A 144,179-nucleotide genomic window follows, 5' to 3' on the forward strand; every position below is an offset into this window, starting at 1 on the left:
CCAGAAAAAACCCAGGATCAGTTCAACAAGTATGTGAAGAATGCGAAAGTATGAGTCTGATGAGTGAAAATCCCAGGCCTAACCTAGACCTAACTTGCGTTGTCCTCTAAAATATTGATGGAAACCAGGTTTCATTGACTGTTTCAGTGTGGTACTACGTTACTACGTGATGCAATCCAGAAAAAGACCAGGATATAGCCATCAAGTATGAGAAATATGCGAAAGAATGAGCCTGATGAGAGCAAATCCCAGACCTAATCTAGACCTAACATGCGTTATCCTCTAAAAATTTGAGCGAAACCAGGGTTAATGGACTGTTTCAGTGTGGTACCACACTACTTCGTGATCCAAACCAGAAAAAAACCAGGATCTGTTCAACAAGTATGTGAAAAACGCGAAACTGTGAGCCTGATGAGGGCAAATCTTAGACCTAACCCAGACCTAAGATGCGTTGTCCTCTAAAATATTTATCCAGACCAGGTTTCATTGAATGTTTCAGTGTGGCACCACTTTACTACGTGATCCAATCCAGAAATAGCCCAGGATCTAGCCATGAAGTATGAGAAATATGCGAAAGTATGAGCCTGATGAGGGCAAATCCTAGACCTAACCCAGACCTAACATGCGTTATCCTCTAAAATATTTATGAAGACCAGGTTTAATTGAATGTTTCAGTGTGGTACCACATTACTATGTGATCCAAACCAGAAAATAACGCAGGATCTGTTCAACGAGTATGTGAAGTGTGCGAAAGTATGAGTCTGATGAGGGCAAATCCCAGACCTATCCCAGACCTAACATGCGTTATCCTCTAAAATATTTATCAAGACCAGGTTTAATTGATTGTTTCAGTGTGGACCCACATTACTACGTGATCCAAACCAGAAAAAACCCAGGATCTGTTCGACAAGTATGTGAAAAACGCGAAACTGTGAGCCTGATGAGGGCAAATCTTAGACCTAACCTTGACCTAACATGCGTTATCCTCTAAAACTTTTATCCAGACCAGGTTTCATTGAATGTTTCAGTGTGGTACCACTTTACTACGTGATCCAATCCAGAAATAGCCCAGGATCTAGCCATGAAGTATGAGAAATATGCGAAAGTTTCAGCCAGATGAGGGCAAATCCTAGACCTAACCTTGACCTAACATGCGTTATCCTCTAAAATAATGAGCGAAACCAGGTTTGATGGACTGTTTCAGTGTGGTACCACACTACTACGGGATCCAAACCAGAAAAAACCCAGGATCTGTTCAACAAGTATGTGAAAAACGCGAAAGTATGAGTCTGATGAGGTCAAATCCCAGACCAATCCCTGACTTAACTTGCGTTATCCTCTAAAATATTGATCGAAACCAGGTTTAATCGACTGTTTCAGTGTGGTACCACATTACTACGTGATCCAAACCAGAAAAAACCCAGGATCAGTTCAACAAGTATGAGAGGAATGCGAAAGTATGAGTCTGATGAGTGAAAATCCCAGGGCTAACCTAGACCTAACATGCGTTATCCTCTAAAATATTGATCCAAACCAGGTTTAATGGACTGTTTCAGTGTGGTACCACACTACTACGTGATACAAACCAGAAAAAACCCAGGATCTGTTCAACAAGTATGTGAAAAACGCGAAAGTATGAGGCTGATGAGGGCGAATCCCAGACCTATGCCAGACCTAACTTGCGTTATCCTCTAAAATATTGATCGAAACCAGGTTTAATTGACTGTTTCAGCGTGGTACCACATTACCACGTGATACAATCCAGAAACAGCCCAGGATCTAGCCATGAAGTATGAGAAATATGCGAAAGAATGAGCCTGATGAGAGCAAATCTCAGACCTAACCTAGACCTAACATGAATTATTCTCTAAAATATTGATCGAAACCAGGTTTAATCGACTGTTTCAGTGTGGTACCACATTACTATGTTATCCAAACCAGAAAATAACCCAGGATCTGTTCAACGAGTATGTGAAGTGTGCGAAAGTATGAGTCTGATGAGGTCAAATCCCAGACCTATCCCAAACCTAACTATGCGTTATCCTCTAAAATATTGATCAAAACCAGGTTGAATCGACTGTTTCAGTGTGGCCCCACATTACTACGTGATCCAAAACCAGAAAAAACCCAGGATCCGTTCAACAATTATGTGAAGAATGCGAAAGTATGAGTCTGATCAGTGAAAATCCCAGGGCTAACCTAGACCTAACATGCGTTATCCTCTAAACAATTGTTCCAAACCAGGTTTAATGGACTGTTTCAGTGTGGTACCACACTACTACGTGATACAGACCAGAAAAAACCCAGGATCTGTTCAACAAGTATGTGAAAAACGCGAAAGTATGAGCCTGATGAGGGCGAATCCCAGACCTATGCCAGACCTAACTTGCGTTATCCTCTAAAATATTTATCAAGACCAGGTTTAATTGAATGTTTCAGTGTGGTACCACATTACTACCTGAACCAAACCAGAAAAAACCCAGGATCCGTTCAACAAGTATGTGAAGAATGCGAAAGTATGAGTCTCATGAGCGAAAATCCGAGACCTAACCTAGACCTAACATGCGTTATCCTCAAAAATATTGATCCAAACCAGGTTTAATGGACTGTTTCAGTGTGGTACCACACTACTACGTGATCCAAACCAGAAAGAACCCAGGATCTGTCCAACAAGTATGTGAAAAACGCGAAAGTATGAGCCTGATGAGGGCAAATCCCAGACCAATCCCAGACCTAACTTGCGTTGTCCTCTAAGATATTGATGGAAACCAGGTTTAATTGACTGTTTCAGTGTTGTACTTCATTACTACGTGATGCAATCCAGAAAAAGCCCAGGATCTAGCCATCAAGTATGAGAAATATGCGAAAGAATGAGCCTGATGAGAGCAAATCTCAGACCTAACCTAGACCTAACATGAATTATTCTCTAAAATATTCATCGAAACCAGGTTTAATCGACTGTTTCAGTGTGGTACCACACTACTGCGTGATACAAACCAGAAAAACCCCAGGATCTGTTCAACAAGTATGTGAAAAACGCGAAACTGTGAGCCTGATGAGGGCAAATCTTATACCTAACCTTGACCTAACATTCGTAATTCTCTAAAATTTTTATCCAGACCAGGTTTCATTGAATGTTTCAGTGTGGTACCACTTTACTACGTGATCCAATCCAGAAATAGCCCAGGATCTAGCCATGAAGTATGAGAAATATGCGAAAGTATGAGCCTGATGAGGGCAAATCCTAGACCTAACCCTGACCTAACATGCGTTATTCTCTAAAATATTTATCAAGACCAGGTTTAATTGAATGTTTCAGTGTGGTACCACATTACTACGTGTTCCAAACCAGAAAAAACCCAGGATCCGTCCAACAAGTATGTGAAGAAGGCGAAATTATGAGTCTGATCAGTGAAAATCTCAGGCCTTACCTAGACCTACCTTGCGTTGTCCTCTAAAATATTGATGGAAACCGGGTTTCATTGACTGTTTCAGTGTGGTACTACATAACTACGTGATGCAATGCAGAAAAAGCCCATGATCTAGCCATCAAGTATGAGAAATATGCGAAAGAATGAGCCTAATGAGAGCAAATCCCAGACCCAACCTAGACCTAACATGCGTTATCCTCTAAAATATTGAGCGAAACCAGGTTTAATGGACTGTTTCAGTGTGGTACCACACTACTTCGTGATCCAAACCAGAAAAAACCCAGGATCTGTTTAACAGGTATGTGAAAAACACGAAACTGTGAGCCTGATGAGTGAAAATCCCAGGCCTGACCTAGACCTAACATGCGTTATCCTCTAAAATATTGAGCGAAACCAGGTTTGATGGACTGTTTCAGTGTGGTACCACACTACTACGGGATCCAAACCAGAAAAAACCCAGGATCTGTTCATCAAGTATGTGAAAAACGCGAAAGTATGAGCCTGATGAGGTCAAATCCCAGACCAATCCCAGACTTAACTTTCGTTATCCTCTAAGATATTGATCGAAACCAGGTTTAATCGTCTGTTTCAGTGTGGTACCACATTACTACGTGATCCAAACCAGAAAAAACCCAGGATCAGTTCAACAAGTATGAGAGGAATGCGAAAGTATGAGTCTGATGAGTGAAAATCCCAGGGCTAACCTAGACCTTACATGCGTTATCCTCTAAAATATTCATCCAAACCAGGTTTAATGGACTGTTTCAGTGTGGTACCACACTACTGCGTGATACAAACCAGAAAAAACCCAGCATCTGTCCAACAAGTATGTGAAAAACGCGAAAGTATGAGCCTGATGAGGGCGAATCCCAGACCTATGCCAGACCTAACTTGCGTTATCCTCTAAAATATTGATCGAAACCAGGTTTAATTGTCTGTGTCAGCGTGGTACCACATTACTACGTGATACAATCCAGAAACAGCCCAGGATCCGTTCAACAAGTATGTGAAGAATGCGAAAGTATGAGTCTGATGAGTGAAAATCCCAGGCCTAACCTAGACCTAACATGCGTTATCCTCAAAAATATTGATCGAAACCTGGTTTAATCGACTGTTTCAGTGTGGTACCACACTACTATGTGATCCAAACCAGAAAATAACCCAGGATCCGTTCAACAAGTATGTGAAGAATGCGAAAGTATGAGTCTGATGGGTGAAAATCCCAGGCCTAACCTAGACCTAACATGCGTTATCCTGAAAAATATTGATCGAAACCTGGTTTGATCGACTGTTTCAGTGTGGTACCACATTACTATGTGATCCAAACCAGAAAATAACCCAGGATCTGTTCAACGAGTATGTGAAGTGTGCGAAAGTATGAGTCTGATGAGTGAAGATCCCAGGCCTGACCTAGACCTAACATGCGTTATCCTCTAAAATATTGAGCGAAACCAGGTTTAATGGACTGTTTCAGTGTGGTACCACACTACTACGGGATCCAAACCAGAAAAAACCCAGGATCTGTTCAACAAGTATGTGAAGAATGCGAAAGTATGAGTCTGATGAGTGAAAATCCCAGGCCTAGCCTAGACCTAACATGCGTTATCCTCAAAAATATTAATCGAAACCTGGTTTAATCGACTGTTTCAGTGTGGTACCACATTACTATGTGATCCAAACCAGAAAATAACCCAGGATCCGTTCAACAAGTATGTGAAGAATGCGAAAGTATGAGTCTGATAGGTGAAAATCCCAGGCCTAACCTAGACCTAACATGCGTTATCCTCAAAAATATTGATCGAAACCTGGTTTAATCGACTGTTTCAGTTTGGTACCACATTACTATGTGATCCAAACCAGAAAATAACCCAGGATCTGTTCAACGAGTATGTGAAATGTGCGTAGGTATGAGTCTGATGAGGGCATATCCCAGACCTATCCCAGACCTAACTTGCGTTATCCTCTAAAATATTCATCGAAACCAGGTTTAACCGACTGTTTCAGTGTGGAACCACATTACTACGTGATCCAAACCAGGAAAAACCCAGGATCAGTTCAACAAGTATGTGAAGAATGCGAAAGTATGAGTCTGATGAGTGAAAATCCCAGGCCTAACCTAGACCTAACATGCGTTATCCTCAAAAATATTGATCGAAACCTGGTTTAATCGACTGTTTCAGTGTGGTACCACATTACTATGTGATCCAAACCAGTAAAAACCGAGGATCTGTTCAACGAGTATGTGAAGTGTGCGAAAGTATGAGTCTGATGAGGGCAAATCCCAGAACTATCCCAGACCTAACATGCGTTATCCTCTGAAATATTTATCAAGACCAGGTTTAGTTGATTGTTTCAGTGTGGACCCACATTACTACGTGATCCAAACCAGAAAAAACCCAGGATCCGTTCAACAGGTATGTGAAGAATGCGAAAGTATGAGTCTGATGAGTGAAAATCCCAGGCCTAACCTAGACCTAACATGCGTTATCCTCAAAAATATTGATCGAAACCTGGTTTAATCGACTGTTTCAGTGTGGTACCACATTACTATGTGATCCAAACCAGAAAATAACCCAGGATCTGTTCAACGAGTATGTGAAGTGTGCGAAAGTATGAGTCTGATGAGGGCAAATCCCAGACCTATCCCAGACCTAACATGCGTTATCCTCTAAAATATTTATCAAGACCAGGTTTAATTGATTGTTTCAGTGTGGACCCACATAACTACCTGATCCAAACCAGAAAAAACCCAGGATCCGTTCAACAAGTATGTGAAGAATGCGAAAGTATGAGTCTGATGAGTGAAAAAATCAGGCCTTACCTAGACCTAACATGCGTTATCCTCTAAAATATTGAGCGAAACCAGGTTTAATGGACTGTTTCAGTGTGGTACCACACTAATACGGGATCCAAACCAGAAAAAACCCAGGATCTGTTCAACAAGTATGTGAAAAACGCGCCAGTATGAGCCTGATGAGGGCACATCCTAGACCTATCCCAGACCTAACTTGCGTTGTCCTCTAAAATATTGATGGAAACCAGGTTTAATTGACTGTTTCAGCGTGGTACCGCATTACTACGTGATCCAAACCAGAAAAAACCCAGCATCCGATCAACAAGTATGTGAAGAATGCGAAAGTATGAGTCTGATGAGTGAAAATCCCAGGCCTGACCTAGACCTAACATGCGTTATCCTCTAAAATATTGAGTGAAACCAGGTTTAATCGACTGTTTCAGTGTGGTACCACATTACTGTGTGATCCAAACCAGAAAATAACACACGATCTGTTCAACGAGTATGTGAAGTGTGCGAAAGTATGAGTCTGATGAGGTCAAATCCCAGACCAATCCCAGACTTAACTTGCGTTATCCTCTAAGATATTGATCGAAACCAGGTTTAATCGACTGTTTCAGTGTGGTACCAAATTACTACGTGATCCAAACCAGAAAATAACCCAGGATCTGTTCAACGAGTATGTGAAGTGTGCGAAAGTATGAGTCTGATGAGGGTTAATCCCAGACCTATCCCAGACCTAACATGCGTTATCCTCTAAAATATTTATCAAGACCAGGTTTAATTGAATGTTTCAGTGTGGTACCACATTACTACGTGATCCAAACCACAAAAAACCCAGGATCTGTTCGACAAGTATGTGAAAAACGCGAAACTGTGAGCCTGATGAGGGCAAATCTTGGACCTTACCTTGACCTAACTTGCGTTATCCTCTAAAATATTTATCCAGACCAGGTTTCATTGAATGTTTCAGTGTGGTACCACTTTACTACGTGATCCAATCCAGAAATAGCCCAGGATCTAGCCATGAAGTATGAGAAATATGCGAAAGTATGAGCCTGATGAGGGCAAATCCTAGACCTAACCCAGACCTAACATGCGTTATCCTCTAAAATATTTATGAAGACCAGGTTTAATTGAATGTTTCAGTGTGGTACCACATTACTATGTGATCCAAACCAGAAAGTAACGCAGGATCTGTTCAACGAGTATGTGAAGTGTGCGAAAGTATGAGTCTGATGAGGGCAAATCCCAGACCTATCCCAGACCTAACATGCGTTATCCTCTAAAATTTTTATCCAGACCAGGTTGCATTGAATGTTTCAGTGTGGTACCACTTTACTACGCGATCCAATCCAGAAATAGCCCAGGATCTAGCCATGAAGTATGAGTAATATGCGATAGTAAGAGCCTGATGAGGGCAAATCCGAGACCTATCCCAGACCTAACTTGCGTTATCCTCTAAAATATTGATCGAAACCAGGTTTAATTGACTGTTTCAGCGTGGTACCACATTACTACGTGATACAATGCAGAAACAGCCCAGGATCTAGCCATGAAGTATGAGAAATATGCGAAAGTATGAGCCTGATGAGGGCAAATCCTAGACGTAACCCAGACCTAACATGCGTTATCCTCTAAAATATTTACGAAGACCAGGTTTAGTTGAATGTTTCAGTGTGGTACCACATTACTACGAGATCCAAACCAGAATAAACCCAGGATCCGTTCAACAAGTATGTGAAGAATGCGAATGTATGACTCTGATCAGTGAAAATCTCAGGCCTTACCTAGACCTAACTTGCGTTGTCCTCTAAAATATTGATGGAAACCAGGTTTCATTGACTGTTTCAGTGTGGTACTACATTACTACGTGATGCAATCCAGAAAAAGCCCAGGATCCTTTCAACAAGTATGAAGAAAGCGAAAGTATGAGTCTGATGAGGGCTAATACCAGACCTATCCCAGACATAACATGCGTTATCCTCAAAAATATTGATCGAAACCAGGTTTAATCGACTGTTTCAGTGTGGTACCACATTACTGCGTGATCCAAACTAGAAAAAAACCCAGGATCTCGTCAACGAGTATGTGAAGTGTGCGAAAGTATGAGTCTGATGAGGGCTAATCCCAGACCTATCCCAGACCTAACATGCGTTATCCTCTAAAATATTTATCAAGACCAGGTTTAATTGAATGTTTCAGTGTGGTACCACATTACTACGTGATCCAAACCACAAAAAACCCAGGATCTGTTCGACAAGTATGTGAAAAACGCGAAACTGTGAGCCTGATGAGGGCAAATCCTAGACCTAACCCAGACCTAACGTGCGTTATTCTCTAAAATATTTATCAAGACCAGGTTTAATTGAATGTTTCAGTGTGGTACCACATTACTACGTGTTCCAAACCAGAAAAAACCCAGGATCCGTTCAACAAGTATGTGAAGAAGGCGAAAGTATGAGTCTGATCAGTGAAAATCTCAGGCCTTACCTAGACCTAACTTGCGTTGTCCACTAAAATATTGATGGAAACCAGGTTTCATTGACTGTTTCAGTGTGGTACTACGTTACTACGTGATGCAATCCAGAAAAAGCCCAGGATATAGCCATCAAGTATGAGAAATATGCGAAAGAATGAGCCTGATGAGAGCAAATCCCAGACCTATCCCAGACCTAACATGCGTTATCCTCTAAAATATTTATCAAGACCAGGTTTAATTGATTGTTTCAGTGTGGACCCACATTACTACGTGATCCAAACCAGAAAAAACCCAGGATCTGTTCGACAAGTATGTGAAAAACGCGAAACTGTGAGCCTGATGAGGGCAAATCTTAGACCTAACCTTGACCTAACATGCGTTATCCTCTATAATTTTTATCCAGACCAGGCTTCATTGAATGTTTCAGTGTGGTACCACTTTACTACGTGATCCAATCCAGAAATAGCTCAGGATCTAGCCATGAAGTATGAGAAATATGCGAAAGTTTCCGCCTGATGAGGGCAAATCCTAGACCTAACCCAGACCTAACATGCGTTATTCTCTAAAATATTTATCAAGACCAGGTTTAATTGAATGTTTCAGTGTGGTACCACATTACTATGTGATCCAAACCAGAAAATAACGCAGGATCCGTTCAACAAGTATGTGAAGTGTACGAAAGTATGAGCCTGATGAGAGCAAATCCCAGACCTAACATCAATTAATCTCTAAAATATTGGTCGAAACCAGGTTTAATTGACTGTTTCAGTGTGGTCCCACATTACTACGTGACCCAAACCAGAAAAAACCCAGGATCCGTTCAACAAGTATGTGAAAAACGCGAAAGTATAAGCCTGATTAGGGCAAATCCCTGACCTATCCCAGACCTAACTTGCGTTATCCTCTAAAATATTGATCGAAGCCAAGTTTAATCGAGTGTTTCAGTGTGGAACCACATTACTACGTGATCCAAGCCAGAAAAAACCCAGGATCTGTTTAACAAGTATGTGAAAAACGCGAAACTGTGAGCCTGATGAGGGCAAATCTTAGACCTAACCCAGACCTAAGATGCTTTATCCTCTAAAATACTTATCCAGAACAGGTTTCATTGAATGTTTCAGTGTGGTACCACTTTACTACGTGATCCAATCCAGAAATAGCCCAGGATCTAGCCATGAAGTATGAGAAATATGCGATAGTAAGAGCCTGATGAGGGCAAATCCTAGAACTATCCCAGACCTAACTTGCGTTATCCTCTAAAATATTGATCGAAACCAGGTTTAATTGACTGTTTCAGCGTGGTACCACATTACTACGTGATACAATGCAGAAACAGCCCAGGATCTAGCCATGAAGTATGAGAAATATGCGAAAGTATGAGCCTGATGAGGGCAAATCCTAGACGTAACCCAGACCTAACATGCGTTATCCTCCAAAATATTTATCAAGACCAGGTTTAATTGAATGTTTCAGTGTGGTACCACATTACTACGTGATCCAAACCAGAAAAAACCCAGGATCCGTTCAACAAGTATGTGAAGAATGCGAATGTATGAGTCTGATCAGTGAAAATCACAGGCCTTACCTAGACCTAACTTGCGTTGTCCTCTAAAATATTGATGGAAACCAGTTTTCATTGACTGTTTCAGTGTGGTACTACATTACTACGTGATGCAATCCAGAAAAAGCCCAGGATCCGTTCAACAAGTATGTGAAGAAAGCGAAAGTATGAGTCTGATGAGGGCTAATCCCAGACCTAACATGCGTTATCCTCAAAAATATTGATCGAAACCAGGTTTAATCGACTGTTTCAGTGTGGTACCACATTACTGCGTGATCCAAACTAGAAAAAAACCCAGGATCTCGTCAACGAGTATGTGAAGTGTGCGAAAGTATGAGTCTGATGGGGGCTAATCCCAGACCTATCCCAGACCTAACATGCGTTATCCTCTAAAATATTTATCAAGACCAGGTTTAATTGAATGTTTCAGTGTGGTACCACATTACTACGTGATCCAAACCACAAAAAACCCTGCATCAGTTCGACAAGTATGTGAAAAACGCGAAACTGTGAGCCTGATGAGGGCAAATCTTAGACCTAACCTTGACCTAACATGCGTTATCCTCTAAAATTTTTATCCAGACCAGGTTGCATTGAATGTTTCAGTGTGGTACCACTTTACTACGTGATCCAATCCAGAAATAGCCCAGGATCTAGCCATGAAGTATGAGAAATATGCGAAAGTATGAGCCTGATGAGGGCAAATCCTAGACCTAACCCAGACCTAACATGCGTTATTCTCTAAAATATTTATCAAGACCAGGTTTAATTGAATGTTTCAGTGTGGTACCACATTACTACGTTTTCCAAACCAGAAAAAACCCAGGATCCGTTCAACAAGTATGTGAAGAAGGCGAAAGTATGAGTCTGATCAGTGAAAATCTCAGGCCTTACCTAGACCTAACTTGAGTTGTCCTCTAAAATATTGATGGAAACCAGGTTTCATTGACTGTTTCAGTGTGGTACTACAGTACTACGTGTTGCAATCCAGAAAAAGCACATGATCTAGCCATCAAGTATGAGAAATATGCGAAAGAATGAGCCTAATGAGAGCAAATCCCAGACCTAACCTAGACCTAACATGCGTTATCCTCTAAAATATTGAGCGAAACCAGGTTTGATGGACTGTTTCAGTGTGGTACCACACTACTACGGGATCCAAACCAGAAAAAACCCCGGATCTGTTCAACAAGTCTGTGAAAAACGCGAAAGTATGAGCCTGATGAGGTCAAATCCCAGACCAATCCCAGACTTAACTTTCGTTTTCCTCTAAGATATTGATCGAAACCAGGTTTAATCGTCTGTTTCAGTGTGGTACCACCTTACTACGTGATCCAAACCAGAAAAAACCCAGGATCAGTTCAACAAGTATGTGAAGAATGCGAAAGTATGAGTCTGATGAGTGAAAATCCCAGGCCTAACCTAGACCTAACATGCGGTGTCCTGAAAAATATTGATCGAAACCAGGTTTAATCGACTGTTTCAGTGTGGTACCACATTACTGCGTGATCCAAACTAGAAAAAAACCCAGGATCTCGTCAACGAGTATGTGAAGTGTGCGAAAGTATGAGTCTGATGACGGCTAATCCCAGACCTATCCCAGACCTAACATGCGTTATCCTCTAAAATATTTATCAAGACCAGGTTTAATTGAATGTTTCAGTGTGGTACCACATTACCACGTTCCAAACCACAAAAAACCCAGGATCTGTTCGACAAGTATGTGAAAAACGCGAAACTGTGAGCCTGATGAGGGCAAATCTTAGACCTAACCTTGACCTAACATGCGTTATCCTCTAAAATTTTTATCCAGACCAGGTTGCATTGAATGTTTCAGTGTGGTACCACTTTACTACGTGATCCAATCCAGAAATAGCCCAGGATCTAGCCATGAAGTATGAGAAATATGCGAAAGTATGAGCCTGATGAGGGCAAATCCTAGACCTAACCCAGACCTAACATGCGTTATTCTCTATAATATTTATCAAGACCAGGTTTAATTGAATGTTTCAGTGTGGTACCACATTACTACGTGTTCCAAACCAGAAAAAACCCAGGATCCGTTCAACAAGTATGTGAAGAAGGCGAAAGTATGAGTCTGATCAGTGAAAATCTCAGGCCTTACCTAGACCTAACTTGCGTTGTCCTCTAAAATATTGATGGAAACCAGGTTTCATTGACTGTTTCAGTGTGGTACTACGTTACTACGTGATGCAATCCAGAAAAAGCCCAGGATATAGCCATCAAGTATGAGAAATATGCGAAAGAATGAGCCTGATGAGAGCAAATCCCAGACCTAATCTAGACCTAACATGCGTTATCCTCTAAAAATTTGAGCGAAACCAGGGTTAATGGACTGTTTCAGTGTGGTACCACACTACTTCGTGATCCAAACCAGAAAAAAACCAGGATCTGTTCAACAAGTATGTGAAAAACGCGAAACTGTGAGCCTGATGAGGGCAAATCTTAGACCTAACCCAGACCTAAGATGCGTTGTCCTCTAAAATATTTATCCAGACCAGGTTTCATTGAATGTTTCAGTGTGGCACCACTTTACTACGTGATCCAATCCAGAAATAGCCCAGGATCTAGCCATGAAGTATGAGAAATATGCGAAAGTATGAGCCTGATGAGGGCAAATCCTAGACCTAACCCAGAGCTAACATGCGTTATCCTCTAAAATATTTATGAAGACCAGGTTTAATTGAATGTTTCAGTGTGGTACCACATTACTATGTGATCCAAACCAGAAAATAACGCAGGATCTGTTCAACGAGTAAGTGAAGTGTGCGAAAGTATGAGTCTGATGAGGGCAAATCCCAGACCTATCCCAGACCTAACATGCGTTATCCTCTAAAATATTTATCAAGACCAGGTTTAATTGATTGTTTCAGTGTGGACCCACATTACTATGTGATCCAAACCAGAAAATAACGCAGGATCCGTCAACAAGTATGTGAAGTGTACGAAAGTATGAGCCTGATGAGAGCAAATCCCAGACCTAACCTAGACCTAACATGAATTATTCTCTAAAATATTGGTCGAAACCAGGTTTAATTGACTGTTTCAGTGTGGTCCCACATTACTACGTGACCCAAACCAGAAAAAACCCAGGATCCGTTCAACAAGTATGTAAAAAACGCGAAAGTATGAGCCTGATGAGGGCAAATCCCAGACCTATCCCAGACCTAACTTGCGTTATCCTCTAAAATATTGATCGAAGCCAAGTTTAATCGAGTGTTTCAGTGTGGAACCACATTACTACGTGATCCAAGCCAGAAAAAACCCAGGATCTGTTTAACAAGTATGTGAAAAACGCGAAACTGTGTGCCTGATGAGGGCAAATCTTAGACCTAACCCAGACCTAAGATGCTTTATCCTGTAAAATATTTATCCAGAACAGGTTTCATTGAATGTTTCATTGTGGTACCACTTTACTACGTGATCCAATCCAGAAATAGCCCAGGATCTAGCAATGAAGTATGAGAAATATGCGATAGTAAGAGCCTGATGAGGGCAAATCCTAGACTTAACCCAGACCTAACATGCGTTATTCTCTAAAATATTTATCAAGACCAGGTTTAATTGAATGTTTCAGCGTGGTACCACACTACTACGTGTTCCAAACCAGAAAAAACCCAGGATCTAGCCATGAAGTATGAGATATATGCGAAAGTATGAGCCTGATGAGGGCAAATCCTAGACGTAACCCAGACCTAACATGCGTTATCCTCTAAAATATTTATCAAGACCAGGTTTAATTGAATGTTTCAGTGTGGTACCACATTACTACGTGATCCAAACCAGAAAAAACCCAGGATCCGTTCAACAAGTATGTGAAGAATGCGAATGTATGAGTCTGATCAGTGAAAATCTCAGGCCTTACCTAGACCTAACTTGCGTTGTCCTCTAAAATATTGATGGAAACCAGTTTTCATTGACTGTTTCAGTGTGGTACTACATTACTACGTGATGCAATCCAGAAAAAGCCCAGGATCCGTTCAACAAGTATGTGACGAAAGCGAAAGTATGAGTCTGATGAGGGCTAATCCCAGACCTATCCCAGACCTAACATGCGTTATCCTCAAAAATATTGATCGAAACCAGGTTTAATCGACTGTTTCAGTGTGGTACCACATTACTGCGTGATCCAAACTAGAAAAAAACCCAGGATCTCGTCAACGAGTATGTGAAGTGTGCGAAAGTATGAGTCTGATGAGGGCTAATCCCAGACCTATCCCAGACATAACATGCGTTATCCTCTAAAATATTTATCAAGGCCAGGTTTAATTGAATGTTTCAGTGTGGTACCACATTACTACGTGATCCAAACCACAAAAAACCCAGCATCAGTTCGACAAGTATGTGAAAAACGCGAAACTGTGAGCCTGATAAGGGCAAATCTTAGACCTAACCTTGACCTAACATGCGTTATCCTCTAAGATTTTTATCCAGACCAGGTTTCATTGAATGTTTCAGTGTGGTACCACTTTACTACGTGATCCAATCCAGAAATAGCCCAGGATCTAGCCATGAAGTATGAGAAATATGCGAAAGTATGAGCCTGATGAGGGCAAATCCTAGACCTAACCCAGACCTAACATGCGTTATTCTCTAAAATATTCATCAAGACCAGGTTTAATTGAATGTTTCAGTGTGGTACCACATTACTACGTGTTCCAAACCAGAAAAAACCCAGGATCCGTTCAACAAGTGTGTGAAGTGTACGAAAGTATGAGCCTGATGAGAGCAAATCCCAGACCTAACATCAATTAATCTCTAAAATATTGGTCGAAACCAGGTTTAATTGACTGTTTCAGTGTGGTCCCACATTACTACGTGACCCAAACCAGAAAAAACCCAGGATCCGTTCAACAAGTATGTGAAAAACGCGAAAGTATAAGCCTGATTAGGGCAAATCCCAGACCTATCCCAGACCTAACTTGCGTTATCCTCTAAAATATTGATCGAAGCCAAGTTTAATCGAGTGTTTCAGTGTGGAACCACATTACTACGTGATCCAAGCCAGAAAAAACCCAGGATCTGTTTAACAAGTATGTGAAAAACGCGAAACTGTGAGCCTGATGAGGGCAAATCTTAGACCTAACCCAGACCTAAGATGCTTTATCCTCTAAAATACTTATCCAGAACAGGTTTCATTGAATGTTTCAGTGTGGTACCACTTTACTACGTGATCCAATCCAGAAATAGCCCAGGATCTAGCCATGAAGTATGAGAAATATGCGATAGTAAGAGCCTGATGAGGGCAAATCCTAGAACTATCCCAGACCTAACTTGCGTTATCCTCTAAAATATTGATCGAAACCAGGTTTAATTGACTGTTTCAGCGTGGTACCACATTACTACGTGATACAATGCAGAAACAGCCCAGGATCTAGCCATGAAGTATGAGAAATATGCGAAAGTATGAGCCTGATGAGGGCAAATCCTAGACGTAACCCAGACCTAACATGCGTTATCCTCCAAAATATTTATCAAGACCAGGTTTAATTGAATGTTTCAGTGTGGTACCACATTACTACGTGATCCAAACCAGAAAAAACCCAGGATCCGTTCAACAAGTATGTGAAGAATGCGAATGTATGAGTCTGATCAGTGAAAATCACAGGCCTTACCTAGACCTAACTTGCGTTGTCCTCTAAAATATTGATGGAAACCAGTTTTCATTGACTGTTTCAGTGTGGTACTACATTACTACGTGATGCAATCCAGAAAAAGCCCAGGATCCGTTCAACAAGTATGTGAAGAAAGCGAAAGTATGAGTCTGATGAGGGCTAATCCCAGACCTAACATGCGTTATCCTCAAAAATATTGATCGAAACCAGGTTTAATCGACTGTTTCAGTGTGGTACCACATTACTGCGTGATCCAAACTAGAAAAAAACCCAGGATCTCGTCAACGAGTATGTGAAGTGTGCGAAAGTATGAGTCTGATGGGGGCTAATCCCAGACCTATCCCAGACCTAACATGCGTTATCCTCTAAAATATTTATCAAGACCAGGTTTAATTGAATGTTTCAGTGTGGTACCACATTACTACGTGATCCAAACCACAAAAAACCCTGCATCAGTTCGACAAGTATGTGAAAAACGCGAAACTGTGAGCCTGATAAGGGCAAATCTTAGACCTAACTTTGACCTAACATGCGTTATCCTCTAAGATTTTTATCCAGACCAGGTTTCATTGAATGTTTCAGTGTGGTACCACTTTACTACGTGATCCAATCCAGAAATAGCCCAGGATCTAGCCATGAAGTATGAGAAATATGCGAAAGTATGAGCCTGATGAGGGCAAATCCTAGACCTAACCCAGACCTAACATGCGTTATCCTCTAAAATATTTATGAAGACCAGGTTTAATTGAATGTTTCAGTGTGGTACCACATTACTATGTGATCCAAACCAGAAAATAACGCAGGATCTGTTCAACGAGTATGTGAAGTGTGCGAAAGTATGAGTCTGATGAGGGCAAATCCCAGACCTATCCCAGACCTAACATGCGTTATCCTCTAAAATATTTATCAAGACCAGGTTTAATTGATTGTTTCAGTGTGGACCCACATTACTACGTGATCCAAACCAGAAAAAACCCAGGATCTGTTCGACAAGTATGTGAAAAACGCGAAAGTATGAGCCTGATGAGGTCAAATCCCAGACCAATCCCAGACTTAACTTTCGTTTTCCTCTAAGATATTGATCGAAACCAGGTTTAATCGTCTGTTTCAGTGTGGTACCACCTTACTACGTGATCCAAACCAGAAAAAACCCAGGATCAGTTCAACAAGTATGTGAAGAATGCGAAAGTATGAGTCTGATCAGTGAAAATCTCAGGCCTTACCTAGACCTAACTTGCGTTGTCCTCTAAAATATTGATGGAAACCAGGTTTCATTGACTGTTTCAGTGTGGTACTACAGTACTACGTGATGCAATCCAGAAAAAGCACATGATCTAGCCATCAAGTATGAGAAATATGCGAAAGAATGAGCCTAATGAGAGCAAATCCCAGACCTAACCTAGACCTAACATGCGTTATCCTCTAAAATATTGAGCGAAACCAGGTTTGATGGACTGTTTCAGTGTGGTACCACACTACTACGGGATCCAAACCAGAAAAAACCCCGGATCTGTTCAACAAGTCTGTGAAAAACGCGAAAGTATGAGCCTGATGAGGTCAAATCCCAGACCAATCCCAGACTTAACTTTCGTTTTCCTCTAAGATATTGATCGAAACCAGGTTTAATCGTCTGTTTCAGTGTGGTACCACCTTACTACGTGATCCAAACCAGAAAAAACCCAGGATCAGTTCAACAAGTATGTGAAGAATGCGAAAGTATGAGTCTGATGAGTGAAAATCCCAGGCCTAACCTAGACCTAACTTGCGTTGTCCTCTAAAATATTGATGGAAACCAGGTTTCATTGACTGTTTCAGTGTGGTACTACGTTACTACGTGATGCAATCCAGAAAAAGACCAGGATATAGCCATCAAGTATGAGAAATATGCGAAAGAATGAGCCTGATGAGAGCAAATCCCAGACCTAATCTAGACCTAACATGCGTTATCCTCTAAAAATTTGAGCGAAACCAGGGTTAATGGACTGTTTCAGTGTGGTACCACACTACTTCGTGATCCAAACCAGAAAAAAACCAGGATCTGTTCAACAAGTATGTGAAAAACGCGAAACTGTGAGCCTGATGAGGGCAAATCTTAGACCTAACCCAGACCTAAGATGCGTTGTCCTCTAAAATATTTATCCAGACCAGGTTTCATTGAATGTTTCAGTGTGGCACCACTTTACTACGTGATCCAATCCAGAAATAGCCCAGGATCTAGCCATGAAGTATGAGAAATATGCGAAAGTATGAGCCTGATGAGGGCAAATCCTAGACCTAACCCAGACCTAACATGCGTTATCCTCTAAAATATTTATGAAGACCAGGTTTAATTGAATGTTTCAGTGTGGTACCACATTACTATGTGATCCAAACCAGAAAATAACGCAGGATCTGTTCAACGAGTATGTGAAGTGTGCGAAAGTATGAGTCTGATGAGGGCAAATCCCAGACCTATCCCAGACCTAACATGCGTTATCCTCTAAAATATTTATCAAGACCAGGTTTAATTGATTGTTTCAGTGTGGACCCACATTACTACGTGATCCAAACCAGAAAAAACCCAGGATCTGTTCGACAAGTATGTGAAAAACGCGAAACTGTGAGCCTGATGAGGGCAAATCTTAGACCTAACCTTGACCTAACATGCGTTATCCTCTAAAACTTTTATCCAGACCAGGTTTCATTGAATGTTTCAGTGTGGTACCACTTTACTACGTGATCCAATCCAGAAATAGCCCAGGATCTAGCCATGAAGTATGAGAAATATGCGAAAGTTTCAGCCAGATGAGGGCAAATCCTAGACCTAACCCAGACCTAACATGCGTTATTCTCTAAAATATTTATCAAGACCAGGTTTAATTGAATGTTTCAGTGTGGTACCACATTACTATGTGATCCAAACCAGAAAATAACGCAGGATCCGTTCAACAAGTATGTGAAGTGTACGAAAGTATGAGCCTGATGAGAGCAAATCCCAGACCTAACCTAGACCTAACATGAATTATTCTCTAAAATATTGGTCGAAACCAGGTTTAATTGACTGTTTCAGTGTGGTCCCACATTACTACGTGACCCAAACCAGAAAAAACCCAGGATCCGTTCAACAAGTATGTGAAAAACGCGAAAGTATGAGCCTGATGAGGGCAAATCCCAGACCTATCCCAGACCTAACTTGCGTTATCCTCTAAAATATTGATCGAAGCCAAGTTTAATCGAGTGTTTCAGTGTGGAACCACATTACTACGTGATCCAAGCCAGAAAAAACCCAGGATCTGTTTAACAAGTATGTGAAAAACGCGAAACTGTGTGCCTGATGAGGGCAAATCTTAGACCTAACCCAGACCTAAGATGCTTTATCCTGTAAAATATTTATCCAGAACAGGTTTCATTGAATGTTTCAGTGTGGTACCACTTTACTACGTGATCCAATCCAGAAATAGCCCAGGATCTAGCAATGAAGTATGAGAAATATGCGATAGTAAGAGCCTGATGAGGGCAAATCCTAGACTTAACCCAGACCTAACATGCGTTATTCTCTAAAATATTTATCAAGACCATGTTTAATTGAATGTTTCAGCGTGGTACCACATTACTACGTGTTCCAAACCAGAAAAAACCCAGGATCTAGCCATGAAGTATGAGATATATGCGAAAGTATGAGCCTGATGAGGGCAAATCCTAGACGTAACCCAGACCTAACATGCGTTATCCTCTAAAATATTTATCAAGACCAGGTTTAATTGAATGTTTCAGTGTGGTACCACATTACTACGTGATCCAAACCAGAAAAAACCCAGGATCCGTTCAACAAGTATGTGAAGAATGCGAATGTATGAGTCTGATCAGTGAAAATCTCAGGCCTTACCTAGACCTAACTTGCGTTGTCCTCTAAAATATTGATGGAAACCAGTTTTCATTGACTGTTTCAGTGTGGTACTACATTACTACGTGATGCAATCCAGAAAAAGCCCAGGATCCGTTCAACAAGTATGTAAAGAAAGCGAAAGTATGAGTCTGATGAGGGCTAATCCCAGACCTATCCCAGACCTAACATGCGTTATCCTCAAAAATATTGATCGAAACCAGGTTTAATCGACTGTTTCAGTGTGGTACCACATTACTGCGTGATCCAAACTAGAAAAAAACCCAGGATCTCGTCAACGAGTATGTGAAGTGTGCGAAAGTATGAGTCTGATGAGGGCTAATCCCAGACCTATCCCAGACATAACATGCGTTATCCTCTAAAATATTTATCAAGGCCAGGTTTAATTGAATGTTTCAGTGTGGTACCACATTACTACGTGATCCAAACCACAAAAAACCCAGCATCAGTTCGACAAGTATGTGAAAAACGCGAAACTGTGAGCCTGATAAGGGCAAATCTTAGACCTAACCTTGACCTAACATGCGTTATCCTCTAAGATTTTTATCCAGACCAGGTTTCATTGAATGTTTCAGTGTGGTACCACTTTACTACGTGATCCAATCCAGAAATAGCCCAGGATCTAGCCATGAAGTATGAGAAATATGCGAAAGTATGAGCCTGATGAGGGCAAATCCTAGACCTAACCCAGACCTAACATGCGTTATTCTCTAAAATATTCATCAAGACCAGGTTTAATTGAATGTTTCAGTGTGGTACCACATTACTACGTGTTCCAAACCAGAAAAAACCCAGGATCCGTTCAACAAGTGTGTGAAGTGTACGAAAGTATGAGCCTGATGAGAGCAAATCCCAGACCTAACATCAATTAATCTCTAAAATATTGGTCGAAACCAGGTTTAATTGACTGTTTCAGTGTGGTCCCACATTACTACGTGACCCAAACCAGAAAAAACCCAGGATCCGTTCAACAAGTATGTGAAAAACGCGAAAGTATAAGCCTGATTAGGGCAAATCCCAGACCTATCCCAGACCTAACTTGCGTTATCCTCTAAAATATTGATCGAAGCCAAGTTTAATCGAGTGTTTCAGTGTGGAACCACATTACTACGTGATCCAAGCCAGAAAAAACCCAGGATCTGTTTAACAAGTATGTGAAAAACGCGAAACTGTGAGCCTGATGAGGGCAAATCTTAGACCTAACCCAGACCTAAGATGCTTTATCCTCTAAAATACTTATCCAGAACAGGTTTCATTGAATGTTTCAGTGTGGTACCACTTTACTACGTGATCCAATCCAGAAATAGCCCAGGATCTAGCCATGAAGTATGAGAAATATGCGATAGTAAGAGCCTGATGAGGGCAAATCCTAGAACTATCCCAGACCTAACTTGCGTTATCCTCTAAAATATTGATCGAAACCAGGTTTAATTGACTGTTTCAGCGTGGTACCACATTACTACGTGATACAATGCAGAAACAGCCCAGGATCTAGCCATGAAGTATGAGAAATATGCGAAAGTATGAGCCTGATGAGGGCAAATCCTAGACGTAACCCAGACCTAACATGCGTTATCCTCCAAAATATTTATCAAGACCAGGTTTAATTGAATGTTTCAGTGTGGTACCACATTACTACGTGATCCAAACCAGAAAAAACCCAGGATCCGTTCAACAAGTATGTGAAGAATGCGAATGTATGAGTCTGATCAGTGAAAATCACAGGCCTTACCTAGACCTAACTTGCGTTGTCCTCTAAAATATTGATGGAAACCAGTTTTCATTGACTGTTTCAGTGTGGTACTACATTACTACGTGATGCAATCCAGAAAAAGCCCAGGATCCGTTCAACAAGTATGTGAAGAAAGCGAAAGTATGAGTCTGATGAGGGCTAATCCCAGACCTAACATGCGTTATCCTCAAAAATATTGATCGAAACCAGGTTTAATCGACTGTTTCAGTGTGGTACCACATTACTGCGTGATCCAAACTAGAAAAAAACCCAGGATCTCGTCAACGAGTATGTGAAGTGTGCGAAAGTATGAGTCTGATGGGGGCTAATCCCAGACCTATCCCAGACCTAACATGCGTTATCCTCTAAAATATTTATCAAGACCAGGTTTAATTGAATGTTTCAGTGTGGTACCACATTACTACGTGATCCAAACCACAAAAAACCCTGCATCAGTTCGACAAGTATGTGAAAAACGCGAAACTGTGAGCCTGATAAGGGCAAATCTTAGACCTAACTTTGACCTAACATGCGTTATCCTCTAAGATTTTTATCCAGACCAGGTTTCATTGAATGTTTCAGTGTGGTACCACTTTACTACGTGATCCAATCCAGAAATAGCCCAGGATCTAGCCATGAAGTATGAGAAATATGCGAAAGTATGAGCCTGATGAGGGCAAATCCTAGACCTAACCCAGACCTAACATGCGTTATCCTCTAAAATATTTATGAAGACCAGGTTTAATTGAATGTTTCAGTGTGGTACCACATTACTATGTGATCCAAACCAGAAAATAACGCAGGATCTGTTCAACGAGTATGTGAAGTGTGCGAAAGTATGAGTCTGATGAGGGCAAATCCCAGACCTATCCCAGACCTAACATGCGTTATCCTCTAAAATATTTATCAAGACCAGGTTTAATTGATTGTTTCAGTGTGGACCCACATTACTACGTGATCCAAACCAGAAAAAACCCAGGATCTGTTCGACAAGTATGTGAAAAACGCGAAAGTATGAGCCTGATGAGGTCAAATCCCAGACCAATCCCAGACTTAACTTTCGTTTTCCTCTAAGATATTGATCGAAACCAGGTTTAATCGTCTGTTTCAGTGTGGTACCACCTTACTACGTGATCCAAACCAGAAAAAACCCAGGATCAGTTCAACAAGTATGTGAAGAATGCGAAAGTATGAGTCTGATCAGTGAAAATCTCAGGCCTTACCTAGACCTAACTTGCGTTGTCCTCTAAAATATTGATGGAAACCAGGTTTCATTGACTGTTTCAGTGTGGTACTACAGTACTACGTGATGCAATCCAGAAAAAGCACATGATCTAGCCATCAAGTATGAGAAATATGCGAAAGAATGAGCCTAATGAGAGCAAATCCCAGACCTAACCTAGACCTAACATGCGTTATCCTCTAAAATATTGAGCGAAACCAGGTTTGATGGACTGTTTCAGTGTGGTACCACACTACTACGGGATCCAAACCAGAAAAAACCCCGGATCTGTTCAACAAGTCTGTGAAAAACGCGAAAGTATGAGCCTGATGAGGTCAAATCCCAGACCAATCCCAGACTTAACTTTCGTTTTCCTCTAAGATATTGATCGAAACCAGGTTTAATCGTCTGTTTCAGTGTGGTACCACCTTACTACGTGATCCAAACCAGAAAAAACCCAGGATCAGTTCAACAAGTATGTGAAGAATGCGAAAGTATGAGTCTGATGAGTGAAAATCCCAGGCCTAACCTAGACCTAACTTGCGTTGTCCTCTAAAATATTGATGGAAACCAGGTTTCATTGACTGTTTCAGTGTGGTACTACGTTACTACGTGATGCAATCCAGAAAAAGACCAGGATATAGCCATCAAGTATGAGAAATATGCGAAAGAATGAGCCTGATGAGAGCAAATCCCAGACCTAATCTAGACCTAACATGCGTTATCCTCTAAAAATTTGAGCGAAACCAGGGTTAATGGACTGTTTCAGTGTGGTACCACACTACTTCGTGATCCAAACCAGAAAAAAACCAGGATCTGTTCAACAAGTATGTGAAAAACGCGAAACTGTGAGCCTGATGAGGGCAAATCTTAGACCTAACCCAGACCTAAGATGCGTTGTCCTCTAAAATATTTATCCAGACCAGGTTTCATTGAATGTTTCAGTGTGGCACCACTTTACTACGTGATCCAATCCAGAAATAGCCCAGGATCTAGCCATGAAGTATGAGAAATATGCGAAAGTATGAGCCTGATGAGGGCAAATCCTAGACCTAACCCAGACCTAACATGCGTTATCCTCTAAAATATTTATGAAGACCAGGTTTAATTGAATGTTTCAGTGTGGTACCACATTACTATGTGATCCAAACCAGAAAATAACGCAGGATCTGTTCAACGAGTATGTGAAGTGTGCGAAAGTATGAGTCTGATGAGGGCAAATCCCAGACCTATCCCAGACCTAACATGCGTTATCCTCTAAAATATTTATCAAGACCAGGTTTAATTGATTGTTTCAGTGTGGACCCACATTACTACGTGATCCAAACCAGAAAAAACCCAGGATCTGTTCGACAAGTATGTGAAAAACGCGAAACTGTGAGCCTGATGAGGGCAAATCTTAGACCTAACCTTGACCTAACATGCGTTATCCTCTAAAACTTTTATCCAGACCAGGTTTCATTGAATGTTTCAGTGTGGTACCACTTTACTACGTGATCCAATCCAGAAATAGCCCAGGATCTAGCCATGAAGTATGAGAAATATGCGAAAGTTTCAGCCAGATGAGGGCAAATCCTAGACCTAACCCAGACCTAACATGCGTTATTCTCTAAAATATTTATCAAGACCAGGTTTAATTGAATGTTTCAGTGTGGTACCACATTACTATGTGATCCAAACCAGAAAATAACGCAGGATCCGTTCAACAAGTATGTGAAGTGTACGAAAGTATGAGCCTGATGAGAGCAAATCCCAGACCTAACCTAGACCTAACATGAATTATTCTCTAAAATATTGGTCGAAACCAGGTTTAATTGACTGTTTCAGTGTGGTCCCACATTACTACGTGACCCAAACCAGAAAAAACCCAGGATCCGTTCAACAAGTATGTGAAAAACGCGAAAGTATGAGCCTGATGAGGGCAAATCCCAGACCTATCCCAGACCTAACTTGCGTTATCCTCTAAAATATTGATCGAAGCCAAGTTTAATCGAGTGTTTCAGTGTGGAACCACATTACTACGTGATCCAAGCCAGAAAAAACCCAGGATCTGTTTAACAAGTATGTGAAAAACGCGAAACTGTGTGCCTGATGAGGGCAAATCTTAGACCTAACCCAGACCTAAGATGCTTTATCCTGTAAAATATTTATCCAGAACAGGTTTCATTGAATGTTTCAGTGTGGTACCACTTTACTACGTGATCCAATCCAGAAATAGCCCAGGATCTAGCAATGAAGTATGAGAAATATGCGATAGTAAGAGCCTGATGAGGGCAAATCCTAGACTTAACCCAGACCTAACATGCGTTATTCTCTAAAATATTTATCAAGACCATGTTTAATTGAATGTTTCAGCGTGGTACCACATTACTACGTGTTCCAAACCAGAAAAAACCCAGGATCTAGCCATGAAGTATGAGATATATGCGAAAGTATGAGCCTGATGAGGGCAAATCCTAGACGTAACCCAGACCTAACATGCGTTATCCTCTAAAATATTTATCAAGACCAGGTTTAATTGAATGTTTCAGTGTGGTACCACATTACTACGTGATCCAAACCAGAAAAAACCCAGGATCCGTTCAACAAGTATGTGAAGAATGCGAATGTATGAGTCTGATCAGTGAAAATCTCAGGCCTTACCTAGACCTAACTTGCGTTGTCCTCTAAAATATTGATGGAAACCAGTTTTCATTGACTGTTTCAGTGTGGTACTACATTACTACGTGATGCAATCCAGAAAAAGCCCAGGATCCGTTCAACAAGTATGTAAAGAAAGCGAAAGTATGAGTCTGATGAGGGCTAATCCCAGACCTATCCCAGACCTAACATGCGTTATCCTCAAAAATATTGATCGAAACCAGGTTTAATCGACTGTTTCAGTGTGGTACCACATTACTGCGTGATCCAAACTAGAAAAAAACCCAGGATCTCGTCAACGAGTATGTGAAGTGTGCGAAAGTATGAGTCTGATGAGGGCTAATCCCAGACCTATCCCAGACATAACATGCGTTATCCTCTAAAATATTTATCAAGACCAGGTTTAATTGAATGTTTCAGTGTGGTACCACATTACTACGTGATCCAAACCACAAAAAACCCAGCATCAGTTCGACAAGTATGTGAAAAACGCGAAACTGTGAGCCTGATAAGGGCAAATCTTAGACCTAACCTTGACCTAACATGCGTTATCCTCTAAGATTTTTATCCAGACCAGGTTTCATTGAATGTTTCAGTGTGGTACCACTTTACTACGTGATCCAATCCAGAAATAGCCCAGGATCTAGCCATGAAGTATGAGAAATATGCGAAAGTATGAGCCTGATGAGGGCAAATCCTAGACCTAACCCAGACCTAACATGCGTTATTCTCTAAAATATTCATCAAGACCAGGTTTAATTGAATGTTTCAGTGTGGTACCACATTACTACGTGTTCCAAACCAGAAAAAACCCAGGATCCGTTCAACAAGTATGTGAAGAAGGCGAAAGTATGAGTCTTATCAGTGAAAATCTCAGGCCTTACCTAGACCTAACTTGCGTTGTCCTCTAAAATATTGATGGAAACCAGGTTTCATTGACTGTTTCAGTGTGGTACTACAGTACTACGTGATGCAATCCAGAAAAAGCACATGATCTAGCCATCAAGTATGAGAAATATGCGAAAGAATGAGCCTAATGAGAGCAAATCCCAGACCTAACCTAGACCTAACATGCGTTATCCTCTAAAATATTGAGCGAAACCAGGTTTGATGGACTGTTTCAGTGTGGTACCACACTACTACGGGATCCAAACCAGAAAATAACCCAGGATCTGTTCAACGAGTATGTGAAGTGTGCGAAAGTATGAGTCTGATGAGGGCAAATCCCATACCTATCCCAGACCTAACATGCGTTATCCTCTAAAATATTTATCAAGACCAGGATTAATTGACTGTTTCAGCGTGGTACCACATTACTACGTGATACATTCCAGAAACAGCCCAGGATCAGTTCAACAAGTATGACAAGAATGCGAAAGTATGAGTCTGATGAGTGAAAATCCCAGGGCTAACCTAGACCTAACATGCGTTATCCTCTAATATATTGATCCAAACCAGGTTTAATTGACTGTTTCAGCGTGGTACCACATTACTACGTGATACAATCCAGAAACAGCCCAGGATCTAGCCATGAAGTATGAGAAATATGCGAAAGTATGAGCCTGATGAGGTCAAATCCTAGACCTAACCCATACCTAACATGCGTTATCCTCTAAAATATTTATCAAGACCAGGTTTAATTGAATGTTTCAGTGTGGTACCACTTTACTACGTGATCCAAAGCAGAAAAAACCCAGGATCCGTTCAACAAGTATGTGAGGAATGCGAAAGTATGAGTCTGATGAGTGAAAATCCCAGGCCTAACCTAGACCTAACATGCGTTATCCTCAAAAATATTGATCGAAACCTGGTTTAATCGACTGTTTCAGTGTGTTACCACATTACTATGTGATCCAAACCAGAAAATAACCCAGGATCTGTTCAACGAGTATGTGAAGTGTGCGAAAGTATGAGTCTGATGAGGTCAAATCCCAAACCAATCCCAGACTTAACTTGCGTTATCCTCTAAAATATTGATCGAAACCAGGTTTAATCGACTGTTTCAGTGTGGTACCACATTACTACGTGATCCATACCAGAAAATAACCCAGGATCTGTTCAACGAGTATGTGAAGTGTGCGAAAGTATGAGTCTGATGAGGTCAAATCCCAGACCTATCCCAAACCTAACTATGCGTTATCCTCTAAAATATTGATCAAAACCAGGTTTAATCGACTGTTTCAGTGTGGTACCACATTACTACGTGATCCAAACCAGAAAAAACCCAGGATCCGTTCAACAAGTATGTGAAGAATGCGAAAGTATGAGTCTGAAGAGTGAAAATTCCAGACCTAACCTAGACCTAACATGCGTTATCCTCTAAAATATTGATCCAAACCAGGGTTAATGGACTGTTTCAGTGTGGTACCACACTACTACGTGATCCAAACCAGAGAAAACCCAGGATCATTCAACAAGTATGTGAAAAACACGAAAGTATGAGCCTGATGAGGGCAAATCCCAGACCTATCCCAGACCTAACTTGCGTTGTCCTCTAAGATATTGATGGAAACCAGGTTTAATTGACTGTTTCAGTGTTGTACTTCATTACTACGTGATGCAATCCAGAAAAAGCCCAGGATCTAGCCATCAAGTATGAGAAATATGCGAAAGAACGAGCCTGATGAGAGCAAATCCCTGACCTAACCTAGACCTAACATGAATTATTCTCTAAAATATTGATCGAAGCCATGTTTAATCGACTGTTTCAGTGTGGTACCACATTACTATGTGATACAAACCAGAAAATAACCCAGGATCTGTTCAACGAGTATGTGACGTGTGCGAAAGTATGAGTCTGAAGAGGTCAAATCCCAGACCTATCCCAAACCTGTCTATGCGTTATCCTCTAAAATATTGATCAAAACCAGGTATAATCGACTGTTTCAGTGTGGTACCACATTACTACGTGATCCAAACCAGAAAAATCCCAGGATCCGTTCAACAATTATGTGAAGAATGCGAAAGTATGAGGCTGATGAGTGAAAATCCCAGGCCTAACCTAGACCTAACATGCGTTATCCTCAAAAATATTGATCGAAACCTGGTTTAATTGACTGTTTCAGCGTGGAACCACATTACTACGTGATACAAACCAGAAACAGCCCAGGATCTAGCCATGAAGTATGAGAAATATGGGAAAGTATGAGCCTGCTGAGGGCAAATCCTAGACCTAACCCAAACCTAACATGCGTTATCCTCTAAAATATTTATCAAGACCAGGTTTAATTGAATGTTTCAGTGTGGTACCACATTACTACCTGAACCAAACCAGAAAAAACCCAGGATCCGTTCAACAAGTATGTGAAGAATGCGAAAGTATGAGTCTCATGAGCGAAAATCCCAGACCTAACCTAGACCTAACATGCGTTATCCTCTAAAATATTGATCCAAACCAGGTTTAATGGACTGTTTCAGTGTGGTACCACACTACTGCGTGATACAAACCAGAAAAAACCCAGGATCTGTTCAACAAGTATGTGAAAAACGCGAAACTGTGAGCCTGATGAGGGCAAATCTTAGACCTAACCTTGACCTAACATGCGTTATCCTCTAAAATTTTTATCCAGACCAGGTTTCATTGAATGTTTCAGTGTGGTACCACTTTACTACGTGATCCAATCCAGAAATAGCCCAGAATCTAGCCATGAAGTATGAGAAATATGCGAAAGTATGAGTCTGATCAGTGAAAATCCCACGGCTAACCTAGACCTTACATGCGTTATCCTCTAAAATATTTATCAAGACCAGGTTTAATTGAATGTTTCAGTGTGGTACCACATTACTACGTGTTCCAAACCAGAAAAAACCCAGGATCCGTTCAACAAGTATGTGAAGAAGGCGAAATTATGAGTCTGATCAGTGAAAATCTCAGGCCTTACCTAGACCTAACTTGCGATAGCTTCAAAAATATTGATGGAAACCAGGTTTCATTGACTGTTTCAGTGTGGTACTACATTACTACGTGATGCAATCCAGAGAAAGCCCATGATCTAGCCATCAAGTATGAGAAATATGCGAAAGAATGAGCCTCATGAGAGCAAATCCCAGACCTAACCTAGACCTAACATGCGTTATCCTCTAAAATATTGAGCGAAACCAGGTTTAATGGACTGTTTCAGTGTGGTACCACACTACTTCGTGATCCAAACCAGAAAAAACCCAGGATCTGTTTAACAGGTATGTGAAAAACTCGAAACTGTGAGCCTGATGAGGGCAAATCTTAGACCTAACCTTGACCTAACATGCGTTATACTCTAAAATATTGAGCGAAACAAGGTTTGATGGACTGTTTCAGTGTGGTACCACACTACTACGGGATCCAAACCAGAAAAAACCCAGGATCTGTTCAACAAGTATATGAAAAACACGAAAGTATGAGCCTGATGAGGGTGAATCCCAGACCTATGCCAGGCCTAACTTGCGTTATCCTCTAAAATATTGATCGAAACCAGGTTTAATTGACTGTTTCAGCGTGGTACCACATTACTACGTGATACAATCCAGAAACAGCCCAGGATCTAGCCATGAAGTATGAGAGATATGCGAAAGAACGAGCCTGATGAGAGCAAACCCCAGACCTAACCTAGACCTAACATGAATTATTCTCTAAAATATTGAGCGAAGCCAGGTTTGATGGACTGTTTCAGTGTGGTGCCACATTACTACGTGATCCAAACCAGAAAAAACCCAGGATCAGTTCAACAAGTATGAGAAGAATGCGAAAGTATGAGTCTGATGAGTGAAAATCCCAGGGCTAACCTAGACCTTACATGCGTTATCCTCTAAAATATTCATCCAAACCAGGTTTAATGGACTGTTTCAGTGTGGTACCACACTACTGCGTGATACAAACCAGAAAAAACCCAGGATCTGTTCAACAAGTGGGTGAAATACTCGAAACTGTGAGCCTGATGAGGGCAAATCTTAGACCTAACCTTGACCTAACATGCGTTATCCTCTAAAATATTGAGCGAAATCAGGTGTGATGGACTGTTTCAGTGTGGTACCACTTTGCAACGTGATCCAAACCAGAAAAAACCCAGGATCAGTTCAACAAGTATGAGAAGAATGCGAAAATATGAGTCTGATGAGTGAAAATCCCAGGGCTAACCTAGACCTTACATGCGTTATCCTGTAAAATATTCATCCAAACCAGGTTTAATGGACTGTTTCAGTGTGGTACCACACTACTGCGTGATACAAACCAGAAAAAACCCAGGATCTGTTCAACAAGTATGTGAAAAACGCGAAAGTATGAGCCTGCTGAGGGCAAATCCTAGACCTAACCCAAACCTAACATGCGTTATCCTCTAAAATATTTATCAAGACCAGGTTTAATTGACTGTTTCAGTGTGGTACCACACTACTACGGGATCCAAACCAGAAAAAACCCCGGATCTGTTCAACAAGTCTGTGAAAAACGCGAAAGTATGAGCCTGATGAGGTCAAATCCCAGACCAATCCCAGACTTAACTTTCTTTTTCCTCTAAGATATTTATCAAGACCAGGATTAATTGACTGTTTCAGCGTGGTACCACATTACTACGTGATACATTCCAGAAACAGCCCAGGATCTAGCCATGAAGTATGAGAAATATGCGAAAGTATGAGCCTGATGAGGTCAAATCCTAGACCTAACCCATACCTAACATGCGTTATCCTCTAAAATATTTATCAAGACCAGGTTTAATTGAATGTTTCAGTGTGGTACCACTTTACTACGTGATCCAAAGCAGAAAAAACCCTCGATCTGGTCAACATGTATGTTAAAACTGCGAAAGTATGACCCTGATGAGGGCAAATCCTAGGCCTAACCTAGACCTAACTTGCGTTATCCTCTAAAATATTGATCGAAACCAGGTTTAATTCGCTGTTTCAGCGTGGTACCACATTACTACGTCATACAATCCAGGAACAGCCCAGGATCTAGCCATCAAGTATGAGAAATATGCGAAAGAATGAGCCTGATGAGAGCAAATCCCAGACCTAACCTAGACCTAACATGAATTATTCTCTAAAATATTGATCGAAACCAGGTTTAATGGACTGTTTCAGTGTGGTACCACACTACTACGTGATCCAAACCAGAAAGTAACCCAGGATCTGTTCAACAAATATGTGAAAAACGCGAAAGTATGAGCCTGATGAGGGCGAATCCCAGTCCTATGCCAGACCTAACTTGCGTTGTCCTCTAAGATATTGATGGAAACCAGGTTTAATTGACTATTTCAGTGTTGTACTTCATTACTACGTGATGCAGTCCAGAAAAAGCCCAGGATATAGCCATCAAGTATGAGAAATATGCGAAAGAATGAGCCTGATGAGAGCAAATCCCAGACCTAACCTAGACCTAACATGCGTTATCCTCTAAAATATTTATCAAGACCAGGTTTAATTGAATGTTTCAGTGTGGTACCACTTTACTACGTGATCCAAAGCAGAAAAAACCCTCGATCAGGTCAACATGTATGTTAAAACTGCGAAAGTATGACCCTGATGAGTGCAAATCCCAGGCCTAACCTAGACCTAACTTGCGTTATCCTTTAAAATATTGATCGAAACCAGGTTTAATTGACTGTTTCAGTGTGGTACCACATTACTACGTCATACAATCCAGAAACAGCCCAGGATCTAGCCATCAAGTATGAGAAATATGCGAAAGAATGTGCCTGATGAGAGCAAATCCCAGACCTAACCTAGACCTAACATGAATTATTCTCTAAAATATTGATCGAAACCAGGTTTAATTGACTGATTCAGTGTTGTACTTCATTACTACGTGATGCAATCCAGAAAAAGCTCAGGATCTAGCCATCAAGTATGAGACATATGCGAAAGAATGAGCCTGATGAGAGCAAATCCCAGACCTAATCTAGACCTAACATGTGTTATCCTCTAAAATATTGAGCGAAACCAGGTTTAATGGACGGTTTCAGTGTGGTACCACACTACTTCGTGATCCAAACCAGAAAAAACCCAGGATCTGTTCAACAAGTATATGAAAAACGCGAAACTGTGAGCCTGATGAGGGCAAATCTTAGACCTATCCCAGACCTAAGATGCGTTGTCCTCTAAAATATTTATCCAGACCAGTTTTCATTGAATGTTTCAGTGTGGTACCACTTTACTACGTGATCCAATTCAGAAATAGCCCAGGATCTAGCCTTGAAGCATGAGAAATATGCGAAAGTATGAGCCTGATGAGGGCAAATCCTAGACCTAACCCAGACCTAACATGCGTCATCCTCTAAAATATTTATCAAGACCAGGTTTAATTGAATGTTTCAGTGTGGTACCACATTACTATGTGATACAAACCAGAAAATAACGCAGGATCTGTTCAACGAGTATGTGAAGTGTGCGAAAGTATGAGCCTGATGAGGGCAAATCCCAGACCTATCCCAGACCTAACATGCGTTATCCTCTAAAATATTTATCAAGACCAGGTTTAATTGATTGTTTCAGTGTGGACCCACATTACTACGTGATCCAAACCAGAAAAGACCCAGGATCCGTTCAAGAAGTATGTGAAGAATGCGAAAGTATGAGTCTGATGGGTGAAAATCCCAGGCCTGACCTAGACCTAACATGCGTTATCGTCTAAAATATTGAGCGAAACCAGGGTTAATGGACTGTTTCAGTGTGGTACCACACTACTACGTGATCCAAACCAGAAAAAACCCAGGATCCGTTCAACAAGTATGTGAAGTGTGCGAAAGTATGAGCCTGATGAGAGCAAATCCCAGACCTAACCTAGACCTAACATGAATTATTCTCTAAAATATTGGTCGAAACCAGGTTTAATTGACTGTTTCAGTGTGGTCCCACATTACTACGTGACCCAAACCAGAAAAAACCCAGGATCCGTTCAACAAGTATGTGAAGGATGCGAAAGTATGAGCCTGATGAGAGCAAATCCCAGACCTGACCTAGACCTAACATGAATTATTCTCTAAAATATTGGTCGAAACCAGGTTTAATGGACTGTTTCAGTGTGGTACCACACTACTACGGGATCCCAACCAGAAAAAACCCAGGATCTGTTCAACAAGTATGTGAAAAACGCGAAAGTATGAGCCTGATGAGGGCAAATCCCAGACCTATCCCAGACCTAACTTGCGTTGTCCTCTAAAATATTGATGGAAACCAGGTTTAATTGACTGTTTCAGTGTTGTACTTCATTACTACGTGATGCAATCCAGAAAAAGCCCGGGATCTAGCCATCAAGTATGAGAAATATGCGAAAGAATGAGCCTGATGAGAGCAAATCCCAGACCTAATCTAGACCTAACATGTGTTATCCTCTAAAATATTGAGCGAAACCAGGTTTAATGGACGGTTTCAGTGTGGTACCACACTACTTCGTGATCCAACCCAGAAAAAACCCAGGATCTGTTCAACAAGTATATGAAAAACGCGAAACTGTGAGCCTGATGAGGGCAAATCTTAGACCTATCCCAGACCTAAGATGCGTTGTCCTCTAAAATATTTATCCAGACCAGTTTTCATTGAATGTTTCAGTGTGGTACCACTTTACTACGTGATCCAATTCAGAAATAGCCCAGGATCTAGCCTTGAAGCATGAGAAATATGCGAAAGTATGAGCCTGATGAGGGCAAATCCTAGACCTAACCCAGACCTAACATGCGTCATCCTCTAAAATATTTATCAAGACCAGGTTTAATTGAATGTTTCAGTGTGGTACCACATTACTATGAGATCCAAACCAGAAAATAACGCAGGATCTGTTCAACGAGTATGTGAAGTGTGCGAAAGTATGAGCCTGATGAGGGCAAATCCCAGACCTATCCCAGACCTAACATGCGTTATCCTCTAAAATATTTATCAAGACCAGGTTTAATTGATTGTATCAGTGTGGACCCACATTACTACGTGATCCAAACCAGAAAAGACCCAGGATCCGTTCAAGAAGTATGTGAAGAATGCGAAAGTATGAGTCTGATGGGTGAAAATCCCAGGCCTGACCTAGACCTAACATGCGTTATCGTCTAAAATATTGAGCGAAACCAGGGTTAATGGACTGTTTCAGTGTGGTACCACACTACTACGTGATCCAAACCAGAAAAAACCCAGGATCCGTTCAACAAGTATGTGAAGTGTGCGAAAGTATGAGCCTGATGAGAGCAAATCCCAGACCTAACCTAGACCTAACATGAATTATTCTCTAAAATATTGGTCGAAACCAGGTTTAATTGACTGTTTCAGTGTGGTCCCACATTACTACGTGACCCAAACCAGAAAAAACCCAGGATCCGTTCAACAAGTATGTGAAGGATGCGAAAGTATGAGCCTGATGAGAGCAAATCCCAGACCTGACCTAGACCTAACATGAATTATTCTCTAAAATATTGGTCGAAACCAGGTTTAATGGACGGTTTCAGTGTGGTACCACACTACTTCGTGATCCAAACCAGAAAAAACCCAGGATCTGTTCAACAAGTATATGAAAAACGCGAAACTGTGAGCCTGATGAGGGCAAATCTTAGACCTATCCCAGACCTAAGATGCGTTGTCCTCTAAAATATTTATCCAGACCAGTTTTCATTGAATGTTTCAGTGTGGTACCACTTTACTACGTGATCCAATTCAGAAATAGCCCAGGATCTAGCCTTGAAGCATGAGAAATATGCGAAAGTATGAGCCTGATGAGGGCAAATCCTAGACCTAACCCAGACCTAACATGCGTCATCCTCTAAAATATTTATCAAGACCAGGTTTAATTGAATGTTTCAGTGTGGTACCACATTACTATGTGATACAAACCAGAAAATAACGCAGGATCTGTTCAACGAGTATGTGAAGTGTGCGAAAGTATGAGCCTGATGAGGGCAAATCCCAGACCTATCCCAGACCTAACATGCGTTATCCTCTAAAATATTTATCAAGACCAGGTTTAATTGATTGTTTCAGTGTGGACCCACATTACTACGTGATCCAAACCAGAAAAGACCCAGGATCCGTTCAAGAAGTATGTGAAGAATGCGAAAGTATGAGTCTGATGGGTGAAAATCCCAGGCCTGACCTAGACCTAACATGCGTTATCGTCTAAAATATTGAGCGAAACCAGGGTTAATGGACTGTTTCAGTGTGGTACCACACTACTACGTGATCCAAACCAGAAAAAACCCAGGATCCGTTCAACAAGTATGTGAAGTGTGCGAAAGTATGAGCCTGATGAGAGCAAATCCCAGACCTAACCTAGACCTAACATGAATTATTCTCTAAAATATTGGTCGAAACCAGGTTTAATTGACTGTTTCAGTGTGGTCCCACATTACTACGTGACCCAAACCAGAAAAAACCCAGGATCCGTTCAACAAGTATGTGAAGGATGCGAAAGTATGAGCCTGATGAGAGCAAATCCCCGACCTGACCTAGACCTAACATGAATTATTCTCTAAAATAGGGTCGAAACCAGGTTTAATGGACTGTTTCAGTGTGGTACCACACTACTACGGGATCCCAACCAGAAAAAACCCAGGATCTGTTCAACAAGTATGTGAAAAACGCGAAAGTATGAGCCTGATGAGGGCAAATCCCAGACCTATCCCAGACCTAACTTGCGTTGTCCTCTAAAATATTGATGGAAACCAGGTTTAATTGACTGTTTCAGTGTTGTACTTCATTACTACGTGATGCAATCCAGAAAAAGCCCGGGATCTAGCCATCAAGTATGAGAAATATGCGAAAGAATGAGCCTGATGAGAGCAAATCCCAGACCTAACCTAGACCTAACATTAATTATTCTCTAAAATATTGGTCGAAACCAGGTTTAATTGACTGTTTCAGTGTGGTCCCACATTACTACGTGATCCAAACCAGAAAAAACCCAGGATCCGTTCAACAAGTATGTGAAAAACGCGAAACTGTGAGCCTGATGAGGGCAAATCTTAGACCTAACCCAGACCAAAGATGAGTTATCCTCTAAAATATTTCTCCAGACCAGGTTTCATTGAATGTTTCAGTGTGGTACCACTTTACCACGTGATCCAATCCAGAAATAGCCCAGGATCTAGCCATGAAGTATGAGAAATATGCGAAAGAATGAGCCTGATGACAGCAAATCCCAGACCTAACCTAGACCTAACTTGCGTTATCCTCTAAAATATTGATCGAAATCAGGTTTAATTAACTGTTTCAGCGTGGTACCACATTACTACGTGATACAATCCAGAAACAGCCCAGGATCTAGCCATGAAGTATGAGCAATATGCGAATGTATGAGCCTGATGAGGGCAAATCCTAGACCTAACCCAGACCTAACATGCGTTATCCTCTAAAATATTTATCAAGACCAGGTTTAATTGATTGTTTCAGTGTGGTCCCACATTACTACGTGATCCAAAACAGAAAAAACCCAGGATCTGTTCTACATGTATGAGAAATATGCGAAAGAATGAGCCTGATGAGAGCAAATCCCAGACCTAACCTAGACCTAACATGAATTATTCTCTAAAATATTGATCGAAACCAGGTTTAATTGACTGTTTCAGTGTGGTCCCACATTACTACGTGATCCAAACCAGAAAAAACCCAGGATCCGTTCAACAAGTATGTGAAGAATGCGAAAGTATGAGTCTGATGAGTGAAAATCCCAGGCCTAACCTAGACCTAACATGAATTATTCTCTAAAATATTGATCAGAACCAGATTTAATTGACTGTTTCAGTGTGGTCCCACATTACTACGTGATCCAAACCAGAAAAAACCCTCGATCAGGTTAACATCCATGTTAAAACTGCGAAAGTATGACCCTGATGAGGGCAAATCACAGACCTAACCCAGACCTAACATGCGTTATCCTCTAAAATATTTATGAAGACCAGGTTTAATTTAATGTTTCAGTGTGGTACCACATTACTGCGTGATCCAAACCAGAAAAAACCTTGGATCTGTTCAACAAGTATGTGAAAAACGCGAAACTGTGAGCCTGATGAGGGCAAATCTTAGACCTAACCTTGACCTAACATGCGTTATCCTCTAAAATATTTCTCCAGACCAGGTTTCATTGAATGTTTCAGTGTGGTACCACTTTACTACGTGATCCAATCCAGAAATAGCCCAGGATCTAGCCATGAAGTACGAGAAATATGCGAAAGTATGAGCCCGATGAGGGCAAATCCTAGACCTAACCCAGTCCTAACATGCGTTATTCTCTAAAATATTTATCAAGACCAGGTTTAATTGAATGTTTCAGTGTGGTACCACATTACTACGTGATCCAAACCAGGAAAAACCCAGGATCAGTTCAACAAGTATTTGAAAAACGCGAAAGTATGAGCCTGATTAGGGCGAATCCCAGACCTATCCCAGACCTAACTTGCGTTATCCTCTAAAATATTGATCGAAACCAGGTTTAATTGACTGTTTCAGCGTGGTACCACATTACTACCTGATACAATCCAGAAACAGCCCAGGAGCTAGCCATGAAGTATGAGAAATATGCGAAAGTATGAGCCTGATGAGGGCAAATCCTAGACCTAAACCAAACCTAACATGCGTTATCCTCTAAAATATTTATCAAGACCAGGTTTAATTGAATGTTTCAGTGTGGTACCACATTACTACGTGAAACAAACCAGAAAAAAACAAGGATCAGTTCAACAAGTATGTGAAGAATGCGAAAGTATGAGTCTGATGAGTGAAAACCCCAGGGCTAACCTAGACCTAACATGAATTGTTCTCTAAAATAGTGATCGAAACCAGGTTTAATTGACTGTTTCAGTGTGGTCCCACATTACTACGTGATCCAAACCAGAAAAAACCCAGGATCCGTTCAGCAAGTATGTGAAGAATGCGAAAGTATGAGTCTGATGAGGGCAAATCCTAGACATAACCCAGACCTAACATGCGTTATCCTCTAAAATATTTATCAAGACCAGGTTTAATTGAACGTTTCAGTGTGGTACCACATTACTACGTGATCCAAACCAGAAAAAACCCAGGATCCGTTCAACAAGTATGTGAAGAATGTCGAAAGTATGAGTCTGATGAGTGAAAATCCCAGGCCTAAGCTAGACCTAACATGAATTATTCTCTAAAATATTCATCAAAACCAGATTTAATTGACTGTTTCAGTGTGGTCCCACATTACTACGTGATCCAAACCAGAAAAAACCCTCGATCAGGTCAACATGCATGTTAAAACTGCGAAAGTATGACCCTGATGAGGGCAAATCACAGACCTAACCCAGACCTAACATGCGTTATCCTCTAAAATATTTATCAAGACCAGGTTTAATTTAATGTTTCAGTGTGGTACCACACTACTACGTGACCCAAACCAGAAAAAACCCTGGATCTGTTCAACAAGTATGTGAAAAACGCGAAACTGTGAGCCTGATGAGGGCAAATCTTAGACCTAACCTTGACCTAACATGCGTTATCCTCTAAAATATTGATCGAAACCAGGTTTAATTGACTGTTTCAGCGTGGTACCACATTACTACCTGATACAATCCAGAAACAGCCCAGTATCTAGCCATCAAGTATGTGAAATATGCGAAAGAATGAGTCTGATGAGAGCAAATCCCAGACCTAACCTAGACCTAACATGTGTTATCCTCAAAAATATTGATCGAAACCAGGTTTAATGGACTGTTTCAGTGTGGTACCACTTTACTACGTGATCCAAAGCAGAAAAAACCCTCGATCAGGTCAACATGTATGTTAAAACTGCGAAAGTATGAGTCCGATGAGTGAAAATCCCAGGCCTAACCTAGACCTAACTTGCGTTATCCTCAAAAATATTGATCGAAACCTGGTTTAATCGACTGTTTCAGTGTGGTAACACATTACTACGTGATCCAAACCAGAAAAAACCGAGATCTGTTCAACAAGTATGTGAAAAACGCGAAAGTATGAGCCTGACGAGGGCAAATCCTAGACCTAACCAGGACCTAACATGCGTTATCCACTAAAATATTTATCCAGACCAGGTTTCATTGAATGTTTCAGTGTGGTACCACTTTGCTACGTGATCCAATCCAGAAATAGCCCAGGATCTAGCCATGAAGTATGAGAAATATGCGAAAGTATGAGCCCGATGAGGGCAAATCCTAGACCTAACGCAGTCCTAACATGCGTTATTCTCTAAAATATTTATCAAGACCAGGTTTAGTTGAATGTTTCAGTGTGGTACCACATTACTACGTGATCCAAACCAGGAAAAACCCAGGATCAGTTCAACAAGTATGTGAAAAACGCGAAAGTATGAGCCTGATTAGGGCGAATCCCAGCCCTATCCCAGACCTAACTTGCGTTATCCTCTAAAATATTGATCGAAACCAGGTTTAATTGACTGTTTCAGCGTGGTACCACATTACTACCTGATACAATCCAGAAACAGCCCAGGATCTAGCCATGAAGTATGAGAAATATGCGAAAGTATGAGCCTGATGAGGGCAAATCCTAGACCTAACCCAAACCTAACATGCGTTATCCTCTAAAATATTTATCAAGACCAGGTTTAATTGAATGTTTCAGTGTGGTACCACATTACTACGTGAAACAAACCAGAAAAAAACAAGGATCAGTTCAACAAGTATGTGAAGAATGCGAAAGTATGAGTCTGATGAGTGAAAACCCCAGGGCTAACCTAGATCTAACAGGAATTGTTCTGTAAAATAGTGATCGAAACAAGGTTTAATTGACTGTTTCAGTGTGGTCCCACATTACTACGTGATCCAAACCAGAAAAAACCCAGGATCCGTTCAACAAGTATGTGAAGAATGCGAAAGTATGAGTCTGATGAGGGCAAATCCTAGACATAACCCAGACCTAACATGCGTTATCCTCTAAAATATTCATCAAGACCAGGTTTAATTGAATGTTTCAGTGTGGTACCACATTACTACGTGATGCAATCCAGAAAAAGCCCAGGATCTAGCCATCAAGTTTGAGAAATATGCGAAAGAATGAGCCTTATGAGGGCAAATCCTTGACCTAACCCGGACCTAACATGCGCTATCCTCTAAAATATTGATCGCAACCAAGTTTAATGAACTGTTTCAGTGTGGTACCACACAACTACGTGATCGAAACCAGAAAAAACCCAGGATCTGTTCAACAAGTATGTGAAAAACGCGAAAGTATGAGTCTGATGAGGTCAAATCCCAGACCTATCCCAGACTTAACTAGCTTTATCCTCTAAAATATTGATCGAAACCAGGTTTAATTGACTGTTTCAGCGTGGTATCACATTACTACTTGATACAATCCAGAAACAGCCCAGGATCTAGCCATGAAGTATGAGAAATATGCGAAAGTATGAGCCTGACGGGGGCAAATCCTAGACCTAACCCAAACCTAACATGCGTTATCCCCTAAAATATTTATCAAGACCAGGTTTAATTGAATGTTTCAGTGTGGTACCACATTACTACGTGCACCAAACCAGAAAGAACCCAGGATCCGTTCAACAAGTATGTTAAAACTGCGACAGTATGATCCTGATGAGGGCAAATCCCAGGCCTAACCTAGACCTAACATGCGTTGTCCTCTAAAATATTGATGGAAACCAGGTTTAATGTACTGTTTCAGTGTGGCACCACTTTACTGCGTGATCCAAAGCAGAAAAAACCCTCGATCAGGCCAACATGTATGTTAAAACTGCGAAAGTATGACCCTGATGAGGGCAAATCCCAGGCCTAACCTAGACCTAATATGCGTTGTCCTCTAAAATATTGATGGAAAGCAGGTTTAATTGACTGTTTCAGTGTTGTACTTCATTACTACGTTATGCAATCCAGAAAAAGCCCAGAATATAGCCATCAAGTATGAGAAATATGCGAAAGAATGAGCCTGATAAGAGCAAATCCCAGAACTAACCTATACCTAACATGAATTATTCTCTAAAATATTTATCGAAACCAGGTTTAATTGACTGTTTCAGTGTGGTCCCACATTACTACGTGATCCAAACCAGAAAAAACCCAGGATCCGTTCAAGAAGCATGTGAAGAATGCGAATCTATGAGTCTGATGAGGGCAAATCCTAGACCTAACCCAAACCTAACATGCGTTATCCTCTAAAATATTTATCAAGACCAGGTTTAATTGAATGTTTCAGTGTGGAACCACATTACTACGTGAACCAAACCAGAAAATAACCTAGGATCTGTTCAACAAGTATGTGAAGACTGCGAAAGTATGAGTCTGATGAGGGCAAATCCTAGACATAACCCAGACCTTACATGCGTTATCCTCTAAAATATTTATCAAGACCAGGTTTAATTGAATGTTTCAGTGTGGTACCACATTACTACGTGATCCAATCCAGAAAAAGCCCAGGATCTAGCCATCAAGTATGAGTAATATGCGAAAGAATGAGCCTGATGAGAGTAAATCCCAGACCTAACCTAGACCTAACATGAATTATTCTCTAAAATATTGATCGAAACCAGGTTTAATTGACTGTTTCAGTGTGGTCCGACATTACTACGTGATCCAAACCAGAAAAAACCCAGGATCTAGCCATGAAGTATGAGAAATATGCGAAAGTATGAGCCTGATGAGTGCAAATCCTAGACCTAACCCAAACCTAACATGCGTTATCCTCTAAAATATTTATCAAGACCAGGTTTAATGGAATGTTTCAGTGTGGTACCACATTACTACGTGATCCAAACCAGAAAAAACCGAGGATCCGTACAACAGGTATGTGAAGAATGCGAAAGTATGAGCCTGATCAGTGAAAATCTCAGGCCTTACCTAGACCTAACTTGCGTTGTCTTCTAAAATATTGATGGAAACCTGGTTTCATTGACAGTTTCAGTGTGGTACTACATTACTACGTGATGCAATCTAGAAAAAGCCCAGGATCTAGCCTTCAAGTATAAGAAATATGCGAAAGAATGAGCCTGATGACAGCAAATCCCAGACCTAACCTAGACCTAACATGCGTTATCCTCTAAAATATTGAGCGAAACCAGGTTTAATGGACAGTTTCAGTATGGTACCACAGTACTACGTGATCCAAACCAGAAAAAACCCAGGACCTGTTCAAAAAGTATGTGAAAAATTCGAAACTGTAAGCCTGATGAGGGCAAATCTTAGACCTAACCTTGACCTAACATGCGTTATCCTCTAAAATATTTATCCAGACCAGGTTTCATTGAATGTTTCAGTATGGTACCACTTTACTACGTGATCCAATCCAGAAATAGCCCAGGATCTAGCCATGAAGTATAAGAAATATGCGAAAGTAAGAGCCTGATGAGGGCAAATCCTAGACCTATCCCAGACCTAACTTGCGTTATCCTCTAAAATATTGATCGAAATCAGGTTTAATTGACTGTTTCAGCGTGGTACCACATTACTACGTGATACAATCCAGAAACAGCCCAGGATCTAGCCATGAAGTATGAGCAATATGCGAAAGTATGAGCCTGATGAGGGCAAATCCTAGAACTATCCCAAACCTAACATGCGTTATCCTCTAAAATATTTATCAAGACCAGGTTTAATTGAATGTTTCAGTGTGGTACCACATTACTACGTGATCCAAACCAGAAAAAACCCAGGATCCGTTCAACAAGTATGTGAAGAATGCGAAAGTATGAGTCTGATGAGTGAAAATCCCAGGCCTAACCTAGACCTAACATGCGTTATCCTCAAAAATATTGATCGAAACCTGGTTTAATCGACTGTTTCAGTGTGGTACCACGTTACTATGTGATCCAAACCAGAAAAAACCGAGGATCCGTACAACAGGTATGTGAAGAATGCGAAAGTATGAGTCTGATCAGTGAAAATCTCAGGCCTTACCTAGACCTAACTTGCGTTATCCTCTAAAATATTGAGCGAAACCAGGTTTAATGGACAGTTTCAGTGTGGTACCACATTACTACGTGATACAATCCAGAAACAGCCCAGGATCTAGCCATGAAGTATGAGAAATATGCGAAAGAATGAGCCTGATGACAGCAAATCCCAGAACTAACCTAGACCTAACATGCGTTACCCTCTAAAATATTGAGCGAAACCAGGTTTAATGGACTCTTTCAGTGTGGTACCACACTACTACGTGATCCAAACCAGAAAAAACCCAGGATCTGTTCAACAAGTATGTGAAAAACGCGAAAGTATGAGTCTGGTGAGGTCAAATCCCAGACCTATCCCAGACCTAACTTGCGTTGTCCTCTAAGATATTGATGGAAACCAGGTTTAATTGACTGTTTCAGTGTTGTACTTCATTACTACGTGATGCAATCCAGAAAAAGCCCAGGATCTAGCCATCAAGTATGAGAAATATGCGAAAGAATGAGCCTGATGAGAGCAAATCCCAGACCTGACCTAGACCTAACATGCGTTATCCTCTAAAATATTGAGCGAAACCAGGATTAATGGACTGTTTCAGTGTGGTCCCACATTACTACGTGATCCAAACCAGAAATAACCCAGGATCCGTTCAACAAGTATGTGAAGAATGCGAAAGTATGAGTCTGATGAGTGAAAATCCCAGGCCTAACCTAGACCTAACATGCGTTCTCCTCTAAAATATTGATCGAAACCTGGTTTAATCGACTGTTTCAGTGTGGTACCACATTACTATGTGATCCAAACCAGAAAATAACCCAGGATCTGTTCAAGGAGTATGTGAAGTGAGCGAAAGTATGAGTCTGATGAGGTCAAATCCCAGACCTATCCCAGACCTAACTTGTGTTATCCTCTAAAATATTGATCGAAACCAGGTTTAATCGACTGTTTCAGTGCGGTACCACATTACTACGTGATCCAAACCAGAAAAAACCCAGGATCAGTTCAACAAGTATGTGAAGAATGCGAAAGTATGAGTCTGATGAGTGAAAATCCCAGGCCTAACCTAGACCTAACGTGCGTTCTCCTCTAAAATATTGATCGAAACCTGGTTTAATCGACTGTTTCAGTGTGGTACCACATTACTATGTGATCCAAACCAGAAAATAACCCAGGATCTGTTCAAGGAGTATGTGAAGTGAGCGAAAGTATGAGCCTGATGAGGGCAAATCCCAGACATATCCCAGACCTAACTTGCGTTGTCCTCTAAAATATTGATGGAAACCAGGTTTCATTGACTGTTTCAGTGTGGTACTACATTACTACGTGATGCAATCCAGAAAAAGCCCAGGATCTAGCCATCAAGTATGAGAAATATGCGAAAGTAAGAGCCTGATGAGGGCAAATCCTAGACCTATCCCAGACCTAACTTGCGTTATCCTCTAAAATATTGATCGAAACCAGGTTTAATTGACTGTTTCAACGTGGTACCACATTACTACGTGATCCAATCCAGAAACAGCCCAGGATCTAGCCATGAAGTATGAGAAATATGCGAAAGTATGAGCCTGATGAGGGCAAATCCTAGACCTAACCCAGACCTAACTTGCGTTATCCTCTAAAATATTGATCGAAACCAGGTTTAATTGATTGTTTCAGTGTGGTCCCACATTTCTACGTGATCCAAACCAGAAAAAACCCAGGATCTGTTCAACAAGTATGTGAAAAACGCGAAAGTGTGAGCCTGATGAGGGCAAATCCCAGACCTATCCCAGACCTAACTTGCGTTGTCCTCTCAGATATTGATGGAAACCAGGTTAAATTGACTGTTTCAGTGTTGTACTTCATTACTACGTGATGCAATCCAGAAAATGCCCAGGATCTAGCCATGAAGTATGAGAAATATGCGAAAGTATGAGCCTGACGAGGGCAAATCCTAGACCTAACCCTGACCTAACATGCGTTATCCTCTAAAATATTTATCATGACCAGGTTTAATTGATTGTTTCAGTGTGGTCCCACATTACTACGTGATCCAAACCAGAAAAAACCCAGGATCCGTCCAACAAGTATGTGATGAATGCGAAAGTATGTGTCTGATGAGTGAAAATCCCAGGCCTAACCTAGACCTAACATGCGTTATCCGCAAAATTATTGATCGAAACCTGGTTTAATCGACTGTTTAAGTGTGGTACCACATTACTACGTGACCCAAACCAGGAAAAACCTAGGATCTGTTCAACAAGTATGTGAAAAACGCGAAAGTATGAGCCTGATGAGGGCAAATCCCAGACCTATCCCAGACCAAACTTGCGTTATCCTCTAAAATATTGATCGAAACCAGGTTTAATCGACTGTTTCAGTGTGGTGCCACATTACTACGTGATCCAAACCAGAAATAGCCCAGGATCTAGCCATGAAGTATGAGAAACATGCGAAAGTATGAGCATGACGAGGGCAAAGCCTAGACCTAACCCAGACCAAACTTGCGTTATCCTCTAAAATATTGATCGAAACCAGGTTTAATCGACTGTCTCAGTGTGGTACCACATTGCTACGTGACCCAAACCAGAAAAAACCCAGGATCAGTTCAACAAGTATGTGAAAAACGCGAATGCATGAGCCTGATGAGGGCAAATCCCAGACCTATCCCAGACCTAACTTGCGTTGTCCTCTCAGATATTGATGGAAACCAGGTTAAATTGACTGTTTCAGTGTGGTACCACATTACTACGTGATCCAATCCAGAAATAGCCCAGGATCTAGCCATGAAGTATGACAAATATGCGAAAGTATGAGCCTGACGAGGGCAAATCCTAGACCTAACCTTGACCTAACATTCGTTGTGCTCTAAAATATTGACGGAAACCAGCTTTAATTGAATGTTTCAGTGTGGTACCACATTACTACGTGAACCAAACCAGAAAAAACACAGGAGCCGTTCAACAAGTATGTGAAGAATGCGAAGGTATGAGTCTGATGAGTGAAAATCCACGGCCTAACCTAGACCTAACATGCGTTATCCCCAAAAATATTGATCGAAACCAGGTTTCATTGAATGTTTCAGTGTTGTACCACATTACTACGTGATCCAAACCAGTAAAAACCCAGGATCCGTTCAACAAGTATGTGAAGAATGCGAAAGTATGAGTCTGATAAGTGAAAATCCCCGGCCTAACCTAGACCAAACATGCGTTATCCTCAAAAATATTGATCGAAACCAGGTTTAATCGACTGTTTCAGTGTGGTACCACACTACTACGTGACCCAAACCTGAAAAAACCCAGGATCTGTTCAACAAGTATGTGAAAAACGCGAAAGTGTGAGCCTGATGAGGGCAAATCCCAGACCTATCCCAGACCTAACTTGCGTTGTCCTCTCAGATATTGATGGAAACCAGGTTAAATTGACTGTTTCAGTGTTGTACTTCATTACTACGTGATGCAATCCAGAAAAAGCCCAGGATCTAGCCATGAAGTATGAGAAATATGCGAAAGTATGAGCCTGACGAGGGCAAATCCTAGACCTAACCCTGACCTAACATGCGTTATCCTCTAAAATATTTATCATGACCAGGTTTAATTGATTGTTTCAGTGTGGTCCCACATTACTACGTGATCCAAACCAGAAAAAACCCAGGATCCGTCCAACAAGTATGTGAAGAATGCGAAAGTATGTGTCTGATGAGTGAAAATCCCAGGCCTAACCTAGACCTAACATGCGTTATCCGCAAAATTATTGATCGAAACCTGGTTTAATCGACTGTTTAAGTGTGGTACCACATTACTACGTGACCCAAACCAGGAAAAACCCAGGATCTGTTCAACAAGTATGTGAAAAACTCGAAAGTATGAGCCTGATGAGGGCAAATCCCAGACCTATCCCAGACCAAACTTGCGTTATCCTCTAAAATATTGATCGAAACCAGGTTTAATCGACTGTTCCAGTGTGGTGCCACATTGCAACGTGATCCAAACCAGAAAAAATCCAGGATCAGTTCAACAAGTATGTGAAAAACGCGAATGCATGAGCCTGATGAGGGCAAATCCCAGACCTATCCCAAACCTAACATGCGTTATCCTCTAAAATATTGATCCAAACCAGGTTTAATGGACTGCTTCAGTGTGGTACCACTTTACTACGTGATCCAAAGCAGAAAAAACCCTCGATCAGGTCAACATGTATGTTAAAACTGCGAAAGTATGACCCTGATGAGGGCATATCCCAGGCCTAACCTAGACCTAACATGCGTTGTCCTCTAAAATATTGATGGAAACCAGGTTTAATTGACTGTTTCAGTGTGGTACCACATTACTACGTGATCCAAACCAGTAAAAACCCAGGATCCGTTCAACAAGTATGTGAAGAATGCGAAAGTATGAGTCTCATGAGTGAAAATCCATGGCCTTACCTAGACCTAACATGCGTTATCCTCAAAAATATTGATCGAAACCAGGTTTATTCGACTGTTTCAGTGTGGTACCACATTACTACGTGATCCAAACCAGAAAAAAACCCAGGATCTGTTCAACAAGTATGTGAAGTATGCGAAAGTATGAGTCTGATGAGGGCAAATCCCAGACCTAAACTAGACATAACTTTCGTTATCCTCTAAAATATTGATCGAAGCCAGGTTTAATTGACTGTTTTAGTGTGGTACCACTTTACTACGTGATCCAAAGCAGAAAAAACCCTCGATCAGGTCAACATGCATGTTATAACTGCGAAAGAATGAGCCTGATGAGGGCAAATCCCAGACCTATCCCAGACTTAACATGCGTTATCCTCATAAATATTAATCGAAACCAGGTTTAATCGACTGTTTCAGTGTGGTACCACATTAATACGTGATCCAAACCAGAAAAAAACCCAGGATCTTGTCAACGAGTATGTGAAGTGTGCGAAAGTATGAGTCTGATGAGGGCTAATCCCAAACCTATCCCAGACCTAACTTGCGTTATCCTCTAAAATATTCATCCAAACCAAGTTTAATGGACTGCTTCAGTGTGGTACCACTTTACTACGTGATTGAAAGCAGAAAAAACCCTCGATCAGGTCAACATGTATGTTAAAACTGCGAAAGTATGACCCTGATGAGGGCAAATCCCAGGCCTAACCTAGACCAGACATGCTTTGTCCTTTGAAATATTGATAGAAACCAGGTTTAATTGACTGTTTCAGTGTTGTACTTCATTACTACGTGATGCAATCCAGAAAAAGCCCAGGATCTAGCCATCAAGTATGAGAAATATGCGAAAGAATGAGCCTGATGAGAGCAAATCCCAGACCTAACCTAGACCTAACATGAATTATTCTCTAAAATATTGATCGAAACCAGGTTTAATTGACTGTTTCAGTGTGGTACCACATTACTACGTGATCCAATCCAGAAATAGCCCAGGATCCAGCCATGAAGTATGAGAAATATGCGAAAGTATGAGCCTGATGAGGGCAAATCCTAGACCTAACCCAGACCAAATCTACGTTATCCTATAAAATATTTATCAAGACCAGGTTTAATTGATTGTTTCAGTGTGGTAACACATTACTACGTGATACACACCAGAAAAAACCCAAGACCCGTTCAACAAGTATGTGAAAAACGCGAAAGTATGAGCCTGATAAGGGCGAATCCCAGACCTATCCCAGACCTAACATGCGTTGTCCTCTAAAACATTGATGGAAACCAGGTTTAATTGACTGTTTCAGTGTTGTACTTCATTACTACGTGATGCAATCCAGAAAAAGCCCAGGATCTATCCATCAAGTATGAGAAATATGCGAAAGAATGAGCCTGATGAGAGCAAATCCCAGACCTAACCTAGACCTTACAAGAATTATTCTCTAAAATATTGATCAAAACCAGGTTTAATTGACTGTTTCAGTGTGGTACCACATTACTAGGTGATCCAATCCAGAAATAGCCCAGGATCTAGCCATGAAGTATGACAAATATGCGAAAGTATGAGCCTGACGAGGGCAAATCCTAGACCTAACCTTGACCTAACATTCGTTGTGCTCTAAAATATTGACGGAAACCAGCTTTAATTGAATGTTTCAGTGTGGTACCACATTACTACGTGAACCAAACCAGAAAAAACACAGGAGCCGTTCAACAAGTATGTGAAGAATGCGAAAGTGTGAGCCTGATGAGGGCAAATCCCAGACCTATCCCAGACCTAACTTGCGTTGTCCTCTCAGATATTGATGGAAACCAGGTTAAATTGACTGTTTCAGTGTTGTACTTCATTACTACGTGATCCAATCCAGAAATAGCCCAGGATCCAGCCATGAAGTATGAGAAATATGCGAAAGTATGAGCCTGATGGGGGCAAATCCTAGACCTAACCCAGACCTAACATGCGTTATCCTCTAAAATATTTATCAAGACCAGGTTTAATTGAATGTTTCAGTGTTGTACCACATTACTACGTGATCCAAACCAGTAAAAACACAGGATCCGTTCAACAAGTATGTGAAGAATGCGAAAGTATGAGTCTGTTGAGTGAAAATCCCCGGCCTAACCTAGAGCTAACATGCGTTGTCCTCAAAAATATTAATCGAAACCAGGTTTAATCGACAGTTTCAGTGTGGTACCACACTACTACGTGACCCAAACCTGAAAAAACCCAGGATCTGTTCAACAAGTATGTGAAAAACGCGAAAGTGTGAGCCTGATGAGGGCAAATCCCAGACCTATCCCAGACCTAACTTGCGTTGTCCTCTCAGATATTGATGGAAACCAGGTTAAATTGACTGTTTCAGTGTTGTACTTCATTACTACGTGATGCAATCCAGAAAAAGCACAGGATCTAGCCATGAAGTATGAGAAATATGCGAAAGTATGAGCCTGATGAGGGCAAATCCTAGACCCAACCCAAACCTACCATGCGTTATCCTCTAAAATATTTATCAAGACCAGGTTTAATTGAATGTTACAGTGTGGTACCACATTACTACGTGAACCAAACCAGAAAAAACACAGGAGCCGTTCAACAAGTATGTGAAGAATGCGAAAGTATGAGTCTGATGAGTGAAAATCCACGGCCTAACCTAGACCTAACATGCGTTATCCTCAAAAATATTGATCGAAACCAGGATTAATCGACTGTATCAGTGTGGTACCACACTACTACGTGACACAAACCGGAAAAAACCCAGGATCTGTTCAACAGGTATGTGAAAAACGCGAAAGTATGAGCATGATGAGGGCAAATCCCAGACCTATCACAGACCTAACTTGCGTTATCCTCAAAAATATTGATCGAAACCTGGTTTAATCGACTGTTTCAGTGTTGTACTTCATTACTACGTGATGCAATCCAGAAAAAGCCCAGGATCTAGCCATGAAGTATGAGAAATATACGAAAGTATGAGCCTGATGAGGGCAAATCCTAGACCTAACCCAAACCTAACATGAATTATTCTCTATAATATTGATCGAAACCAGGTTTAATTGACTGTTTCAGTGTGGTCCCACATTACTACGTGATCCAAACCAGAAAAAACCCAGGATCCGTTCAACAAGTATGTGAAGAATGCGAAAGTATGTGTCTGATGAGTGAAGATCCCAGGCCTAACCTAGTCCTAACATGCGTTATCCTCAAAAATATTGATGGAAACCAGGTTTAATTGACTGTTTCAGTGTGGTACCACATTACTACGTGATCCAATCCAGAAATAGCCCAGGATCTAGCCATGAAGTATGAGAAATATGCGAAAGTATGAGCCTGATGAGGGCAAATCCTAGACCTAACCCAGACCTAACATGCGTTGTCCTCTAAAATATTAATCAAAGCCAGGTTTAATTGATTGTGTCAGTGTGGTCCCACATTACTACGTGATGCAATCCAGAAAAAGCCCAGGATCTAGCCATCAAGTATGAGAAATATGCGAAAGAATGAGCCTGATGGGAGCAAATCCCAGACCAAACCTAGACCTAACATGAATTATTCTCTAAAATATTGATCGAAACCAGGTTTAATTGACTGTTTCAGTGTGGTCCCACATTACTACGTGATCCAAACCAGAAAAAACCCAGGATCCGTACAACAAGTATGTGAAGAATGCGAAAGTATGTGTCTGATGAGTGAAGATCCCAGGCCTAACCTAGTCCTAACATGCGTTATCCTCAAAAATATTGATCGAAACCTGGTTTAATCGACTGTTTCAGTGTGGTACCACATTACTACGTGACCCAAACCAGAAAAAAACCCAGGATCTGTTCAACAAGTATGTGAAGTATGCGAATGTATGAGTCTGATGAGGGCTAATCCCAAACCTATCCCAGACCTAACTTGCGTTATCCTCTAAAATAATGATCGAAACCAGGTTTAATTGACTGTTTTCGTTGTGGTACCACTTTACTACGTGATCCAAAGCAGGAAAAACCCTCGATCAGGGCAACATGTATGTTAAAACTGCGAAAGTATGACCCTGATGAGGGCAAATCCCAGGCCTAACCTAGATCTAACATGCTTTGTCCTCTAAAATATTGATGGAAACCAGGTTTAATTGACTGTTTCAGTGTTGTACTTCATTACTACGTGATGCAATCCAGAAAAAGCCCAGGATCTAGCCATCAAGTATGAGAAATATGCGAAAGAATGAGCCAGATGAGAGCAAATCCCAGACCTAGCCTAGACCTAACATGAATTATACTCTAAAATATTGATCGAAACCAGGTTTAATTGATTGTTTCAGTGTGGTACCACATTACTACGTGATCCACACCAGAAAAAAACCCAAGACCCGTTCAACAAGTATGTGAAAAACGCGAAAGTATGAGCCTGATGAGGGCAAATCCCAGACCTATCCCAGACATAAATTGCGTTATCCTCTAAAATATTAATCGAAACCAGGTTGAATTGACTGTTTTAGTGTGGTACCACTTTACTACGTGATCCAAAGTAGAAAAAACCCTCGATTAGGTCAACATGTATGTTAAAACTGCGAAAGTATGACCCTGATGAGGCCAAATCCGAGGCCTAACCTAGACCTAACATGCGTTATCCTCAAAAATATTGATCGAAACCAGGTTTAATGGACTGTTTCAGTGTGGTACCACATTACTACGTGATCCAATCCAGAAAGATCCAAGGATCTAGCCATGAAGTATGAGAAATATGCGAAAGTATGAGCCTGATGAGGGCAAATCCTAGACCTAACCCAAACCTAACATGCGTTATCCTCAAAGATATTGATCGAAACCAGGTTTAATCGACTGTTTCAGTGTGGTACCACATTACAACGTGATCCAAACCAGAAAAAAACCCAGGATCTGTTCAACAAGTATGTGAAGTGTGCGAAAGTATGAGTCTGATGACGGCAAATCCCAGGCCTAAACTAGACCTAACATGCGTTATCCACAAAAATATTAATCGAAACCAGGTTCAATCGACTGTTTCAGTGTGGTGCCACATTACTACGTGATCCAAACCAGAAAAAAACCCAGGAACTTGTCAACGAGTATGTGAAGTGTGCGAAAGTATGAGTCTGATGAGGGCTAATCCCAGACCTATCCCAGACCTAACTTGCGTTATCCTCTAAAATAATGATCGAAACCAGGTTTAATTGACTGTTTTAGTTGTGGTACCACTTTACTACGTATCCAAAGTAGAAAAAACCCTCGATCAGGTCAACATGTATGTTAAAACTGCGAAAGTATGACCCTGATTAGGGCAAATCCCAGGCCTAACCTAGACCTAACATGCGATATCCTCTAAAATATTGATCGAAACCAGGTTTAATGGACTGTTTCAGTGTGGTACCACATTACTACGTGATCCAAACCAGAAAAAACCCAGGATCTGTTCAACGAGTATGTGAAGTGTGCGAAAGTATGAGTCTGATGAGGGCAAATCCCAGACCTATCCCAGACCTAACTTGCGTTATCCTCTATATTATTGATCGAAACCAGGTTTAATCGACTGTTTCAGTGTGGTACCACATTACTACGTGATCCAAACCAGAAAAAACCCAGGATCAGTTCAACAAGTATGTGAAAAACGCGAAAGTATGAGCCTGATGAGGGCGAATCCCAGACCTATCTCAGACCTAACTTGCGTTATCCTCTAAAATATTGATCGAAACCAGGTTTAATTGACTGTTTCAGCGTGGTACCACATTACTACGTGATACAATCCAGAAATAGCCCCGGATCTAGCCATCAAGTATGGGAAATATGCGAAAGTATGAGCCTAATGAGGGCAAATCCTAGACCTAACCCAGACCTAACATGCGTGATCCTCTAAAATATTGATCGAAACAAGGTTTAATTAACTGTTTCAGTGTGGTACCACACTACTACGTGATCCGAACCAGAAAAAACCCAGGATCTATTCAACATGTATGTGAAAAACGCGAAAGTATGAGCCTGATGAGGGCAAATCCCAGACCTATCCCAGACCTAACTTGCGTTATCCTCTAACATATTGATCGAAACCAGGTTTAATGGAGTGTTTCAGTGTGGTACCACACTACTACGTGATCCGAACCAGAAAAAACCCAGGATCTGTTCAACATGTATGTGAAAAACGCGAAAGTATGAGCCTGATGAGGGCAAATCCCAGACCTATCCCAGACCTAACTTGCGTTATCCTCTAAAATATTGTTCGAAACCAGGTTTAATTGACCGCTTCAGTGTGGTACCACATTACTACGTGATCCAATCCAGAAAAATCCCAGGATCTGTTCTACAGGTATGTGAAAAACGCGAAAGTACGAGCCTGATGAGGGCAAATCCCAGACCTAACCCAGACCTAACATGCGTTAGCCTCAAAAATATTTATCAAGACCAGGTTTAATTGAATGTTTCAGTGTGGCACCACATTACTACGTGATCCCTACCAGAAAAAACCCAGGATCTGTTCAACAAGTATGTGAAAAATGTGAAAGTATGATCCTGATGAGGGCAAATCCCAGACCTATCCCGGACCTAACTTGCGTTGTCCTCCAAAATATTGATCGAAACCAGGTATAATGGACTGTTTCAGTGTGGTACCACATTACTACGTGATGCAAACCAGAAAAAACCCAAGATCAGTTCAACAAGTGTGTGAAAAACGCGAAAGTATGAGCCTGATGAGGGTGAATCCCAGACCTATCTCAGACCTAACTTGCGTTATCCTCTAAAATATTGATCGAAACCAGGTTTAATTGACTGCTTCAGCGTGGTACCACATTACTACGTGATATAATCCAGAAATAGCCCAGGATCTAGCCATGAAGTATGAGAAATATGCGAAAGTATGAGCCTGATGAGGGCAAATCCTAGACGTAACCCAGACCTAACATACGTTATCCTCTGAAATGTTTATCAAGACCAGGTTTAATTGAATATTTCAGTGTGGTACCACATTACTACGTGAACCAAACCAGAAAAAACCCAGGATCCGTTCAACAAGTATGTGAAGAATGCGAAGCTAGGAGTCTGATCAGTGAAAATCTCAGGGCTAACCTAGACCTAACATGCGTTATCCTCTAAAATATTGATCGAAACCAGGTTTAATTGACTGTTTCTGTGTGTTACCACTTTACTACGTGATCCAATGTAGAAAAACCCCTCGATCAGGTCAACATGTATGTTAAAACTGCGAAAGTATGACCCTGATAAGGGCAAATCCCAGACATATCCCAGACCTAACTTGCGTTGTCCTCTAAAATATTGATCGAAACCAGGTTTAATGGACTGTTTCAGTGTGGTACCACACTACTACGTGATCCGAACCAGAAAAAACCCAGGATCCGTTCAACAAGTATGTGAAGAATGCGAAAGTATGAGTCTGATGAGTGAAAATCCCAGGCCTAACCTAGACCTAACATGCGTTAATCTCAAAAATATTGATCGAAACCTGGTTTAAGCGACTGTTTCAGTGTGGTACCACATTACTATGTGATCCAAACCAGAAAATAACCCAGGATCTGTTCAACGAGTATGTGAAGTGTGTGAAAGTACGAGTCTGATGAGGGCAAATCCCAGACCTAACTTGCGTTATCTTCTAAAATATTGATCGAAACCAGGTTTCATCGACTGTTTCAGTGTGGTACCACTTTACTACGTGATCCAAAGCAGAAAAAACCCTCGATCAGATCAACATGTATGTTAAAACTGCGAAAGTATGACCCTGATGAGGGCAGATCCCAGGCCTATACCAGACATAACTTGCGTTATCCTCTAAAATATTGATCGAAACCAGATTTAATTGACTGTTTCGGTGTGGTACCACATTACTACGTGATACAATCCAGAAATAGCCCAGGATCTAGCCATCAAGTATGAGAAATATGCGAAAGAATGAGCCTGATGAGGGCAAATCCTAGACCTAACCCAGACCTAACATGCGTTAACCTCAAAAATATTGATCGAAACCTGGTTTAATCGACTGTTTCAGTGTGGTACCACATTACTACGTGATCCATACCAGAAAAAACCCAGGATCTGTTCAACAAGTATGTGAAAAATGCGAAAGTATGATCCTGATGAGGGCAAATCCCAGACCTATCCCAGACCTAACTTGCGTTGTCCTCGAAAATATTTATCAAGACCAGGTTTGTTGAATGTTTCAGTGTGGTACCACATTACTACGTGATACAATCCAGAAATAGCCCAGGTTCTAGCCATGAGGTATGAGAAATATGCGAAAGTATGAGCCTGATGAGGGCGAATCCCAGACCTATCTCAGACCTAACTTGCGTTGTCCTCTAAAATATTGATCGAAACCAGGTTTAATTGACTGTTTCAGCGTGGTACCACATTACTACGTGATACAATCCAGAAATAGCCCAGGATCTAGCCATCAAGTATGAGAAATATGGGAAAGAATGAGCCTGATGAGGGCAAATCCTAGACCTAACCCAGACCTAACATGCGTTATCCCCTAAAATATTTCTCGAAACCTGGTTTTATTGACTGTTTCAGTGTGGTACCACTTTACTACGTGAACCAAACCGGAAAAAACCCAGGATCCGTTCAACAAGTATGTGAAAAATGCGAAAGTATGAGTCTGATCAGTGAAAATCCCAGGCCTAACCTAGACCTAACATGCGTTATCCTCTAAAACATTGATCGAAACCAGGTTTAATTGACTGTTTCAGCGTGGTACCACATTACTACGTGATGCAATCCAGAAAAAGCCCTGGATCTAGCCATCATGTATGAGAAATATGCGAAAGAATGAGCCTGATGAGAGCAAATCCCAGACCTATACCAGACATAACTTGCATTATCTTCTAAAATATTGATCGAAACCAGGTTTAATTGACTGTTTCGGTGTGGTACCACATTACTACGTGATCCAATCCAGAAAAAGCCCAGGATCTGTTCAACAAGTATGTGAAAAATGCGAAAGTATGATCCTGATGAGGGCAAACCCCAGACCTATCCCAGACCTAACTTGCATTGTCCTCTAAAATATTGATCGAAACCAGTATGATCCTGATGAGGGCAAATCCCAGACCTATCCCAGACCTAACTTGCGTTGTCCTCTAAAATCTTGATCGAAACCAGGTTTAATGGACTGTATCAGCGTGGTACCACATTACTACGTGATCCAATGCAGAAATAGCCCAGGATCTAGCCATGAAGTATGAGAAATATGCGAATGTATGAACCTGATGAGGGCAAATCCTAGACGTAACCCAGACCTAACTTACGTTATCCTCTAAAATGTTTATCAAGACCAGGTGTAATTGAATGTTTCAGTGTGCTACCAGATTACTGCGTGATCCAATCCAGAAAAAACCCCGGATCTGTTCTACAGGTATGTGAAAAACGCGAAAGTACGAGCCTGATGAGTGAAAATCCCAGGCCTAACCTAGACCTAACATGCGTTTTCCTCAATAATATTGATCGAAACCAGGTTTAATCGACAGTCTCAGTGTGGTACCACATTACTACGTGATCCAAACCAGAAAAAAATCCAGGATCTGTTCAACGAGTATGTGAAGTGTGCGAAAGTATGAGCCTGATGAGGGCGAATCCCAGACCTATCTCAGACCTAACTTGCGTTATCCTCTAAAATATTGATCGAAACCAGGTTTAATTGACTGTTTCAGAGTGGTACCACATTACTACGTGATACAATCCAGAAATAGCCCAGGATCTAGACATGAAGTATGAGAAATATGCGAAAGTATGAGCCTGATGAGGGCAAATCCTAGACGTAACCCCGACCTAACATACGTTATCCTCTAAAATATTTATCAAGACCAGGTTTAATTGAATGTTTCAGTGTGGTACCACATTACTACGTGAACCAAACCGGAAAAAACCCAGGATCCGTTCAACAAGTATGTGAAAAATGCGAAAGTATGAGTCTGATCAGTGAAAATCCCAGGCCTAACCTAGACCTAACATGCGTTATCCTCTAACATATTGATCGAAACCAGGTTTAATGGACTGTTGCAGTGTGGTACCACTTTACTACGTGATCCAAAGCAGAAAAAACCCTCGTTCAGGTCAACATGTATGTTAAAACTGCGAAAGCATGACACTGATGAGGGCAAATCCCTGGCCTAACTTATACCTAACATGCGTTGTCCTCTATAATATTGATGGAAACCAGGTTTAATTGACTGTTTCGGTGTGGTACCACATTACTACGTGATCCAATCCAGAAAAAGCCCAGGATCTGTTCAACAAGTATGTGAAAAATGCGAAAGTATGATCCTGATGAGGGCAAATCCCAGACCTATCCCAGACCTAACTTGCATTGTCCTCTAAAATATTGATCGAAACCAGTATGATCCTGATGAGGGCAAATCCCAGACCTATCCCAGACCTAACTTGCGTTGTCCTCTAAAATCTTGATCGAAACCAGGTTTAATGGACTGTTTCAGCGTGGTACCACATTACTACGTGATCCAATGCAGAAATAGCCCAGGATCTAGCCATGAAGTATGAGAAATATGCGAATGTATGAACCTGATGAGGGCAAATCCTAGACGTAACCCAGACCTAACTTACGTTATCCTCTAAAATGTTTATCAAGACCAGGTGTAATTGAATGTTTCAGTGTGGTACCACTTTACTACGTGAACCAAACCGGAAAAAACCCAGGATCCGTTCAACAAGTATGTGAAGAATGCGAAAGTATGAGTCTGATCAGTGAAAATCCCAGGCCTAACCTAGACCTAACATGCGTTATCCTCTAAAATATTGATCGAAGCCAGGTTTAATGGACTGTTTCAGTGTGGTACCACATTACTATGTGATCCAAACCAGAAAATAACCCAGGATCTGTTCAACGAGTATGTGAAGTGTGCGAAAGTATGAGCCTGATGAGGGCAGATCCCAGACCTATCCCAGACCTAACTTGCGTTATCCTCTAAAATATTGATCGAAACCAGGTTTAATTGACTGTTCCAATGTGGTACCACATTACTTCGTGATCCAATGCAGAAATAGCCCAGGATCTAGCCATGAAGTATGAGAAATATGCGAATGTATGAACCTGATGAGGGCAAATCCTAGACCTCACCCAGACCTAACATGCGTTATCTTCTAAAATATTTATCAAGACCAGCTTTCATTGAATGTTTCAGTGTGGTACCACATTACTACGTGATACAATCCAGAAATAGCTCAGGATCTAGCCATGAAGTATGAGAAATATGCGAATGTATGAACCTGATGAGGGCAAATCCTAGACGTAACCCAGACCTAACTTACGTTATCCTCTAAAATGTTTATCAAGACCAGGTTTAATTGAATGTTTCAGTGTGGTACCACTTTACTACGTGAACCAAACCGGAAAAAACCCAGGATCCGTTCAACGAGTATGTGAAGAATGCGAAAGTATGAGTCTGATGAGGGCAAATCCCAGGCCTAACCTAGACATAACATTCGTTATCCTCTAAAATATTGATCGAAACCAGGTTTAGTGGACTGTTTGAGTGTGGTACCACATTACTGCGCGATCCAAACCAGAAAATAACCCAGGATCTGTTCAACGAGTATGTGAAGTGTGCGAAAGTATTACACTGATGAGCGCAAATCCTAGACCTAACCCAAACCTAACATGCGTTATCCTCTAAAATATTGATCGAAACCAGGTTTAATGGACTGTTTCAGTGTGGTACCACACTACTACGTGATCCAAACCAGAAAAAACCCAGGATCTGTCCAACAAGTATGTGAAAAACGCGAAAGTATGAGCCTGATGAGGGCAAATCCCAGACCTATCCCAGACCTCACTTGCGTTATCCTCGAAAATATTGATCGAAACCGGGTTCAATTGACTGTTTCAGCGTGGTACCACATTACTACGTGATCCAAACCAGAAAAAACCCAGGATCCATTCAACAAGTATGTGAAGATTGCGAAAGTATGTGTCTGATGAGTGAAAATCCCAGGCCTAACCTAGACCTAACATGCGTTATCCTCAAAAATATTGATCGAAACATGGTTTAATCGACTGTTTCAGCGTGGTACCACATTGCTACGTGATACAATCCAGAAATAGCTCAGGATCTAGCCATTAAGTATGAGAAATATGCGAAAGTATGACCCTGAAGTGGGCAAATCCCAGACCTATCCCAGACTTAACTTGCGTTGTCCTCTAAAATATTGATCGAAACCGGGTTTAATCGACTGTTTCAGCGTGGTACCACATTACTACGTGATACAATCCAGAAATAGCTCAGGATCTAGCCATGAAGTATGAGAAATATGCGAAAGTATGACCCTGATGTGGGCAAATCCTTGACCTAACCCAGACCTAACATACATTATCCTCTAAAATATTTATCAAGACCAGGTTTGTTGATTGTTTCAGTGTGGTACCCCATTACTACGTGATCCAAACCAGAAAAAACCCAGGATCTGTTCAACAAGTATGTGAAAAACGCGAAAGTATGAGCCTGATCAGGGCAAAGCCCAGACCTCTCCCAGACCTAACTTGCGTTGTCCACTAAAATATTGATCGAAACCAGGTTTAATTGACCGTTTCAGTGTTGTACTTCATTACTACGTGATCCAATCCAGAAAAAGCCCAGGATCTAGCCATCAAGTATGAGAAATATGCGAAAGAATGAGCCTGATGAGAGCAAATCCCAGACCTAACCTAGACCTAACATGAATTATTCTCTAAAATATTGATCGAAACCAGGTTTAATGGAGTGTTTCAGTGTGGTCCCACATTACTACGTGATCCAAACCAGAAAATAACCCAGGATCCGTTCAACAAGTATGTGAACAATGCGAAAGTATGAGTCTGATGAGTGAAAATCCCAGGCCTAACCTAGACCTAACATGCGTTATCCCCAAAAATATTGATCGAAACCTGGTTTAATCGACTGTTTCAGTGTGGTACCACATTACTATGTGATCCAAACCAGAAAATAACCGAGGAGCAGTTCAACAAGTATGTAAAAAATGCGAAAGTATGACCCTGATGAGGGCGAATCCCAGACCTATCCCAGACCTAACTTGCGTTGTCCTCTAAAATATTGATGGAAACCAGGTTTAATTGACAGTTTCAGTGTTGTACTTCATTACTACGTGATGCGATCCAGAAAAAGCCCAGGATCTAGCCATCAAGTATGAGAAATATTCGAAAGAATGAGCCTGATGAGAGCAAATCCCAGAACTAACCTAGACCTAACATGAATTATTCTCTAAAATATTGATCGAAACCAGGTTTAATGGACTGTTTCAGTGTGGTACCACATTACTACGTGATCCAAACCAGAAAAAACCCAGGATCTGTTCAACAAGTATGTGAAAAAAGCGAAAGTATGACCCTGATGAGGGCAAGTCCCAGACCTATCCCAGACATAACTTGCGTTGTCCTCTAAAATATTGATGGAAACCAGGTTTAATCGACTGTTTCAGAGTGGTACCTCATTACTACGTGATCCAGACCAGTGAAAGACCAGGATCTGTTCAACAAGTATGTGAAGAATGCAAAAGTATGAGTCTGATGAGGGCAAATCCCAGGCCTAACCTAGACCTAACATGGTGTATCCTCTAAAATAATGGTCGTATCCAGGTTTAATTAATTGTTTCAGTGTGGTACTACATACTACCTTATCCAATCCAGACAAATCCAAGTATCTGCCCAACAAGTATGTGAAGAATGCGAAAGTATGAGCCAGATGATGGCATATCCTAGACCTAACCCAGACCTAACATGCGTTATCATCTAAAATATTGATGGAAACCAGGTTTAATCGACTGTTTCAGTGTGGTACCACATTACTACGTGATCCAGACCAGAAAAAGCCCAGGATCTGGCCAACAAGTATGAGAAATATGCGAAAGTATCAGCCTCTTGCGGGCAAATCCCACACCCAACCGAGTCCTATTCGGGGTTATCCTCTAAAATGTTGATCGTGACCAGGTTTAATCGACTGTTTCAGTGTGGTATCACATTACTACCTGATCCATACCAGAAATAACCCAGGATCTGGCCAACAAGTATGTGAAGAATGCGAAAGCATGAGCCATATGATGGAAAATCCTAGACCTGACCCAGACCTAAAATGCGTTATCATTTAAAATATTGATCGAAACCAGATTTAATCGACTGTTTCAGTGTGGTACCACATTACTACGTGATCCAAACCAGAAAAAGCCCAGGACCTGGCCAACAAGTATGAGAAATATGCGAAAGTATAAGTCTCATGAGGGCAAATCCCAGGCCTAACCTAGACCTAACATGGTGTAATCTCTAAAATATTGGTCGTATCCAGGTTTAATTAACTGTTTCAGTGTGGTACCACATTACTACGTGATCCAATCCAGAAAAATCCAAGGATCTGCCCAACAAGTATGAGAAATATGCGAAAGTTTGAGTCTGATGAGGGCAAATCCCAGGCCTAACCTAGACCTAACATGCGTTATCCTCTAAAATGTTGATCGTGACCAGGTTTAATCGACTGTTTCAGTGCTGTGTCACATTACTACCTGATCCAGACCAGAAATAACCCAGGATCTGGCCAACAAGTATGAGAAATATGCGAAAGTATGAGTCTGATGGGGCAAATCCCAGGCCTAACCTAGACCTAGCATGAGTTATCCTCTAAAATACTGATCGAAACCAGGTTTAATTGACTGTTTCAGTGTGGTACCATATTACTACGTGATCCAGACCAGAAAAAAACGCTGGATCTGGCCAACAAGTGTGAGAAATGTGCGAAAGTATAAGCCTGGTGAGGGCAAATCCTAGACCTAACCCACACCTAATATGCGTTATCCTCTAAAATATTTATCGAGACCAGGTTGAATTGACTGTTTCAGGGCGGTACCACATTACTACGTGTTCCAAACCAGTGAAATCACTGAATCTGGCCAACACGTTTGAGAAATATGCGAAAGTATGAGCCTGATGAGAGCAAATCCCAGACCTAACCTAGACCTAACATGCGTTATCCTCTAAAATATAGATCGAAACCAGGTTTAATCGACTGTTTCAGTGTGGTGTCACATTACTACCTGATCCAAACCAGAAATAACCCAGGATCTGGCCAACAAGTATGAGAAACATGCGAAAGTATGAGTCTGATGAGGGCAAATCCCAGGCCTAACCTTGACCTAACATGAGTTATCCGCTAAACTATTGATCGAAACCAGGTTTAATGGACTGTTTCAGTGTGGTACCACATTACCACATGATCCAAACCAGAAAAAGCCCCGGATCTGGCCAACCAGTAGGCGAAAAATGCGAAAATATGAGTCTGATAAGGGCAAATCCTAGACCTAACCCAGACCTAACATTCGTTATCCTCTAAAATATTGGTCGTATCCAGGTTTAACTGACTGTTTGAGTGTGGTACCGCATTACTACGTGATCCAACCCAGGAAAAACCCAGGATCTGTTCAACAAGTATGTGAAGAATACGAAACTATGAGCCAGATGAGGGCAAATCCTAGACCTATCCCAGACCTAACATGCGTTATCATCTAAAATATTGATCAAAACCAGGTTTAATGGACTGTTTCAGTGTGGTACCACATTACTACGTGATCCAGACCAGTGAAAGCCCAGAATCTGGCCGACAAGTTTGAGAAATATGCGAATGTATGACCCAGATGAGGGCAAATCATAGACCTAACCGAGACCTATCATGAGTTATCCTCTAAAATATTGGTAGTGACCAGTTTCAATCGACTGCTTCTGTGTGGTACCACATTACTACATGATCCAAACTAGAAATAACCCAGGATCTGGCCACCAAGTATGAGAAATATGCGAAAGTATGAGCCTGATGAGAGCAAATCCCAGACCTAACCTAGACCTAACATGGTGTATCCTCTAAAATATTGGTCGTATCCAGGTTTAATTAGTTGTTTCAGTGTGGTACCACATACTACGTTATCCAATCCAGACAAATCCAAGTATCTGCCCAACAAGTATGAGAAATATGCGAAAGTTTGAGTCTGATGAGGGCAAATCCCAGGACTAACCTAGACCTAACATGCGTTATCATTTAAAATATTGATCGAAACCAGATTTAATCGACTGTTTCAGTGTGGTACCACATTACTACGTGATCCAAACCAGAAAAAGTCCAGGACCTGGCCAACAAGTATGAGAAATATGCGAAAGTATGAGTCTCATGAGGGCAAATCCCAGGCCTGACCTAGACCTATCATGGTGTAACCTCTAAAATATTGGTCGTATCCAGGTTTAATTAACTGTTTCAGTGTGGTACCACATTACTACGTGATCCAATCCAGAAAAAGTCCAGGACCTGGCCAACAAGTATGAGAAATATGCGAAAGTTTGAGTCTGATGAGGACAAATCCCAGGCCTAACCTAGACCTAACATGCGTTATCCTCTAAAATGTTGATCGTGACCAGGTTTAATCGACTGTTTCAGTGCTGTGTCACATTACTACCTGATCCAAACCAGAAATAACCCAGGATCTGGCCAACAAGTATGAGAAATATGCGAAAGTATGAGTCTGATGGGGCAAATCCCAGGCCTAACCTAGACCTAGCATGAGTTATCCTCTAAAATACTGATCGAAACCAGGTTTAATTGACTGTTTCAGTGCGGTACCATATTACTACGTGATCCAGACCAGAAAAAAACGCAGGATCTGGCCAACAAGTGTGAGAAATGTGCGAAAGTATAAGCCTGATGAGGGCAAATCCTAGACCTAACCCACACCTAACATGCGTTATCATCTAAAATATTGATCAAAACCAGGTTTAATGGACTGTTTCAGTGTGGTACCACATTACTACGTGATCCAGACCAGTGAAAGCCCAGAATCTGGCCGACAAGTTTGAGAAATATGCGAATGTATGACCCAGATGAGGGCAAATCATAGACCTAACCGAGACCTATCATGAGTTATCCTCTAAAATATTGGTCGTGACCAGGTTCAATCGACTGCTTCTGTGTGGTACCACATTACTACATGATCCAAACTAGAAATAACCCAGGATCTGGCCACCAAGTATGAGAAATATGCGAAAGTATGAGCCTGATGAGGGCAAATCCCAGGCCAAACCTAGACCTAACATGGTGTATCCTCTAAAATATTGGTCGTATCCAGGTTTAATTAGTTGTTTCAGTGTGGTACCACATACTACGTTATCCAATCCAGACAAATCCAAGTATCTGCCCAACAAGTATGAGAAATATAGGAAAGTTTGAGTCTGATGAGGGCAAATCCCAGGACTAACCTAGACCTAACATGCGTTATCATTTAAAATATTGATCGAAACCAGATTTAATCGACTGTTTCAGTGTGGTACCACATTACTACGTGATCCAAACCAGATAAAGCCCAGGACCTGGCCAACAAGTATGAGAAATATGCGAAAGTATGAGTCTCATGAGGGCAAATCCCAGGCCTAACCTAGACCTAACATGGTGTAACCTCTAAAATATTGGTCGTATCCAGGTTTAATTAACTGTTTCAGTGTGGTACCACATTACTACGTGATCCAATCCAGAAAAATCCAAGGATCTGCCCAACAAGTATAAGAAATATGCGAAAGTTTGAGTCTGATGGGGCAAATCCCAGGCCTAACCTAGACCTAGCATGAGTTATCCTCTAAAATACTGATCGAGACCAGGTTTAATTGACTGTTTCAGTGTGGTACCATATTACTACGTGATCCAGGCCAGAAAAAAACGCAGGATCTGGCCAACAAGTGTGAGAAATGTGCGAAAGTATAAGCCTGATGAGGGCAAATCCAAGACCTAACCCACACCTAACATGCGTTACCCTCTAAAATATTTATCGAGACCAGGTTGAATTGACTGTTTCAGGGCGGTACCACATTCCTACGTGATCCAAACCAGTGAAATCACTGAATCTGGCCAACACGTTTGAGAAATATGCGAAAGTATGAGCCTGATGAAAGCAAATCCTAGACCTAACCCAGACCTAACAAGCGTTATCCTCTAAAATGTTGATCGTGACCAGGTTTAATCGACTGTTTCAGTGTGGTATCACATTACTACCTGATCCAAACCAGAAATAACCCAGGATCTGGCCAACAAGTATGTGAAGAATGCGAAAGCATGAGCCATATGATGGAAAATCCTAGACCTGACCCAGACCTAACATGCGTTATCATTTAAAATATTGATCGAAACCAGATTTAATCGACTGTTTCAGTGTGGTACCACATTACTACGTGATCCAAACCAGAAAAAGCCCAGGACCTGGCCAACAAGTATGAGAAATATGCGAAAGTATGAGTCTCATGAGGGCAAATCCCAGGCCTAACCTAGACCTAACATGGTGTAACCTCTAAAATATTGGTCGTATCCAGGTTTAATTAACTGTTTCAGTGTGGTACCACATTACTACGTGATCCAATCCAGAAAAATCCAAGAATCTGCCTAACAAGTATAAGAAATATGCGAAAGTTTGAGTCTGATGAGGACAAATCCCAGGCCTAACCTAGACCTAACATGCGTTATCCTCTAAAATGTTGATCGTGACCAGGTTTAATCGACTGTTTCAGTGCTGTGTCACATTACTACCTGATCCAAACCAGAAATAACCCAGGATCTGGCCAACAAGTATGAGAAATATGCGAAAGTATGAGTCTGATGGGGCAAATCCCAGGCCTAACCTAGACCTAGCATGAGTTATCCTCTAAAATACTGATCGAAACCAGGTTTAATTGACCGTTTCAGTGTGGTACCATATTACTACGTGATCCAGGCCAGAAAAAAACGCAGGATCTGGCCAACAAGTGTGAGAAATGTGCGAAAGTATAAGCCTGATGAGGGCAAATCCTAGACCTAACCCACACCTAACATGCGTTACCCTCTAAAATATTTATCGAGACCAGGTTGAATTGACTGTTTCAGGGCGGTACCACATTCCTACGTGATCCAAACCAGTGAAATCACTGAATCTGGCCAACACGTTTGAGAAATATGCGAAAGTATGAGCCTGATGAAAGCAAATCCTAGACCTAACCCAGACCTAACAAGCGTTATCCTCTAAAATGTTGATCGAAACCAGGTTTCATGGACTGTTTCAGTGTGATACCACATTACCACGTGATTCAAGCCAGAAAAAACCCAGGATCTGTACAACAAGTATGTGAAAAATGCGAAAGTATGAGTCTGATGAGGGCAAATCCCGTGCCTAACCTAGACCTAACATGGTGTATCCTCTAAAATAATGGTCGTATCCAGGTTTAATTAATTGTTTCAGTGTGGTACCACATACTACCTTATCCAATCCAGACAAATCCAAGTATCTGCCCAACAAGTATGTGAAGAATGCGAAAGTATGAGCCTGATGATGGCAAATCCTAGACCTAACCCAGACCTAACATGCGTTATCATCTAAAATATTGGTCGTGACCAGGTTCAATCGACTGCTTCTGTGTGGTACCACATAACTACATGATCCAAACTAGAAATAACCCAGGATCTGGCCACCAAGTATGAGAAATATGCGAAAGTATGAGCCTGATGAGGGCAAATCCCAGGCCTAACCTAGACCTAACATGGTGTATCCTGTAAAATATTGGTCGTATCCAGGTTTAATTAGTTGTTTCAGTGTGGTACCACATACTACGTTATCCAATCCAGACAAATCCAAGTATCTGCCCAACAAGTATGAGAAATATGCGAAAGTTTAGTCTCATGAGGGCAAATCCCAGGCCTAACCTAGAACTAACATGCGTTATCCTCTAAAATATTGATCGAAACCAGGTTTCATGGACTGTTTCAGTGTGATACCACATTACTACGAGTTCCAAACCGGAAATATCCCAGGATCTGTTCAACAAGTATGTGAAGAATGCGAAAGTATGAGACAGATGATGGCAAATCCTAGACCTAACCCAGACCTAACATGCGTTATCATCTAAAATATTGATCGAAACCAGGTTTAATCGACTGTTTCAGTGTGGTACCACATTACTACGTGACCCAGTCCAGAAAAAGCCCAGGATCTGGCCAACAAGTATGAGAAATATGCGAAAGTATCAGCCTCATGAGGGCAAATCCCACACCTAACCGAGTCCTATTCGGGGTTATCCTCTAAAATGTTGATCGTGACCAGGTTTAATCGACTGTTTCAGTGTGGTATCACATTACTACCTGATCCAAACCAGAAATAACCCAGGATCTGGCCAACAAGTATGTGAAGAATGCGAAAGTATGAGCCAGATGATGGAAAATCCTAGACCTAACCCAGACCTTACATGCGTTATCATTTAAAATATTGATCGAACCAGATTAAATCGACTGTTTCAGTGTGGTACCACATTACTACGTGAACCAAACCAGAAAAAGCCCAGGACCTGGCCAACAAGTATGAGAAATATGCGAAAGTATGAGTCTCATGAGGGCAAATCCCAGGCCTAGCCTTGACCTAACATGAGATATCCTCTAAACTATTGATCGAAACCAGGTTTAATGGACTGTTTCAGTGTGGTACCACGTTACCACATGATCCAAACCAGAAAAAGCCCCGGATCTGGCCAACGAGTATGCGAAAAATGCGAAAATATGAGCCAGATAAGGGCAAATCCTAGACCTAACCCAGACCTAACATGCGTTATCCTCTAAAATATTGATCGAAACCAGGTTTCATGGACTGTTTCAGTGTGATACCACATTACCACGTGATTCAAGCCAGAAAAAACCCAGGATCTGTACAACAAGTATGTGAAAAATGCGAAAGTATGAGTCTGATGAGGGCAAATCCCAGGCCGAACCTAGACCTAACATGGTGTATCCTCTAAAATATTGGTCGTATCCAGGTTTAATTAATTGTTTCAGTGTGGTACCACATGCTACCTTATCCAATCCAGACAAATCCAAGTATCTGCACAACAAGTATGTGAAGAATGCGAAAGTATGAGCCAGATGATGGCAAATCCTAGACCTAACCGAGACCTAACATGCGTTAACATCTAAAATATTGATCGAAACCAGGTTTAGTCGACTGTTTCAGTGTGGTACCACATTACTACGTGATCCAAACCAGAAAAAGCCCAGGACCTGGCCAAAAAGTATGAGAAATATGCGAAAGTATAAGTCTCATGACGGCAAATCCCGGGCCTAACCTAGACCAAACATGGTGTAACCTCTAAAATATCGGTCGTATCCAGGTTTAATTAACTGTTTCAGTGTGGTACCACATTACTACGTGATCCAATCCAGAAAAATCCAAGGAGCTGCCCAACAAGTATGAGAAATATGCGAAAGTTTGAGTCTGATGAGGGCAAATCCCAGGCCTAACCTAGACCTAACATGCGTTATCCTCTAAAATGTTGATCGTGACCAGGTTTAATCGACTGTTTCAGTGCTGTGTCACATTACTACCTGATCCAAACCAGAAATAACCCAGGATCTGGCCAACAAGTATGAGAAATATGGGAAAGTATGAGTCTGATGGGGCAAATCCCAGGCCTAACCTAGACCTAGCATGAGTTATCCTCTAAAATACTGATCGAAACCAGGTTTAGTTGACTGTTTCAGTGTGGTGTACCATATTACTACGTGATCCAGACCAGAAAAAAACGCAGGATCTGGCCAACAAGTGTGAGAAATGTGCGAACGTATAAGCCTCATGAGGGCAAATCCTAGACCTAACCCACACCTAACATGCGTTATCCTCTAAAATATTTATCGAGATCAGGTTGAATTGCCTGTTTCAGGGCGGTGCCACATTACTACGTGATCCAAACCAGTGAAATCACTGAATCTGGCCAACACGTTTGAGAAATATGCGAAAGTATGAGCCTGATGAGAGCAAATCCCAGACCTAACCTAGACCTAACATGCGTTATCCTCTAAAATATAGATCGAAACCAGGTTTAATCGACTGTTTCAGTGTGGTGTCACATTACTACCTGATCCAAACCAGAAATAACCCAGGATCTGGCCAACAAGTATGCGAAAAATGCGAAAGTATGAGTCTGATAAGGGCAAATCCTAGACCTAACCCAGACCTAACATGCGTTATCCTCTAAAATATTGGTCGTATCCAGGTTTAACTGACTGTTTGAGTGTGGTACCACATTACTACGTGATCCAACCCAGGAAAAACCCAGGATCTCTTCAACAAGTATGTGAAGAATACGAAACTATGAGCCAGATGAGGGCAAATCCTGGACCTATCCCAGACCTAACATGCGTTATCATCTAAAATATTGATCAAAACCAGGTTTAATGGACTGTTTCAGTGTGGTACCACATTACTACGTGATCCAGATCAGCGAAAGCCCAGAATCTGGCCGACAAGTTTGAGAAATATGCGAATGTATGACCCAGATGAGGGCAAATCATAGACCTAACCGAGACCTATCATGAGTTATCCTCTAAAATATTGGTCGTGACCAGGTTCAATCGACTGCTTCTGTGTGGTACCACATAACTACATGATGCAAACTAGAAATAACCCAGGATCTGCCCAACAAGTATGAGAAATATGCGAAAGTTTGAGTTTGATGAGGGCAAATCCCAGGCCTAACCTAGACCTAACATGCGTTATCCTCTAAAATGTTGATCGTGACCAGGTTTAATCGACTGTTTCAGTGCTGTGTCACATTACTACCTGATCCAAACCAGAAATAACCCAGGATCTGGCCAACAAGTATGAGAAATATGGGAAAGTATGAGTCTGATGGGGCAAATCCCAGGCCTAACCTAGACCTAGCATGAGTTATCCTCTAAAATACTGATCGAAACCAGGTTTAGTTGACTGTTTCAGTGTGGTACCATATTACTACGAGTTCCAAACCGGAAATATCCCAGGATCTGTTCAACAAGTATGTGAAGAATGCGAAAGTATGAGACAGATGATGGCAAATCCGAGACCTAACCCAGACCTAACATGCGTTATCATCTAAAATATTGATCGAAACCAGGTTTAATCGACTGTTTCAGTGTGGTACCACATTACTACGTGACCCAGTCCAGAAAAAGCCCAGGATCTGGCCAACAAGTATGAGAAATATGCGAAAGTATCAGCCTCATGAGGGCAAATCCCACACCCAACCGAGTCCTATTCGGGGTTATCCTCTAAAATGTTGATCGTGACCAGGTTTAATCGACTGTTTCAGTGTGGTATCACATTACTACCTGATCCAAACCAGAAATAACCCAGGATCTGGCCAACAAGTATGTGAAGAATGCGAAAGTATGAGTCAGATGATGGAAAATCCTGGACCTAACCCAGACCTTACATGCGTTATCATTTAAAATATTGATCGAACCAGATTAAATCGACTGTTTCAGTGTGGTACCACATTACTACGTTTACCAAACCAGAAAAAGCCCAGGACCTGGCCAACAAGTATGAGAAATATGCGAAAGTATGAGTCTCATGAGGGCAAATCCCAGGCCTAGCCTTGACCTAACATGAGATATCCTCTAAACTATTGCTCGAAACCAGGTTTAATGGTCTGTTTCAGTGTGGTACCACGTTACCACATGATCCAAACCAGAAAAAGCCCCGGATCTGGCCAACGAGTATGCGAAAAATGCGAAAATATGAGCCAGATAAGGGCAAATCCTAGACCTAACCCAGACCTAACATGCGTTATCCTCTAAAATATTGATCGAAACCAGATTTTATGGACTGTTTCAGTGTGATACCACATTACCACGTGATTCAAGCCAGAAAAAACCCAGGATCTGTACAACAAGTATGTGAAAAATGCGAAAGTATGAGTCTGATGAGGGCAAATCCCAGGCCTAACCTAGACCTAACATGGTGTATCCTCTAAAATATTGGTCGTATCCAGGTTTAATTAATTGTTTCAGTGTGGTACCACATACTACCTTATCCAATCCAGACAAATCCAAGTATCTGCACAACAAGTATGTGAAGAATGCGAAAGCATGAGCCAGATGATGGCAAATCCTAGACCTAACCCAGACCTAACATGCGTTATCATCTAAAATATTGATCGAAACCAGGTTTAGTCGACTGTTTCAGTGTGGTACCACATTACTACGTGATCCAAACCAGAAAAAGCCCAGGACCTGGCCAAAAAGTATGAGAAATATGCGAAAGTATAAGTCTCATGACGGCAAATCCCAGGCCTAACCTAGAGCAAACATGGTGTAACCTCTAAAATATTGGTCGTATCCAGGTTTAATTAACTGTTTCAGTGTGGTACCACATTACTACGTGATCCAATCCAGAAAAATCCAAGGAGCTGCCCAACAAGTATGAGAAATATGCGAAAGTTTGAGTTTGATGAGGGCAAATCCCAGGCCTAACCTAGACCTAACATGCGTTATCCTCTAAAATGTTGATCGTGACCAGGTTTAATCGACTGTTTCAGTGCTGTGTCACATTACTACCTGATCCAAACCAGAAATAACCCAGGATCTGGCCAACAAGTATGAGAAATATGGGAAAGTATGAGTCTGATGGGGCAAATCCCAGGCCTAACCTAGACCTAGCATGAGTTATCCTCTAAAATACTGATCGAAACCAGGTTTAGTTGACTGTGTCAGTGTGGTACCATATTACTACGAGTTCCAAACCGGAAATATCCCAGGATCTGTTCAACAAGTATGTGAAGAATGCGAAAGTATGAGACAGATGATGGCAAATCCGAGACCTAACCCAGACCTAACATGCGTTATCATCTAAAATATTGATCGAAACCAGGTTTAATCGACTGTTTCAGTGTGGTACCACATTACTACGTGACCCAGTCCAGAAAAAGCCCAGGATCTGGCCAACAAGTATGAGAAATATGCGAAAGTATCAGCCTCATGAGGGCAAATCCCACACCCAACCGAGTCCTATTCGGGGTTATCCTCTAAAATGTTGATCGTGACCAGGTTTAATCGACTGTTTCAGTGTGGTATCACATTACTACCAGATCCAAACCAGAAATAACCCAGGATCTGGCCAACAAGTATGTGAAGAATGCGAAAGTATGAGTCAGATGATGGAAAATCCTGGACCTAACCCAGACCTTACATGCGTTATCATTTAAAATATTGATCGAACCAGATTAAATCGACTGTTTCAGTGTGGTACCACATTACTACGTTTACCAAACCAGAAAAAGCCCAGGACCTGGCCAACAAGTATGAGAAATATGCGAAAGTATGAGTCTCATGAGGGAAAATCCCAGGCCTAGCCTTGACCTAACATGAGATATCCTCTAAACTATTGATCGAAACCAGGTTTAATGGACTGTTTCAGTGTGGTACCACGTTACCACATGATCCAAACCAGAAAAAGCCCCGGATCTGGCCAACGAGTATGCGAAAAATGCGAAAATATGAGCCAGATAAGGGCAAATCCTAGACCTAACCCAGACCTAACATGCGTTATCCTCTAAAATATTGATCGAAACCAGGTTTTATGGACTGTTTCAGTGTGATACCACATTACCACGTGATTCAAGCCAGAAAAAACCCAGGATCTGTACAACAAGTATGTGAAAAATGCGAAAGTATGAGTCTGATGAGGGCAAATCCCAGGCCTAACCTAGACCTAACATGGTGTATCCTCTAAAATATTGGTCGTATCTAGGTTTAATTAATTGTTTCATTGTGGTACCACATACTACCTGATCCAATCCAGACAAATCCAAGTATCTGCACAACAAGTATGTGAAGAATGCGAAAGCATGAGCCAGATGATGGCAAATCCTAGACCTAACCCAGACCTAACATGCGTTATCATCTAAAATATTGATCGAAACCAGGTTTAGTCGACTGTTTCAGTGTGGTACCACATTACTACGTGATCCAAACCAGAAAAAGCCCAGGACCTGGCCAAAAAGTATGAGAAATATGCGAAAGTATAAGTCTCATGACGGCAAATCCCAGGCCTAACCTAGACCAAACATGGTGTAACCTCTAAAATATCGGTCGTATCCAGGTTTAATTAACTGTTTCAGTGTGGTACCACATTACTACGTGATCCAATCCAGAAAAATCCAAGGAGCTGCCCAACAAGTATGAGAAATATGCGAAAGTTTGAGTTTGATGAGGGCAAATCCCAGGCCTAACCTAGACCTAACATGCGTTATCCTCTAAAATGTTGATCGTGACCAGGTTTAATCGACTGTTTCAGTGCTGTGTCACATTACTACCTGATCCAAACCAGAAATAACCCAGGATCTGGCCAACAAGTATGAGAAATATGGGAAAGTATGAGTCTGATGGGGCAAATCCCAGGCCTAACCTAGACCTAGCATGAGTTATCCTCTAAAATACTGATCGAAACCAGGTTTAATTGACTGTTTCAGTGTGGTACCATATTACTACGTGATCCAGACCAGAAAAAAACGCAGGATCTGGCCAACAAGTGTGAGAAATGTGCGAAAGTATAAGCCTGATGAGGGCAAATCCTAGACCTAACCCACACCTAACATGCGTTATCCTCTAAAATATTTATCGAGATCAGGTTGAATTGCCTGTTTCAGGGCGGTACCACATTACTACGTGATCCAAACCAGTGAAATCACTGAATCTGGCCAACACGTTTGAGAAATATGCGAAAGTATGAGCCTGATGAGAGCAAATCCCAGACCTAACCTAGACCTAACATGCGTTATCCTCTAAAATATTGGTCGTATCCAGGTTTAACTGACTGTTTGAGTGTGGTACCACATTACTACGTGATCCAACCCAGGAAAAACCCAGGATCTCTTCAACAAGTATGTGAAGAATACGAAACTATGAGCCAGATGAGGGCAAATCCTGGACCTATCCCAGACCTAACATGCGTTATCATCTAAAATATTGATCAAAACCAGGTTTAATGGACTGTTTCAGTGTGGTACCACATTACTACGTGATCCAGACCAGTGAAAGCCCAGAATCTGGCCGACAACTTTGAGAAATATGCGAATGTATGACCCAGATGAGGGCAAATCATAGACCTAACCGAGACCTATCATGAGTGATCCTCTAAAATATTGATCGAGACCAGGTTCAATCGACTGCTTCTGTGCGGTACCACATTACTACATGATCCAAACTAGAAATACCCCAGGATCTGGCCACCAAGTATGAGAAATATGCGAAAGTATGAGTCTGATGAGGGCAAATCCCAGGCCTAACCTAGACCTAACATGGTGTATCCTCTAAAATATTGGTCGTATCCAGGTTTAATTAATTGTTTCAGTGTGGTACCACATACTACGTTATCCAATCCAGACAAATCCAAGTGTCTGCCCAACAAGTATGAGAAATATGCGAAAGTTTAGTCTCATGAGGGCAAATCCCAGGCCTAACCTAGAACTAACATGCGTTATCCTCTAAAATATTGATCGAAACCAGGTTTAATCGACTGTTTCAGTGTGGTACCACATTACCACATGATCCAAACCAGAAAAAGCCCCGGATCTGGCCAACGAGTATGCGAAAAATGCGGAAATATGAGCCAGATAAGGGCAAATCCTAGCACTAACCCAGACCTAACATGCGTTATCCTCTAAAATATTGATCGAAACCAGGTTTCATGGACTGTTTCAGTGTGATACCACATTACCACGTGATTCAAGCCAGAAAAAACCCAGGATCTGTAAAACAAGTATGTGAAAAATGCGAAAGTATGAGTCTGATGAGGGCAAATCCCAGGCCTAACCTAGACCTAACTTGGGGTATCCTCTAAAATATTAGTCGTATCCTGGTTGTATTAACTGTTTCAGTGTGGTACCACATTACTACGTGATCCAATCCAGAAAAATCCATGGGTCTGCCCAACAAGTATGAGAAATATGCGAAAGTTTGAGTGTGATGCGGGCAAATCCCAGGACTAACCTAGACCTAACATGCGTTATCCTCTAAAATATTGAGCGAAACCAGGTTTCATGGACTGTTTCAGTGTGATACCACATTACCACGTGATTCAAGCCAGAAAAAACCCAGGATCTGTACAACAAGTATGCGAAAAATGCGAAAGTAAGAGTCTGATGAGGGCAAATCCCAGGCTTAACCTAGACCTAACATGGTGTATCCTCTAAAATATTGGTCGTATCCAGGTTTAATTAATTGTTTCAGTGTGGTACCACATACTACGTTATCCAATCCAGACAAATCCAAGTATCTGCCCAACAAGTATGAGAAATATGCGAAAGTTTAGTCTGATGAGGGCAAATCCGAGGCCTAACCTAGACCTAACATGCTTTATCCTCTAAAATATTGATCGAAACCAGGTTTCATGGACTGTTTCAGTGTGATACCACATTACTACGTGTTCCAATCCAGAAATAACCCAGGATCTGTTCAACAAGTATGTGAAGAACGCGAAAGTATGAGACAGATGATGGAAAATCCTAGACCTAACCCAGACCTAACATGCGTTATCATCTAAAATATTGATCGAAACCAGGTTTAATCGACTGTTTCAGTGTGGTACCACATTCCTACGTGATCCAGACCAGAAAAAGCCCAGGATCTGGCCAACAAGTATGAGAAATATGCGAAAGTATGAGTCTGATGGGGCAAATCCCAGGCCTAACCTAGACCTAACATGGTGTAACCTCTAAAATATTGGTCGTATACAGGGTTAATTAACTGTTTCAGTGTGGTACCACATTACTACGTGATCCAATCCAGAAAAATCCAAGGATCTGCCCAACAAGTATGAGAAATATGCGAAAGTTTGAGTCTGATGGGGGCAAATCCCAGGCCTAACCTAGACCTAACAAGCGTTATCCTCTAAAATGTTGATCGTGACCGGGTTTAATCGACTGTTTCAGTGCTGTGTCACATTACTACCTGATCCAAACCAGAAAAAAACGCAGGATCTGGCCAACAAGTGTGAGAAATGTGCGAAAGTATAAGCCTGATGAGGGCAAATCCTAGACCTAACCCACACCTAACATGCGTTATCCTCTAAAATATTTATCGAGACCAGGTTGAATTGACTGTTTCAGGGCAGTACCACAGTACTACGTGATCCAAACCAGTGAAATCACTGAATCTGGCCAACACGTTTGAGAAATATGCGAAAGTATGAGCCTGATGAGAGCAAATCCCAGACCTAACCTAGACCTAACATGCGTTATCCTCTAAAATATAGATCGAAACCTGGTTTAATCGACTGTTTCAGTGTGGTGTCACATTACTACCTGATCCAAACCAGAAATAACCCAGGATCTGGCCAGCAAGTATGAGAAATATGCGAAAGTATGAGTCTGATAAGGGCAAATCCTAGACCTAACCCAGACCTAACATGCGTTATCCTCTAAAATATTGGTCGTATCCAGGTTTAACTGACTGTTTGAGTGTGGTACCACATTACTACGTGATCCAACCCAGGAAAAACCCTGGATCTGTTCAACAAGTATGTGAAGAATACGAAACTATGAGCCAGATGAGGGCAAATCCTAGACCTATCCCAGACCTAACATGCGTTATCATCTAAAATATTGATCAAAACCAGGTTTAATGGACTGTTTCAGTGTGGTACCACATTACTACGTGATCCAGACCAGTGAAAGCCCAGAATCTGGCCACCAAGTATGAGAAATATGCGAAAGTTTGAGTCTGATGAGGACAAATCCCAGGCCTAACCTAGACCTAACATGCGTTATCCTCTAAAATGTTGATCGTGACCAGGTTTAATCGACTGTTTCAGTGCTGTGTCACATTAGTACCTGATCCAAACCAGAAATAACCCAGGATCTGGCCAACAAGTATGAGAAATATGCGAAAGTATGAGTCTGATGGGGCAAATCACAGGCCGAACCTAGACCTAGCATGAGTTATCCTCTAAAATACTGATCGAAACCAGGTTTAATTGACTGTTTCAGTGTGGTACCATATTACTACGTGATCCAGACCAGAAAAAAACGCAGGATCTGGCCAACAAGTGTGAGAAATGTGCGAAAGTATAAGCCTGATGAGGGCAAATCCTAGACCTAACCCACACCTAATATGCGTTATCCTCTAAAATATTTATCGAGACCAGGTTGAATTGACTGTTTCAGGGCGGTACCACATTACTACGTGATCCAAACCAGTGAAATCACTGAATCTGGCCAACACGTTTGAGAAATATGCGAAAGTATGAGCCTGATGAGAGCAAATCCCAGACCTAACCTAGACCTAACATGCGTTATCATCTAAAATATTGATCAAAACCAGGTTTAATGGACTGTTTCAGTGTGGTACCACATTACTACGTGATCCAGACCAGTGAATGCCCAGAATCTGGCCGACAAGTTTGAGAAATATGCGAATGTATGACCCAGATGAGGGCAAATCATAGACCTAACCGAGACCTATCATGAGTTATCCTCTAAAATATTGGTCGTGACCAGGTTCAATCGACTGCTTCTGTGTGGTACCACATTACTACATGATCCAAACTAGAAATAACCCAGGATCTGGCCACCAAGTATGAGAAATATGCGAAAGTATGAGCCTGATGAGGGCAAATCCCAGGCCTAACCTAGACCTAACATGGTGTATCCTCTAAAATATTGGTCGTATCCAGGTTTAATTAGTTGTTTCAGTGTGGTACCACATTACTACGAGTTCCAAACCGGAAATAACCCAGGATCTGTTCAACAAGTATGTGAAGAATGCGAAAGTGTGAGACAGATGATGGCAAATCCTAGACCTAACCCAGACCTAACATGCGTTATCATCTAAAATATTGATCGAAACCAGGTTTAATCGACTGTTTCAGTGTGGTACCACATTACTACGTGACCCAGTCCAGAAAAAGCCCAGGATCTGGCCAACAAGTATGAGAAATATGCGAAAGTATCAGCCTTATGAGGGCAAATCCCACACCCAACCGAGTCCTATTCGGGGTTATCCTCTAAAATGTTGATCGTGACCAGGTTTAATCGACTGTTTCAGTGTGGTATCACATTACTACCTGATCCAAACCAGAAATAACCCAGGATCTGGCCAACAAGTATGTGAAGAATGCGAAAGTATGAGCCAGATGATGGAAAATCCTAGACCTAACCCAGACCTTACATGCGTTATCATTTAAAATATTGATCGAACCAGATTAAATCGACTGTTTCAGTGTGGTACCACATTACTACGTGAACCAAACCAGAAAAAGCCCAGGACCTGCCCAACAAGTATGAGAAATATGCGAAAGTATGAGTCTCATGAGGGCAAATCCCAGGCCTAGCCTTGACCTAACATGAGTTATCCACTAAACTATTGATCGAAACCAGGTTTAATGGACTGTTTCAGTGTGGTACCACGCTACCACACGATCCAAACCAGAAAACGCCCCGGATCTGGCCAACGAGTATGCGAAAAATGCGAAAATATGAGCCAGATAAGGGCAAATCCTAGACCTAACCCAGACCTAACATGCGTTATCCTCTAAAATATTGATCGAAACCAGGTTTCATGGACTGTTTCAGTGTGATACCACATTACAACGTGATTCAAGCCAGAAAAAACCCAGGATCTGTACAACAAGTATGTGAAAAATGCGAAAGTATGAGTCTGATGAGGGCAAATCCCAGGCCTAACCTAGACCTAACATGGTGTATCCTCTAAAATATTGGTCGTATCCAGGTTTAATTAATTGTTTCAGTGTGGTACCACATACTACCTTATCCAATCCAGACAAATCCAAGTATCTGCACAACAAGTATGTGAAGAATGCGAAAGTATGAGCCAGATGATGGCAAATCCTAGACCTAACCCAGACCTAACATGCGTTATCATCTAAAATATTGATCGAAACCAGGTTTAGTCGACTGTTTCAGTGTGGTACCACATTACTACGTGATCCAAACCAGAAAAAGCCCAGGACCTGGCCAAAAAGTATGAGAAATATGCGAAAGTATAAGTCTCATGACGGCAAATCCCAGGCCTAACCTAGACCAAACATGGTGTAACCTCTAAAATATCGGTCGTATCCAGGTTTAATTGACTGTTTCAGTGTGGTACCACATCACTACGTGATCAAATCCAGAAAAATCCAAGGATCTGCCCAACAAGTATGAGAAATATGCGAAAGTTTGAGTCTGATGAGGGCAAATCCCAGGCCTAACCTAGACCTAATATGCGTTATCCTCTAAAATGTTGATCGTGACCAGGTTTAATCGACTGTTTCAGTGCTGTGTCACATTACTACCTGATCCAAACCAGAAATAACCCAGGATCTGGCCAACAAGTATGAGAAATATTGGAAAGTATGAGTCTGATGGGGCAGGTCCCAGGCCTAACCTAGACCTAGCATGAGTTATCCTCTAAAATACTGATCGAAACCAGGTTTAGTTGACTGTTTCAGTGTGGTAGCATATTACTACGTGATCCAGACCAGAAAAAAACGCAGGATCTGGCCAACAAGTGTGAGAAATGTGCGAAAGTATAAGCCTGATGAGGGCAAATCCTAGACCTAACCCACACCTAACATGCGTTATCCTCTAAAATATTTATCGAGATCAGGTTGAATTGCCTGTTTCAGGGCGGCACCACATTACTACGTGATCCAAACCAGTGAAATCACTGAATCTGGCCAACACGTTTGAGAAATATGCGAAAGTATGAGCCTGATGAGAGCAAATCCCGGACCTAACCTAGACCTAACATGCGTTATCCTCTAAAATGTTGATCGTGACCGGGTTTAATCGACTGTTTCAGTGCTGTGTCACATTACTACCTGATCCAAACCAGAAATAACCCAGGATCTGGCCAACAAGTATGAGAAATTTGCGAAAGTATGAGTCTGATGGGGCAAATCCCAGGCCCAACCTAGACCTAGCATGAGTTATCCTCTAAAATACTGATCGAAACCAGGTTTAATTGACTGTTTCAGTGTGGTACCATATTACTACGTGATCCAGACCAGAAAAAAACGCAGGATCTGGCCAACAAGTGTGAGAAATGTGCGAAAGTATAAGCCTGATGAGGGCAAATCCCAGGCCTAACCTAGACCTAACATGGTGTATCCTCTAAAATATTGGACGTATCCAGGTTTAATTAATTGTTTCAGTGTGGTACCACATACTACGTTATCCAATCCAGACAAATCCAAGTATCTGCCCAACAAGTATGAGAAATATGCGAAAGTTTAGTCTGATGAGGGCAAATCCCAGGCCTAACCTAGACCTAACAAGCGTTATCCTCCAAAATGTTGATCGTGACCAGGTTTAATCGACTGTTTCAGTGCTGTGTCACATTACTACCTGATCCAAACCAGAATTAACCCAGGATCTGGCCAACAAGTATGAGAAATATGCGAAAGTATGAGCCTGATGAGAGCAAATCCCAGACCTAACCTGGGCCTAACATGCGTTATCCTCTAAAATATTGATCGAAACCAGGTTTAAGCGACTGTTTCAGTGTGGTGTCACATTACTACCTGATCCAAACCAGAAATAACCCAGGATCTGGCCAACAAGTATGAGAAATATGCGAAACAATGAGTCTGATGAGGGCAAATCCCAGGCCTAACCATGACCTAACATGAGTTATCCTCAAAACTATTGATCGAAACCAGGTTTAATGGACTGTATCAGTGTGGTACCACATTACCACATGATCCAAACCAGAAAAAGCCCCGGATCTGGCCAACGAGTATGAGAAATATGCGAAAGTATTAGTCTCATGAGGGCAAATCCCAGGCCTAACCTAGACCTAACATGGTGTAACCCCTAAAATATTGGTCGTATCCAGGTTTAATTAACTGTTTCAGTGTGGTACCACATTACTACGTGATCCAATCCAGAAAAATCCAAGGATCTGCCCAACAAGTATGAGAAATATGCGAAAGTTTGAGTCTGATGAGGGCAAATCCCAGGCCTAACCTAGACCTAACATGCGTTATCCTCTAAAATGTTGATCGTGACCAGGTTTAATCGACCGTTTCAGTGCTGTGTCACATTACTACCTGATCCAAACCAGAAATGACCCAGGATCTGGCCAACAAGTAAGAGAAATATGCGAATGTATGCGTCTGATGGGGCAAATCCCAGGCCTAACCTAGACCTAGCATGAGTTATCCTCTAAAATACTGATCGAAACCAGGTTTAATTGACTGCTTCAATGTGGTACCATATTACTACGTGATCCAGATCAGAAAAAAACGCAGGATCTGGCCAACAAGTGTGAGAAATGTGCAAAAGTATAAGCCTGATGAGGGCAAATCCTAGACCTAACCCACACCTAACATGCGTTATCCTCTAAAATATTTATCGAGACCAGGTTGAATTGACTGTTTCAGTGTGGTACCACATTACTACGTCATCCAGACCAGTGAAAGCCCAGAATCTGGCCACCAAGTATGAGAAATATGCGAAAGTATGAGTCTGATGGGGCAAATCCCAGGCCTAACCTAGACCTAACATGGTGTAACCTCTAAAATATTGGTCGTATACAGGGTTAATTAACTGTTTCAGTGTGGTACCACATTACTACGTGATCCAATCCAGAAAAATCCAAGGATCTGCCCAACAAGTATGAGAAATATGCGAAAGTTTGAGTCTGATGGGGGCAAATCCCAGGCCTAACCTAGACCTAACAAGCGTTATCCTCTAAAATGTTGATCGTGACCGGGTTTAATCGACTGTTTCAGTGCTGTGTCACATTACTACCTGATCCAAACCAGAAATAACCCAGGATCTGGCCAACAAGTATGAGAAATTTGCGAAAGTATGAGTCTGATGGGGCAAATCCCAGGCCTATCCTAGACCTAGCATGAGTTATCCTCTAAAATACTGATCGAAACCAGGTTTAATTGACTGTTTCAGTGTGGTACCATATTACTACGTGATCCAGACCAGAAAAAAACGCAGGATCTGGCCAACAAGTGTGAGAAATGTGCGAAAGTATAAGCCTGATGAGGGCAAATCCTAGACCTAACCCACACCTAACATGCGTTATCCTCTAAAATATTTATCGAGACCAGGTTGAATTGACTGTTTCAGGGCAGTACCACAGTACTACGTGATCCAAACCAGTGAAATCACTGAATCTGGCCAACACGTTTGAGAAATATGCGAAAGTATGAGCCTGATGAGAGCAAATCCCAGACCTAACCTAGACCTAACATGCGTTATCCTCTAAAATATAGATCGAAACCTGGTTTAATCGACTGTTTCAGTGTGGTGTCACATTACTACCTGATCCAAACCAGAAATAACCCAGGATCTGGCCAGCAAGTATGAGAAATATGCGAAAGTATGAGTCTGATAAGGGCAAATCCTAGACCTAACCCAGACCTAACATGCGTTATCCTCTAAAATATTGGTCGTATCCAGGTTTAACTGACTGTTTGAGTGTGGTACCACATTACTACGTGATCCAACCCAGGAAAAACCCAGGATCTGTTCAACAAGTATGTGAAGAATACGAAACTATGAGCCAGATGAGGGCAAATCCTAGACCTATCCCAGACCTAACATGCGTTATCATCTAAAATATTGATCAAAACCAGGTTTAATGGACTGTTTCTGTGTGGTACCACATTACTACGTGATCCAGACCAGTGAAAGCCCAGAATCTGGCCACCAAGCATGAGAAATATGCGAAAGTTTGAGTCTGATGAGGACAAATCCCAGGCCTAACCTAGACCTAACATGCGTTATCCTCTAAAATGTTGATCGTGACCAGGTTTAATCGACTGTTTCAGTGCTGTGTCACATTACTACCTGATCCAAACCAGAAATAACCCAGGATCTGGCCAACAAGTATGAGAAATATGCGAAAGTATGAGTCTGATGGGGCAAATCCCAGGCCTAACCTAGACCTAGCATGAGTTATCCTCTAAAATACTGATTGAAACCAGGTTTAATTGACTGTTTCAGTGTGGTACCATATTACTACGTGATCCAGACCAGAAAAAAACGCAGGATCTGGCCAACAAGTGTGAGAAATGTGCGAAAGTATAAGCCTGATGAGGGCAAATCCTAGACCTAACCCACACCTAACATGCGTTATCATCTAAAATATTAATCAAAACCAGGTTTAATGGACTGTTTCAGTGTGGTACCACATTACTACGTGATCCAGACCAGTGAAAGCCCAGAATCTGGCCGACAAGTTTGAGAAATATGCGAATGTATGACCCAGATGAGGGCAAATCATAGACCTAACCGAGACCTATCATGAGTTATCCTCTAAAATATTGGTCGTGACCAGGTTCAATCGACTGCTTCTGTGTGGTACCACATTACTACATGATCCAAACTAGAAATAACCCAGGATCTGGCCACCAAGTATGAGAAATATGCGAAAGTATGAGTCTGATGGGGCAAATCCCAGGCCTAACCTAGACCTAACATGGTGTAACCTCTAAAACATTGGTCGTATACAGGGTTAATTAACTGTTTCAGTGTGGTACCACATTACTACGTGATCCAATCCAGAAAAATCCAAGGATCTGCCCAACAAGTATGAGAAATATGCGAAAGTTTGAGTCTGATGGGGGCAAATCCCAGGCCTAACCTAGACCTAACATGCGTTATCCTCTAAAATGTTGATCGTGACCGGGTTTAATCGACTGTTTCAGTGCTGTGTCACATTACTACCTGATCCAAACCAGAAATAACCCAGGATCTGGCCAACAAGTATGAGAAATTTGCGAAAGTATGAGTCTGATGGGGCAAATCCCAGGCCCAACCTAGACCTAGCATGAGTTATCCTCTAAAATACTGATCGAAACCAGGTTTAATTGACTGTTTCAGTGTGGTACCATATTACTACGTGATCCAGACCAGACAAATCCAAGTATCTGCCCAACAAGTATGTGAAGAATGCGAAAGTATGAGCCTGATGATGGCAAATCCTAGACCTAACCAGGACCTAACATGCGTTATCATCTGAAATATTGATCGAAACCAGGTTTAATCGACTGTTTCAGTGTGGTACCACATTACTACGTGATCCAGACCAGAAAAAGCCCAGGATCTGGCCAACAAGTATGAGAAATATGCGAAAGTATCAGCCTCATGAGGGCAAATCCCAAACCCAACCGAGTCCTATTCAGGGTTATCCTCTAAAATGTTGATCGTGACCAGGTTTAATCGACTGTTTCAGTGTGGTATCACATTACTACCTGATCCAAACCAGAAATAACCCAGGATCTGGCCAACAAGTATGTGAAGAATGCGAAAGTATGAGCCAGATGATGGAAAATCCTAGACCTGACCCAGACCTAACATGCGTTATCATTTAAAATATTGATCGAAACCAGATTTAATCGACTGTTTCAGTGTGGTACCACATTACTACGTGATCCAAACCAGAAAAAGCCCAGGACCTGGCCAACAAGTATGAGAAATATGCGAAAGTATAAGTCTCATGAGGGCAAATCCCAGGCCTACCCTAGACCTAACATGGTGTAACCTCTAAAATATTGGTCGTATCCAGGTTTAATTAACTGTTTCAGTGTGGTACCACATTACTACGTGATCCAATCCAGAAAAATCCAAGGATCTGCCCAACAAGTATGAGAAATATGCGAAAGTTTGAGTCTGATGAGGGCAAATCCCAGGCCTAACCTAGAGCTAACATGCGTTATCCTCTAAAATGTTGATCGTGACCAGGTTTAATCGACTGTTTCAGTGCTGTGTCACATTACTACCTGTTCCAAACCAGAAATAACCCAGGATCAGGCCAACAAGTATGAGAAATATGCGAAAGTATGAGTCTGATGGGGCAAATCCCAGGCCTAACCTAGACCTAGCATGAGTTATCCTCTAAAATACTGATCGAAACCAGGTTTAATTGACTGTTTCAGTGTGGTACCATATTACTACGTGATCCAGACCAGAAAAAAACGCAGGATCTGGCCAACAAGTGTGAGAAATGTGCGAAAGTATAAGCCTGATGAGGGCAAATCCTAGACCTAACCCACACCTAATATGCGTTATCCTCTAAAATATTTATCGAGACCAGGTTGAATTGACTGTTTCAGGGCGGTACCACATTACTACGTGATCCAAACCAGTGAAATCACTGAATCTGGCCAACACGTTTGAGAAATATGCGAAAGTATGAGCCTGATGAGAGCAAATCCCAGACCTAACCTAGACCTAACATGCGTTATCATCTAAAATATTGATCAAAACCAGGTTTAATGGACTGTTTCAGTGTGGTACCACATTACTACGTGATCCAGACCAGTGAAAGCCCAGAATCTGGCCGACAAGTTTGAGAAATATGCGAATGTATGACCCAGATGAGGGCAAATCATAGACCTAACCGAGACCTATCATGAGTTATCCTCTAAAATATTGGTCGTGACCAGGTTCAATCGACTGCTTCTGTGTGGTACCACATTACTACATGATCCAAACTAGAAATAACCCAGGATCTGGCCACCAAGTATGAGAAATATGCGAAAGTATGAGCCTGATGAGGGCAAATCCCAGGCCTAACCTAGACCTAACATGGTGTATCCTCTAAAATATTGGTCGTATCCAGGTTTAATTAGTTGTTTCAGTGTGGTACCACATACTACGTTATCCAATCCAGACAAATCCAAGTATCTGCCCAACAAGTATGAGAAATATGCGAAAGTTTAGTCTCATGAGGGCAAATCCCAGGCCTAACCTAGAACTAACATGCGTTATCCTCTAAAATATTGATCGAAACCAGGTTTCATGGACTGTTTCTGTGTGATACCACATTACTACGAGTTCCAAACCGGAAATAACCCAGGATCTGTTCAACAAGTATGTGAAGAATGCGAAAGTATGAGACAGATGATGGCAAATCCTAGACCTAACCCAGACCTAACATGCGTTATCATCTAAAATATTGATCGAAACCAGGTTTAATCGACTGTTTCAGTGTGGTACCACATTACTACGTGACCCAGTCCAGAAAAAGCCCAGGATCTGGCCAACAAGTATGAGAAATATGCGAAAGTATCAGCCTTATGAGGGCAAATCCCACACCCAACCGAGTCCTATTCGGGGTTATCCTCTAAAATGTTGATCGTGACCAGGTTTAATCGACTGTTTCAGTGTGGTATCACATTACTACCTGATCCAAACGAGAAATAACCCAGGATCTGGCCAACAAGTATGTGAAGAATGCGAAAGTATGAGCCAGATGATGGAAAATCCTAGACCTAACCCAGACCTTACATGCGTTATCATTTAAAATATTGATCGAACCAGATTAAATCGACTGTTTCAGTGTGGTACCACATTACTACGTGAACCAAACCAGAAAAAGCCCAGGACCTGGCCAACAAGTATGAGGAATATGCGAAAGTATGAGTCTCATGAGGGCAAATCCCAGGCCTAGCCGTGACCTAACATGAGTTATCCTCTAAACTATTGATCGAAACCAGGTTTAATGGACTGTTTCAGTGTGGTACCACGTTACCACATGATCCAAACCAGAAAACGCCCCGGATCTGGCCAACGAGTATGCGAAAAATGCGAAAATATGAGCCAGATAAGGGCAAATCCTAGACCTAACCCAGACCTAACATGCGTTATCCTCTAAAATATTGATCGAAACCAGGTTTCATGGACTGTTTCAGTGTGATACCACATTACCACGTGATTCAAGCCAGAAAAAACCCAGGATCTGTACAACAAGTATGTGAAAAATGCGAAAGTATGAGTCTGATGAGGGCAAATCCCAGGCCTAACCTAGACCTAACATGGTGTATCCTCTAAAATATTGGTCGTATCCAGGTTTAATTAATTGTTTCAGTGTGGTACCACATACTACCTTATCCAATCCAGACAAATCCAAGTATCTGCACAACAAGTATGTGAAGAATGCGAAAGTATGAGCCAGATGATGGCAAATCCTAGACCTAACCCAGACCTAACATGCGTTATCATCTAAAATATTGATCGAAACCAGGTTTAGTCGACTGTTTCAGTGTGGTACCACATTACTACGTGATCCAAACCAGAAAAAGCCCAGGACCTGGCCAAAAAGTATGAGAAATATGCGAAAGTATAAGCCTGATGAGGGCAAATCCTAGACCTAACCCACACCTAACATGCGTTATCCTCTAAAATATAGATCGAAACCAGGTTTAATCGACTGTTTCAGTGTGGTGTCACATTACTACCTGATCCAAACCAGAAATAACCCAGGATCTGGCCAACAAGTATGAGAAATATGCGAAAGTATGAGTCTGATGAGGGCAAATCCCAGGCCTAAACTTGACCTAACATGAGTTATCCTCTAAACTATTGATCGAAACCAGGTTTATTGGGCTGTTTCAGTGTGGTACCACATTACCACATGATCCAAACCAGAAAAAGCCCCGGATCTGGCCAACGAGTATGCGAAAAATGCGAAAATATGAGCCAGATAAGGGCAAATCCTAGACCTAACCCAGACCTAACATGCGTAATCCTCTAAAATATAGATCGAAACCAGGTTTAATCGACTGTTTCAGTGTGGTGTCACATTACTACCTGATCCAAACCAGAAATAACCCAGGATCTGGCCAACAAGTATGCGAAAAATGCGAAAGTATGAGACTGATAAGGGCAAATCCTAGACCTAACCCAGACCTAACATGCGTTATCCTCTAAAATATTGGTCGTATCCAGGTTTAACTGACTGTTTGAGTGTGGTACCACATTACTACGTGATCCAACCCAGGAAAAACCCAGGATCTCTTCAACAAGTATGTGAAGAATACGAAACTATGAGCCAGATGAGGGCAAATCCTGGACCTATCCCAGACCTAACATGCGTTATCATCTAAAATATTGATCAAAACCAGGTTTAATGGACTGTTTCAGTGTGGTACCACATTACTACGTGATCCAGACCAGTGAAAGCCCAGAATCTGGCCGACAACTTTGAGAAATATGCGAATGTATGACCCAGATGAGGGCAAATCATAGACCTAACCGAGACCTATCATGAGTTATCCTCTAAAATATTGATCGAGACCAGGTTCAATCGACTGCTTCTGTGCGGTACCACATTACTACGTGATCCAAACCAGTGAAATCACTGAATCTGGCCAACACGTTTGAGAAATATGCGAAAGTATGAGCCTGATGAGAGCAAATCCCAGACCTAACCTAGACCTAACATGCGGTATCCTCTAAAATATAGATCGAAACCAGGTTTAATCGACTGTTTCAGTGTGGTGTCACATTACTACCTGATCCAAACCAGAAATAACTCAGGATCTGGCCAACAAGTATGAGAAATATGCGAAAGTATGAGTCTGATGGGGGCAAACCCAGGCCTAACCTTGACCTAACATGAGTTATCCTCTAAACTATTGATCGAAACCAGGTTTAATGGACTGTTTCAGTGTGGTACCACATTACCACATGATCCAAACCAGAAAAAGCCCCGGATCTGGCCAACGAGTATGCGAAAAAAGCGAAAGTATGAGTCTGATAAGGGCAAATCCTAGACCTAACCCAGACCTAACATGCGTTATCCTCTAAAATATTGGTCGTATCCAGGTTTAACTGACTGTTTGAGTGTAGTACCACATTACTACGTGATCCAACCCAGGAAAAACCCAGGATCTGTTCAACAAGTATGTGAAGAATACGAAACCATGAGCCAGATGAGGGCAAATCCTAGACCTATCCCAGACCTAACATGCGTTATCATCTAAAATATTGATCAAAACCAGGTTTAATGGACTGTTTCAGTGTGGTACCACATTACTACGTGATCCAGACCAGTGAAAGCCCAGAATCTGGCCACCAAGTATGAGAAATATGCGAAAGTATGAGTCTGATGAGGACAAATCCCAGGCCTAACGTAGACCTAACATGCGTTATCCTCTAAAATATTGATCGAAACCAGGTTTCATGGACTGTTTCAGTGTGGTACCACATTACCACGTAATTCAAACCAGAAAAAACCCAGGATCTGTAGAACAAGTATGTGAAAAATGCGAAAGTATGAGTCTGGTGAGGGCAAATCCCAGGCCTAACCTAGACCTAGCATGTGTTATCCTCTAAAATATTGGTCGTATCCAGGTTTAGTCGACTGTTTCAGTGTGGTACCACATTACTACGTGATCCAACCCAGAAAAAACCCAGGATCTGTTCATCAAGTATGTGAAGAATGCGAAATATGAGCCAGATGAGGGCAAATCCTAGACCTGTCCCAGACATAACATGCGTTATCCTCTAAAATATTGATCGAAACCAGGTTTAATGGACTGTTTCAGTGTGGTACCTCATTACTACGTGATCCAAACCAGAAAAAGCCAGGGATCTGTTCAACAAGTAGGTGAAAAATGCGAAAATATGAGCCTGACGAGGGCAAATCCCAGACCTATCCCAGACCTAACATGCGTTATCATCTAAAATATTGATCAAAACCAGGTTTAATGGACTGTTTCAGTGTGGTACCACATTACTGCGTGATCCAGACCAGTGAGAGCCCAGAATCTGGCCACCAAGTATGAGAAATATGCGAAAGTATGAGTCTGATGAGGGTAAATCCCAGTCCTAACCTAGACCTAACATGCGTTATCCTCTAAAATGTTGATCGTGACCAGGTTTAATCGACTGTTTCAGTGCTGTGTCACATTACTACCTGATCCAAACCAGAAATAACCCAGGATCTGGCCAACAAGTATGAGAAATATGCGAAAGTATGAGTCTGATGGGGCAAATCCCAGGCCTAACCTAGACCTAGCATGAGTTATCCTCTAAAAAACTGATCGAAACCAGGTTTAATTGACTGTTTCAATGTGGTACCATATTACTACGTGATCCAGACCAGAAAAAAACGCAGGATCTGGCCAACAAGTGTGAGAAATGTGCGAAAGTATAAGCCTGATGAGGGCAAATCCTAGACCTAACCCACACCTAACATGCGTTATCCTCTAAAATATTTATCGAGACCAGGTTGAATTGACTGTTTCAGGGCGGTGCCACATTACTACGTGATCCAAACCAGTGAAATCACTGAATCTGGCCAACACGTTTGAGAAATATGCGAAAGTGTGAGCCTGATGAGAGCAAATCCCAGACCTAACCTAGACCTAACATGCGTTATCCTCTAAAATATAGATCGAAACCAGGTTTAATCGACTGTTTCAGTGTGGTGTCACATTACTACCTGACCCAAACCAGAAATAACCCAGGATCTGGCCAACAAGTATGAGAAATATGCGAAAGTATGAGTCTGATGGGGGCAAATCCCAGGCCTAACCTTGACCTAACATGAGTTATCCTCTAAACTATTGATCGAAACCAGGTTTAATGGACTGTTTCTGTGTGGTACCACATTACCACATGATCCAAACCAGAAAAAGCCCCGGATCTGGCCAACGAGTATGCGAAAAATGCGAAAGTATGAGTCTGATAAGGGCAAATCCTAGACCTAACCCAGACCTAACATGCGTTATCCTCTAAAATATTGGTCGTATCCAGGTTTAACTGACTGTTTGAGTGTGGTACCACATTACTACGTGATCCAACCCAGGAAAAACCCAGGATCTGTTCAACAAGTATGTGAAGAATACGAAACTATGAGCCAGATGAGGGCAAATCCTAGACCTATCCCAGACCTAACATGCGTTATCATCTAAAATATTGATCAAAACCAGGTTTAATGGACTGTTTCAGTGTGGTACCACATTACTACGTGATCCAGACCAGTGAAAGCCCAGAATCTGGCCACCAAGTATGAGAAATATGCGAAAGTATGAGTCTGATGAGGGCAAATCCCAGGCCTAACGTAGACCTAACATGCGTTATCCTCTAAAATATTGATCGAAACCAGGTTTCATGGACTGTTTCAGTGTGGTACCACATTACCACGTGATTCAAACCAGAAAAAACCCAGGATCTGTAGAACAAGTATGTGAAAAATGCGAAAGTATGAGTCTGGTGAGGGCAAATCCCAGGCCTAACCTAGACCTAACATGCGTTATCCTCTAAAATATTGGTCGTATCCAGGTTTAGTCGACTGTTTCAGTGTGGTACCACATTACTACGTGATCCAACCCAGAAAAAACCCAGGATCTGTTCAACAAGTATGTGAAGAATGCGAAATATGAGCCAGATGAGGGCAAATCCTAGACCTGTCCCAGACATAACATGCGTTATCCTCTAAAATATTGATCGAGACCAGGTTTAATTGACTGTTTCAGTGTGGTACCACATTACTACCTGATCCAAACCAGAAAAATACCCAGGATCTGACCAACAAGTATGTGAAGAACGCGAAAATATGACCCTGATGAGGGCAAATCCCAGGCCTAAGCTAGACATAACATGCGTTACCTTTAAAATATTGATCGAAACCTGGTTTAATGGACTGTTTCAGTGTGGTACCACATTACTACGTGATTGTTAGAAAACTAAGGGTTCTAACCGGGGTCCGGACGAGAGAAATACTAGGGAAAGTGATTGATAAGTTTTTATTTGGAATTTTCGCTTGTCGCTTTGCGACAAGCCTTTTATTTAAATTTAGCAAAAAATGAAAAAATAAAAAAAATATAAAATTACAAAAAGAGAATTAGTTTTTTATAATCCAGCCGGGGGTGTGGCTTCACCGGCGTTGCCCCGGTTGGGATGGACCTTGGTTGCTGTAACAAAGGTTCGTTCAGATTAAATACGTGCGTACACGTATCGTAAACACGCTTATCAGCTGTTCGCCTCGCTCTCCTAGCGACTAGCGGTGCGCTGGGAGGGGGGAATCAGCTGTCGTTTAACGTGAATCAGTGGACTGTAAATTTGTACTTGTACGCTGATAATTATTTATTGAAATTATCAGCGATACTTTTGCCCTGAACAGAAGAGAATTCACTCGTATCTGTCGGGGGCGACTTAGCCACGGACGGGTCACCAAATGGAGGTCGTAAAGCTCCAAATGGGTGGATCCCGTGAGCACGCTCTCCGTGCGGGTGACGTAGGATCGTCGTGCGAGGTGATTTCCTGCGACACTGTAAAATTACTGCACGGCGACCGTGACGGTAAAGTGTCCTTTGCAAAAAATCCCTCGCTGGTCCAACCGCACTATAAAGCCTACCCGGCGACCGTGTTGCACGGGGACCATATTTGGTAGGCGGCGTGACGGAAGGTGAGGCGACCTTGAACCCGAACTCCTCCGTAGGGTGTACGGTCGACTCGTACACCGACGGGTTTTTGAAGAGGGTTTTTTGGCGACCTTTGCACGAAGAGCACTCCACGAGGCGGTACCGATTCAACGGTATGACCTTTGGGAGGCTCCAAAGCCGTATAGCTTTAAAGGGATTCTGGGTGGGTGCATCCTGAGTCCCTTACGTCGCGGTCGTGGCAACGACTGCAACGTACAATCCTTCCTAGCGAAGGCGGTCGCGTCACGCGCAGCGTGTATTACGACCTCCCTTTTGTCGCAGGTAGATTGTTCTGGGAAACTCTAACCGCAGCAACGGAGAGAATTCTTTGTTATACAAGTCCGAATATTATGTGAGTCCGTACTTGAGGAGCGAGATCTTCTGGGATCCGCTCCCGTTGGCAGTCGGCTCGTGAATAATTGCGAATATCGTCGCGGATCGACAGACGAAGACTCGGTCGCGCCTTGTCGTCACGACGCGGCGCTGCCGAATTCAGCTGTCGATCTCTTTTCAATATATTATACGATTCTCTCTGTCGACGCTGACGTCACGTTTAAACCAGTGCGAAGCGAATCTTCGCGTGAGGTCAGCGTACAAAAACACGTAAACGGCCGCGGTTTTAAATCGTCCGAACGTTCAACGAACCTGACGAACGTTTAACCTTCCGCAGTGTCACGTACACAAACGGATACGGGAATCGCAGCCGAGAATTTAATATTTCAGACTAACGCGATTTTAAATAGTTTTTTAACATATTTAAACATACCGCCCCCCTTGCACGAATTGCGCAATACCCGGAGAACGCGGTAGTCCCGTACGGTCACTTTTTTACGCGGAGAGAGAGAACTCGCGCACTTTTAATTGTAAAAAATCAAAAGTACTTATGATTGACCAGCTGCAGCCTGCTGAAGGAACCGCATCGACGTTGTCAGCATTTGGTCCGCCATGGCTTTTGCCATGGCGATCTGACCGAATGCTGGCTGCCAGGTTCGTTTTTTCTTTCTGGCCGGGGCTGCTGGGGTTGGTGGCTGCAAGCCGCTGGTGGACGGTGCAGGATTGGCGGGAGTATTTTTTCCCGGCCTCCTCCGCTTCCGCTTTGGTTGCGGAGCTCGGTCGGTGGGGGCAGCCAAAGTCGACCCCGGCACTGCTGGTGGTGGCGGCGGGGTCGATTCCTCCGGTTTGTCGGCCCGCCACGCACAGGACCGCATGTGTCCGTCCTTGTCCCATCGGAGGACGTATTGGCCTCCGGGGGCCCGGCAGTGGTATTTTCGAGTTGTTGTTATAACCCTGGCCGGAATCCTGAAGGAGTCGACCCCGAAATTGAGGGTCACCTCCGGTTCCCTTGGCGCCTGTTCGGTGGTAGGCTCCTCGTTATTGCCTCTCGGGGATATGGGCCTTTCCCCGAGCTGCAAAATGCGCCCGAATCGCTCATCTATTTCCGGGTCCCCGGAAAAGGATACCGCACTGCTCTCGCAAGATATGTTGGACGCGGTGTCACTCATGATGCTGCGTTTGCGACTGAGCGGTTTTCGGTTCGGCGAATTTCGTTACGATTTGGGGGCGCTCGAATTATTCGATACGCCCTACCAATAATCCAACTCAGATTGGTGGATTCGTAACCCCCACTAATCCGTTTGAACTTTCAGTGACAACGGTCAGGTGAGAATCAACACCGTTTATTTCTAGAAACGGTCGTTTCTCACCTTTCGATCACTTTCGGCCGTTGGATGTTATGGTTTTTATGTGACCTCGTCAGCGTCGCTAACCGTCGCCGACTCGGTTTCTTCCACAGGCAGCTTATACAACCGCGTAATAGGTCGCGTAAAAATGGATTTTTCCGTGTGTATTTTAACAACACGTGCATTTCCATCCCTGCCGGTGAATACCTCCTCTACTCGTCCCATTTCCCATTGATTCGGGGGGAGGAGAGGATTTTGCACTAAAACTAAGTCGTTTAGTTTTAATGTTTTTTGGGCTGTACGCCACTTATAACGATTCTGGAGGTGCGTGAGATAATCACGTGTCCAATGCCTCCAGATTTGTTCGTGGAATTTTTGAATCGCCCTCCATCGTGTCAGACGGGAGAGTTTTTCAATTTCCACTGATTGCGTCGGAAGCGCGTTCAGCGGACTCCCGACTAAGAAATGCCCCGGTGTGAGCGGCGCGTAATCGTCCGGGCTATCACTCAAAGCGGCAATCGGTCGCGAGTTTAAACTTGCTTCGATTTTACAAAGCAATGTTTGTAACTCTTCGCTTGTGGGAGTGAATTCGCCCAGAGTCCGCTTCAGGTGAAATTTCACCGATTTCACACCGGCCTCTTGCATGCCACCGAAGTGTGGTGCACTCGGTGGGTTAAATTTCCATCTAATTCCGTTTTGACTGCATTTATTACGCATTTCTTGCGTGTTGTACACTGCTTCGAAATTTTCGCGTAATTTTCGATCTGCCCCGACAAAGTTCGTTCCATTGTCACTGAAAATGCAGGACGGAACTCCCCTTCGTGCAATGAATCGATCTAATGCTGCCAAAAAGGCACTCGTCGTATAATCGTGGACGAGTTCGATGTGGATGGCCCGTATCGCGTAACAGACAAAAACTGCTATGTACGCTTTGTGGGCGGTTTTTCCTCGACCGGCGGAGTCGCGGACACGAAAAGGTCCCGCATAATCCACTCCACAGTTCGAAAATGCTCTCGCCTCGCGGCAACGCTCAGGTATTAAATCCTGCATGATTTGCGTGGAGGTTTTTGCCCTCCATCTAACGCATCGCATGCATCCGTGGATTACCGTTCGCGCTGCATTTCGACAGCCGAGAATCCAAAATCTTTGTCTTACTGTGTACATGGTCAACTGCAATCCCCCGTGCAACGTGTCAATGTGGCACTGCCGAATTATCATCGTGGAAACGTGATGTTTCGGCAAAATTATGGGGTGCTTGATTTCCCATGACAGTGTTGTATTTTCCAGTCTGCCTCCGACTCTCAAGACATCTTTGTCATCGAGAAAAGGGTTCAGACTTTTTAATGTTGATTTTGCTGGGATTTTTCGGTGGTTTTTCAAACACCGGTACTCCTTTGCAAAATGCGTGCGCTGGATCTAGCGGACAATTCTCTCGCTTGCGAGCTCCATCTCAGACGCGTCAACGATCTTCGCATCATACGACCTTCGCTCACCTTGCATCGGTCCCCTCAGTCGGAGACAGTATGCGGTTACACGAAGTAGTTTATTCCAGGTCGAGAATCGAAATACAAATTCCCATTCTTTCTCCGGAATTACTACGTGGGCGTGCACTTTGCGCTTCCCTTCTTCTTTCGATTCCGTTAGCCAACTTGGTCCTGAAATCCACAGCTTAGATTGAAGGAGTTCCGCAGCTTCCACTCCGCGCGAATTCAGATCCGCGGGATTGAAGCGGGTGGGAACGTGCCTCCATTCAGCCTTCGGAAGTAACGTTTGGACCTTTGACACACGGTTGGCGATTAAAACCTTCCATGTGGAGGCGTGCTTTCTCAACCATGCCAATGCGATCGTGGAATCTGTCCAGCAGATTATTCTGTCGACCTTCAATGAAAGTGATTTCTCCACGTGCACAATAAGCTCGGCGAGCAGCACGGCGTCGTTCAATTCCAGTACAGGAATTGACTGCGTTTTAATTGGAGCCACTCGCGTTTTTGCCATTATCAATGTCGAGGAGGTGACATTGCTCATTGTGGTCACTCGTAAGTAAGTGACCGCTGAGTAGGCTGCGAGCGAAGCGTCACAAAATCCATGAATTTTCACGGAAATTGTGTCGGCTCCATAATTAATCGCCGCCTGGCGGGAGGAGGCTCCCCTCAGGGCCCCCCTCCCAGCCTGGGTCATCCGCCGCGCAAAGGCCGCCGCATGCGGCGCCTGGCGGCCGGTTGACGCCCTCGCGCCACCATACGAGCGCGAGCCTCAGCGCGCCGCTGAAGCTCGCGCTCCCTTCCCGCGGCCACCTTTTACAGCATTACGGTCTCGCAGAAGGAGGCCACGGCCCTCCACTTCCTTTCGCTGCCGAGCATGGCGCGCACCACACCCGGCAGCGAGACATCCCGCCCTATGACGCCGACCAGGACACGTCGTTCCCCCTCCCAAGCTGGGCATACCTGGAGGGTATGATCAGCCGTGCCCTGCTCGGCGTCACAATGGCAGCAACGCGCCGTCGGCTCCTTCCCTATCCGGCACAGGTATCTTCCGAAGCTACCATGCCCGGAAAATACCTGTGCCATCCGGTAAGTAAGGCTTCCATGGCCTCTGTCCAGCCACTCACACAGGAGTGGCCGAACAGCCCCGACTGTCCGGTGCCCCGCAGTTGGCAGGGCCAACCGCTCCTGCCACGCGAGCACCACGAACTGCCGGGCCTGGCGCTTCAAATCGCCCCAAGCAGGTTCCTGCTCTCCCGGGACCGCCCCCACTCCCGCGCGACGGTCGACACGATGACGATACATCATCGCGTGCGACCGCGCGAGGAGATCCATGGGCAGCATCCCCGCAAGAACCGTTACCGCCTCATGCGACATGGTCCGGTAGCCGCGGACGACCCTCAGCGCCATCCGCCTCTGCACCCGACGCAGCATCGTCATGCTGCGCCGGGAGGCCGCCAGGTCGTCCGCCCAGACGGGGGCCCCGTATAGGGCCACCGACTGAACCATTGCCACATAGAGGCGGCAAACTCGTCCCGCCGGGCCCCCCAGGTTGGGGAGGATCCGGCCTAAAGCCGAGGCCATCCACTCCAACCGGGGGACCAGGCAGCGGAAATGCTCCTCGAAGCGCCAGTGGCTATCGAGGATCAGCCCCAGGTACCTCATCCGGGGCTTCACCTCGATATCAGCCCCACCCACCCGGATCAGAGGGGGTGGCGGATCCTGCCGAGGTGAGTGGAACGCTATCACCTCGGTCTTATGGACCGCCACCGTCATCCCCATCCCCCTGATCCGGTCGACGACGCGTTGCGCCCCCTCCTCGGCGAGGCGCTTGGCCCTCCCCCACTGAGCCCCGACGGCCAGCACCAGTGTGTCATCTGCGTAACACACGGCACTGACGCCGTCGGGGAGGTCGGCCTGCAACACCGCGTCGTACGCGATGTTCCACAGGAGTGGCCCGAGGACCGACCCCTGCGGAACCCCGCAGTAGACCTCTCTCCGCATATCACCATCCCGGCCCGGATACTCGATCCACCTGCCGTGGAGATAATCCCCGACGACTGCCCTGAGACATGTAGTGTGTAGCCGTTATTCTGTCCAAGCGCGATTGCCACTTGGGGACTATGCTGTACCTCAGACCGAAGGTCTATACCAGCAACTACATTTTGCCTGATGTTCGGGCATCTACTTTTCACGCGTCGTTATGCGTTTTGGAGGTTAACGACGTCGAAACCTGCTGCCACCTCGAGTCCAACCCAATCCAGGAACGCTTGCCGAAGCAAGCGGGGCTTGTATCCCGGCCCGAGGAGGTCATTGCCGAAGCACATGACCTAGCATCCGTTCGAGTACATTTTCAAGCATGGTTCTTAAAGAGAATCCGCAGACTTCTCTCGTTCTGTTACGTAGCGTAATGCGTTCAATGGCGATTTTGGTTTCGCCCTGCTTTCGTAAGTAGTACCGAGCGCGTATATGTCCGGAACTCCCTGTATAGGTCTTGTGTTACAAGATCGGCTACGGTCACCGGCCACGGATGGCCAGTTTCTTCAGCCGCATGTCTCAGGAGTTCTCGCGCGTCTCGGTACCTCCGGCACTCGAATAGGACGTGGTTTGGTGTTTCCACTTGGCCACAGTCGCAATTCTCGTGCGGTACTAAAGCAAATTCCTTGAGCTTGGCTCGGAAATCTCCGTGCCCGCTTAGGAATTGTACCACGTAGTGATCCAAGATCACCCAGCTTGCATTGAGACGGTCAGATACATCAGAGAAGTAGCGGCAGGTGACCCTACCTTTCTCCAATGACGACCATCTCGTTTGCCACATATTGAGAAGTTCCGCTCGCACCAAGGCTTTCGCCTGAGCAGCGGTTACTTCTCCAGCCGCCAAATCGGCTCGACTTATTCGACAATTTCCGACTTCGATATTGATTCGTCTTCTAATCTGGTAAGCACACGCGCGCTCCACTAACACCAAGTCTATCGGCATCGTCCCGGCGATCACAGTGATCGCGTCGGTAGATACCGTGCGATAGGCCTTGGTGACGGCGAGCAAAACATGTCTCTGCGCCCTGGCAAGTTTAGTTCTTGTCACAGAGGTGAGCATGTCTACCCATCCGGCGGCGGCGTATGTCGTGATCGGGACGAAGAGACCTTTGTACAAAGTACGCATGGTTCTGTGTCCCAATCCCCAGTTTGATCGAGCAAGTCTTGCTAGCGTATAAAACGTTCGCATGACTTTGGCATTCAAGTATTCGACGTGGGATCTTACTCCCATTCGCGCATCGATGTGAACACCCAAGTACCTTATGGTTTGCTTGAGTGCCACACTTCTCCTGTTTATCTTTATCACAGGAGGTCGTTCTCTATCCAGATTTCCTTTCAAGAGAGTCATCTCGGTCTTAGTCGCGGATAGTGTAAGTTTCTGCGTGGCGCACCACTCAGAAATTGTATCCGCGACTCTTTGCCCTCTTTGCTGCAACTGATTCCTCGAGTTTCCGTAGAATACCACGAGTAAGTCGTCAGCGTAGGCTATTGGCTCGCAAGCCAGGTGTTCGTTTGATAGGAGCTGCAGAACTTCGTCAAAGACTAGGTTCCAGCAGCTCGGACCGAGTATCGACCCCTGTGGGCAGCCCTTGGTGACTTGCTTACGCACATTACCGTGTTTGGAAACTATTGTAACCGTACGGTCAGCGAAGTAGTCGACCATGAGTCGATAAAGATTTCGGGGACATCCCCGGCGTTTCAGCTTCTGAAGTATGCTTGGCCACCAAACATTATCAAAAGCTCCGGCGATGTCGAAGGAGAGACCCATCACATATCGTTCCTCTCGCTGGGATATCAATTCCCTGAGCTTCACCACGGCGTCTTCCGTGGATCGTCCAGGCCTGAATCCATATTGCCGATCGGAACTATGTTCTGGGTTTAGGAATATGTTACTCATTCGGTTAAGCATTAGTCTCTCTAATACTTTGCCTAGGATGGAAAGTAAGCATATCAGTCTATACGACTTGACATCCGTTGGTGGTTTATCGGGCCCTTTCAAGATTGCTCTGATCAAGCCGATTTTCCACCTAACGGGGAAGACCCCGTGCGCTAGACACCCGTTGGAAAGTCTTAGTAGAGCACTATGGATGGATCCATAAGCACATTTAACTACTTCGGCCTCTATACGGTCCAGCCCAGGGCATTTGCCTCGCTTTAAGCGCGATACTGCAGCTCCGAGCTCATTCCTCGTGAAGACTGGACAGTCATCAGTCGGCGGATCGGTTGCAGCATCAGCTCTGGTGTTTGCTTGCTCCGGCGTTTCATCCGTGGACGAGTCGTCCGGGATTAGCGCCTGTAGGAGCTGCGAGGCAGTCGTTTCCCAGTCAGTCGTATATCCTTCTGACGTTCGAATGTTTGAGACCGCAGTCTCAACACAGAGTTTCTTTTGGGCGATCTTGTAAACAAGTCCCCATGGCTCTTTATTCCCCTGCTCCGTCACAAGGTTCTGCCAGCTTTGTGCTTTCGCAGCGCGCACTGCGGCTGTGTAGGCGAGTCTAGATGTTCGATACTCAGCCTGCTTTGCCGCTCTCTCCTCCGAGTTCCTCTCGCGCTGAAAGGCTCGTCTAAGTCGATAGACTCGCGCTTTCATTCTCGTCAAATTTTCCGTCCACCATGGGACGGACTTTGAATGCCACTTCTTGGGGCGCATTGAGGCATTGCACGCATCGATGATCGATTTCTCGACCTCTTGTGCTAGATGTTCGACTTCCCTGCGGCAACCAGTGCCGAGGGGTAATTGCCTCGCGCCTTCAAGAAGAACTTGATCAAATCGCTCCCAGTTCGCATGCAACGTGCGGAATCGAGGCTGTGGGCTTCGATTCTCATTCACGTCCGTGAACTGTAAGACAAAATCAATGAGTCGGTGGTCACTGGAGGTCCAATCCTCGTGTACCGTCCAGTTTCGCACAATTGTCGCCATGTCTGGAGTCGATAATGTGACATCGATCCATGACTCACCGGCAGGGCTAGAGTATGTAGGAATACTCCCAGCCTCGTTCAAAATCGTCAAGTCGTGCAATGCGATAAACTCTTCGAGTTTCTCGCCTCGCGTGTCCGGTCGAACGCTTTCTCCCCCCCAAAGGTGGGATTTGGCATTGACGTCCACGGCTATCACGACTCGACGGTGTTGGAGAGCATCGAGTGTCCTCTCCAAGCGTGCCAGACTTGGTTCAATGTCTTCCGAGCATTGAAAGTACTGGCTAACGAGGTAGAAACTACCGAAGGGTCCGCTAATGGAAACGCAGGAGGTGTGAGTATCACACAGCTGTGTGATTTTTACCACCGAGATGTCCGGATTTCTGACCACTATTGCGGCCATAGCCCGTTCATTCTCGGCGATCACCTTCGCCGTGAGCCCAAAGCCTGGAATCTGTCCCTGAAATTGGTAAGGTTCCTGCATGAGCAACACGTCGATCTCCTTTGTGTGCATTAGCTCGCTCACCTCACCATGAACAATTAGCGCACGCCGCATATTATGCTGCGCGATGCGCAATTGCCTTAGAGGATTCTCCGGGTCGTTTCTATCCATAATTGGTACGAGATACTGCAAGGTCTAAAGCTGCCTTATAGGCAGGGCAGTTTTTGTCTCGCGACTTATGGTTGTGCTGCTTGCCTCTTGATTTACAGTTCGAGCAAGTCGGGGACTTACTCTTCGCCGTACAAGAGGCAATGGTATGCCCTTCTTCGGAGCAGTAACCGCAAACCTCGTTTTTTGCTTTACAATGTTTGGCCATGTGGCCAAACATTTGACACTTAAAGCAGCGTGTCACCGAAACGTAGTCCTGCACTCTGCATGACGACCACCCCAGGTACACTCTGCCCGAGCTCTTCAGCCGCTGGCGAACCTGCGGACTGACTTCCATGACCCAGATGGCAGTGTCCTTTTCCTTCGGGCCGGTTGCAAACCGGACCTTCAGGCTGGACGACACATCCCCCTGGGTCATATCGCTGAGGTTTTGCTTCCAGATACTGGAAGAAACCTCCTCTTTCCTCATCGCCTTGGGAACGTCGTACACTATAAGTGTAGGGTTCCTCAAGGTCGGTAGAGTAGCTGAAAGTCCTACTTCTTTCAGCTTCGCGCAGTTGACGAAGGCCTTTAGATCCTCCTTGCGTTCGGTCTCGACGGCTATGCCACCGGAGTGGATGCGTCGGACGGACCTTACGCGGATCTTGGCTTTCGCCGGCTTTACCAGGGACAGAACAGTCTGTTTTGTGACATCACTGTTCTGTCCTTTCCCTTTCTGCGGGAAAATACGCACCACGTGTCGTGGTGGTTTAACCGCTTCCGGGAAACTCGATTGTCAACCTTTACCGCTTGCGCGTAGGTTGTTGCCGCACGAACTGGTACAGGTTTCACAGTCGGACGGGTTCCCGTCGTCTGCGAAACCGTAGGGGCAACCCTCTCTGCGATCCTCTGGGAGGCTCTCACCTCTTGCCGGATCGCCGCGAGCTGTCCTTTCAGGAAAGAGTTCTGCACGAGAACCTCCTGGACTAGCTCGTAGAGAGCTGCCGCGTTGCCTACGATCAAGGCTCCGGTCTCCTTGCTGAGCCTGGATTCTTTTCCAAGACAGCTGGTCCGGATACCCTTGAACAATTTCGAGGCCTCTCCACTGATTTTGTCGAGAGGCCTGTTCGATGGACCAGGTGTCGCCTCCGCCGACACCTTTCCTGGCAACTCCTCGCCGCTTTTTCGGGCTTTTTCCGCCCTTTGCGGCTTCTCCTTCTTCACGACGGTTACCCAACCGTCGCTGTCGACTTGGCCCAATCCTCCGTCCGTGGACGTGGCGTTGCCTTCGGAAGTTGCCTTCGGCTTTTTGGCCTCCGGCTTCTTCGGTGGATTTGTGCGAGGTGGTGTCCCCGGTCCGTCCTTCTTGATATCCTTGATCGGCGCAGGGGAAATCGTTCCTGCCGGCTTAGATGGTGAAGCCGTCTTTCGCGTTGAGGGTCTGGTGCAGGGGGGCGTTTTAGCGCCCTTACCCGCTTCAACCGCCTTCGCTTTCTCTTTCTTCTGGAGTGGTGAGACCACCCCAGCTTTCTTACTCACCGTTGTTGTCCTACCGGGAGCAACAACAACGGCCTCCTTTCCTCCCTTTTCCCCCTTGCGGGGTACTAAGGCGTCTATTTTGGTGATTTTTATTTTGGGATCCATACTTATGTATATTCCTTTTCGTCCCGGCGTGTGTCCCGGCCTCCATGGACCCTCAAATGGAACCCGGCTCCGCCTGGGTTAGGACTTGCACCCGGGATATAGTCCGCGAACAAAGGCCGACCGGGCTTTCCCCGGACTCCTAGGTTCACTTCCTCGCCCAATAGAACCCACGGATGGTGTTCCGAGCCGATTGACTAGGCACAGGGCTGCTTTTCTCGCCTAGCCGCCTGTCTAGACGAAGCAGAGGCCAAAGGTACGTGTTGGGCAGCTACACTCCCGCAGGAGAGAGGGCCCTCAGATCCCAGGATCCTCCTTTCCGCCGACACAGGTCGCCACGCACGGCAAACACGTGGGGAACAAACCTCAAGCAGATGTTCCCTCTGCTTCGCTACGCCCGGTTTCTGCTCCCTGTTTTTGCAGGGAACCCGCTGCGTAACTAGGACATGACCTCGGGCATCATGTCCCTGTAGCATTAGCTCCAAAACGTGGGACTCGTCCTTAGCACGACTAGTAGAATTCACATCATCAACTATGCTCTTGACGCTTCAGCGTCCTTTTGCCATCGCCAACGACGGGAGCTGCTGTCAGCAGCGCGACGACGGTCTTACATGTATAAATACATGTTGTCTTTCGTCGTTGGCGTACCTTTCAGTGTTTTCGTCATACGCTGCATATCCTTCCTATATGCAGCGTCCGTATGGCAAGGACTCCGAGTCTGACAGAGCCGTACACCACCGGTTTACAGCTCGGAGTTGAGCTGGTCTAGGCGGAGTCTTCTAATGGCCAGGGGAGCGATCCACGTTTCGAGGCCCGTCTCCCTACCTAGGATACTAGCGTGGTTTCCCAGCCGACACCTTCAGGCAGTAAGGAGCAGCTCAGCTACTTCTACGGGGGCCTCCTTCCGTCAATCGTCTGGCATTACGACGTCTGCCACCAGATGTTTTGGTGTGCTGGGTTCTGCCAAGCCCAGCGGCGTATTGCTTTTGGGGACGCATACAGACGTCGTTTTGTGTCTCATCCTGATCTTGGTTTTTTGCTGAACGTGAAAAGGGGGCATATAGCCCCCTTTTTGATTTCTGGTGTCAGAATCGCCTCCTCGGAAAGGCATTAAAGCAAAAAGGGGGCTTAAAGCCCCCTGGTATTAGTTAGGTCTTTCTTGGAGAAGCCCCAGATGTTCGAGTATGAACTTCGAAAAGTTCCTTAAAGTGAAAAAGGGGCATATAGCCCCTTTTTGTACAATATACCTTCTCCAATAAGCCTTAACGTGAAATGGGTGCTGAAGCCCCCAGGTGTTCAATATACGCTAGTCATAATGCATCCCCATCTCTCTTTGCTTTCCTGGCACCACTCCTTTCTGACATCTCTGTATTGCACAGTACAATTGACGGATCTCGTCTTGCTCGGGAAGGTGGGGTCGCTACACCCATACGGTGTGCCCCTGCACCGCCCCTGCCTAAACCAGAGCCCCGTTGGCCGGCATAAATGCCGTTTCCAGCGTCCACCGCGAGGAGGAAGGGTTGGCACATGCGATCCTGGTGCCGTATAGCAAGCTATACGCCCGGACGGCTTCTAGACGCCACTGCCCTGAGACACGGGGGTACCCGATGATATTCGAGCCCCCTCCGTATCTCCCCCCAGGGAAGGGTGTTAAACGCGTTGGCAATATCCAGCGATACCGCCAACGGCACCCCTCCCCGGGAGACGGCCAACTCCGAGAGGACCCTGACCCGACTGATCGCGTCGACCGTCGACCGGCCCCCCCGGAAACCGTACTGGCAGTCGGCCAGGCCCGGAGCACCCCGCGACAGGTGCTCGACGAGGCGGGCAGCAATCACTCGCTCGAAGAGCTTGCCCACCTCGTCGAGGAGACAGATGGGCCGGTATGCGAATGGAGACTCCGCGGGCCGACCCTCCTTCCGGAGGAGGACCATCCTCGCCACCTTCCAACTGGGGGGGAATCGCCCGTCCCTCAGGCATCGGTTAAACAACCGCCTGAGGTCGGCCCCAAGGACGCCGTGGGTTAAGACCCAAACCCGGCCAGGCACACCATCCGGACCCGGGGCCGTGTTACGTGCCCCGAGCCGTCTGATTGCTGCGGCCAGCTCCCCCTGCGTGACCCCCGGCTCGGCCACCCACTCCAACGGGGCCGTCGCCTCTGCCGGAGGACGTGGTCCCATCTCCCCAATTGGGAAGAGAGTATTGACCACGCCCTCCAGCAGCCGGGGGTCAAGACCCTCGGTGACGGGGGGCGCCCACGGGCGGAGCTTGTTCAGCACCACCTTATAAGGGCGCCCCCAAGGGTCGTGATCAATGGTCTCGAGGAGCTCCTTCCATGCCCGGGTCATGGTCCGTTTGATGGCGACCTGCAGAGCCATCCGCGACATGCGGTATGCCTCATACAGGTCATCTGCCCTCGTCGCGCCACGCTATCGTCTCTCCGTAGACGACGGCGCGCGCGGGTGTACTGGCGTCGGGCGCGGACACTCGCGTCTCGCATTTCCGCGATCGCGGCCGACCACCAGTACACCGCCCGGCGAGGTGAAGCCCGCCCGACCCGGGGCATCGCAGCGTCACATATGTTCGCGACCATCCCCCCGAGCCGGGCGACCTCCTCCTTTATACTCGGCAACTCGGCCGCCCTCTGCGGCCAAGTTGCAGCGAGGGCAGCTGCCATCAGGGCATCCTTGTCCAGGCGCCGAAGCGCCCAGCGGCGCGGTGGGTTGCCACCCGGACGGTGGTGTCGGGATGCATCCCCCGCGGCGGCAGAGACCGCCATCTGGATATACCGGTGATCCGAGAGTGTCTCTGCCCCCGCGACCACGTGCCATCCCGACACCATGCGCATGGCGTTTGGGTCGCGAATCCAACATCCACGATAGACCCCCCATATCGCCGCACACACGTGTGCTCCGACCCCCGTTTCAGTAACCGAAGGTCGAGTCCCGCTGCCCAGTCGCCCAGGATCCCGCCGCGAACGGAAGTCCTGGGGGACCCCCACGCCACCGACTTGGCGTTGAAGCCTCTCAGGACCAGCACCGGCCGGGCCGCGCAGCGCTGCACGCATGCCGCGACCTCGGCTAGGTACTGCTCGAACGCGACGTGACCGCTGCGAGGCGATATGTAGCACCTCACCACGGCGACTCCCCCCCAGTCCACGGCGACGAATGCCCGACCGCGCTCCAGCATGGAGAAAGGCGGGGACCCGTCGCCACCTCCCCATACCGTCGCCACCAAGCCGTCCGCGTCGCCCACCCAATGAGGGTGATCAGGGACGCGGTACGGCTCGGCGGCGACAGCCAGGCCAACCCCCCACTCCGCGAGGACTTGGGACATCATATCCTGTGCCGCGCGGCAGTGGTTGAGGTTGGCCTGGAGGAGGAGACGGAGCGCCTTTAATTACCGACCGCCCCAGCCTCCTCCCGGCTGTCCGTCCCCGTGGCACCGTCCACCTCCATGGTGGACGATGCCACCGCCCGCGGCGCCGGAGTCGGAACGGCCCGCCTCTTCCACTCCTTCCGGTAGGGGGGAGTCCACTTCCTGCTCCCCACCCTGTGGTCGGCTGGCATCCCCCTGACCGCACATAGCGGGCAGTGGAGGGCCGCCGAGCACTGGCTCGCGCGGTGGTCCTTTGCCCCGCAGCAGTAACATTGACCGTTGCGGTCCACCGGCGAGGTGCACCACTGCCTCACATGCCCCAATTCGAGGCAGCGGTGACACTAGAGCGGGCGCGGCGCGAGTATCTCCACTCGCGCCGAAACCCACCCCACCAAAACCCTCCCGGATTCCGCCAATTTATGGGCGACGTGAGGGGGCAGCGGGCCCTCACGGACCCCAGGCCGGAAGGAGATCTGCGGATCTCCCCGGCCCGCAAATCCCCCTCAGGGCAATTTCCCGCCCTTGCTAGGGCACGCGCCACGTCCTCCGCGGTGGCCGAGTCGTCCAGACCACACACGCGCATCTCCGTGCGCTTCGTGGGCCGGGCGACCCGGACACCCCGCTCGCCCAGCTGCTCCCGGAGCCTCTGGGCGAGTCGGTCGGCCTTCACGCCGCCGTCTGGACCGAGGATCGCCAGCAGGAGACCCCCAGTCACGGCCCGCTTCGCCCTGACGGAAGCGATGCCAAGCTCTTCCAGGGACACATTGTCCCTGGCGAGCCGCATCGCCTCCGCGAGTGTCAGGTCGCCCCCCTGCGCAACGGTCAGCGCTACCGCTGCCGTTTTAGGGGGGCGGCCAAGTCGCGCCTTCGCGGCCAATCCTTTGGCCGCGGGCGGCGGGGGCGGAGGCTGCGCCTGCGAGGCCTTCCTCGCCACCCTCCTCGCCCTTCGCCCCACCACCTCACTCCACGACACCCCCCCTTGGGGGGGTGCCGCGGAGGACGCGGGAACCGGGACCACGGCTACGCTTCCCCCCTTGGGGGTCACGACCCGAGGCCCCGGAGTCGCCACGGTGGGCGGAGCCTTCGCTCCCCCCACCTTCGCCTTCCCCGGCCGTGCTGGCACTGGTTGGGGTGGCACCACCCTCCCACCGACCGCTCTTCCGGGGAGGAGCTCCTCCCGGAAGGCGGCCAGCTTCTTCTCAATCATGTCCCCTATCCTCCTCAGGAGATCGTCCTCTGAGGAGGACGGGGACCTCTGCGCGGGCGGAGTGCGTGTGGAAGGGCCCGTGGAGGCCCGCACCACCTCCGCCGCACTCCGCTTCCTAACGGCCGCAGGAGGGCGCGGCGTAGGAGGAGGGAGGACAGGAGGGAGGGCCGCGCTGTTCCAGCGCACCTCTGCCCTCATCCTCCCCCGTCACTCCTCCTCCAACAGGAGCTGCAGACGGGCGTTCCGCCCGCTTAGCTCCCGCGCCGCGTCCCTCATCATTTGGGCAGCCTCCCTCAGAGCCTCTGCACCGTCGCTCTTCTGCCCCTTAAAGGAGCAGGCAGCGGCCACTTTCTCCACTCGTCTCAGGGACGAGGAGATCCCCTCCGATATGTCCTCGGTCACCTCGTCCCTGAGGCAGCTCATCCGGACAACCGGGCTCATCGCCCTGCCCACTTCATTGACGGCCTGCCCCGTCATCTTTCTCTTGGAGCCTATAAGGCTCCTGGTGGAGGAGAAGGACGAGACTGACGCAGTCTCGTCGTCCTCCTCCACCCTCCACGAAGCCGGGCCAGGCGCTGGAGGCGGCGCGAGCGCCGTCACTCCAGTCCCAACACCGCTTTCCTCCTCCCCCTCTGACTTACCCCGTCCCATCACCGTTTTAATTTTATACTCCATATTATACCCACGAGTAGGTCGGAAGAAAAGGTCCGCCCGGGCAGAGCCGCCTTACCCGGGTAAGCCTATATACTCCGGGGGTTCGGCAGGTGCCCCGGAGGTGGTCGCTTGGGATTGGGCCTCCTCCCCCAACTATGCATCCCATCGCCGCGCACCATAACTTAGGATTGGAGGGCGATTTTATAGAGTCGCCATACTCGCGGTCCCGGGCGGTTAAGCTAAGGCCCCTGTTCCTCCTGCCGTCACGTACCATTCACAAAACCAAAAAAGGAATTGTGAATGGTCCCAGACCCAACTTGCGTTATCATCTAAAATATTGGTCGAGACCAGGTTTTGTCGACTGTTTCAGTGTGGTACCACATTACTACGTGATCCAAACCAGAAAAAGCCCAGGATCTGGCCAACAAGTATGACAAATATGCGAAAGTATGAGCCTGATGCGGGCAAATCCAGGACCCAACCCAGACCTAACGTGCGTTATCCTCTAAAATATTGACCGAGACTAGGTTTTATGGACTGTTTCAGTGTAGTACCACATTACCACGTGATTCAAACCAGAAAAAACCCAGGATCTGTACAACAAGTGTGTGAAGAATGTGAAAGTATGGGTCCGATGGGGGCAAATCCCAGGCCTAACCTAGACCTAGCATGAGTTATCCTCTAAAATATTGATCGAAACCAGGTTTAATGGACTGTTTCAGTGTGGTACCACATTACTACGAGATCCATACCAGAAATAACCCAGGATCTGTTCAACAAGTATGTGAAGAATGCGAAAGTATGGGTCTGATGGGGGAAAATCCCAGGCCTAACCTAGACCTAGCATGAGTTATCCTATAAAATATTGATCGAAACCAGGTTTAATGGACTGTTTCAGTGTGGTACCACATTACTACGAGATCCGGACCTGTGAAAGCACAGGATCTGGCCAACAAGTATGTGAGAAATGCCAAGGTATGGGCCTGATGAGGGCAGATCCCGCACCTATCCCAGACCTAACATGCGTTATCCTCTAAAATATTGAACGAAACCAGGTTTAATGGACTGTTTCAGTGTGGTACCACATTACTACGAGATCCAAACCAGAAATAACCCGGGATCTGTTCAACAAGTATGTGAAGAATGCGAAAGTATGGGTCTGATGGGGGCAAATCCCAGGCCTAACCTAGACCTAGCATGAGTTATCCTCTAAAATATTGATCGAAACCAGGTTTAATGGACTGTTTCAGTGTGGTACCACATTACTACGAGATCCGGACCTGTGAAAGCACAGGATCTGGCCAACAAGTATGTGAGAAATGCGAAGGTATGGGCCTGATGGGGGCAGATCCCACACCTATCCCAGACCTAACATGCGTTATCCTCTAAAATATTGACCGAGACTAGGTTTTATGGACTGTTTCAGTGTGGTACCACATTACCACGTGATTCAAACCAGAAAAAAACCAGGATCTGGCCAACAAGTATGAGAAATATGCGAATGTATGAGCCTCATGAGGGCAAATCCCAGACCTAACCCAGACCTAACATGCGATATCCTTTACAATATTGACACAGACTAGGTTTCATGGACTGTTTCAGTGCGGTACCACATTACCACGTGATTCAAACCAGAAAAAACCCAGGATCTGTACAACAGGTATGTGAAAAATGCGAAAGTATGGCTCTGATGAGGGCAAATCCTAGCCCTAACCCAGACCTAACATGCGTTATCATCTAAAATATTGATCGAAACCAGGTTTAATCGACTGTTTCAGAGTGGTACCACATTTCCACGTGATCCAAACCAGACCTAACCCAGGATCTGTTCAACAAGTATGTGAAGAATGCTAAAGTATGAGTCTGATGGGGGCAAATCCCAGGCCTAACCTTGACCTAAAATGAGTTATCCTCTAAACTATTGATCGAAACCAGGTTTAAAGGACTATTTCAGTGTGATACCACATTACCACATGATCCAAACCAGAAACAACCCGGGATCGGGCCAGCTAGTATGCGAAAAATGTGATGGTATGACCCTCATGAGGGCAAATCCCAGACCTAACCCAGACCTAACACGCGTTATCCTCTAAAATATTGGTCGTATCCAGGTTTAACTGACTGTTTCAGTGTGATACCACATTACCACGTGATCCAAACCAGAAAAAGCAATGGATCTGGCTAACAAGTATGAGAAATATGCGACAGTATGAGCCTGAGGAGGGCAAATCGCACACCTAACCGTGTCCTAACCGGCGTTATCCTATAAAATGTTGATCGAGACCTGGATTAATCGATTGTTTCAGTGTCGTACCACATTACTACGTGATCCAAACCAGAAAAAGCCAGGGATCTGTACAACAAATATGTGAAAAATGCGAAAGCATGACCCTGATGAGGGCAAATTCCAGGTGTAACCTAGACCTATCATGCGTTATCCTGTAAAATGTTGATCGAAACCAGGTATCATGGACTGTTTCAGTGTGATACCACATTACCACGTGATGCAAACCAGAAAAACCCAGGATCTGTTCAACAAGTATGTGAAAAATGCGAACGTATGAGCCTGATGAGGGCAAATCCGAGACCTATCCCAGACCTAACTTGCGTTATCCTATGAAATATTGATCGGGACCAGGATTAATCGACTGTTTGTGTGTGGTACCACTTTACTACGTGATCCAAACCAGAAAAAGCCAGAGATCTGTTCAACAAGTGGGAGTAATATGCGAAAGTATGAGCCTGATGCGGGCAAATCCTGGACCTAAGCCAGACCTAACATGCGTTATCCCCTAAAATATTGATCGAGACCAAGTATAATATACTGTTTCAGTGTAGGGTACTACATTACTGTGTGATCGAATCCAGAAAAAGCTATGGATCTGGCTAACAAGTATGAGAAATATGCAACAGTATGAGCCTGAGGAGGGCAAATCCCACACCTAACCGTGTCCTAACCGGCGTTATCATCTAAAATATTGATCGTGACCAGGTTCAATCGACTGCTTCTTTGTGGTACCACATTACTACGTGATCCAAACTAGAATAAACCCAGGATCTGTTCAACAAGTATGTGAAGAATGCGAAAGTATGAGTCTGATGAGGGCAAATCCCAGGCTTAACCTAGACCTAACATGAGTAATCGTCTAAAATGTTGATCGAGACCAGGATTATTCGACTGTTTCAGTGTGGTACCACTTTGCAACGTAATCCAAACCAGAAAAAGCCAGGGATCTGTTCAACAAGTATGTGAAAAATGCGAAAGAATGACCCTGATGAGGGCAAATCCCAGGCGTAACCTAGACCTAACATGCGTTATCCTCTAAAATATTGATCGAAACCAGGTTTCATGGACTCTTTCAGTGTGATAACACATTACCACGTGATTCAAACCAGAAAAAGACCGGGATTTGGCCAACAAGTATGCGAAAAATGTGAAAGTATGACCCTGATGGGGGCAAATCCCAGACCTATCCCAGACCTAACTTGCGTTATCCTCTAAAATATTGATCGAAACCAGGGTTAGTTGACAGTTTCAGTGTGGTACCACTTTACTACGTTATCGAAAGTAGAACAAACCCTCGCTCAGGACAACATGTATGTTAAAACTGCGAATGTATGGCCCTGATTAGGGCAATTCCCAGGCCTGGCCTAGACCTAACACGCGTTATCCTCTAAAATATTGGTGGAAACCGGGTCTAATGGATTGTTTCAGTGTGGTACCACATTACTACGTGATCCAACCCAGAAAAAGCCAGGGATTTGTTCAACAAGTATGTCAAAAACGCGAAGGTATGAGCCTGATGAGGGCAAATCCCAGACCTATCCCAGGCATAACTTGCGTTATCCTCTAAAATATTGATCGAAACCAGGTTTAATCGACTGTTTCAGTGTGGTTCCACATTACTACGTGATCCAAACCAGAAAAAGCCCAAAATCTGGCCATCAAGAATGAGAAATATGAGAAAGTACGTGTCTGATGAGGGAAAATCCCAGGCCTTACTTAGACCTAACATGCGTTATCCTCAAAAATATTGATCGAAACCAGATTTAATCGACTGTTTAAGTGTGGTACCACATTACTACCTGATCCAAACCAGAAAAATACCCAGGATCTGGTCAACAAGTATGTGAAGAACGCGAAAATATGACCCTGATGAGGCAAATCCCAGGCCTAACCTAGACATAACATGCGTTATCCTCTAAAATATTGGTCGCGACCACGTTTAGTCGACTGTTTCAGTGTGGTACCACATTACTACGCGATCCATACCAGAAATAACCCAGGATCTGTTCAACAAGTATGTGAAGAATGCGAAAGCATGGGTCTGATGGGGGAAAATCCCAGGCCTAACCTGGACCTAGCATGAGTTATCCTCTAAAATATTGATCGAAACCAGGTTTAATGGACTGTTTCAGTGTGGTACCACATTACTACGAGATCCGGACCTGTGAAAGCACAGGATCTGGCCAACAAGTATGTGAGAAATGCCAAGGTATGGGCCTGATGAGGGCAGATCCCGCACCTATCCCAGACCTAACATGCGTTATCCTCTAAAATATTGACCGAGACTAGGTTTTATGGACTGTTTCAGTGTGGTACCACATTACCACGTGATTCAAACCAGAAAAAACGCAGGATCTGTACAGCAAGTATGTGAAGAACACGAAAGTATGGGTCCGATGGGGGCAAATCCCAGGCCTAAACTAGACCTAGCATGAGTTATGCTCTAAAATATTGAACGAAACCAGGTTTAATGGACTGTTTCAGTGTGGTACCACATTACTACGAGATCCAAACCAGAAATAACCCAGGATCTGTTCAACAAGTATGTGAAGAATGCGAAAGTATGGGTCTGATGGGGGCAAATCCCAGGCCTAACCTAGACCTAGCATGAGTTATCCTCTAAAATATTGATCGAAACCAGGTTTAATGTACTGTTTCAGTGTGGTACCACATTACTACGAGATCCGGACCTGTGAAAGCACAGGATCTGGCCAACAAGTATGTGAGAAATGAGAAGGTATGGGCCTGATGGGGGCAGATCCCACACCTATCCCAGAACTAACATGCGTTATCCTCTAAAATATTGACCGAGACTAGGTTTTATGGACTGTTTCAGTGTGGTACCACATTACCACGTGATTCAAACCAGAAAAAAACCAGGATCTGGCCAACATGTATGAGAAATATGCGAATGTATGAGCCTCATGAGGGCAAATCCCAGACCTAACCCAGACCTAACATGCGACATCCTTTACAATATTGACACAGACTAGGTTTCATGGACTGTTTCAGTGCGGTACCACATTACCACGTGATTCAAACCAGAAAAAACCCAGGATCTGTACAACAGGTATGTGAAAAATGCGAAAGTATGGCTCTGATGAGGGCAAATCCTAGCCCTAACCCAGACCTAACATGCGTTATCATCTAAAATATTGATCGAAACCAGGTTTAATCGACTGTTTCAGAGTGGTACCACATTACCACGTGATCCAAACCAGACCTAACCCAGGATCTGTTCAACAAGTATGTGAAGAATGCTAAAGTATGAGTCTGATGGGGGCAAATCCCAGGCCTAACCTTGACCTAAAATGAGTTATCCTCTAAAATATTGGTCGTATCCAGGTTTAACTGACTGTTTCAGTGTGATACCACATTACCACGTGATCCAAACCAGAAAAAGCAATGGATCTGGCTAACAAGTATGAGAAATATGCGACAGTATGAGCCTGCGGAGGGCAAATCGCACACCTAACCGTGTCCTAACCGGCGTTATCCTATAAAATGTTGATCGAGACCTGGATTAATCGATTGTTTCAGTGTCGTACCACATTACTACGTGATCCAATCCAGAAAAAGCCCAGGATCTAGCCATCAAGTATGTGAAGAATGCGAAAGTATGGGTCAGATGAGGGCAAATCCTAACCCTAACCCAGACCTAACATGCGTTATCCTTTAAAATATTTTTCGAAACCAGGTTTAATGGACTGTATCAGTGTGGTACCACATTACTACATGATCCAAACCAGAAATAACCCAGGATCTGTTCAACAAGTATGTGAAGAATGCGAAAGTATGAGCCAGATGAGGGCAAATCCCAGACCTATCCCAGACCCAACTTGCGTTATCCTCTTAAATATTGGTCGAGACCAGGTTTAGTCGACTGTTTCAGAGTGGTACCACATAACTACGTGATCCAAACCAGAAAAAGCCCAGGATCTGGCCAACAAGTATGAGAAATATGCGAAAGTGTGAGCCTGATGCGGGCAAATCCTGGACCTATCCCAGACGTAACATGCGTTATCCTCTAAAATATTGACCGAGACTAGGTTTTATGTACTGTTTCAGTGTGGTACCACATTACCGCCTGATTCAAACCTGACAAAACCCAGGATCTGTACAACAAGTATGTGAAGAATGCGAAAGTATGGGTCCGATGGGGGCAAATCCCAAGACTAAGCTAGACCTAGCATGAGCTATCCTCTAAAATATTGATCGAGACCAGGTATAATTGACTGTTTCAGTGTGGTGCCACATTACTACGAGATCCAGACCTGTGAAAGCACAGGATCTGGCCAACAAATATGCGAGAAATGCGAAGGTATGACCCTGATGAGGGCAAATCCCACACCTAACCAAGTCCTAACCGGCGTTATCATCTAAAATATTGATCGAGACCAGCTTTAATGGACTGTTTCAGTATGGTACCACATTACTACGTGACCGAAACCAGTGGGAGCCCAGTATCTGGCAAACAAGAATGAGAAATATGCGAAAGTATGAGCCTAATGAGAGCAAATCCCAGACCTTATCCAGACCTAACATGCGCTATCCTCTAAAATATTGATCGGATCCAGATTTAGTTGACTGTTTCTGTGTGGTACCACTTTACTACGTTATCCAAAGTAGGAAAAACCCTCGATCAGGTCAACATGTATGATAAAACTGCGAAAGTATGACCCTGATTAGGGCAAATCCCAGGCCTAGCCTAGGCCTTACATGCGTTATCCCCTAAGATATTGGTTGAAAACAGGTTTAATGGACTGTTACAGTGTTGTACTACATTACTACGTGATCCAAACCAGAAAAAGCCCCGAATCTGGCCATCAAGTATGAGAAATATGCGAATGTACAAGCCTGTTGAGAGCAAATCCCAGACCTAACCTAGACCTAACATGAGTTATTCTCTAAAATATTGATCGAAACCATGTTTAATGGACTGTTTCAGTGTGGTACCACATTACTACGAGATCCAAACCAGAAAAAACCCAGGATCTGTTCAACAAGTATGTGAAAAACGCGAAACTATGAGCCTGATGAGGGCAAATCCCAGACCTATCACAGACCTAACATGCGTTATCCTCTAAAATATTGATCGGAACCAGGTTTAATCGACTGTTTCAGTGTGGTACCACATTACTACGTGGTCAAAACCAGAAAAAAACCCTGGATCTGTACAACAAGTATGAGAAGAATGCGAAGGTATGAGCCTGACGAGGTCAAATTCCAGGCCGTACCTATACCTAACATGACTTATCATCTATAATATTTATCGAGACCAGGTTGAATTGACTGTTTCAAGGCGGTACAACGTTACTACGTGATCCAAACCAGTGAAAGAACAGAATATGTCCAACAAGTTTGAGAAATATGCGAAACTATGAGCCTGATGAGGGCAAATCCCAGACCTATCCCAGACCTAACATGCGTTATCCTCTAAAATATTTATCAAGACCAGGTTTAATTGAATGTTTCAGTGTGGTACCACATTACTACGTGATCCAAACCAGAAAAACGCAGGATCTGTTCAACAAGCATGTGAAGAATGCGAAGGTATGAGTCTGATGAGGGCAGATCCCAGACCTATCCCAGACCTAACATGCGTTATCATCTAAAATATTGATCAAAACCAGGTTTCATGGACTGTTTCAGTGTGATACCGCATTACCACATGATTCAAACATGAAAACGCCAGGGATCTGTTCAACAAGTATGTGAAAAATGCGAAAATATGACCCTGATGAGGGCAAATCCCAGACCTATCCCAGACCTAACTTGCGTTATCCTACAAAATATTGATGGAGACCAGGATTAATCGACTGTTTCAGTGTGGTACCACTTTTCTACGTGATCCAAACCAGAAAAAGCCAGGCATCTGTTCAGCAAGTATGTGAAATATGCGAAAGTATGTGTCTGGTGAGGGCAAATCCCAGGCGTAACCTTGACCTAACATGCATTATCCTCTAAAATATTGATCGAAACCAGGTTTCATGGACTGTTTCAGTGTGATACCACATTACCACATGATTCAAACATGAAAAAGCCAGGGATCTGATAAACAAGTATGTGAAATACGCAAAACTATGAGTCTGATGAGGGCAAATCCCAGGCCTAACCTAGACCTAACATGCGTTATCCTCTAAAATATTGATCGAAACCAGGTTTCATGGACTGTTTCAGTGTGATACCACATTACCACGTGATCCAAACCAGAAAAAGCAACGGATCTGGCTAACAAGTATGAGAAATATGCGACAGTATGAGCCTGATGAGGGCAAATCCCTCACCTAACCGTGTCCTAAACGGCGTTATCCTATAAAATATTGTTCGAGACCAAGATTAATCGACTGTTTCGGTGTGGTACCACTTTACGACGTGATCCAAACCGGAAAAAGCCAGGGATCTGTACAACAAGTATGTGAAAAATGCGAACGTATGAGCCTGACGTAGGCAAATCCCAGACCTATCCCAGACATAACATGCGTTATCCTCTAAAATATTGGTCGAAACCAGGTTTCATGGACTGATTCAGTGTGATACCACTGTACCACGTGATCCAAACCAGAAAAAGCAATGGATCTGGCTAACAAGTATGAGAAATATGCGACAGTATGAGCCTGATGAGGGCAAATCCGACACCTAACCGTGTCCTAACCGGCGTTATCCTATAAAATGTTGAACGAGACCAGGAGTAATCGACTGTTTCAGTGTGGTACCACTTTACTACGTGATCCAAACCAGAAAAAGCCAGGGATCTGTTCAACAAGTATGTGAAGTATGCGAAAGTATGAGTCTGATGAGGGCAAATCCCAGACCTAACCTATACCTAAGATGCGTTATCCTCTAAAATATTGATCGAAACCAGCTGTAACGAACTGTTTCAGTGTGGTACCACATTAGTACGTGATCCAAACCAGAAAAAACCCAGGATCTGTTCAGCAAGCATGGGAAGAATGCGAAGGTAAGAGTCCGATGAGGGCAGATCCCAGACCTATCCCAGACCTAACATGCGTTATCATTTAAAATATTGATCGAAACCAGGTTTAATCGACTGTTTTAGAGTGGTACCACATTACTACGTGATCCAAACCAGTAAAAGCCAGGGATCTGTTCAACAAGTATGAGAAATATGCGAAAGTATGAGCCTGATGCAGGCAAATCCTGGACCTAACCCAGGCCTAACATGCGTTATCCTCTAAAATATTGATCGAGACCAGGTATAATTGACTGCTTCAGTGTGGTACTTCATCAGTATGTGATCCAATCCAGAAAAAGCAAAGTATCTGGCCAACAGGTATGAGAAATATGCGAAAGTATGAGTCTGATGAGGGCAAATCCCAGGCCTAACCTAGACCTAACATGCGTTATCATCTAAAATATTTATCGAGACCAGGTTGAATTGACTGTTTCAGGGCGGTACAACATTACTACGTGACCCAAACCAGTGAAAGCACAGAATCTGGCCATCAAGTATGAGAAATATGCGAATGTACAAGCCAGATGAGAGCAAATCCCAAACCTAACCTAGACCTAACATGAGTTATTCTCTAAAATATTGATCGAAACCATGTTTAATGGACTGTTTCAGTGTGGTACCACATTACTACGAGATCCAAACCAGAAAAAACCCAGGATCTGTTCAACAAGTATGTGAAAAACGCGAAACTATGTGCCTGATGAGGGCAAATCCCAGACCTATCCCAGACCTAACATGCGTTATCCTCTAAAATATTTATCAAGACCAGGTTTAATTGAATGTTTCAGTGTGGTACCACATTACTACGTGATCCAAACCAGAAAAACGCAGGATCTGTTCAACAAGCATTTGAAAGATGCGAAAATATGACCCTGATGAGGGTAAATCCCAGACCTATCCCAGACCTAACTTGCGTTATCCTACAAAATATTGATCGAGACCAGGATTAATCGACTGTTTCAGTGTGGTACCACTTTTCTACGTGATCCAAACCAGAAAAAGCCAGGGATCTGTTCAACAAGTATGTGAAATATGCGAAAGTATGTGTCTGATGAGGGCAAATCCCAGGCGTAACCTTGACCTAACATGCATTATCCTCTAAAATATTGATCGAAACCAGGTTTCATGGACTGTTTCAGTGTAATACCACATTACCACATGATTCAAACATGAAAAAGCCAGGGATCTGATCAACAAGTATGTGAAATACGCAAAACTATGAGTCTGATGAGGGCAAACCCCAGGCCTAACCTAGACCTAACATGCGTTATCCTTTAAAATATTGATCGAAACCAGGTTTCATGGACTGTTTCAGTGTGATACCACATTACCACGTGATCCAAACCAGAAAAAGCAACGGATCTGGCTAACAAGTATGAGAAATATGCGACAGTATGAGCCTGATGAGGGCAAATCCCTCACCTAACCGTGTCCTAAACGGCGTTATCCTATAAAATATTGTTCGAGACCAGGATTAATCGACTGTTTCGGTGTGGTACCACTTTACGACGTGATCCAAACCAGAAAAAGCCAGGGATCTGTACAACAAGTATGTGAAAAATGCGAACGTATGAGCCTGACGAGGGCAAATCCCAGACCTATCCCAGACATAACATTCGTTATCCTCTAAAATATTGGTCGAAACCAGGTTTCATGGACTGATTCAGTGTGATACCACAGTACCACGTGATCCAAACCAGAAAAAGCAATGGATCTGGCTAACAAGTATGACAAATATGCGACAGTATGAGCCTGCGGAGGGCAAATCGCACACCTAACCGTGTCCTAACCGGCGTTATCCTATAAAATGTTGATCGAGACCTGGATTAATCGACTGTTTCAGTGTGGTTCCACATTACTACGTGATCCAAACCAGAAAAAGCCCAAAATCTGGCCATCAAGAATGAGAAATATGAGAAAGTACGTGTCTGATGAGGGAAAATCCCAGGCCTTACTTAGACCTAACATGCGTTATCCTCAAAAATATTGATCGAAACCAGATTTAATCGACTGTTTAAGTGTGGTACCACATTACTACCTGATCCAAACCAGAAAAATACCCAGGATCTGGTCAACAAGTATGTGAAGAACGCGAAAATATGACCCTGATGAGGCAAATCCCAGGCCTAACCTAGACATAACATGCGTTATCCTCTAAAATATTGGTCGCGACCACGTTTAGTCGACTGTTTCAGTGTGGTACCACATTACTACGCGATCCATACCAGAAATAACCCAGGATCTGTTCAACAAGTATGTGAAGAATGCGAAAGCATGGGTCTGATGGGGGAAAATCCCAGGCCTAACCTGGACCTAGCATGAGTTATCCTCTAAAATATTGATCGAAACCAGGTTTAATGGACTGTTTCAGTGTGGTACCACATTACTACGAGATCCGGACCTGTGAAAGCACAGGATCTGGCCAACAAGTATGTGAGAAATGCCAAGGTATGGGCCTGATGAGGGCAGATCCCGCACCTATCCCAGACCTAACATGCGTTATCCTCTAAAATATTGACCGAGACTAGGTTTTATGGACTGTTTCAGTGTGGTACCACATTACCACGTGATTCAAACCAGAAAAAACGCAGGATCTGTACAGCAAGTATGTGAAGAACACGAAAGTATGGGTCCGATGGGGGCAAATCCCAGGCCTAAACTAGACCTAGCATGAGTTATGCTCTAAAATATTGAACGAAACCAGGTTTAATGGACTGTTTCAGTGTGGTACCACATTACTACGAGATCCAAACCAGAAATAACCCAGGATCTGTTCAACAAGTATGTGAAGAATGCGAAAGTATGGGTCTGATGGGGGCAAATCCCAGGCCTAACCTAGACCTAGCATGAGTTATCCTCTAAAATATTGATCGAAACCAGGTTTAATGTACTGTTTCAGTGTGGTACCACATTACTACGAGATCCGGACCTGTGAAAGCACAGGATCTGGCCAACAAGTATGTGAGAAATGAGAAGGTATGGGCCTGATGGGGGCAGATCCCACACCTATCCCAGAACTAACATGCGTTATCCTCTAAAATATTGACCGAGACTAGGTTTTATGGACTGTTTCAGTGTGGTACCACATTACCACGTGATTCAAACCAGAAAAAAACCAGGATCTGGCCAACATGTATGAGAAATATGCGAATGTATGAGCCTCATGAGGGCAAATCCCAGACCTAACCCAGACCTAACATGCGACATCCTTTACAATATTGACACAGACTAGGTTTCATGGACTGTTTCAGTGCGGTACCACATTACCACGTGATTCAAACCAGAAAAAACCCAGGATCTGTACAACAGGTATGTGAAAAATGCGAAAGTATGGCTCTGATGAGGGCAAATCCTAGCCCTAACCCAGACCTAACATGCGTTATCATCTAAAATATTGATCGAAACCAGGTTTAATCGACTGTTTCAGAGTGGTACCACATTACCACGTGATCCAAACCAGACCTAACCCAGGATCTGTTCAACAAGTATGTGAAGAATGCTAAAGTATGAGTCTGATGGGGGCAAATCCCAGGCCTAACCTTGACCTAAAATGAGTTATCCTCTAAAATATTGGTCGTATCCAGGTTTAACTGACTGTTTCAGTGTGATACCACATTACCACGTGATCCAAACCAGAAAAAGCAATGGATCTGGCTAACAAGTATGAGAAATATGCGACAGTATGAGCCTGCGGAGGGCAAATCGCACACCTAACCGTGTCCTAACCGGCGTTATCCTATAAAATGTTGATCGAGACCTGGATTAATCGATTGTTTCAGTGTCGTACCACATTACTACGTGATCCAATCCAGAAAAAGCCCAGGATCTAGCCATCAAGTATGTGAAGAATGCGAAAGTATGGGTCAGATGAGGGCAAATCCTAACCCTAACCCAGACCTAACATGCGTTATCCTTTAAAATATTTTTCGAAACCAGGTTTAATGGACTGTATCAGTGTGGTACCACATTACTACATGATCCAAACCAGAAATAACCCAGGATCTGTTCAACAAGTATGTGAAGAATGCGAAAGTATGAGCCAGATGAGGGCAAATCCCAGACCTATCCCAGACCCAACTTGCGTTATCCTCTTAAATATTGGTCGAGACCAGGTTTAGTCGACTGTTTCAGAGTGGTACCACATAACTACGTGATCCAAACCAGAAAAAGCCCAGGATCTGGCCAACAAGTATGAGAAATATGCGAAAGTGTGAGCCTGATGCGGGCAAATCCTGGACCTATCCCAGACGTAACATGCGTTATCCTCTAAAATATTGACCGAGACTAGGTTTTATGTACTGTTTCAGTGTGGTACCACATTACCGCCTGATTCAAACCTGACAAAACCCAGGATCTGTACAACAAGTATGTGAAGAATGCGAAAGTATGGGTCCGATGGGGGCAAATCCCAAGACTAAGCTAGACCTAGCATGAGCTATCCTCTAAAATATTGATCGAGACCAGGTATAATTGACTGTTTCAGTGTGGTACCACATTACTACGAGATCCAGACCTGTGAAAGCACAGGATCTGGCCAACAAATATGCGAGAAATGCGAAGGTATGACCCTGATGAGGGCAAATCCCACACCTAACCAAGTCCTAACCGGCGTTATCATCTAAAATATTGATCGAGACCAGCTTTAATGGACTGTTTCAGTATGGTACCACATTACTACGTGACCGAAACCAGTGGGAGCCCAGTATCTGGCAAACAAGAATGAGAAATATGCGAAAGTATGAGCCTAATGAGAGCAAATCCCAGACCTTATCCAGACCTAACATGCGCTATCCTCTAAAATATTGATCGGATCCAGATTTAGTTGACTGTTTCTGTGTGGTACCACTTTACTACGTTATCCAAAGTAGGAAAAACCCTCGATCAGGTCAACATGTATGATAAAACTGCGAAAGTATGACCCTGATTAGGGCAAATCCCAGGCCTAGCCTAGGCCTTACATGCGTTATCCCCTAAGATATTGGTTGAAAACAGGTTTAATGGACTGTTACAGTGTTGTACTACATTACTACGTGATCCAAACCAGAAAAAGCCCCGAATCTGGCCATCAAGTATGAGAAATATGCGAATGTACAAGCCTGTTGAGAGCAAATCCCAGACCTAACCTAGACCTAACATGAGTTATTCTCTAAAATATTGATCGAAACCATGTTTAATGGACTGTTTCAGTGTGGTACCACATTACTACGAGATCCAAACCAGAAAAAACCCAGGATCTGTTCAACAAGTATGTGAAAAACGCGAAACTATGAGCCTGATGAGGGCAAATCCCAGACCTATCACAGACCTAACATGCGTTATCCTCTAAAATATTGATCGGAACCAGGTTTAATCGACTGTTTCAGTGTGGTACCACATTACTACGTGGTCAAAACCAGAAAAAAACCCTGGATCTGTACAACAAGTATGAGAAGAATGCGAAGGTATGAGCCTGACGAGGTCAAATTCCAGGCCGTACCTATACCTAACATGACTTATCATCTATAATATTTATCGAGACCAGGTTGAATTGACTGTTTCAAGGCGGTACAACGTTACTACGTGATCCAAACCAGTGAAAGAACAGAATATGTCCAACAAGTTTGAGAAATATGCGAAACTATGAGCCTGATGAGGGCAAATCCCAGACCTATCCCAGACCTAACATGCGTTATCCTCTAAAATATTTATCAAGACCAGGTTTAATTGAATGTTTCAGTGTGGTACCACATTACTACGTGATCCAAACCAGAAAAACGCAGGATCTGTTCAACAAGCATGTGAAGAATGCGAAGGTATGAGTCTGATGAGGGCAGATCCCAGACCTATCCCAGACCTAACATGCGTTATCATCTAAAATATTGATCAAAACCAGGTTTCATGGACTGTTTCAGTGTGATACCGCATTACCACATGATTCAAACATGAAAACGCCAGGGATCTGTTCAACAAGTATGTGAAAAATGCGAAAATATGACCCTGATGAGGGCAAATCCCAGACCTATCCCAGACCTAACTTGCGTTATCCTACAAAATATTGATGGAGACCAGGATTAATCGACTGTTTCAGTGTGGTACCACTTTTCTACGTGATCCAAACCAGAAAAAGCCAGGCATCTGTTCAGCAAGTATGTGAAATATGCGAAAGTATGTGTCTGGTGAGGGCAAATCCCAGGCGTAACCTTGACCTAACATGCATTATCCTCTAAAATATTGATCGAAACCAGGTTTCATGGACTGTTTCAGTGTGATACCACATTACCACATGATTCAAACATGAAAAAGCCAGGGATCTGATAAACAAGTATGTGAAATACGCAAAACTATGAGTCTGATGAGGGCAAATCCCAGGCCTAACCTAGACCTAACATGCGTTATCCTCTAAAATATTGATCGAAACCAGGTTTCATGGACTGTTTCAGTGTGATACCACATTACCACGTGATCCAAACCAGAAAAAGCAACGGATCTGGCTAACAAGTATGAGAAATATGCGACAGTATGAGCCTGATGAGGGCAAATCCCTCACCTAACCGTGTCCTAAACGGCGTTATCCTATAAAATATTGTTCGAGACCAAGATTAATCGACTGTTTCGGTGTGGTACCACTTTACGACGTGATCCAAACCGGAAAAAGCCAGGGATCTGTACAACAAGTATGTGAAAAATGCGAACGTATGAGCCTGACGTAGGCAAATCCCAGACCTATCCCAGACATAACATGCGTTATCCTCTAAAATATTGGTCGAAACCAGGTTTCATGGACTGATTCAGTGTGATACCACTGTACCACGTGATCCAAACCAGAAAAAGCAATGGATCTGGCTAACAAGTATGAGAAATATGCGACAGTATGAGCCTGATGAGGGCAAATCCGACACCTAACCGTGTCCTAACCGGCGTTATCCTATAAAATGTTGAACGAGACCAGGAGTAATCGACTGTTTCAGTGTGGTACCACTTTACTACGTGATCCAAACCAGAAAAAGCCAGGGATCTGTTCAACAAGTATGTGAAGTATGCGAAAGTATGAGTCTGATGAGGGCAAATCCCAGACCTAACCTATACCTAAGATGCGTTATCCTCTAAAATATTGATCGAAACCAGCTGTAACGAACTGTTTCAGTGTGGTACCACATTAGTACGTGATCCAAACCAGAAAAAACCCAGGATCTGTTCAGCAAGCATGGGAAGAATGCGAAGGTAAGAGTCCGATGAGGGCAGATCCCAGACCTATCCCAGACCTAACATGCGTTATCATTTAAAATATTGATCGAAACCAGGTTTAATCGACTGTTTTAGAGTGGTACCACATTACTACGTGATCCAAACCAGTAAAAGCCAGGGATCTGTTCAACAAGTATGAGAAATATGCGAAAGTATGAGCCTGATGCAGGCAAATCCTGGACCTAACCCAGGCCTAACATGCGTTATCCTCTAAAATATTGATCGAGACCAGGTATAATTGACTGCTTCAGTGTGGTACTTCATCAGTATGTGATCCAATCCAGAAAAAGCAAAGTATCTGGCCAACAGGTATGAGAAATATGCGAAAGTATGAGTCTGATGAGGGCAAATCCCAGGCCTAACCTAGACCTAACATGCGTTATCATCTAAAATATTTATCGAGACCAGGTTGAATTGACTGTTTCAGGGCGGTACAACATTACTACGTGACCCAAACCAGTGAAAGCACAGAATCTGGCCATCAAGTATGAGAAATATGCGAATGTACAAGCCAGATGAGAGCAAATCCCAAACCTAACCTAGACCTAACATGAGTTATTCTCTAAAATATTGATCGAAACCATGTTTAATGGACTGTTTCAGTGTGGTACCACATTACTACGAGATCCAAACCAGAAAAAACCCAGGATCTGTTCAACAAGTATGTGAAAAACGCGAAACTATGTGCCTGATGAGGGCAAATCCCAGACCTATCCCAGACCTAACATGCGTTATCCTCTAAAATATTTATCAAGACCAGGTTTAATTGAATGTTTCAGTGTGGTACCACATTACTACGTGATCCAAACCAGAAAAACGCAGGATCTGTTCAACAAGCATTTGAAAGATGCGAAAATATGACCCTGATGAGGGTAAATCCCAGACCTATCCCAGACCTAACTTGCGTTATCCTACAAAATATTGATCGAGACCAGGATTAATCGACTGTTTCAGTGTGGTACCACTTTTCTACGTGATCCAAACCAGAAAAAGCCAGGGATCTGTTCAACAAGTATGTGAAATATGCGAAAGTATGTGTCTGATGAGGGCAAATCCCAGGCGTAACCTTGACCTAACATGCATTATCCTCTAAAATATTGATCGAAACCAGGTTTCATGGACTGTTTCAGTGTAATACCACATTACCACATGATTCAAACATGAAAAAGCCAGGGATCTGATCAACAAGTATGTGAAATACGCAAAACTATGAGTCTGATGAGGGCAAACCCCAGGCCTAACCTAGACCTAACATGCGTTATCCTTTAAAATATTGATCGAAACCAGGTTTCATGGACTGTTTCAGTGTGATACCACATTACCACGTGATCCAAACCAGAAAAAGCAACGGATCTGGCTAACAAGTATGAGAAATATGCGACAGTATGAGCCTGATGAGGGCAAATCCCTCACCTAACCGTGTCCTAAACGGCGTTATCCTATAAAATATTGTTCGAGACCAGGATTAATCGACTGTTTCGGTGTGGTACCACTTTACGACGTGATCCAAACCAGAAAAAGCCAGGGATCTGTACAACAAGTATGTGAAAAATGCGAACGTATGAGCCTGACGAGGGCAAATCCCAGACCTATCCCAGACATAACATTCGTTATCCTCTAAAATATTGGTCGAAACCAGGTTTCATGGACTGATTCAGTGTGATACCACAGTACCACGTGATCCAAACCAGAAAAAGCAATGGATCTGGCTAACAAGTATGACAAATATGCGACAGTATGAGCCTGATGAGGGCAAATCCCTCAACTAACCGTGTCCCAAACGGCGTTATCCTATAAAATATTGTTCGAGACCAGGTTTAATCGACTGTTTCAGAGTGGTACCACATTACTACGTGATCCAAAGCAGAAAAAGCCAGGGATCTGTTCAACAAGTATGAGAAATATGCGAAAGTATGAGCCTGATGCAGGCAAATCCTGGACCTAACCCAGGCCTCACATGCGTTATCCTCTAAAATATTGATCGAGACCAGGTATAATTGACTGCTTCAGTGTGGTACTTCATCAGTATGTGATCCAATCCAGAAAAAGCAAAGTATCTGGCCAACAGGTATGAGAAATATGCGAAAGTATGAGTCTGATGAGGGCAAATCCCAGGCCTATCCTAGACCTAACATGCGTTATCATCTAAAATATTTATCGAGACCAGGTTGTATTGACTGTTTCAGGGCGGTACAACATTACTACGTGATCCAAACCAGTGAAAGCACAGAATCGGGCCAACAAGTTTGAGAAATATGCGAAACTATGAGCCTGATGAGGGCAAATCCCAGACCTATCCCAGACCTAACATGCGTTATCATCTAAAATATTGATCAAAACCAGGTTTAATGGACTGTTTCAGTGTGGTACCACATTACTACGTGATCCAGACCAGAAAAAAAGCCAGAATCTTGCCAAGAAGTATAAGAAATATGCGAAAGTATAAGTCTGATGAGGGCAAATGCCAGGCTTAACCTAGACCTAACATGCGTTATCATCTAAAATATTTATCGAGACCAGGTTTAATGGACTGTATCAGTGTGGTACCACATTACTACATGATCCAAACCAGAAATAACCCAGGATCTGTTCAACAAGTATGTGAAGAATGCGAAAGTATGAGCCAGATGAGGGCAAATTCCAGACCTATCCCAGACCCAACTTGCGTTATCCTCTTAAATATTGGTCGAGACCAGGTTTAGTCGACTGTTTCAGAGTGGTACCACATAACTACGTGATCCAAACCAGAAAAAGCCCAGGATCTGGCCAACAAGTATGAGAAATATGCGAAAGTATGAGCCTGATGCGGGCAAATCCTGGACCTATCCCAGACGTAACATGCGTTATCCTCTAAAATATTGACCGAGACTAGGTTTTATGTACTGTTTCAGTGTGGTACCACATTACCGCCTGATTCAAACCTGAAAAAACCCAGGATCTGTACAACAAGTATGTGAAGAATGCGAAAGTATGAGTCTGATGAGGGCAAATCCCAGGCCTAACCTAGACCTAACATGCGTTATCATCTAAAATATTTATCGAGACCAGGTTGAATTGGCAGTTTCAGGGCGGTACAACATTACTACGTGATCCAAACCAGTGAAAGCACAGAACCTGGCCAACAAGTTTGAGATATATGCGAAAGTATAAGCCTGATGCGGGCAAATCCTGGACCTAACCCAGGCCTAACATGCGTTATCCTCTAAAATATTGATCGAGACCAGGTATAATTGACTCTTTCAGTGTGGTACCACATTACTACGTGATCCAGACCTGTGAAAGCACAGGATCTGGCCAACAAATATGCGAGAAATGCGAAGGTATGACCCTGATGAGGGCAAATCCCAGACCTTATCCAGACCTAACATGCGCTATCCTCAAAAGTATTGATCGAAACCAGGTTTAATGGACTGTTTCAGTGTGGTACCACGTTACTACGTGATCCAGACCAGTGAAAGCCCAGAATCTGGCAAACAAGTTTGAGAAATATGCGAAAGTATGACCCAGATGAGGGCAAATCCTAGACCTAACCGAGACCTAACATGCGTTATCCTCTAAAATATTGATCGGATCCAGGTTTAGTTGACTGTTTCTGTGTGGTACCACTTTACTACGTTATCCAAAGTAGGAAAAACCCTCGATCAGGTCTACATGTATGATAAAACTGCGAAAGTATGACCCTGATTAGGGCAAATCCCAGGGCTAGCCTAGGCCTAACATGCGTTATCCTTTAAGATATTGGTTGAAAACAGGTTTCATGGACTGTTACAGTGTTGTACTACATTACTACGTGATCCAAACCAGAAAAAGCCCCGAATCTGGCCATCAAGTATGAGAAATATGCGAATGTACAAGCCTGATGAGAGCAAATCCCAGACCTAACCTAGACCTAACATGAGTTATTCTCTAAAATATTGATCGAAACCATGTTTAATGGACTGTTTCTGTGTGGTACCACATTACTACGAGATCCAAACCAGAAAACACCCAGGATCTGTTCAACAAGTATGTGAAAAACGCGAAACTATGAGCCTGATGAGGGCAAATCCCAGACCTATCACAGACCTAACATGCATTATCCTCTAAAATATTGATCGAAACCAGGTTTAATGGACTGTTTCAGTGTGGTACCACATTAGTACGTGATCCAAACCAGAATAAGCCAGGGATCTGTTCAACAAGAATGTGAAAAACGCGAATGTATGACCCTGATGAGAGCAAATCCCAGACCTAACCAAGACCTAACATGCGTTATTCTCTAAAATATTGTTCGAAACCAGGATTAATCGACTGTTTCAGTGTGGTACCACATTACTACGTGATCAAAACCAGTGAAAGCACAGGATCTGTTCAACAAGCATGGGAAGAATGCGAATCTAAGAGTCTGATGAGGGCAGATCCCAGACTTATCCCAGACCTAACATGCGTTATCATTTAAAATATTGATCGATACCAGGTTTAATCGACTGTTTCAGAGTGGTACCACATTACTACGTGATCGAAACCAGAAAAAGCCAGGGATCTGTTCAACAAGTATGAGAAATATGCGAAAGTATGAGCCTGATGCAGGCAAATCCTGGACCTAACCCAGGCCTAACATGCGTTATCCTCTAAAATATTGATCGAGACCAGGTATAATTGACTGCTTCAGTGTGGTACTTCATCAGTATGTGATCCAATCCAGAAAAAACCCAGGATCTGTTCAACAAGCATGGGAAGAATGCGAAGGTAAGAGTCTGATGAGGGCAAATCCCAGGCCTAACCTAGACCTAATATGCGTTATCATCTAAAATATTTATCGAGACCAGGTTGAATTGACTGTTTCAGGGCGGTACAACATTACTACGTGATCCAAACCAGTGAAAGCACAGAATCGGGCCAACAAGTTTGAGAAATATGCGAAACTATGAGCCTGATGCGGGCAAATCCCAGACCTATCCCAGACCTATCATGCGTTATCCTCTAAAATATTTATCAAGACTAGGTTTAATTGAATGTTTCAGTGTGGTACCACATTACTACGTGATCCAAATCAGGGAAAAACACAGGATCCGTTCAACAAGTATGTGAAGAATGCGAAAGTATGGGTCAGATGAGGGCAAATCCTAACCCTAACCCAGACCTAACATGCGTAATCCTTTAAAATTTTTATCAAAACCAGGTTTAATGGACTGTATCAGTGTGGTACCACATTACTACATGATCCAAACCAGAAATAACCCAGGATCTGTTCAACAAGTATGTGAAGAATGCGAAAGTATGAGTCTGATGAGGGCAAACCCCGGGCCTAACCTAGACCGAAAATGCGTTATCATCTAAAATATTGATCGAAACCAGGTTTAATGGACTGTTTCTGTGTTGTACCACATTACTATGTGATCCAGACTAGAAAAAAACCTCAGATCTGGCCAACAAGTATGAGAAATATGCGAAAGTATGAGTCTGATGAGGGCAAATCCCAGGCCTAACCTAGACCTAACATGCGTTATCATCTAAAATATTTATCGAGACCAGGTTGAATTGGCAGTTTCAGGGCGGTACAACATTACTACGTGATCCAAACCAGTGAAAGTACAGAATCTGGCCAACGAGTTTGAGAAATATGCGAAAGTATGAGCCTGAGGCGGGCAAATCCTGGTCCTAACCCAGGCCTAACATGCGTTATCCTCTAAAATATTGATCGAGACCAGGTATAATTGACTGTTTCAGTGTGGTACCACATTACTACGAGATCCAGACCTGTGAAAGCACAGGATCTGGCCAACAAATATGCGAGAAATGCGAAGGTATGACCCTGATGAGGGCAAATCCCACACCTAACCGAGTCCTAACCGGCGTTATCATCTAAAATATTGATCGAGACCAGCTTTAATGGACTGTTTCAGTATGGTACCACATTACTACGTGATCCAAACCAGTGGGAGCCCAGTATCTGGCCAACAAGAATGAGAAATATGCGAAAGTGTGAGCCTAATGAGAGCAAATCCCAGACCTTATCCAGACCTAACATGCGCTATCCTCTAAAATATTGATCGGATCCAGGTTTAGTTGACTGTTTCTGTGTGGTACCACTTTACTACGTTATCCAAAGTAGGAAAAACCCTCGATTAGGTCAACATGTATGATAAAACTGCGAAAGTATCACCCTGATTAGGGCAAATCCCAGGCCTAGCCTAGGCCTTACATGCGTTATCCTCTAAGATATTGGTTGAAAACAGGTTTAGTGGACTGTTACAGTGTTGTACTACATTACTACGTGATCCAAACCAGAAAAAGCCCCGAATCTGGCCATCAAGTATGAGAAATATGCGAATGTACAAGCCTGTTGAGAGCAAATCCCAGACCTAACCTAGACCTAACATGAGTTATTCTCTAAAATATTGATCGAAACCATGTTTAATGGACTGTTTCAGTGTGGTACCACATTACTACGAGATCCAAACCAGAAAAAACCCAGGATCTGTTCAACAAGTATGTGAAAAACGCGAAACTATGAGCCTGATGAGGGCAAATCCCAGACCTATCACAGACCTAACATGCGTTATCCTCTAAAATATTGATCGGAACCTGGTTTAATCGACTGTTTCAGTGTGGTACCACATTACTACGTGATCAAAACCAGAAAAAAACCCTGGATCTGTACAACAAGTATGAGAAGAATGCGAAGGTGTGAGCCTGACGAGGTCAAATTCCAGGCCTTACCTAGACCTAACATGACTTATCATCTATAATATTTATCGAGACCAGGTTGAATTGACTGCTTCAAGGCGGTACAACGTTACTACGTGATCCAAACCAGTGAAAGAACAGAATATGTCCAACAAGTTTGAGAAATATGCGAAACTATGAGCCTGATGAGGGCAAATCCCAGACCTATCCCAGACCTAACATGCGTTATCCTCTAAAATATTTATCAAGACCAGGTTTAATTGAATGGTTCAGTGTGGTACCACATTACTACGAGATCCAGACCTGTGAAAGCACAGGATCTGGCCAAAAATATGCGAGAAATGCGAAGGTGTGACCCTGATGAGGGCAAATCCCACACCTAACCGAGACCTAACCGGCGTTATCATCTAAAATATTGATCGAGACCAGGTTTAATGGACTCTTTCAGTATGGTACCACATTACTACGTGTTCCAAACCAGTGGGAGCCCAGTATCTGGCCAACAAGTATGAGAAATATGCGAAAGTATGAGCCTGATGCGGGCAAATCCTGGACCTATCCCAGACGTAACATGCGTTATTCTCTAAAATATTGACCGAGACTAGGCTTTATGTACTGTTTCAGTGTGGTACCACATTACCGCCTGATTCAAACCTGAAAAAACCCAGGATCTGTACAACAAGTATGTGAAGAATGCGAAAGTATGGGTCCGATGGGGGCAAATCCCAGGCCTAACCTAGACCTAGCATGAGCTATCCACAAAAATATTCATCGAAACCAGGTTTAATGGACTGTTTCAGTGTGGTACCACATTACTACGAGATCCAGACCTGTGAAAGCACAGGATCTGGCCAAAAATATGCGAGAAATGCGATGGTATGACCCTGATGAGGGCAAATCCCACACCTAACCGAGTCCTAACCGGCGTTATTATCTAAAATATTGATCGAGACCAGGTTTAATGGACTCTTTCAGTATGGTACCACATTACTACGTGATCCAAACCAGTGGGAGCCCAGTATCTGGCCAACAAGAATGAGAAATATGCGAAAGTATGAGGCTGATGAGAGCAAATCCCAGACCTTATCCAGACCTAACATGCGCTATCCTCAAAAGTATTGATCGAAACCAGGTTTAATGGACTGTTTCAGTGTGGTACCACGTTACTACGTGATCCAGGCCAGTGAAAGCCCAGAATCTGGCAAACAAGTTTGAGAAATATGCGAAAGTATGACCCAGATGAGGGCAAATCCTAGACCTAACCGAGACCTAACATGCGTTATCCTCTAAAATATTGATCGGATCCAGGTTTAGTTGACTGTTTCTGTGTGGTACCACTTTACTACGTTATCCAAAGTAGGAAAAACCCTCGATCAGGTCAACATGTATGATAAAACTGCGAAAGTATGACCCTGATTAGGGCAAATCCCAGGCCTAGCCTAGGCCTAACATGCGTTATCCTCTAAGATATTGGTTGAAAACAGGTTTAATGGACTGTTACAGTGTTGTACTACATTAATACGTGATCCAAACCAGAAAAAACCCCGAATCTGGCCATCAAGTATGAGAAATATGCGAATGTACAAGCCTGATGAGAGCAAATCCCAGACCTAACCTAGACCTAACATGAGTTATTCTCTAAAATATTGATCGAAACCATGTTTAATGGACTGTTTCAGTGTGGTACCACATTACTACGAGATCCAAACCAGAAAAACCCAGGATCTGTTCAACAAGTATGTGAAAAACGCGAAACTATGAGCCTGATGAGGGCAAATCCCAGACCTATCACAGACCTAACATGCGTTATCCTCTAAAATATTTATCAAGACCAGGTTTAATTGAATGTTTCAGTGTGGTACCACATTACTACGTGATCCAAACCAGAATAAGCCAGGGATCTGTTCAACAAGAATGTGAAAGACGCGAATGTATGACCCTGATGAGAGCAAATCCCAGACCTAACCAAGACCTAACATGCGTTATTCTCTAAAATATTGATCGAAACCAGGTTTAATCGACTGTTTCAGTGTGGTACCACATTACTACGTGATCAAAACCAGAAAAAAACCCTGGATCTGCACAACAAGTATGAGAAGAATGCGAAGGTATGAGCCTGACGAGGTCAAATTCCAGGCCTAACCTAGACCTAACATGACTTATCATCTATAATATTTATCGAGACCAGGTTGAATTGACTGTTTCAAGGCGGTACAACATTACTACGTGATCCAAACCAGTGAAAGAACAGAATCTGTCCATCAAGTTTGAGAAATATGCGAAACTATGAGCCTGATGAGGGCAAATCCCAGACCTATCCCAGACCTAACATGCGTTATCCTCTAAAATATTTATCAAGACCAGGTTTAATTGAATGTTTCAGTGTGGTACCACATTACTACGTGATCCAAATCAGGGAAAAACACAGGATCCGTTCAACAAGTATGTGAAGAATGCGAAAGCATGGGTCAGATGAGGGCAAATCCCAGACCTATCCCAGACCTAACATGCGTTATCCTCTAAAATATTTATCAAGACCAGGTTTAATTGAATGTTTCAGTGTGGTACCACATTACTACGTGATCCAAATCAGGGAAAAACACAGGATCCGTTCAACAAGTATGTGAAGAATGCGAAACTATGAGCCTGATGTGGGCAAATCCCAGACCTATCCCAGACCTAACATGCGTTATCCTCTAAAATATTTATCAAGACCAGGTTTAATTGAATGTTTCAGTGTGGTACCACATTACTACGTGATCCAAACCAGAAAAACGCAGGATCTGTTCAACAAGCATGTGAAAAATGCGAAAATATGACCCTGATGAGGGCAAATCCCAGACCTATCCCAGACCTAACTTGCGTTATCCTACAAAATTTTGATCGAGACCAGGATTAATCGACAGTTTCAGTGTGGTACCACTTTTCTACGTGATCCAAACCAGAAAAAGCCAGGGATCTGTTCAACAAGTATGTGAAATATGCGAAAGTATGTGTCTGATGAGGGCAAATCCCAGGCGTAACCTTGACCTAACATGCATTATCCTCTAAAATATTGATCGAAACCAGGTTTCATGGACTGTTTCAGTGTGATACCACATTTCCACATGATTCAAACATGAAAAACCCAGGATCTGTCCAACAAGTATGTGAAATATGCGACAGTATGTGTCTGATGAGGGCAAATCCCAGGCGTAACCTTGACCTAACATACATTATCCTCTAAAATATTGACCGAAACCAGGTTTCATGGACTGTTTCAGTGTGATACCACATTACCACGTGATCCAAACCAGAAAAAGCAACGGATCTGGCTAACAAGTATGAGAAATATGCGACAGTATGAGCCTGATGAGGGCAAATCCCTCACCTAACCGTGTCCTAACCGGCGTTATCCTATAAAATGTTGAACGAGACCAGGAGTAATCGACTGTTTCAGTGTGGTACCACTTTACTACGTGATCCAAACCAGAAAAAGCCAGGGATCTGTTCAACAAGAATGTGAAAAACGCGAATGTATGACCCTGATGAGAGCAAATCCCAGACCTAACCAAGACCTAAAATGCGTTATTCTCTAAAATATTGATCGAAACCAGGTTTAATGGACTGTTTCAGTGTGGTGCCACATTACTACGTGATCCAAACCAGAAAAAACCCAGGATCTGTGCAAGAAGCATGGGAAGAATGCGAAGGTAAGAGTCTGATGAGGGCAAATCCCAGGCCTAACCTAGACCTAATATGCGTTATCGTCTAAAATATTTATCGAGACCAGGTTGAATAGACTGTTTCAGTGTGGTACCACATTACTACCTGATCCAAACCAGAAATAACCCAGGATCTGTTCAACAAGTATGTGAAGAATGCGAAAGTATGAGTCTGATGAGGGCAAACCCCGGGCCTAACCTAGACCGAAAATGCGTTATCATCTAAAATATTGATCGAAACCAGGTTTAATGGACTGTTTCTGTGTTGTACCACATTACTATGTGATCCAGACTAGAAAAAAACCTCGGATCTGGCCAACAAGTATGAGAAATATGCGAAAGTATGAGTCTGATGAGGGCAAATCCCAGGCCTAACCTAGACCTAGCATGCGTTATCATCTAAAATATTTATCGAGACCAGGTTGAATTGGCAGTTTCAGGGCGGTACAACATTACTACGTGATCCAAACTAGTGAAAGCACAGAATCTGGCCAACGAGTTTGAGAAATATGCGAAAGTATGAGCCTGAGGCGGGCAAATCCTGGTCCTAACCCAGGCCTAACATGCGTTATCCTCTAAAATATTGATCGAGACCAGGTATAATTGACTGTTTCAGTGTGGTACCACATTACTACGAGATCCAGACCTGTGAAAGCACAGGATCTGGCCAACAAATATGCGAGAAATGCGAAGGTATGACCCTGATGAGGGCAAATCCCACACCTAACCGAGTCCTAACCGGCGTTATCATCTAAAATATTGATCGAGACCAGCTTTAATGGACTGTTTCAGTATGGTACCACATTACTACGTGATCCAAACCAGTGGGAGCCCAGTATCTGGCCAACAAGAATGAGAAATATGCGAATGTACAAGCCTGTTGAGAGCAAATCCCAGACCTAACCTAGACCTAACATGAGTTATTCTCTAAAATATTGATCGAAACCATGTTTAATGGACTGTTTCGGTGTGGTACCACATTACTACGAGATCCAAACCAGAAAAAACCCAGGATCTGTTCAACAAGTATGTGAAAAACGCGAAACTATGAGCCTGATGAGGGCAAATCCCAGACCTATCACAGACCTAACATGCGTTATCCTCTAAAATATTGATCGGAACCTGGTTTAATCGACTGTTTCAGTGTGGTACCACATTACTACGTGATCAAAACCAGAAAAAAACCCTGGATCTGTACAACAAGTATGAGAAGAATGCGAAGGTATGAGCCTGACGAGGTCAAATTCCAGGCCTTACCTAGACCTAACATGACTTATCATCTATAATATTTATCGAGACCAGGTTGAATTGACTGTTTCAAGGCGGTACAACGTTACTACGTGATCCAAGCCAGTGAAAGAACAGAATATGTCCAACAAGTTTGAGAAATATGCGAAACTATGAGCCTGATGAGGGCAAATCCCAGACCTATCCCTGACCTAACATGCGTTATCCTCTAAAATATTTATCAAGACCAGGTTTAATTGAATGTTTCAGTGTGGTACCACATTACTACGTGATCCAAACCAGAAAAACGCAGGATCTGTTCAACAAGCATGTGAAGAATGCGAAGGTATGAGTCTGATGAGGGCAGATCCCAGACCTATCCCAGACCTGACATGCGTTATCATCTAAAATATTGATCAAAACCAGGTTTCATGGACTGTTTCAGTGTGATACCGCATTACCACATGATTCAAACATGAAAACGCCAGGGATCTGTTCAACAAGTATGTGAAAAATGCGAAAATATGACCCTGATGAGGGCAAATCCCAGACCTATCCCAGACCTAACTTGCGTTATCCTACAAAATATTGATCGAGACCAGGATTAATCGACTGTTTCAATGTGGTACCACTTTTCTACGTGTTCCAAACCAGAAAAAGCCAGGCATCTGTTCAACAAGTATGTGAAATATGCGAAAGTATGTGTCTGATGAGGGCAAATACCAGGCGTAACCTTGACCTAACGTGCATTATCCTCTAAAATATTGATCGAAACCAGGTTTCATGGACTGTTTCAGTGTGATACCACATTACCACATGATTCAAACATGAAAAAGCCAGGGATCTGATCAACAAGTATGTGAAATACGCAAAACTATGAGTCTGATGAGGGCAAACCCCAGGCCTAACCTAGACCTAACATGCGTTATCCTCTAAAATATTGATCGAAACCAGGTTTCATGGACTGTTTCAGTGTGATACCACATTACCACGTGATCCAAACCAGAAAAAGCAACGGATCTGGCTAACAAGTATGAGAAATATGCGACAGTATGAGCCTGATGAGGGCAAATCCCTCACCTAACCGTGTCCTAAACGGCGTTATCCTGTAAAATATTGTTCGAGACCAGGATTAATCGACTGTTTCGGTGTGGTACCACTGTACGACGTGATCCAAACCAGAAAAAGCCAGGGATCTGTACAACAAGTATGTGAAAAATGCGAACGTATGAGCCTGACGAGGGCAAATCCCAGACCTATCCCAGACATAACATGCGTTATCCTCTAAAATATTGGTCGAAACCAGGTTTCATGGACTGATTCAGTGTGATACCACAGTACCACGTGATCTAAACCAGAGAAAGCAATGGATCTGGCTAACAAGTATGAGAAATATGCGACAGTATGAGCCTGATGATGGTAAATCCCTCAACTAACCGTGTCCCAAACGGCGTTATCCTATAAAATATTGTTCGAGACCAGGTTTAATCGACTGTTTCAGAGTGGTACCACATTACTACGTGATCCAAAGCAGAAAAAGCCAGGGATCTGTTCAACAAGTATGAGAAATATGCGAAAGTATGAGCCTGATGCAGGCAAATCCTGGACCTAACCCAGGCCTCACATGCGTTATCCTCTAAAATATTGATCGAGACCAGGTATAATTGACTGCTTCAGTGTGGTACTTCATCAGTATGTGATCCAATCCAGAAAAAGCAAAGTATCTGGCCAACAGGTATGAGAAATATGCGAAAGTATGAGTCTGATGAGGGCAAATCCCATGCCTAACCTAGACCTAACATGCGTTATCATCTAAAATATTTATCGAGACCAGGTTGTATTGACTGTTTCAGGGCGGTACAACATTACTACGTGATCCAAACCAGTGAAAGCACAGAATCGGGCCAACAAGTTTGAGAAATATGCGAAACTATGAGCCTGATGAGGGCAAATCCCAGACCTATCCCAGACCTAACATGCGTTATCATCTAAAATATTGATCAAAACCAGGTTTAATGGACTGTTTCAGTGTGGTACCACATTACTACGTGATCCAGACCAGAAAAAATGCCAGAATCTTGCCAAGAAGTATAAGAAATATGTGAAAGTATAAGTCTGATGAGGGCAAATGCCAGGCTTAACCTAGACCTAACATGCGTTATCATCTAAAATATTTATCGAGACCAGGTTTAATGGACTGTATCAGTGTGGTACCACATTACTACATGATCCAAACCAGAAAAAGCCCAGGATCTGTTCAACAAGTATGTGAAGAATGCGAAAGTATGAGCCAGATGAGGGCAAATTCCAGACCTATCCCAGACCCAACTTGCGTTATCCTCTTAAATATTGGTCGAGACCAGGTTTAGTCGACTGTTTCAGAGTGGTACCACATAACTACGTGATCCAAACCAGAAAAAGCCCAGGATCTGGCCAACAAGTATGAGAAATATGCGAAAGTATGAGCCTGATGCGGGCAAATCCAGGACCTATCCCAGACGTAACATGCGTTATCCTCTAAAATATTGACCGAGACTAGGTTTTATGTACTGTTTCAGTGTGGTACCACATTACCGCCTGATTCAAACCTGAAAAAACCCAGGATCTGTACAACAAGTATGTGAAGAATGCGAAAGTATGAGTCTGATGAGGGCAAATCCCAGGCCTAACCTAGACCTAACATGCGTTATCATCTAAAATATTTATCGAGACCAGGTTGAATTGGCAGTTTCAGGGCGGTACAACATTACTACGTGATCCAAACCAGTGAAAGCACAGAACCTGGCCAACAAGTTTGAGAAATATGCGAAAGTATGAGCCTGATGCGGGCAAATCCTGGACCTAACCCAGGCCTAACATGCGTTATCCTCTAAAATATTGATCGAGACCAGGTATAATTGACTCTTTCAGTGTGGTACCACATTACTACGAGATCCAGACCTGTGAAAGCACAGGATCTGGCCAACAAATATGCGAGAAATGCGAAGGTATGACCCTGATGAGGGCAAATCCCAGACCTTATCCAGACCTAACATGCGCTATCCTCGAAAGTATTGATCGAAACCAGGTTTAATGGACTGTTTCAGTGTGGTACCACGTTACTACGTGATCCAGACCAGTGAAAGCCCAGAATCTGGCAAACAAGTTTGAGAAATATGCGAAAGTATGACCCTGATGAGGGCAAATCCTAGACCTAACCGAGACCTAACATGCGTTATCCTCTAAAATATTGATCGGATCCAGGTTTAGTTGACTGTTTCTGTGTGGTACCACTTTACTACGTTATCCAAAGTAGGAAAAACCCTCGATCAGGTCAACATGTATGATAAAACTGCGAAAGTATGACCCTGATTAGGGCAAATCCCAGGCCTAGCCTAGGCCTAACATGCGTTATCCTTTAAGATATTGGTTGAAAACAGGTTTAATGGACTGTTACAGTGTTGTACTACATTACTACGTGATCCAAACCAGAAAAAGCCCCGAATCTGGCCATCAAGTATGAGAAATATGCGAATGTACAAGCCTGCTGAGAGCAAATCCCAGACCTAACCTAGACCTAACATGCGTTATCCTCAAAAATATTGATCGAAACCATGTTTAATGGACTGTTTCTGTGTGGCACCACATTACTACGAGATCCAAACCAGAAAAAACCCAGGATCTGTTCAACAAGAATGTGAAAAACGCGAAACTATGAGCCTGATGGGGGCAAATCCCAGACCTATCACAGACCTAACATGCACTATCCTCTAAAATATTGATCGAAACCAGGTTTAATGGACTGTTTCAGTGTGGTACCACATTAGTACGTGATCCAAACCAGAATAAGCCAGGGATCTGTTCAACAAGAATGTGAAAGACGCGAATGTATGACCCTGATGAGAGCAAATCCCAGACCTAACCAAGACCTAACATGCGTTATTCTCTAAAATATTGATCGAAACCAGGATTAATCGACTGTTTCAGTGTGGTACCACATTACTACGTGATCAAAACCAGAAAAAAACCCTGGATCTGTACAACAAGTATGAGAAGAATGCGAAGGTATGAGCCTGACGATGTCAAATTCCAGGCCTAACCTAGACCTAACATGTCTTATCATCTATAATATTTATCGAGACCAGGTTGAATTGACTGTTTCAAGGCGGTACAACATTACTACGTGATCCAAACCAGTGAAAGAACAGAATCTGTCCAACAAGTTTGAGAAATATGCGAAACTATGAGCCTGATGAGGGCAAATCCCAGGCCTATCCCAGACCTAACATGCGTTATCCTCTAAAATAATTATCAAGACCAGGTTTAGTTGAATGGTTCAGTGTGGTACCACATTACTACGTGATCCAAACCAGAAAAACGCAGTATCTGTTCAACAAGCATGTGAAGAATGCGAAGGAATGAGTCTGATGAGGGCAGATCCCAGACCTATCCCAGACCTAACATGCGTTATCATCTAAAATATTGGTCAAAAGCAGGTTTCATGGACTGTTTCAGTGTGATACCGCATTACCACATGATTCAAACATGAAAAAGCCAGGGATCTGTTCAACAAGTATGTGAAAAATGCGAAAATATGACCCTGATGAGGGCAAGTCCCAGACCTAACCAAGACCTAACATGCGTTATTCTGTAAAATATTGATCGAAACCAGGTTTAATGGACTGTTTCAGTGTGGTACCACATTACTACGTGATCCAAACCAGAAAAAGCCAGGGATCTGGCCAACAAGTATGAGAAATATGCGAAAGTATGAGCCTGATGCGGGCAAATCCTGGACCTATCCCAGACGTAACATGCGTTATCCTCTAAAATATTGACCGAGACTAGGATTTATGTACTGTTTCAGTGTGGTACCACATTACCGCCTGATTTAAACCTGAAAAAACCCAGGATCTGTACAACAAGTATGTGAAGAATGCGAAAGTATGGGTCCGATGGGGGCAAATCCCAGGCCTAACCTAGACCTAGCATGAGCTATCCTCAAAAATATTGATCGAAACCAGGTTTAATGGACTGTTTCAGTGTGGTACCACATTACTACGAGATCCAGACCTGTGAAGGCACAGGATCTGGCCAATAAATATGCGAGAAATGCGAAGGTATGACCCTGATGAGGGCAAATCCCACACCTAACCGAGTCCTAACCGGCGGTATTCTCTAAAATGTTGATCGTGACCAGGTTTAATCGACTGTTTCAGTGTGGTACCACATTACTACGTGATCCAAACCAGTGGGAGCCCAGTATCTGGCCAACAAGAATGAGAAATATGCGAAGGTATGAGCCTGATGAGAGCAAATCCCAGACCTTATCCAGACCTAACATGCGCTATCCTCAAAAGTATTGATCGAAACCAGGTTTAGTTGACAGTTTCTGTGTGGTACCACTTTACTACGTTATCCAAAGTAGGAAAAACCCTCGATCAGGTCTACATGTATGATAAAACTGCGAAAGTATGACCCTGATTAGGACAAATCCCAGGCCTAGCCTAGGCCTAACATGCGTTATCCTCTAAGATATTGGTTGAAAACAGGTTTAATGGACTGTTACAGTGTTGTACTACATTACTACGTGATCCAAACCAGAAAAAGCCCCGAATCTGGCCATCAAGTATGAGAAATATGCGAATGTACAAGCCTGATGAGAGCAAATCCCAGACCTAACCTAAACCTAACATGAGTTATTCTCTAAAATATTGATCGAAATCATGTTTAATGGACTGTTTCAGTGTGGTACCACATTACTACGAGATTCAAACCAGAAAAACCCAGGATCTGTTCAACAAGTATGTGAAAAACGCGAAACTATGAGCCTGATGAGGGCAAATCCCAGACCTATCACAGACCTAACATGCGTTATCCTCTAAAATATTTATCAAGACCAGGTTTGATTGAATGTTTCAGTGTGGTACCACATTACTACGTGATCCAAACCAGAATAAGCCAGGGATCTGTTCAACAAGAATGTGAAAGACGCGAATGTATGACCCTGATGAGAGCAAATCCCAGACCTAACCAAGACCTAACATGCGTTAACTTCTCTAAAATATTGATCGAAACCAGGTTTAATCGACTGTTTCAGTGTGGTACCACATTACTACGTGATCAAAACCAGAAAAAAACCCTGGATCTGCACAACAAGTATGAGAAGAATGCGAAGGTATGAGCCTGACGAGGTCAAATTCCAGGCCTAACCTAGACCTAACATGACTTATCATCTATAATATTTATCGAGACCAGGTTGAATTGACTGTTTCAAGGCGGTACAACATTACTACGTGATCCAAACCAGTGAAAGAACAGAATCTGTCCATCAAGTTTGAGAAATATGCGAAACTATGAGCCTGATGAGGGCAAATCCCAGACCTATCCCAGACCTAACATGCGTTATCCTCTAAAATATTTATCAAGACCAGGTTTAATTGAATGTTTCAGTGTGGCACCACATTACTACGTGATCCATATCAGGGAAAAACACAGGATCCGTTCAACAAGTATGTGAAGAATGCGAAAGTATGGGTCAGATGAGGGCAAATCCCAGACCTATCCCAGACCTAACATGCGTTATCCTCTATAATATTGGTCGAAACCAGGTTTCATGGACTGATTCAGTGTGATACCACAGTACCACGTGATCCACACCAGAAAAAGCAATGGATCTGGCTAACAAGTATGAGAAATATGCGAAACTATGAGCCTGATGAGGGCAAATCCCAGACCTATCCCAGACCTAACATGCGTTATCCTCTAAAATATTTATCAAGACCAGGTTTAATTGAATGTTTCAGTGTGGTACCACATTACTACGTGATCCAAATCAGGGAAAAACACAGGATCCGTTCAACAAGTATGTGAAAAACGCGAAACTATGAGCCTGATGAGGGCAAATCCCAGACCTATCACAGACCTAACATGCGTTATCCTCTAAAATATTTATCAAGACCAGGTTTGATTGAATGTTTCAGTGTGGTACCACATTACTACGTGATCCAAACCAGAATAAGCCAGGGATCTGTTCAACAAGAATGTGAAAGACGCGAATGTATGACCCTGATGAGAGCAAATCCCAGACCTAACCAAGACCTAACATGCGTTAACTTCTCTAAAATATTGATCGAAACCAGGTTTAATCGACTGTTTCAGTGTGGTACCACATTACTACGTGATCAAAACCAGAAAAAAACCCTGGATCTGCACAACAAGTATGAGAAGAATGCGAAGGTATGAGCCTGACGAGGTCAAATTCCAGGCCTAACCTAGACCTAACATGACTTATCATCTATAATATTTATCGAGACCAGGTTGAATTGACTGTTTCAAGGCGGTACAACATTACTACGTGATCCAAACCAGTGAAAGAACAGAATCTGTCCATCAAGTTTGAGAAATATGCGAAACTATGAGCCTGATGAGGGCAAATCCCAGACCTATCCCAGACCTAACATGCGTTATCCTCTAAAATATTTATCAAGACCAGGTTTAATTGAATGTTTCAGTGTGGCACCACATTACTACGTGATCCATATCAGGGAAAAACACAGGATCCGTTCAACAAGTATGTGAAGAATGCGAAAGTATGGGTCAGATGAGGGCAAATCCATGACCTATCCCAGACCTAACATGCGTTATCCTCTATAATATTGGTCGAAACCAGGTTTCATGGACTGATTCAGTGTGATACCACAGTACCACGTGATCCACACCAGAAAAAGCAATGGATCTGGCTAACAAGTATGAGAAATATGCGAAACTATGAGCCTGATGAGGGCAAATCCCAGACCTATCCCAGACCTAACATGCGTTATCCTCTAAAATATTTATCAAGACCAGGTTTAATTGAATGTTTCAGTGTGGTACCACATTACTACGTGATCCAAATCAGGGAAAAACACAGGATCCGTTCAACAAGTATGTGAAGAATGCGAAACTATGAGCCTGATGAGGGCAAATCCCAGACCTATCCCAGACCTAACATGC

This window comes from Colletes latitarsis, unplaced genomic scaffold (assembly GCF_051014445.1).
Source record: "Colletes latitarsis isolate SP2378_abdomen unplaced genomic scaffold, iyColLati1 scaffold0027, whole genome shotgun sequence".
NCBI classification, from domain to species: domain Eukaryota; kingdom Metazoa; phylum Arthropoda; class Insecta; order Hymenoptera; family Colletidae; genus Colletes; species Colletes latitarsis.